Below are 144,179 nucleotides of genomic sequence, written 5' to 3'. Positions count from 1 at the left end.
GGGCCTTAGACAGCATCACTATGAACAAAGCTAGTTGAGGTGATAGAATTCCAGTTAAGCTATTTCAAATCCTGAAAGATGATGCTGTGAAAGTGCTGCACTCAATATGCCAGCAAATGTGGAAAACTCAGCAGTGGCCACAGGACTGGAAAAGGTCCGTTTTCATTCCAATCCCAAAGAAAGGCAATGCCAAAGAATGCTCAAACTACTGCACAACTAAACTCATCTCACACACGAGTAAAGTCATGTTCAAAATTCTCCAAATCAGGCTTCAGCAATACGTGAACCATGAACTTCCAGATGTTCAAGCTGGTTTTAGAAAAGGCAGAGAAACCAGAGATCAAATTGCCAACACCCGCTGGATCATCGAAAAAGCAAGAGAGTTCCAGAAAAACATCTACTTCTGCTTTATTGACAATGCAAAGCCTTTGACTGTGTGGATCACAATAAACTGTGGAAAATTCTTCAAGAGATGGGAATACCAGACCACCTGACCTGCCTCTTGAGAAACCTGTATGCAGGTCAGGAAGCAACAGTTAGAACTGGACATGGAACAACACACTGGTTCCAAATAGGAAAAGGAGGACGTCAAGGCTGTATATTGTCACCCTGCTTATTTAACTTATATGCAGAGTACATCATGAGAAACGCTGGGCTGGAGGAAGCACAAGCTGGAATCAAGATTGCTGGGAGAAATATCAATAACCCCAGATATGCAGATGACACCACCTTTATGGCAGAAAGTGAAGAGGAACTCAAAAGCCTCTTGATGAAAGTGAAAGAGGAAAGTGAAAAAGTTGGCTTAAAGCTCAACATTCAGAAAACTAAGCTCATGGCATCTGGTCCCATCACTTCATGGCAAATAGATGGGGAAACAGTGGAAACAGTGTCAGACTTTATTTTTGGGGGCTCCAAAATCACTGCATATGGTGACTGCAGCCAGGAAATTAAAAGACGCTTACTCCTTGGAAGAAGAGTTATGATCAACCTAGATAACATATTAAAAAGCAGAGACATTACTTTGTCAACAAAGGTCCGTCTAGTCAAGGCTATGGTTTTTCCAGTGGTCATGTATGGGTGTGAGAGTTGGACTGTGAAGAAAGCTGAGCACCGAAGAATTGATACTTTTGAACTGTGGTGTTGGAGAAGACTCTTGAGAGTCCCTTGGACTGCAAGGAGATCCAAGCAGTCCATTCTAAAACAGATCAGCCCTGGGTGTTCCTTGGAAGGAATGATGCGAAAGCTGAAACTTCAGTACTTTGGCCACCTCATGCGAAGTGTTGACTCATTGGAAAAGACTCTGATGCTGGGAGGGATTGGGGGCAGGAGGAGAAGGGGACGGCAGAGGATGAGATGGCTGGATGGCATCACTAACTCGATGGACCTGAGTTTGAGTGAACTCCGGGAGTTGGTGATGGACAGGGAGGCCTGGCGTGCTGTGATTCATGGGGTAGCGAAGAGTCGGACACGACTGAGCGACTAAACTGAACTGAACTGAAAACACTGTCAGGCCCGCTCACAGAACAAAGGACTGAGCAGAGCTAACCGGCTCCAGACCAGCCTGTCCCCCTCTGGTGACAGGCAGGCGAGGGCAGCCAGAGCCAGAAGGGGGCAATCGCTGCCCCAGAGAGGCATTATCTATCAAACTGCAAGCAGGCTTCGTTGCTAACCAAGACTTCTTGGGATTCTGGACGGTCAACATCCGCCTGAGAAGGTGCGCCGGTTGTACACCCAGAAAACTGAGCAGCAGGGACGGGGGAGGCGATAAGTCGCAGCATCTGCTCTCACCAAACACCTAGTCACCTGAGCTGCTTGGATCTGGGAAGGGCACAAAACGCAGGCCCAACCGAGTCTGTGCCTCTGAGGACTACCCAAGTGCCTGAACCTGAGCGGCTTAGACCTGGGAAGTGCATACAACCCAGGGCCGGCCTCGGACGGTTCCCGGCAGAGCAACCAAGAGCCTGAGCAGTGTGGACAGGGAGGGCACATGCCCCGTGAGCGGGGGCAGGCCCAGTGTGGCTGAGGCACTGCGAGCACATGCCAGTGTTATTTGTTTGCAGCGACCCTCCCTCCCCACAGCGTGACTGAAGAAGTGAGCCTAAAAAAGTGTGCACCACCACCCCTGTGTCAGGGCAGAAATTAGACAACTGAAGTGACCAGCAAACAGAAGAAGCTAAAACAGAGGGAAACTCCTTGGAAGTTACAAGCGCAATAGATTAAAACCCTGTAGTTAGTACCAACTACATAGGAAGGGGCCTATAGACCTTGAGAAATATAAGCCGGTTCAAGGAACTATCCAAAAATGAACTGACCCCCACAGTGCCCACAACAACACCAGAGAAATTCCTAGATATATTTTTACTATTTTTACTATCATTCTTTAATTTTTTTAAGTCCTCTATTACTCCTTTAATTTTCATTTTTATAACCTACTATTACTTTTTGCAAAAAAAAAGGAGAGACCCTATTTTTTTAAAGCAAACTTCATATATATATATATATTTTATAATTTTTGTGACTTTGTTTTGTTTTTGTTTTTTTTCCCGTTACTATTGTATTTTTGAAAATCCAGCTTCTACTCTAGACTTTTAATCTTTGCTTTTTGGTATTTGTTATTAATTTTGTACCTTTAAGAACCCAATCTTCAGTACCCATTTTTACTTGGGAGCAAGATTACTGGCTTGACTGCTCTCTCCCCCTTTGGACTCTCCTTTTTCTCCACCAGGTCACCTCTATCTCCTCCCTCCCCTTCTCTTCTCTACCCAACTCTGTGAATCTCTTTGTGTGTTCCAGATGGTGGAGAACACTTAGGGAACTGACTACTGGCTAGATCTGTCTCTCTCCTTTTGATTCCCCCCTTTATCCTCCTGGCCACCTCTGTCTCCTTCCTTCCTCTTCTCTTCTCTGTATAACTCAGTGAACATCTCTGAGTGGTCCAGACTGTGAAGCACACATAACGAAGTGATTACTGGCTAGCTTGCTCTCTCCCCTTTTGATTCCACCTCATCTCATCCTGGTCACCTCTATCTCCCTCCTCCCTCTTCTCTTCTCCATGTAACTCTGTGAACCTCTCTGGGTGTCCCTCACTGTGGAGAAACTTTTCATCTTTAACCTAGATGTTTTATCAATGTTGCTGTATAGATGGAGAAGTCTTGAGGCTACTGTAAAAATAAGACTGAAAACCAGAAGCAGGGGGCTCAAGTCCAAATCCTGAGAACACCATAGAACTCCTGACTCCAGGGAACATTAATCGACAGGAGCTCATCAAACACCTCCATACCTATACTGAAACCAAGCACCACCCAAGGGCCAACAAGCTCCAGGGCAAGACATACCACGCAAATTCTCCAGCAACACAGGAACACAGCCCTGAGCTTCATTTGTTTAAATATAAATTTATTTATTTTAATTGGAGGTTAATTACTTTACAATATTGTATTGGTTTTGCCATACATCAACATGATATACAGGCTGCCCAAAGTCACTCCAAACCCATTGACATCTCCTAACTCATTACTGGACACTTCATTGCACTCCAGAGAGAAGAAATCCAGCTCCACCCACTAGAACACCAACACAAGCTTCTCTAACCAGGAAACCTTGACAAGCCACCCGTACAACTCCACCCAAAGCGAGGAAACCCCACAATAAAGAGAACTCCACAAACTGCCAGAATACAGAAAGGACACCCAAAACACAGCAATATAAACAAGATGAATAGACAGAGGAATATCCAGCAGGTAAAGGAACAGGATAAATGCCCACCAAATCAAACAAAAGAGGAAGAGATAGGGAATCTACCTGATAAAGAATTCCGAATAATGATAGTGAAAATGATCCAAAATCTTGAAATCAAAATGGAATCACAGATATATAGCCTGGAGACAAGGGTTGAGAAGATGAGAGAAAGGTTTAACAAGGACCTAGAAGAAATAAAAGAGTCAATATATAATGAATAATGCAATAAATGAGATAAAAAACACTCTGGAGGGAAGAAATAGTAGAATTTCTTCAGAAGAAAGGGTTAGTGAGGTAGAAGAAAGAATGGTAGAAGTAAATTAATCAGAGAGGAAAAAAGAAAAATGAATTAAAAGAAATGAGGACAATCTCAGAGACCTGTGGGACAATGTTAAACACCCCAACATTCGAATCATAGGAGTCCCAGAAGAAGAAGACAAAAAGAAAGACCATGAGAAAATACTTGAGGGATAATAGTTGAAAACTTCCCTAAAATGGGGAAGGAAATAATCACCCAAGTCCAAGAAACCCAGAGAGTCCCAAACAGGGTAAACCCAAGGTGAAACACCCCAAGACACATATTAATCAAATGGACAAAGATCAAACACAAAGAACAAATATTTAAAGCAGCAAGAAAAAAAAACAACAAATAACACACAAGGGAATTCCCATAAGGATAACAGCTGATCTTTCAATAGAAACTCTTCAGGCCAGGAGGGAATGGCAGGACATACTTAAAGTGATGAAAGAAAATAACCTACAGCCCAGATTACTGTACCCAGCAAGGATCTCATTCAAATATGAAGGAGAAATCAAAAGCTTTACAGACAAGCAAAAGCTGAGAGAATTCAGCACCACCAAACCAGCTCTCCAACAAATACTAAAGGATATTCTCTAGACAGGAAACACAGAAAGGGGGTATAAACTTGAACCCAAAACAATAAAGTAAATGGCAGCAGGATCATGCTTATCAATAATTATATTAAATGTAAATGGGTTGAATGAGCCAACCAAAAGACAAAGACTGGCTGAATGGATACAAAAACAAGACCCTATATATGTTGTCTACAAGAGACCCACCTCAAAACAAGGAACACATACAGAGTGAAAGTGAGGGGCTGGAAAAAGATATTCCATGCAAATAGGGACCAAAAGAAAGCAGGAGTAGCAATACTCATATCAGATAAAATAGACTTTAAAACAAAGGCTGTGAAAAGAGACAAAGAAGGATACTACATAATGATCAAAGGATCAATCCAAGAAGGAGATATAAAAATTATGAATATATATGCACCCAACATAGGAGCACTGCAATATGTAAATACACCACAAATGCTGACGAGTATGAAACGGGAAATTAACAATCACACAATAATAGTGGGAGACTTTAATGCCCCACTCACACCTATGGATAGATCAACTAAACAGAAAATTAACAAGGAAACACAAACTTTATCTGATACAATAGACCAGTTAGACTTAATTACTATCTATAGGACATTTCACCCCAAAACAATGAATTTCACCTTTTTCTCAAGCACACACGGAACCTTCTCCAGGATAGATCACATCCTGGGCCATAAATCTAGCCCTCATAAATTGAAAAAAAAATTGAAATCACTCCAAGGATCTTTTCTGACCACAATGCAGTAAGATTAGATCTCAATTACAGGAGAAAAACTATTAAAAATTCCAACATATGGAGGCTGAACAACACGCTGCTGAGTAACCAACAAATCACAGAAGAAATCAAAAAAGAAATCAAAGTATGCATTGAAACAAATGAAAATGAAAACACAACAACCCAAAACCTGTGGGACACTGTAAAAGCAGTACTAAGGGGAAGGTTCATAGCAATACAGGCATACCTCAAGAAACAAGAAAAAAGTCAAATAAATAACCCAACTCTACACCTAAAGCAACTAGAAAAGGAAGAAATGAAGAACCCCAGGGTTAGTAGAAGGAAAGAAGTCTTTAAAATTAGGGCAGAAATAAATGAAAAAGCAACAAAAGAGACCATAGCAAAAATCAACAAAGCCAAAAGCTGGTTCTTTGAAAGGATAAACAAAATTCACAAACCATTAGCCAGACTCATCAAGAAACAAAGGGAGAAAAATCAAATCAATAAAATTAGAAATGAAAATGGAGAGATCACAACAGACAACACAGAAATACAAGGGATCACAAGAGACAACTATTAGCAATTATATGCCAATAAAATGGACAACGTGGAAGAAATGGACAAATTCTTAGAAAAGTACACCTTTCCAAAACTGGACCAGGAAGAAATAGAAAATCTTAACAGACCCATCACAAGCACGGAAATTGAAACTGTAATCAGAAATCTTCCAGCAAACAAAAGCCCAGGTCCAGACAGCTTCATAGCTGAATTCTACCAAAAACTTAGAGAAGAGCTAACACCTATCCTCGGAGAAGGCAATGGCAACCCACTCCAGTACTCTTGCCTGGAAAATCCCATGGATGGAGGAGCCTGGTAGGCTGCAGTTCATGGGGTCGCTATGAGTCAGATACGACTGAGCAACTTCACTTTCACTTTTAACTTTCACGCATTCAAGAAGGAAATGGCAACCCACTCCAGTGTTCTTGCCTGGAGAATCCCAGGGACAGGGGAGCCTGGTAGGCTGCCGTCTATGGGGTCGCACAGAGCTGGACACTATTGAAGAGACTTAGCAGCAGTAGCAGCAGCAGCAACACCTATCCTACTCAAACTCTTCCAGAAAATTGCAGAGGAAGGTGAACTTCCAACAAATTCTATGAGGCCACCATCACCCTAATACCAAAAATGCCACCAAAGATGGCACCAAAAAAGAAAACTACAGGCCAATATCACTGATGAACATAGATGCAAAAATCCTTAACAAAATTCTAGCAATCAGAATCCAACAACACATTAAAAAGATCATACATCATGACCAAGTGGGCTTTATCCCAAGGATGCAAGGATTCTTCAATATCCACAAATCAATCAATGTAATACACCACATTAACAAATTGAAAAACAAAAGCCATATGATTATCTCAATATATGCAGAGAAAGCCTTTGACAAAATTCAACATCCATTTATGATAAAAACTCTCCAGAAAGAAGGAATAGAAGGAACATACCTCTACATAATAAAAGCTATCTATGACAAACCCACAGCAAACATTACCCTCAATGGTGAAAAATTGAAAGCATTTCCCCTAAAATCAGGAACAAGACAAGGGTGCCCACTGTCACCACTACTATTCAACATAGCTTTGGAAGTTTTGGCCACAGCAATCAGAGCAGAAAAATAAATAAAAGGAATCCAAATTGGAAAAGAAGAAGTAAAACTCTCACTGTTTGCAGATGACATGATCTTCTACATAGAAAACCCTAAAGAATCCACCAGAAAATTACTAGAGCTAATCAATGAATATAGTAAAGTGGCAGGATATAAAATCAACACACAGAAATCCCTTGCATTCCTATACACTAATAATGGAAAATAGAGAAATTAAAGAAACAATTTCATTCACCATTGCAACGAAAAGAATAAAAGACTTAGGAATATATCTACCTAAAGAAACTGAAGACCTATATATAGAAAACTATAAAATGCTGGTGAAAGAAATCAAAAAGGACACTAATAGATAGAGAAATATACCGTGTACATGGCTTGAAAGAATCAATATAGTGAAAATTAGTATGCTACCCAAAGCAATCTATAGATTCAATGCAATCCCTATCAAGCTACCAACGGTATTCTTCACAGAGCTAGAACAAATAATTTCACAATTTGTATGGAAATACAAAAAACCTCGAATAGCCAAAGCGATCTTGAGAAAGAAGAATGGAACTGGAGGAATCAACCTACCTGACTTCAGGCTCTATTACAAAGCCACAGTTATCAAGACAGTATGGTACTGGCACAAAGACAGAAATATAGATCAATGGAACAAAATAGAAAGCCCAGAGATAAATCCATGCACATATGGACACCTTATCTTTGACAAAGGAGGCAAGAATATACAATGGAGAAAAGACAATCTCTTTAACAAGTGGTGCTGGGAAAACTGGTCAACCACTTGTAAAAGAATGAAACTAGAGCACTTTCTAACACCATACACAAAAATAAACTCAAAATGGATTCAAGATCTAAACATAAGACCAGAAACTAGAGGAGAACAGAACATAGGCAAAACACTCTCCGACATAAATCACAGCAGGATCCTTTATAACCCACCTCCCAGAATATTGGAAATAAAAGCAAAAATGAACAAATGGGACCTAATTAAAATTAAAAGCTTCTGCACAACAAAGGAAACTATAAGCAAGGTGAAAATACAGCCTTCAGAATGGGAGAAAATAACAGCAAATGAAGCAACTGACAAAGAATTAATCTCAAAAATATACAAGCAACTCCTGCAGCTCAATTCCAGAAAAATAAACGACCCAGTCAAAAAAGGGGCCAAAGACCTAAACAAACATTTCTCCAAAGAAGACATACAGATGGCTAACAAACACATGAAAAGATGCTCAACATCACTCATTATCAGGGAAATGCAAATCAAAACTACAATGAGGTACCATTTCATGCCGGTCAGAATGGTTGTGATCCAAAAGTCTACAAGCAATAAATGCTGGAGAGGGTGCAGAGAAAAGGGAACCCTCTTAAACTGTTGGTGGGAATGCAAACTAGTACAGCCACTATGGAGAACAGTGTGGAGATTCCTTAAAAAACTGGAAATAGAACTGCCATATGACCCAGCAATCCCACTGCTGGGCATACACACTGAGGAAACCAGAATTGAAAGAGACAGGTGTACCCCAATGTTCATCGCAGCACTGTTTATAATAGCCAGGACATGGAAGCAACCTAGATGTCCATCAGCAGATGAATGGATAAGAAAGCTGTGGTACATATACACAATGGAGTATTACTCAGCTATTAAAAAGAATACATTTGAATCAGTTCTAATGAGGTGGATGAAACTGGAGCCTATTATACAGAGTGAAGTCAGCCAGAAAGAAAAACACCAATACAGTATAATAATGCATATATATGGAATTTAGAAAGATGGTAACAATAACCCTGTATGAGAGACAGCAAAAGAGACACAGATGTATAGAACAGTCTTTTGGACTCTGTGGGAGAGGGCGAGGGTGGGATGATTTGGGGAAATGGCATTGAAACATGTGTAATATCATATGTTAAATGAATTGCCAGTCCAGGTTCCATGCATGATACTGGATGCTCAGGGCTGGTGCACTGGGATGACCCAGAGGGATGGTATGGGGAGGGAGGTGGGAGGGGCTTCAAGATGGGGAACACATGTACACCCATGGTGGATTTATGTTGATGTATGGCAAAACCACTACAATATTGTAAAGTAATTTGCCTCCAATTAAAATAAATAAATTTATATTAAAAAAATAAAGCTGAAACTCCAATACTTTGGCTGCCTCATGCAAAGAGTTGACTCATTGGAAAAGACTTTGATGCTGAGAGGGACTAGGGGCAGGAGGAGAAGGGACGACAGAAGATGAGATGGCTGGATGGCATCACCGACTTGACTGACAGTAGTTTGAGTGAACTCCGGGGGTTGATGATAGACAGGGAGGCCTGGTGTACTGCGATTCATGGGGTCGAAAAGAGTCGGACACGACTGAGCGACTGAACTGAAGTGAACTGAAATAAGTTTGGGAGCCCACTGGAGGAAGGTTTCTGGGCCCTTGCTATCTATTATACATTCATTCATTTAATCCTCAATTTGTGCCAGAATCTCTCCAATTTACTTGATCCAGGAAACCAGTTAATGGTTGGGCAGAGGAAGAGAGTTCTCCAGGTTGAGTGGACTGGGAGAAAGGACTCATGGGTCAACTGCTCTTTAAACACCCTTCCAAGCAGTCCTCCTAATTTTAGGTGCATTACACCCTCAGTTCCAGGAGGACCAGGTGCCATTGCCTCCTAGGATTCTGGAAAACTCTGCGGTAGACGTTTCCATTTAATATATTGTCTTTCACTTTTCTTTATATCTTTACCACTCGTTCGATTGCTTTCCAGCATCCTAAGTTTGATTGCTCTTGTCTCCTCTTTGCTCATCCTTCCTTTGGTGTTTACACCTATAACAAATCCTTTTAACGTTATTTTTATTAGTTTTACGAGGTAATAAGAGTAAATGTACACCCAGCCCACCATCTTCATTAGAAATGCCCCATATTTCCTACTTTGGGATTTTGGATCAATATATTGATCTACTGTATGTTCTATGCACGCTTATTTTCTTAACGCGAATTCTAGTAGAAATTATGCTCCATGTCACGTCCCAGTTCGCATTTATGAATAACACCTCATAATTGACTATCGCTTTACATTACATGGGGCATTTTTTAAATTTGTCTAACTAATTCTGTGAGGTGCTCGAGGATCCAAGACTCAGAAGAACTAGGGGACAACGTGCCCAAGATCAACACAGCCAGTCAGTGGCGGCCTCATTCTCAAACACATCTTCCGGCTCCTGACTCTGCCACGTGGTCTCTCTCTTTGTCATTCTACCTTTCCATTTCACAAGAAAAACACATGGGATGGAGCAGTGTTTCTTTTCATAAATTTGACACAATTCAGAAAGCTGCTGAAAAAACATATCCCGAAGACTGCCCACTCCAGTCCTGAGCAGGGAAGACATTTTGCTTCCCTGTTAGAATGGCCCATTTGTTGTAGTTTACCTAGAATGTCTTGTCAGTACTGCCTACCCCATGCAGTGGCCTAGTGGTGATTCAGCTTAAGCTGAGAGTCTACCCACTCAGTCTCTGTGGTCCTTTCTGGGTCTCAAGTCTTCCAAAATCTCATAGACTCTTCCTCTGATCCCCACGAAGTTCTCACATCTTTGCTCCCATAAGGAGATCTGCACATATGTTTCCCATGACTGTGAACTATGAGAAGTTGTCAGGGCCTTTCAATCACTCTAACAGCCTATAAAAGCTTGCTGTATTTTCAGTTTTACTAAATATTTCTATAATTCAAAAATTATGGAAATGGATAATGTTTCTGTTCTTTGGGAATATATTTAACAGCTGTGTGCATACCAGATGCAAATGAATATATCGAAATAAATTGTGCGTTTTATAGACTACACTTCATATTAACTGCCTTCCCCTTCAGACACCTTGGACCCTGCCCCTGCCAGAATATGGAAGATGCTAGAGCACTTTACAGGGGGCATTTTTTTCCTTGGCTCTACCAAGAGAAAAGGTGAGGTTCTATCCAAGCATTCTGAATATAAGCACAAGTCCTTTGGCCTAAGCCAGCACTTCTCAAGTTGAAAAGCAACTTGGTAAAGGTGACTCTGTGTTAGGGAGTGGTGGGCATTGGTTAAGCTGTTAACCCTCTCTAACTCCAGTTTCCACAGTTGAAAAGCAGAGATATTTCACCCAACAGAGTTTACTCAGGGTAATTAGGTTCCTAACAAAGAGATCAGTAACTATAGGGGGATGATTGTCACATACTGCCAAACCTCCAAATCAAAAGCTGAAAAGTTCAGTCTTAGCTTTTCCTAACTGCTGGCAACTCCTTTGCAGGCAGAGGATTTGAAAATGGCCCAGTTGGTCATCACAGCCTAAGGCTTTGAATCTGAAGCAAGTATTACAAAAAACAAGAGCAATTGCAGAAGATTCCTTGGTGGCCCAGGGGCCTCCAGGGTCCAATCCCAGTTCCAGAGTGGGATACAGTGCTTGACAGCTCTGTGCATCCTTTCCTGCTTCTTCTTCCACTTCTGAGTCAGTTTCTCTGACCTCCCTACTATTTTGTGACCTACCCATTAGCCCTCTAATAAATGTATTTTGCCTTAAGATAGTTTAAAATAGGTAAATTCTCATGTTTATAACTAAGAAAGCTATTATTAAATACACTTCTGTTCCTTTCTAGAGTTTAAGGATCCCACCTTGTGCATCACACAGGAAAGTTCTAAGCACATAATGGAGATAACAGCAGAGATTTTCCAGAAAGCTGCTTGGTAGAAACTAACCATAAGTCATATTAATTTGTTTACTTCCTCAGAGCCTCCTCTCTTATTTCTCTTATTTCCAGTTATCCAGCTTTGAAAGACAAAAATCAGACTGGGAATGGAGTTCTGAGCAATCAGGAGGGTTATCAGTCAGGGTTGCTTGGGGAAAACTGTAACTCAGGGCTTTTTTGTAGGGATTCTCTCATTGATAAGGATTGGGGGACACTCAGGAGACTGTCACAGGGAAAACCATTGTTCTTGTAGCCAGATGGCCCAGACAAATCTCCACAGACTTCCATGTACCAATCCTGGGACATCAGCAATGGCTCTGGTTTCCCAGACATGCAAGCAAGAACTCACTAAGTGAATTCACTGGGCCAGTGTTGAGACCTAGGCCATGAATCAAGAGTACATCATGCAAAATACCAGGCTGGATAAATCACAAGCTGAAATCAAGACTGCTGGGAGAAATATCAACAATCTCAGATATGCAGATAATTCCACTGTAATGGCAGAAAGTGAAGAAGAACTCAAGACCCTCTTGATAAGGGTGAAAGAGGAGAGAAAAAGCTGGCTTAAAACTGAACATTCAAAAAACTAAGATCATGGCATCCAGTCCTATCATTTTGTGGCAAATAGATGGGGGGAAAAGTGGAAACACTGGCAGGTTTTCTGGGGCTCCAAAATCACTGTAGTGACTGCAGCCACAAAATTAAAAGATGCTTGCTCCTTGGAAGGAAAGCTGTGACAAACCTAGACAGTGTATTAAAAAGCAAAGACATCACTTTGCCAACAAAGGTCCATATTGCCAAAGTTATGGTTTTTCCAGTGGTCATGTATGGATGTGAGAGTTGGACCATAAAGAAGGCTGAGCACTGAAGAATTGATGCTTTTAAATTGTGGTGCTAGAGAAAATTCTTGAGAGTCCCTAAGACTGCGAGAAGATCAAACCAGTCAATCCTAAAGGAAATCAACCCTGGATATTCATTGGAAAACTGATGCTGAACCTGGAGTTCCAATACTTTGGACTTTTCCAATGAGCTGACTCATTGGAAAAAAAAAAAACACCCTGATGCTGAGAAAGATTGAAGACTGAAGGAGAAGAGGGTGGCAGAGGATGAGATGGTTAGATGGCATCACTGACTCAATGGACATGAATTTGAGCAAACTCTGGGACACAGTGAAGGACAGGGAAGTCTGGCATGCTGCAGTCTATGGGGTTGCAAAGAGTCAGACACGACTGAACAACAACAGCAACTCACAGGAAGAAAAGTCATACAGTTTGTCTGCCTGGATCTAAACTCCAGCTCTGCATCCTGCTAGCAGAGGGACTTTGAGCTTATTACTAAAGATATCAGTGTCCTCCTTTCCACATTTGTGAAATGGGAATAATAATAGCATCTATTTCACAAAGCCCTTGTGGGAATTCAGTAAGTCATGTATGAAACGAGATGCCAGTCAAGGTTCAATGCACGATGCTGGATGCTTGGGGCTGGTGCACTGGGATGACCCAGAGGGATGGTGTGGGGAGGGAGGAGGGAGGAGGGTTCAGGATGGGGAACACATGTATACTAATTAAATAATTTTCTATTAAAGAAAAAAAAAAGAAAAAATTAAAAAAAAAAAAAGAACATCTCAAGTGCTTCCTACAGGGCCTAGAACAGCATTGGCACTCGATGAATTGTGGTCATTATTGTTGAAAATTTTCAGCTGCCAAATAAATGGACAACATGTAACTAATTGCCTTATAAGATGGCCATCAAGTGCTTACTTTACAAGAATTACTAGCAGTTGTACAATGGTCAGCAACTTACAAAGAACTTCTTTGCATAGGGAGTAATGGTTAAGAGCTCAATCGTGACATCAGAAGAGCTTGGGTTCAAGTCCTAATCTGTCGCTTCACAGCCCAGTGATTTTGGGCAACTTCTCTGAGCATCCATTTACACATCTCTGATACAAAGTTAATAATACCTACTTCTTGGAGCTAATTTGAGGATTAAATTAGATATACACATAAACAGCTTAGTTCAGTGCCTGACACATGGAAAACACCCAAGAATTATTATCATCTTCTCAACAAATCTATGAGGCAGTATATTTTTATTTCTAATTCTCTAGATGAGAAACCTGAGGGTAAAAAGAATAAGTCACCCCTCCAGGATCATGTGACCCAGAAAAGGCAGGAGAACAACTTCGAATCCTACATTTTTCATCTAACCACCTTCAGCCCTCCCTGGTCAGCATGACATTGTGATTTCTACTTTTGGTGGGTAAACTGTCAGGCTGTGTCCAATTTTCTCAATTAGGTAAAGAAGTTTCCATGATGCTCAGATTATACTAGCATCATTTCTGTCTCTGCCTGTATCCTTTTGAGTCAACCGATCCCAACTTGCTGGGCAGATGATTGGGAGTGTGAGAAGAAGCTAATCCATGTTCCTATCATAGAAAGGACAGCCTTTATCCAAAACTGCATTTTGTCAGATCCTCTCTAGGCATTTTCTTTCTTGTCAATGAGCTCTCTGGTGTTTGAGACCTCTTATGGAGTATACTCTTGTCACCCTTCTTTATGTTAAACAGGATCATTTCAGGCCAGGAAACACATCAGTTCCCAAAGTGAAGAGCCAGTTTCAGAGCCATAAATTAAAAACATGGGGAAAATGTTCTATCCTGTCAGAAAGAACTCCATCTTCCTCAAACTTGCTTTCCCATACTTCATCCCTGCACTTTCTCTCAGTGGACTTGACAGAAAAATTATTTGGATGTGTCATGTGCTGTCATCTTGGGCCAACAAACTGATGGTTTAACGCAAAATGACTGAGCAGCCCAGGAATGTCATGCTGGAACTACCTCACACTGGAGTTAAGGGAACAAGTCATCCCACCTGGGAATTTTAAGCAACAGTTTGGCATCACCCTAATTTGATCATTGATTTCTTAGTGAAGATAACATTTCTGGGAAGAACAGGGATTGGGAGGGGTGGGCAGCAGGAAATACCTTCTCATGGCCCTAAACACAAGGTTCTTTTCACCAAAGGAGGGGGAATCTTCTCCAATGGAAACAAATTTCTGTCTGTCTGTCTCTCTTTTCCCCTCTCTACTTGCTCTCTCTCTCAACCCACAAAAATGCTCAAAAGAGCTAGAAACATCCAACAACTCCAAAACAACGCAGGGAGTCAATTTATTATTGTACTTTTAGGATTACTTGTTTGCCAAGTGAGTGAAGTGAAGTGAAAATCTCTTAGTCATGTCCAACTCTTTGTGACCCCATGGACTATACAGTCCATGGAATTCTCCAGGCCAGAATACTGGAGTGGGTGGCTGTTCCCTTCTCCAGGGTATCTTCCCAACCCAGGGATCAAACCCAGGTCTCCCGCATTGTGGGCAAATTCTTTACCAGCTGAGCCACAAAATTGTTCATTATTGAGTAATTTAGTAATTACAGCACAGCTGGTTGGAGGAGAGCCTCTTGCCTGGGCGACCAGGTCTAGTTCACGATGCTGTGTGACTTTGAGGAAGTTGTTTGACCTCTCTGGGTCTCAGTTTCTCCATCAGGGAAAACAGGTGGTGGGTGGTGAGGAAGAATTGGATAATTTAGTATTTAATGATGTGCATGTTTTATGGACCTCAATTTGGGAAATTTTGGCTGCCCCCTGAGAAAGAACCAAAGAGGAACTCTTCTAAAAGTCTTCCTTCAGAAGAAGGATGAGTATTAGTTTATATGGAGAAACTCTATTAGAACTAGGGGTATGAGTACATGGCAACTACAGAAGTTAAGAAATTGATACAATTCCAAGTAAACTTAGAGCTGAAATCTCATGGAGATCCACTGTTGATCCCTTCCTTCTTCCAGGATGAAACCTGAAGTCCAGACAGGCAAAGAGTCAGAAACACCTGAGCTCTTCCCACACACAGGAGGCCACCACCTGGTTAGAATGACTCAGCTTGTGAACTATGGCGCCATTCACTATTTGGCAATCAGACTCTCAGTAACGGAATGATAAAAGGATTCCCATCATTGCTTTTGCGATGTTAGAGAGGACCCTCTCACATATGCATTTTTGTGAGTACAGAGGGAGAAAAAAAAAGATCAGCTGAACAGACATTTCTTTGGGGGACATGGCCCTGACACTGAGCTGGGGCTCCTGGGGTGAAACAAGCCTAGGGAAGTTACTGGTTGTCCTCATGTGATGCGTTCTGCCTTGACCAAGGAACATGTCATTTATGTAGGACAGTTATTCCTTGAAATCAGAAAAAAAGTTTGTGTCTCCTGGAGTCTTATTTAGTAATTATTTTCCCATTACAAGTAAAATTAATATGCTCAGACACAAATATGCTGCTCTGTTCAGCTGCTAACCTAACCTGATTCTGTCTTCAGCTCTGAGTGTGTCAACTTAAAGTTTGTGACAACCATCTATTTCAACACTAACTGGCCTTGATCACATTTTTACAAAACAGTTAAATTATTTGTTTATTTAACTGACGGCTGCATTGCTCACTGGGAACACATATATAAAAAAGTTAAAAATCAACAGATAACTTCATGAACAAAACAGGAATACAAACACAAATTACCATTTTATTAGGTTTGACATATATAACAGCTCTCAATATTGCCTGGAGCCATTAGCTAAATAAATCAACTCTTGCACACTGACAGGCAAAAAAGAAAGGAAAGTTCTATTTCATTTGGCCTAAAAAGAAAACCAAATTCACAGTTTAGCATGTGAGAAAGGTACAAACTTCAGTGAGGCAAGGCTCCAATAGCTACCCATTCTTTTTCTATGGAATTGGGCATGAGCCAAATCAGCAACTAAACCATAGACAACATTTTAATCATATAAACCTTTATGCAAGTGAAGTTGCTCAGTTATATGCGACTCTCTGTGATCCCATGGACTGTAGCCTACCAGGCTCCTCCGTCCATGGAATTTTCCAGGCAAGAATACTGGAGTGAGTTGCCATTTCCTTCTCGAGGGGATCTTCCCAATCCAGAGATTGAACCCACGTCTCCCGCATTGCAGGCAGAAACTACCGCCTGAGCCACCAGGGAAGCCCCCCAAAAACCTTTACACAACACAATTTCAAAAAAGTAATTTGGAGGAGAAAGATTTAATTCCTTCTTCATTGTTTCAGCAGAAAGATGCTAGAGAGTTTTAAACTCTACCCCCTTGGAGCACTATTTTAATAAATGACTGAATTTACCTAAGTACCTAGTTTTTAAAAATGTGGTTACATGTATTTTGAAAACCAAGCCAAGAAATACAAGACCCATAAAATCCTGAAGCATATTAAGTGACGGTTCCTTTTTCCTTAATCCACAACCACAAATATCAATTAAATGTAATTATATTAAATAGGTTCCCCTCCGAGCAAATAAAGATTTGCCAGGACACAAATTGCAACCCAGGTGAACAATAGATAATTTTCTTGACTACACAGACAAATACAGATGGTATATTTCAGAATATAATGTAACAAATGTGTATTTACCATAACATATATATTTCTTTCTTTCTTAGCTACTAAATGGCAGTAGGCCAAAAAATACAAATTAAAATATATGAGTTTTTCTTTCTCTTTTCTTGGATGAGAGAATAAATATGGCACTTTATATTAATAACAGCTAATTAAAAGGCTATTAATCAGGGGCAATATTAAATAAGTGGAGTCGATGAAGTAAATGCCAGAAATAACCTTGTAGGTTTGAGGGGGGGAAAAAAAACTTATTTAAACAACTATTTTTCTTATTAAAAACAAATGTTTTACTGAGCTCACTGTGAGAGGAAGAAATGAATCCATGAATAGGAAAATAAAATAGGTAGGATTAAAAAGTATGTTCCTAACTATTTAGGGAGCTAACTAGTCCCATGGAAGAGAAAGGAGAAGGAGCAAAGGGCAAAGACCAAATACAGCTTTCTCAATTATGAAAAGAGGCTGCTCGTTCAATGTTTTGGAGAAAGAAATGGCAGCCCACTCCAATGTTCTTGCCTGGAGAATCCCAGGGACGGGGGAGCCTGGTGGGCTGCCATCTCTGGGGTCACACAGAGTCGGACACGATTGAAGTGACGCAGCAGCAGCAGCATTCAATGTTTGAATGTAGAGCTCTCAAGGAATATTTTTCAGGAAAGCTTTTTGTTTTCCTACAGGAAAATGAGCAAGCGTCATACTTGTCTTCCTTTTCACTATATGATATGTAACGTATGAATTTCTTCTGTCAGATGTTCTTAGGGCTGGAAATTTAATTCATTTTTGGTGTAGGATGGAAAACCTCAAAAAATAATCAATTTAAGATTGAGCATGCTGATATGTCAAGTATTTTTAGTCTCTGCCCTTGTTTAAAGTAATAAAAATAATTATCTAAAAACAGAATCTTGGAAGCACAGGCATTTTCTTTTTCTTATTGTTCACTCTCTTCAAATAGAAACCCCTTTCCCCCACTATATTGACTTTCATAGCAAAAATATTCCACTTTCCAATCTAGGAAGTGTTATGGGCAGCAGAACCTGGGGCTTTTCAATCTATTTGATCCTCAGCTTTCTCAGCTGAAAAGTTTCAGAAGTGGCCACTAAGAACCTTAATCAATATTAGTGATTCTGTGATTTCCTATAACAACGTCAAATAATATGACCTCGTGTGTGTATGTATGCTCAGTCACTAGGTCATGTCCAACTCTTTGCAATCCTATGGATTGCAGCCCTCCAGGCTCTTCTGTCCATAGAGTTTTTCAGGTAGGAATATTGGAATCGGTTTGTCATTTCCTCCTTCAGAGGATCCTCCCAACCCAAGGATCGAGCATGCATTTCCTGCGTCTCTTGGATTGACAGACAGATTCTTTACCACCTGGAAAGCACCATTATGACCTCAAGGTAGGACTTATCCTGATGAGACAGATACTGCTGTATAAGAAGCTGTCTGCTCCTTCCCTCCTCAAGGTCCAAGGTCAGTTCTATATGACCCTGGGCTTGAGGGAAACTCCTCCCTCGAGATGCCCCTTGAGATGCCCCTCAAGCTGCCTAGAAAGATTCCTCAGGAGCTGGGGTAGCCTGTCTCTGCTGAGTTAATGCTCAAGGAGTGCGAGGACCAGGAGAGATGTACTTGGTCCTGGTCCCTCCACCTGATGGTCAGGGACCACCCTTCCCACCCAGAGAGTTCCCATCGAGCCAGGCTCTCCTCCAGGGAGGTGAGGCGGGTCAGCTCCTCCAGATCCCTTTTCCCTTCCTCATGCTATTGCCCGCACCACATTCCTCCTTGCTCCCATCATCAATACCCCTAACTTCTCATTTTCCCTAGAGTTTCTTCTTTCCTTTGTTAGGTGTTACTTTAGGTGTTACTGAACCCAAAGCTTCATGTTCTGCCTTGTGAACCTCAAGAGCCTCTTCAGCCGTGGTTGGTGAGCTTTTCCTGTCTCCTGCACTCTCTGAAGCCCAGGTGGGAATGGGGCAGGGAGCTTCCCTCCTCAGATGGAAAAGAGGGAAGGTTATAGAATGGTTCTGCATCCCTTCCTTGTTTGCCACCCTTCCTACCACATCCTACCTCTTCTTTCTTCCCTTCCTTCCTTCTTTCTTTCATTCATTCTTTTTCTCCCTCTCCCTCTATCCCTTTCTTCTTCCTTCTTTTCTTCTTTCCTTTCTTAGAGGACCTCAGAAATATTAATCACACTTTCTAGTTCATGTCACACTATCCACAACTTGTGGAAGGCTGGTCTCTAGTGTTTAATTAGTTATCCCTTTCCCCTGTTCTCTTCTGCTGTTTCCCTACTCAAACCATGAAACCATTCTGATGTTTTATATGGATCCTCCTGTTTGTATGTGCACTTGTAAAATGCATGTCTATACATGTCTTTTAAATGATCTAAGTGGTACTATATTGTAGATCTCATAGTAGAAGCTACTACTCAGCCTCTCATGTCACCTGTTGTTACTACCAGCTGCACAGCAACTCATGACATAATCCACATGTATACCTCCACCTGGCTTTGACCACAATAATCACCTCAATGAGCATCTCTTTGTGGACACCTGTGAGGAAATATCTGGGTCGCATGCAGGAGTGGAATGTCTTAATCTGACTGGGCATGCCAGATTGCTCTTCAGAAGGGCTATCCTGAGCTTCACTCCCATCTGTGGTGCAGAGTTTCCTCTATCTCCCCTGCAGCATGTGGTCCTCAGATGTTATTTAATGAAGGATAATTATCATAAGTTATAAAGTGAAAGGAAACTTCTCTGTGTTCACTGGTTCATTGCTCCCCAAATTCTTCCCAAATTTCAAAAATAAATACACTTGGATTTTTATTAGACGTTTTCTTTTTAGAAAGAATGTGATGGGTTTCTGGTTCAAAATGGTGGGGTAGAAAGATGTGTGCTCATCTCCTCCTTCGAGAACACCAAAACTGCAAATAGCTGTTGAACAACCATCAACAGGAGGATGCCGGACCTCAACAAAAAAAGATACCCTATGTCCAAACACAAAGAAGCTACAGCAAGATGGTAGGAAGGACACAGTCATGATAAAATCAAATCCCATACCCACCAGGTGAGTGACCCACAGACTTGAGAACATAATACCAAAGAAATTCTCCCACCTTTGTGAAGGTTCTAAACACCATATCAGGCTTCCCAGCCTGGGGATCCAACAAAGGGACTGGGGATCCCCAGGGAATCTGACCTTGAAGACCAGCAGGATTTGATTATAGGACTTCCATAGGACCGGGGAAAACAGAGACTCCAGTCTTGGAGGGTAGAAACAAAATCTTGCTTGCACCAAGACCCAGAAGAAAGGAGCAGTGACCCCACAGGAGACCAAACCAAAACAACCTGCTATTGTTGAAGGGCCTGCTGTGGAGGCGTGGGTCAGCAGGGGCTCACCACAGGGGTTCAGGTGCTCACCACTGGTAGCAGCAGTCCTGGAAGGCCCCCCTTGGCATAAAACCCTCTTGGAGGTCACCATTAACCCTACCATAGAACTCATAGACCCCAGGACTGGGTCACCTCAGGTCCAACAACTACCAAGAAGGGAGCACAACCCAACAACAGAGAAATGGATTAAAGTTTTACTGAGGATTGGGGAGGAGCTAAGATGGCAGAGGAGTAGGATGGGGAGAACACTTTCTCCCCCACAAATTCATCAAAAGAACATTTAAACGCCGAGTAAATTCCACAAAACAACTTCTGAATGCCAGCAGAGGACATCAGGCACCCAGAAAAGCAACCCAAGTCTTCGAAAGGAGGTAGGAAAAAATATAAAAGAGGAAAAAAGAGACAAAAGAGGGAGGGACGGAGTTCTGTCCTGGGAAGGGAGTCTTAAAAGAGATAAGTTTCCAAACACCAGGAAACCTTCTTACTGCCGAATCTGTGTTGAGTCTTGGAAGCACAGAGGGCAACATAACAGGGAGGAAAAATAAATAAACAATTAAAACCCGCAGACTGCAAGTCCTATGGTAACTCCCCCAGCGGAGAAGCAGCGCAGACGCCTGCATCCGCCATTAGCAAGTGGGGGCTGGGCAGGGAGGCACGGCGCGGGCTGCATCGCTTAGAGTAAGGATCTGGCCTGAATACCCTGAGCACTATCTGAGAGAAATAATTTGGGCTAGCAAACCAGACTGTGGGATATCTACCACGCGAAAAGCCAGCCCTAACCTAAGACACCGCCAGGCCTGCGCACGGAACAAAGGACTGAACAGAGATAGCCGGCTGCAGACCATCCCCCTCTGGTGACAGGCAGCCAGAGCCGGAAGGGGGCAATCGCAGCCCCAGAGAAACATTATCTGTAAAACTGTAAGCAGGCTTCTTTGCTAACTAAAACTTCTTGGGAGTCTGGATGGTCAACATCTGCCTGAGAAGGTGCGCCGGTTGTACACCTAGATAACTGAGCGGCAGGGAGGCAATAAGTTGCAGCAATCGCGCTCACCAAACACCTCATCACCTGAGCTGCTCGGACCTGGGAAGGGCACAAAACACAGGCCCAACTGAGTCTGGGCCTCTGAGGACTACCCAAGTGGCTGAATCTGAGTGGCTTGGACCTGGGAGGTTCAGGCAGCCCAGGGCCAGCCACGGATGGTTCCCGTCAAAGCAACCTAGAGCCTGAGTAGTGTGGGCAGGGAGGTTACATGCACCGTAAGCGGGGGCAGGCCCAGTGTGGCTGAGGCACTGCGAGCGCACGCCAGTGTTATTTGTTTGCAGCATCCCTCCCTCCCTCCCCACAGCGTGACTGAACAAGTGAGCCTAAAAAAAAAAAAAAATGTCCTCCACCGTCCCCTTTGTGTTAGGGTGGAAAACAGACACTGAAGAGACCAGCAAACAGAAGAAGCTATAACAGAGGGAACCACCTTGGAAGCTACAGGCAATAAGATTAAAACCCTGTGGTTAGTACCGACTACATAGGAAGGGGCCTATAGATCTAGAGAAATATAAGTTGGACCAAGGAACTAGCCAAAAATGAACTGAACCCACAATACTCACAACAAAACCAGAGAAAGTCCTAGATATATTTTTACTATTTTTACGATCATTCTTTCTTTTTTTTTTTTTTAATTTTTTAAAAAATTTTAAGTCCTCTATTATTCCTTTAATTTTCACTTTTATAACTTATTACTTTGCAAAAAAAAAAAAGACCCTATTTTTTAAAGTAAACTTCATATATATTTTTTTTATAATTTTTTGACCTTGTTTTTTTTTTCTTCTTCTTCTTTTCTTTAACATTGTATGTTTGAAATTCCAAACTCTACTCTAGATTTTTGTTTTGTTTTGTTTTGTTTGTTTGTTTGTTTTTAACTGCTGGTCTCCGACAGCGGGAGACCTGGAGGCGGGGCGGGGGCCCTGGGCTCTGCGGGTGGGGCCCTGGGCGGGCGTGCTCACTCCGGTCCTTGGTCGTCCCAGCCGTACGGGGATGACCCCCACGGCGGGGCAGCTGTAGAGAGAGGCCCTGGCACTGCCCCGCCTCTACTCTAGATTTTTAATTTTAGCTTTTTGGTATTTGTTATCAATTTTGTACCTATAGTTTTTTTTTTATAATTACTGTGACTTTTTTTTTCCTGTTTCTTTCTCTTTTCTTTTATATAACATTGTATATCTGAAATTCAAAACTCTACTCTAGATTTTTAATTTATGCTTTTTGGTATTTGTTATCAATTTTGTACCTGTATTTTCTTTATAATTTTTGCAATTTTGTTTGTTTTTGTTTGTTTGTTTGTTTTCTCTCTTTTTTCTTCTTCTTTTTTTTTAGCATTGTATTTTTGAAATTCCAAACTCTACTCTAGATTTTTAACTTTTGCTTTCTGGTATTAGTTATCAATTTTGTACCTATATTTTCTTTATAATTTTCGCAACCTTGTTTGTTTTTGTTTGTTTGTTTTTTCTCTTTCTTTTCCTTCTTCTTTTCTTTAACATCATATTTTTAAAATTCCAAACTCTACTCTAGATTTTTAATTTTTGCTTTTATGAATTTGTTACCAATTTTGTACCTTTAAGAACCCAATCTTCAGTACCCATTTTTCACTAGGAAGCGAGATTACTGGCTTGACTGTTCGCTCTCCCTTTGGACTCTCCTTTTTCTCCACTCTTCTCAAGTGCACACGGAACCTTCTCCAGGATAGATCACAGCCTGGGCCATAAATCTAGCTTTGGTAAGTTCAAAAAAATAGAAATCATTCCAAGCATCTTTTCTGACCACAATGCAGTAAGATTAGATCTCAATTACAGGAGAAAAACTATTAAAAATTCCAACAGATGGAGGCTGAACAACACATTGCTGAATAACCAACAAACCACAGAAGAAATCAAAAAAGAAATAAAAATTTGCATAGAAATGAATGAAAATGAAAACACAACAACCCAAAACCTGTGGGACACTGTAAAAGCGGTCCTAAGGGGAAAGTTCATAGCAATACAGGCATCCCTCAAGAAACAAGAAAAAAATCAAATAAATACATAACTCTACACCTAAAGCAACTAGAAAAGGAAGAAATGAAGAATCCCAGGGTTAGTAGAAGGAAAGAAATCTTAAAAATTAGGGCAGAAATAAATGCAAAAGAAACAAAAGAGACCATAGCAAAAATCAACAAAACCAAAAGCTGGTTCTTTGAAAGGATAAATAAAATTGACAAACCATTAGCCAGACTCATCAAGAAACAAAGGGAGAAAAATCAAATCAATAAAATTAGAAATGAAAATGGAGAGATCACAACAGACAACACAGAAATACAAAGGATCATAAGAGACTACTATCAACAATTATATGCCAATAAAATGGACAACGTGGAAGAAATGGACAAATTCTTAGAAAAGTACAACTTTCCAAAACTGGACCAGAAAGAAATAGAAAATCTTAACAGAACCATCACAAGCATGGAAATTGAAACTGTAATCAGAAATCTTCCAGCAAACAAAAGCCCAGGTCCAGGCGGCTTCACAGCTGAATTCTACCAAAAATTTAGAGAAGAGCTAACACCTATCCTGCTCAAACTCTTCCAGAAAATTGCAGAGGAACGTAAACTTCCAAACACATTCTATGAGGCTACCATCACCCTAATACCAAAACCTGACAAAGATCCCACAAAAAAAGAAAACTACAGGCCAATATCACTGATGAACATAGATGCAAAAATCCTTAACAAAATTCTAGCAATCAGAATCCAACAACACATTAAAAAGATCATACACCATGACCAAGTGGGCTTTATCCCAGGGATGCAAGGATTCTTCAATCCACAAATCAATCAACGTAATACACCACAATAACAAAATGAAAAATAAAAACCATATGATTATCTCAATAGATGCAGAGAAAGCCTTTGACAAAATTCATTATCCATTTATGCTAAAAACTCTCCAGAAAGCAGGAACAAAAGGAACATACCTCAACATAATAAAAGCTATCTATGACAAACCCACAGCAAACATTATCCTCAATGGTGAAAAACTGAAAGCATTTCCTCTAAAGTCAGGAACAAGACAAGGGTGCCCACTTTCACCATTACTATTCAACATAGTTTTGGAAGTGTTGGCCACAGCAATCAGAACAGAAAAAGTAATAAAAGGAATCTAAATTGGAAAAGAAGTAAAACTCTCACTATTTGCATATGACATGATCCTCTACATAGAAAACCCTAAAGACTCCACCAGAAAATTACTAGAACTAATCAATGATTATAGTAAAGTTGCAGGATATAAAATCAACACACAGAAATCCCTTGCATTCCTATACACTAATAATGAGAAAACTGAAAGAGAAATTAAGGAAATAATTCCATTCAACATTGCAACGGAAAGAATAAAATACTTAGGAATATATCTACCTAAAGAAACTAAAGACCTATATATAGAAAACTATAAAACACTGGTGGAAGAAATCAAAGAGGACACTAATAGATGGAGAAATATACCATGTTCATGGATTGGAAGAATCAATATAGTGAAAATGAGTATACTACCCAAAGCAATTTATAGATTCAATGCAATCCCTATCAAGCTACCAACAGTATTCTTCACAGAGCTAGAACAAATAATTTCACAATTTGTATGGAAATACAAAAAACCTCGAATAGCCAAAGCTATCCTGAGAAAGAAGAATGGAACTGGAGGAATCAACCTACCTGACTTCAGGCTCTACTACAAAGCCACAGTTATCAAGACAGTATGGTACTGGCACAAAGACAGAAATATAGATCAATGGAACAAAATAGAAAGCCCAGAGATAAATCCATGCACATATGGACACCTTATCTTTGACAAAGGAGGCAAGAATATACAATGGATTAAAGACAACCTCTTTAACAAGTGGTGCTGGGAAATCTGGTCAACCACTTGTAAAAGAATGAAACTAGAGCACTTTCTAACACCATACACAAAAATAAACTCAAAATGGATTAATGATCTCAACGTAAGACCAGAAACTATAAGACTCCTAGAGGAGAACATAGGCAAAACACTCTCTGACATACATCACAGCAGGATCCTCTATGACCCACCTCCCAGAATATTGGAAATAAAAGCAAAAATAAACAAATGGGACCTAATTAAACTTAAAAGCTTCTGCACAACAAAGGAAACTATTAGCAAGGTGAAAAGGCAGCCTTTAGAATGGGAGAAAATAATAGCAAATGAAGCAACTGACAAACAACTAATCTCAAAAATATACAAGCAACTCCTACAGCTCAACTCCAGAAAAATAAATGACCGAATCAAAAAATGGGCCAAAGAACTAAATAGACATTTCTCCAAAGAAGACATACAGATGGCTAACAAACACATGAAAAGATGCTCAACATCACTCATTATCAGAGAAATGCAAATCAAAACCACTATGAGGTACCATTTCACACCAGTCAGAATGGCTGCGATCCAAAAGTCTACAAGTAATAAATGCTGGAGAGGGTGTGGAGAAAAGGGAACCCTCTTACACTGTTGGTGGGAATGCAAACTAGTACAGCCACTATGGAGAACAGTGTGGAGATTCCTTAAAAAACTGGAAATAGAACTGCCTTATGATCCAGCAATCCCACTGCTGGGCATACACACTGAGGAACCAGAAGGGAAAGAGACACGTGTACCCCAGTGTTCATTGCAGCACTGTTTATAATAGCCAGGACATGGAAGCAACCTAGATATCCATCAGAAGATGAATGGATAAGAAAGCTGTGATACATATACACAATAGAATATTACTCAGCCATTAAAAAGAATACATTTGAATCTGTTCTAGTGAGGTGGATGAAACTGGAGCCTATTATACAGAGTGAAGTAAGCCAGAAAGAAAAACACCAATACAGTATACTAATGCATATTTATGGAATTTAGAAAGATGGTAACAATAACCCTGTGTACGAGACAGCAAAAGAGACACTGATGTATAGATCAGTCTTATGGACTCTGTGGGAGAGGGAGAGGGTGGGGAGATTTGGGAGAATGGCATTGAAACATGTACAATATCATGTATGAAACGAGATGCCAGTCCAGGTTCAATGCACGATATTGGATGCTTGGGGCTAGTGCACTGGGACGACCCAGAGGGATGGTATGGGGAGGGAGGAGGGAGGAGGGTTCAGGATGGGGAACACATGTATACCTGTGCTGGATTCACTTCGACATTTGGCAAAACTAATACAATATTGTAAAGTTTGAAAATAAAATTAAATTTTAAAAAAAATAAAAAAAAAAAAAAAAAGTTTTACTGAGCAAGGCCCCAGTAAAAGAATAAGACTCAGTTTTTCCTACTGCAAGTCCTTCCCATCAGGAAGCTTACACAAGCTTCTCTATCTCTCTCTTTATTTATTTATTTATTTATTTATTTATTTTTTGGATGTTCTTTCTCAAGCCTTTTTCAAGTATACCAGAAAAGCTTTTTTACACACACATATATATATAGCGTGTATAACATATGTATATATCTTAGAAAACTTATGAATTTTTGCTTAACTAAAAAATTTATGACATTTTGACTCCACTTATTTGTCTTAATATGAATAGAATGCTATATCCTAATTTAAAAAATAGACATGCAATAAGCAACAAGGATTTACTGTATAGCACAAGGAACTGTAGTCAATATCTTATATTAACCTATAATAGGAAAGAATCTGAAAAATAATATATATGTATATGGGTAACTAAGTCACCTTGGTGTGCATCTGGAACACTGTCAGTAAACTGTACTTCAGTAAAATGCATATGTTATGAAAAAAGAATGTGACAATATTATTATAGATGAAAAAGGAACAGAAAAAAAAATGAATTATGCTGGTGTGAATAGTCCCCAAATGTTATATACTAGGAAAAAAGATGTAATGTGTAAGGCTTCACAAGAAATACATTAGGATTTACTGATGAAGATCTAGCTGGAAGATGAACTTACCTGGTAAATCTTTCATCCATGAGATTTATTTTACTGAAGTATAAATGCTTTACAATGTTGTGCTCGTTAATGTAGTCTTGCCCTGAAAGCGGTCACTAACACGCAAGCTGGTTGGGTGCACTCCCTGCGTGTTAGAATTGCCTGTTTACTTGTCTGTCTCCCTCCAGGCTTTGTCAGAGTGCAGGGCCTCCTGCCTTGTTCATTGTTGAACCTTACTGCTTAATCCACACTGTGTCTAATTCATTCTGAGTGTCTGATCCATACTGATTATTGAATAAATAAGTGTTCTAATTAGGATCTTTTTGCTCACAACACCAAGAAATTCTTGTACTCCAGCTGGGTGTCCCACAATTCAGTTCAACTCCAAGGTTATCTACCTGAAGGTCTCACGTCCTCCCGGTCTTCCCTCCAGCACACACATCAGATGCCGAGCGTAAGTCCAGGTTGCCCCTGTCCTTCTGACCATCCATCTGCAGATCTGAGGTTCCAGATAATCTCAGGGAGAGAGAAATGAGCAGTGGCTTGAAGCTGAATCTAGTTCCTTGCCCAGGAATTGAACTTGGGTAGCCTGGATGAAAACCAGGAATCCTAGCGAGTTGTCCACTAGGGGCCAGAGGTAAAGTTGCCCTGGTTCTTGCCCCATCTGAAAAATGAATTTCTCAAAGAGGCAAAAGCTTATTTTGTACAAAGTTTATTATTAAAGGCACAGCATTATATGTGGGAGAGCAAACAGAGAAATAATTTATTTAAGATAGAATCAAAGCAGAAATACACACCGGGAGAAATAAGGTGTGAGAGTACCCCTCTAATGAGGAGACACACACCAGAGAATTGTTTCAGGTAACCTGTATAGGTCCATTCTTCCAGGTCTTTGCTTACCTTTGGCCAATTATCTAATTTCTTTTCCACACCTGACCTGCCCCATGTCCCCCCTGGACATGCATGCACATCTTTCTGCCAAAATACAGATTTCAGCACAGAGAACTGCGGGGAGGGGGATGCCATCCATTATGGGATGGTGCCCTCTCCATTTTTGACCCACAAGGACCCATTCTGTGCATGTGTAGTTGGGGAGGTCTCCTTGACCTCAAGAGTGAGAATATGTGGTTTATCTTTTACCCAAGCAGGATGCAGCTCCTCTGGGCTCCTTCCTTTAGCTTTATCTTGGAGTATCTGTCCACAGGAAACAGATTCCAGCTGCTCAGCCTGAGGCCCATCTATTACCTGCCTCATAAGGACCTCTTCCTTGGGTTTGATTAGAGTTCCAAAAGCACTCACATAATCCAGAGACATATCTTATCTACCATATCACCAGTTTATTATGAAAGGATATAACTCAGGAACAGCCTATGGAGAGGTGCACAGCACAACATGTGGGGGAAGGGCGTGGAGCATCCCTGCCATCTGAGTGCACCACCCTCCCCACACTGCCCGTGGTCATGAATCAGAAAGCTCGCAGAACCCACGTTTAGGGGTTTTTATGGAGGCAACATTCTATAACCATGATCGATTAAATTATTGGCCATTGGCAATTGATTCAACTCCAGTCCTCTCCCCCCACCACCAGAGGTCAGAGTCAGATTGAAAGTTCTGACCATCTAGTTACCCTGTTGGGTGCCCTGGCACCCAGCCTCCATCGTTAGGTTACCAGAGCACTTTGGAAAAGGTGCTTCATTACCTGACAAAACACATCTTAACACATTACATAACATAACAAAAGACATCTTAACTGTTCTTAACACTTAGGAAATGGTTTTAGGAACTCTTTCAGAAATGGGAACAAAGACCAAATTTTATATTTTTATATATATATATATATTCTTTTTATAAATTATAATATCACAGCAAATATTTCTTCAATAAATGAATGCATAAATAAGTGCACTGATTTGGGATTGTCAAAACCTAACATAGGCTTCCCTGGTGGTTTGGGGTAAAGAATATGCCTGCAAGGCAGGAGACAAAAGTTTGATCTCTGGGTCAGGAAGGTCCCCTGGAGAAAGAAATGGCAATCCACTCCAGTATTCTTGTCTAGGAAATCCCATGAACACAGATCGTTTGTTGCTGGGGAAACTAGAAAGGCCCATGCTCCTGGAAAAGTTGTGGGCCCCTGGACAGGAGTGAGAAAGAACAGCCAAGAGGTAGTATTCCTTGAGGCACAACTTCTCTCCCACCTCCCCTACCCTACAGGCTTTCTCCTTCTTGACAGTGTAATGAAGGGCTGGTTTGGGGCAGGGGTCCCCTGATGACACACAGATCTATACATGCACATACCAAAGAGAAAATGCATAGAATCATAGTAAGACTATTTGTTTTCACATCCTTGCAGTATAAAAAGTAATCTAAAGTTGACAGTTTCTAGGCATAGTTTTCCCTCAATAAGCCTTCCGTATTTTTCCTGGATGTGAAAGACTGTTTTCACAGCCAGAAAAGAACACTTGAGAAATTCTTCAGGACTGAGTGACACTACAGGCCATCTTCCTTGATTCACAAGGAGTGAAAAAGTCATACTGTGTTTCTACCTAATTAAAATCAGCAAAAGAGCCTTCCAAATCAAAGCCATCCTATGCCAACTATTTGGCCAGAGAACTCAGACATTTAATAGCTCCAGTCTCAGCTGTTTACATTCCAAATATGATAACACTTCTGCTTGTGCTGTAGAGTCTGCTCAGGACTCTAGACTGAATGCCTCTCACCTCTCTGCGCCAACCTTGGTGTTCGTGCTGAGATCTGCAGTGGAACACTGATAGCACAAATTACAGGGCTCTGACTCACTGTTCACTTGGAGATTACTATAAAAAGAGAGCATTTATGCTAAATTTATGTTCCCCGAGAACCTGGTCTATCACTAAGAGCTTTAGGGTCTTACCCTTATAGTAACATATCGAGATTGGTTGACTTACTGATATAAATTTGAAAATCAAACTGGTCCTACCGTTACTTCTGGCTCTCCCTTCTAAGGTTGCTGTACAGATGTCCTGTCCCACCTCTAAGACAACTGAGGTAAAAGCCCCACTTCCCTGGCATGGTCACCGGCAGGATGGTGATTTCTTCGGTTCTTGTCCTCCAGAAGGAAAGAATTCAGTCAAGAAGCATAGAGAAGTTTCAGGCAGCAAGATTTTTATTAAGCAGAGTGAAAGTACACTCCTGGAAAAAGATGAGAGTAAGCTTCCTGGAAACCAGAAGCAGCCCTGCAATGTGGTAGGGTTGGGTTTTTTAGAATGGTTGTCCCTCCCTGTGTCCTGTGTCATCTGAATGACAAGTTGATTGACTGCTTTATAACTTCTTTCCTAGAATTCAGGTGCTTCTCAAGGCCCCAGCAGAGCCCAGCAAAGAGAAAGCTCAGGCCGCATCCCACTGCCACCTCCAGCCCTCCCAGCACTCCACTTAAAAGCAAATCTGAGTCTGTTTCAAGAATCTCAAAATAAATGTTTTCAATCCACCAGAGCCTGTTAACAAATATGAAACTGTTATATATTTTGCCTCACTTAAAGTGTACCTGATACAACCTGTGATGATCAGGATTTATACAAAAGATACATTAAAAGATGAGTATTAATTTATGAATATTAATGTATCTACTCTAAAAGATTCAAGCAATTCCCCTGCAGAGCAAGTTTCCTTAGTGGCCTTAAACATACAATTCAAACTCCAAACCCACCCCTGACCTCCACCATACACACTTCATCTTGTTTCATTTTAAGTGAAGGTTTTTATTTTTCCAGGAACCCATTTATTGTGTGTTTACAACATATGCTTATCTGGGAGCTTATCAGCAGAGCTCTCCCCAACAACTAAAAATATGTAGGACTAATCTGAAGTTGAGTACAAGTGGTTCTATAAACACTGGGGTCCCCCTTACCCCTTCTTCTTGGCTCTCTGTGAGTAACTGAGTTCTCGTCTCCCTCGGGCTCCCAGCGAGAACACAAGCCTGCTGCTGACAAGAAGAAATGCTGCTCATTGACAGACTGGGGCTGGAAGGCGGGACCCGAGTCACAGCTTCAGCCCGCGGAGGAGGATCGGCTCCGGAGGCGCATCAGCAGACAGTCACCTGATGGTAAACAGTTTGACTTTAAAGTAGTTTTATGGCCGCAGTAAGTGATTTCCACTCTGTCTCACAGGTGTATGTGCACATTTTTTTCTTTTTTGTGGAGGAAACTATAATATCCTACTCTTAGCACCACAGAGTCCCTCTCCCAGAGAGCATATTAAATGACTTTTCAGTTTCCAAGGCTTCATTAATAGCTATGTAAAAACAGTTACATATTTTACACAGGCTGTCGCTAAGCATGTGGACTCCCCTAAAGACACTTCCAGCCAAAAACCCATTCAATTTTTATGAAAGGAGTTAAAAAGAACTTCCTTTTTCCTCTTCCTCCCCACCCTACACCTCATCTGTGCATGCATGGGTGCATGCTAAGTTGCTTCAGTCTTGTCTGACTCTTTGCTACCCATGGACTGTAGCCCACCAGGTTCCTCTGTCCAAATTCTTCAGGTGAGAATACTGGAGTGGGTTGCCATGCCTTCATCCAGGTGATCTTCCCGACCCAGGGAGGGAACCCATGTCTCTAATGTCTCCTACACTGGCAAGTGAATTCTTTACCACTAGTACCATCTGGGAAAACCCACATCTGATCTAAGGCCATCAAATCATAGCCAGCATGCTGGGAGTATGATCATCAGTGTTAGTCACTTAGTCATTTCTGAGTCTTTGTGACTCCATGGACTGTAGCCCACCAGGCTCCTCTGTCCATGGAATTTCCCAGGCAAAAATGCTGGAGTGGGTTGCCATTTCCTTCTCCAGAGGATCTTCCTGACCCAGGGATCGAACCTGGGTGGCCTACATTGTAGGCAGATTATTTATTGTCTGAGCAACCAGGGAAGCCCTGTTAGGAGTATAGTGACCCCTAAAATAACATTGTGTCATCCCTACCAAATTCCCAGATCAGTAGTCCAGGATCTGGTTCATTTGGAAGTTTCAAAACCTGCATGAGAAGCTACACTTCTACCTCTGAGGACCATCTGTTGCCTTGGCCAGATGAATCCTGTGAAAAGAGAGAGTTTCCTTTGCTTCTTGACAAAGTAACAGAGAGTCCAGCACAGTTCCACGGGCCCAGGATCCGCACTCTGTGTGTCTCAGTCGGCTCAGTCTGCTGTCACAGAATACCACAAACAACCAGATATTTATTTCTCACAGTCCTGGAGGGTGAGATGTCTGAGGTCAGGGCACCAGCAGATCTCGTGGATGGGGAGGGCCTGTTTCCTAGCTTGTAGATGGCACCTTCTCACTGTGTCTTCATTTAGTGAGAGCTCTGGTCCCCTCATTCTCTTATAAACACACCAATCCTTATCAGGGCTCCACCCCCAAGATGTAATTATATCACAAAGGCCCCGCTCCCTAATGCATCATCCCAGTGGGGGTTAGGGTTTCCACATATGAATTTGCGGGGGCACACAAATGTGCAGTCCAGAACAGTGTATTACTCCCACTAACTATCTTTAATGAACTGTGTTACTTCCCAGAAAATTTACCTCTTCACTCTCACAGGGCAGGATGCAAATCAAGCCTTGTTGTAGTATTTTATTTCTAGCTTTGCACAATGCTTGTACAACAGGTATTCAATAAATACTTCTTGAATGAATGAATAAATCTTAAACAATGCAGGCATGGTGACAGAGACTTTCTCAGCTGATGGCGCTTAAAGCACTCGGCCCCTAGCGAGGCTCCATCCACCCTGTCATCAGGCAGATGCTGTGGCCCTGCCCTTCTCCTCCCTTCCCCAGATACTAATTTCTCTACACAGCTGCTCTCACTCTTGGGAGGAAGAAAAGCAGAAGGAGAGAAGGGCAGATTCAAGAGGTTTCTCTTCTCCAAACACCCACAACAATTTTTCTTAATGACAGCTTTAAATATGTAGATGCTATCATTGCTTCCTTAAAAGATGGTGGACTGAATTGCTTTGCAGCCTGTGCTTGTTAGGGAGAATTTATTGAAAAGGAAAAGAACCATCTGTCCAAATTTCTCTGAATGTTTTTCAAATACACATGAATCTAAGAAGTTAGATTAACTTTTAGATTAACCCTAGATTCTTCCCAAATACTAAGAAAGCAAATACATTTTTATTAATTGAATGCTTCATGTTGCTAGCATATTCCTTTTAAAATAGGTTACATTTTAGATATACTGAACGTTAGTTCACTGACTTTCCATGTTGCTAAGCAAACTTTGCAAACTTCTGGCCAAAATTAGGGTGGGTCTACCCTTTTGCTCGTTCAGAAATGAAGACCATGGAGCCCCCAGGCTTTCTCAGCTAACCTTGCCTTTGAGACTCGCTTCTCTCACCTGTAAATTGCCAGGTTGGGCTAAATTCCCATCAGGAAATGGGGGTAGAGGTGTGGGAGAGGCATGGAAGAGCTAACAACAGCAGTTCCAGTTTCATCTGCGTTCATACTGGTTCAGTCTAAAATTTTCTTTGATCAAAACAGAGTTCTGATATAAAAAAAAGTAAAAATGTCTGAAAACTCTTGGACTAAATGAATGATGGCTGAGGTCCTTTGGGGTTCCAAATTCCCATGGTAGAGTTTAGTCTTATAATTTTACCACTTGGGGGCTTCTCTGCTGGCTCAAATGGTAAAGAATCTGCCTGCAATGCAGGAGACACAGGTTTAATCCCTGGGTTGGAAAGATCCCCTGGAGAAGGGAATGGCTACCCACTCCCATATTTTTGCCTGGAGAATTCCATGGACAGAGGAGCCTGGTGGGCTACAGTCCATAGGACTGACAAACAGTCAGACATGACTGAGCAACTAACACTTTGCCACATAAGTAAAACTCACAGTTTTGTAGTCGTTGATCATTGGTTTGGTTTTAAAAGCAAAGAGTAGCTCTGTTTGGTAAGAAATGTGATACCCTCATTTATAGCAGGTCCTCTGGAAAGATAGGAATCCCCATCAAGAAGGCCTGCTTGGCATAAGGAGGGCACAGGAGAGGCAAACAGCAAGGGACTGCCCTTCTGCTACTGAAAGAGGAGGAAGAGAAGAAGGATAAGAAGACATAGGAAGAGCATCTCAATAGTAGAAGTTGTGGAGAAAGAAGGGCTCCAGAGAAGGGAATCGCATATGGAAGGAAAAGATGGTTCTCGGCTGATTCCCTGCCTTGAACAGAAGGGAGGGGTGTACAGAGCCCCTCACTGGTAGGATCCTGCAAAGACAAACAGGGCCAAGGAGGAGGAAAGAATACAGTGAGCGGAAAGTGATAGAAGAATAAATAAGTCATCTACATACAAACTTTCAGGTTGCCGTCCTTCAAAGATACGAATGTGGGTTCCATCAGTGTCAGGTGTGAGTGAAGTTGCAGCCTGCCATCTATCACCTACTGCTGACAACTTTTCAGCTGTGCCATCTCTCACCTCCCCGCCCTCCTCCAGTCAGTAACTCTTCTTGTCTGTTCACTCAGTGCCAATCCCTGCTTGCCAGCTGTTGTATTGCGCTACTGTACTTTTCAAGGTGAAAAGTTAAAGTGTTACTCACTCAGTCATGTCTGACTCTTTCCAGCCCCATGGACTGCATCCCACAAGCTCCTCTGTCCATGGGATTCTCCAGGCAAGAATGCTAGAATGTGTTGCCATTCCCTTCTCCAGGGGATCTTCCTGACTCAGAGATCAAACCCAGGTCTCCCACAATGCAGGCAGATTCTTTACTCTCTGAGCCACCGAGAAGCCCTTTTCAAGGTATTAGATTGTAAGATTACACATGTTTATTTTCTGTTTGTTTTTATGTGATATTTGTGTGAAAAGTACCATAAACTTATTACAATAAAATACTATATAGCTGATTGTGTTAGTTGGGTACTTTGGCTAACTTTGTTGGACTTATGAAACAAATTGGATTTATGAACACATTCTTGGAATATACCTGGTTCATATGTAGGGGGCTTACTGTAGAGGATGTGTTGATAGTTTAGCATGCTTTGAGAAGGCTTTCAAGGCATGACTGATGGCTGAAGTGAAATAAAAGGTTAAAATCAGAAGATACAGATGAACCAAATAAGAATTTCACAATAAGTTGGGGGAACAAACAGCAGAAAGAAAAAGAAAGAGATTTGGCCAAGAAAGAGCTTGTTTCAAACTGCATAGGAAAAAAGATGACTCTTTGGTCAAAGTTAACAGCCCTAAAGATTAGCTTCTGAGTCAAACTATCAATGAAAGTTCTTATAACTGCCTCATAAATGGCCTTATTAATTTCATGACACTGTAAGGGCTCAGAACAGATTCTTAAAACATCTTAGAAATAAAATCTGACGCTAACTATGTCCAGCTTTTATTCAGGAAGCTTCTATACTTACCATTTGCAAGATTTTTACTTCTCTTAACTTATTCTCCCTGTTGGATTTTTATCCACACTTTTAAAAGTCTGGGCGGAAATCGAGAAATATAAGATTTCTATAGAGAAGAGGGAGAAAAAGTGACTAGAAGGAGGTAACATGTATTACAGTCTAGAGAGCCTCATTTTCCAAATCTAAAATGTTAAGTGATTGAAATATTGTGACAACTTGCTTCTGCGCAAAGAAAAACTGACTCTATTTTTAATACGTTGTCCCTAAGAAGAGTTGACTCATTGGAAAAGACTCTGATGCTGGGAGAGGTTGGGGTCAGGAGGAAAAGGGGATGACAGAGGATGAGATGGCTAGATGGCATCACCGACTCGATGGATATGAGTTTGAGTGAACTCTGGGAGATGGTGATGGACAGGGAGGCCTGGCATGCTGCGATTCATGCGGTCGCAAAGAGTCGGACACGACTGAGTGACTGAAATGAACTGAACTGAACTAAAGAATACCTCTGCCCACCAAAACAGGCAAGATGAGATTGTGCGAAATTAACAAGCTGAGAGTCCATCCTTCCTCGAGGTTTGAATCCTTCCACAGACTGTCTGCTCTCTGTCATAAAATGTACCACAGTCTCTTTAAAATAGTGACGACTAATACCCTTTATTAATGATCGTGATAATTCTTTTCAGTTCAGTTGCTCAGTCGTGTCCAACTCTTTGCGACCCCATGAACCGCAGCACACCAGGCCTCCCTGTCCATCACCAACTCCCGAAGTCCACCCAAACCTACGTCCATTGAGTCGGTGTTGCTATCCAACCATCTCATCCTCTGTCGTCCCCTTCTCCTCCTGCCCCCAATCCCTCCCAGCATCAAGGTCTTTTCCAATGAGTCACCTCTTCACATGAGATGGACAAAGTATTGGAGTTTCAGCTTTAGCATCATTTCTTCCAATGAACACTCAGGACTGGTCTCCTTTACGATGGACTGGTTGGATCTCCTTGCAGTCCAAGGGACTCTCAAGAGTCTTCTCCAACACCACAGTTCAAAAGCATCAATTCTTTGTCACTCAGCTTTCTTTAGAGTCCAACTTTCACATGCATACATGACTACTGGAAAAACCATAGCCTTGACTAGAAGGACCTTTGTTGACAAAGTAATGTCTCTGCTTTTTAATATGCTGTCTAGGTTGGTCATAACTTTCCTTCCAAGGAGTAAGTGTCTTTTAATTTCCTGGCTGCAATCACCATCAGCAGTGATTTTGGAGCCCAGAAAAATAAAGTCAGCCACTATTTCCACTGTTTCCCCATCTATTTGCCATGAAGTGATGGGACTGGATACCATGATCTTAGTTTTCTGAATGTTGAGCTTTAAGCCAATTTTTTCACTCTCCTCTTTCACTTTCACCAAGAGGCTCTTTAGTTCTTCTTCACTTTCTGCCATAAGGGTGGTGTCATCTGCATATCTGAGGTTATTGATATTTCTCCTGGAAATCTTGATTCCAGATTCTGCTTCCTCCAGCCCAGCGTTTCTCATGATGCATATAAGTTAAATAAACAGGGTAATATACAGCCTTGATGTACTCCTTTTCCTATTTGGAACCAGTCTATTGTTCCATGTCCAGTTCTAACTATTGCTTCCTGACCTGCATACAGGTTTCTCAAGAGGCAGGTCAGGTGGTATGGTATTCTCATCTCTTGAAGAATTTTCCACAGTTGATTGTGATCCACACAGTCAAAGGCTTTGGCATAGTCAATAAAGCAGAAATAGATGTTTTTCTGGAACACTCTTGCTTTTTTGATGATCTAGCAGATGTTGGCAATTTGATCTCTGGTTCCTCTGTCTTTTCGAAAACCAGCTTGAACATCAGGAAGTTCAACGTTCATGTATTGCTGAAGCCTGGCTTGGAGAATTTTGAGCATTACTTTACTAGCATGTGAGATGAGTGCAATTGTGAGGTAGTTTGAGCATTCTTTGGCATTGTCTTTCTTTGGATGGGATTGGAATGAAAACTGACCTTTTCCAGTCCTGTGGCCACTGCTGAGTTTTCCACATTTGCTGGCATATTGAGTGCAGCACTTTCACAGCATCATCTTTCAGGATTTGAAATAGCTCAACTGGAAATCCATCACCTCCACTAGCTTTGTTCATAGTGATGCTTCCTAAGGCCCACTTGACTTCACATTCCAGGATGTCTGGCTCTAGGTGAGTGATCACACCATCGTGATTATCTGGGTCATGAAGATCTTTTTTGTACAGTTCTTCTGTGTATTCTTGCCACCTCTTCTTAATATCTTCTGCTTCTGTTACGTCCCTACCATTTCTGTCCTTTACTGAGCCCATCTTTGCATGAAATATTCCCTTGGTATCTCTAATTTTCTTGAAGAGATCTCTAGTCTTCCCCATTCTATTGCTTTCCTCTATTTCTTTGCATTGATAGTGAGGAAGGCTTTCTTATATCTCCTTGCTATTCTTTGGAACTCTGCATTCAAATGGATATATCTTTCCTTTTCTCCTTTGCTTTTCACTTCCCTTCTTTTCACAGCTATTTGTAAGGCCTCCTCAGACAGCCATTTTGATTTTTTGCATTTATTTTTCTTGGTTTTCAGGTCTTGATTCCTGTCTCCTGCACAATGTCACGAACCTCCATCCATAGTTCATCAAGCACTCTGTCTGTCAGATCTAGTCCCTTAAATCTATTTCTCACTTCCACTGTATAGTCATAAGGGATTTGATTTACGTCACACCTGAATGCTCTAGTGGTTTTCTCCACTTTCTTCAGTTTCAGTCTGAATTTGGTAATAAGGAGTTCATGATCTGAGACACAGTCAGCTCCCAGTCTTTTTTTGCTGACTGTATAGAGCTTTTCCATCTTTGGCTGCAAAGAATATAATCAATCTGATTTTGGTGTCTATCATCTGGTGATGTCCATGTGTAGAGTCTTCTCTTGTGTTGTTGGAAGAGGGTGTTTACTATGACCAGTCGTTCTCTTGGCAAAACTCTATTAGCCTTTGCCCTGCTTCATTCTGTACTCCAAGGCCAAATTTCCCTGTTACTCCAGATGTTTCTTGACTTCCTACTTTTGCATTCCAGTCCCCTATAATGAAAAGGACATCTTTTTTGGGTGTTAGTTCTAGAAGGTCTTGTAGGTCTTCATAGAACCATCCAACTTCAGCTTCTTCAGTGTTTCTGGGATTATTGTGTGTATTTGCTGATTTGCCTTAGCCAAAAGAGCAAAAGCTCTATGCTTAAAAGTTACACTGTTTCCTAGAGCCAAGTGCCCACAGCTTAGTGACAACATCAGATGTTTAACACAAATAATAAACTGAATAAGCTTGTTTTGTGTCATGCCCATAATGGAGAGTTTCTAGGACAGTTTCCTCCTTATATGGGAGGACACAGGATCTACCACTGATCTTTTCTGGAATGTGACTGATTGAAAATTTGCAAATCTTACTCTGAAGAAATCCCTCTCTGTGTGGGTGAGGTTTTTCCCCTCTTGCAAGCTATAGAAAGAACAAAATAAAAACTAAACCAAGAACTAAATCAATAAAGCGAACTGGCAGGGAGCATCGCTGGCAGGGTAGAGCACTTCAGTGTCCCATATTGACTGAACCCTGGAAGCCTGTGGGTCTCTGTCCTCCTCTCACCAAAGCACGAGTGTGCAGAACCAGGACCCCAAGGCCCCATGGGAACACTGCTCCCACCACCCCTCGCCCCACCTCTTTGCCCAGGAGGCCAGTTCTCAGAGCGCCCCCTCTAGCCTCAACATAGCAGTGTATGCCCTCTCACTTCAGAAGGAAGCTGCTCAAACCCCACCTACCCCACAGTGCATCCCCACCAGCCACTGCAGCCTCAATTCTTCCTCTTCCAAAATGTTTCCAGGCCAGAAGACTGACTTGAGAACTTGATGTTAAATCTCACACTTTTCTTTCCCTTATAAGGTTTAACCCCTTATAGGGTTAAACCTACCTTTTCTTTCCCTCCAGATCAAGTACAATTTTTTTTGCTATCCCATTCAGATGACAAACTAGAAGAGGGCCAGGCATGTCGTATCTTTTGTTTCCCTGGTGGCCTCAGCCTGAGCCTCACTTGGCGAGGTGAATTGATTTAGTCTGATCAGTAAAGGGTAAGAGGGCACAAAAGCATTTATTTTGTAGATAAAGATCCTTAAAAGCTGAGGGATAAAACTATCATATGATCCAACAGTTCCACTACTGGGCATATACCCTGAGGAAACCATAATTGAAAAAGACACGTGTACCGCAATGTTCATTGCAGCACTGTCTACAATAGCCAGGACATGGAAGCAACCTAGATGTCCATCAGCAGGCGAGTGAATAAAGAAGTGTTGGTACATATATACAATGGGATCCTATTCAGCCATAAAAAGAAATGCATTTGAGTCAGTGCTAATGAGGTGAATGAACCTAGAGCCTATTACACAGAGTGAAATAAGTCAGAAAGGAGAAAACAAATGTATATTAAAGCATATGGAATCTAGAAAGATGGGATTGATGAACCTACTTCCAGGTCAGCAGTAGAGACACAGACCTAGCGAACAGACTTGTGGACCCAGTGGGGGAAGGAGAGGGTGGGATGAATTGAAAGAGTAGCGTTGAAACGTGAACATTACTGTATGTAAAATATATAGCCAGTGGAAATTGGCTGTATGATGCAGGGAGCTCAAACAGTGCTCTGTGACAGGCTCAGGAGTGGGATGGGGTGGGAGGCAGGAAGGAGGTTCAGAAGGAAGGGGACATATGTATACCTGTGGCTGATTCATGTTGATGTATGGCAGAAACCAATAAAATATTGTAAAGCAATTATCCTCTAATTAAAAATAAATTTCAAAAAAAAAGATCAGAACCCTTCCTCTTTCTTAAGCATATAAGGTGAAAAACCCCCACCAAAGTCCCTCTCTGCACATATTTGGGGTCAAAGAGCAAAGAGAAGCCTTTGCTCTCTCCTTGTTACTTTCAAATTTTTTTAATTGCCTGTGATTTTGGAGAAAAATAAAAGAATGGATGAGGATTGACTATCAAAGACAATCGATGGGCTCTAGAAAGCTAACTTTTCTCTTTCCTTATTAATTATATATTTATTAAAATATATCATTATTGAATGGTTATATATGTATATATATATAATATTTCGCACTGCAGTATGGTCTAGGCATGCACTGGTGGATAAAAATGTGCATGGCCATGATCCTCACAGAGCTTGTTGCCTACCAACTGGGACAGATTTTGAACAAGTAAAGAGACAAGACAAAATACTAATGGGTGGGTTATATGATCTTTGAATTATATCTCCATAAGACTGTCACCAAAAAAGTAAAGACTATGGAGAAGGGTCTTTGTCAGTAGAGTGTCAGGACCATGTCTCCACTCTGTGTTGCTGGGGAGGGTCTCATGTACCATCCCATCCTCTGCGGGCCCTCAGTGATAGCTGGCCCATGCTGGGTGCTGCTCACAACATCTGTGCAATGATGATGTTTGCAGAGCCAGAATCAAACCTTTCCTCTCAAAGACTATGGAGACTGGGACAAAACGTTCAGTGGCCACCTCCTATCACCAGAGTTCTGGCCACATTCCAGACTTGGCAAATCAGATCGGCTATTCCTGAGGTCACTCCTCTCCCCCTCTCCTGGAGGGTAACTTCCATCTCTAACTGCTTCCACAGCTTCATTTTCCACTTTGGTGAGTCACCAGGCAGAGGATGGAGAATGTGTCATTTTGGTCCTCATCTGTGCAGATAATCTGATACCATACACAATCCTTTAGCATATTTCTTCTGTATTTGTATCTTGGCAAAGGCAAGCTACATTGTTTGCAGTTCTATTCCAGCTTTTTCTGGAAAAATCACAGAAAAGATGAGAATACCTCAAGCCACAAGCACTTGGCTCCCTGGGGTAGGGTTTTGCACATCCCCTGCCCTCCTCTTTGGTTTCCAGCTCACTCTCTACTCCCTTTCTGTCTCTCTCTGTCTCTCTTTCAGCTGATACTCTTGACAACAACCTCTATAGACTCTTCTGGGGCTCCCAGGTGTACTCTGGAGCTGCCTGAGAACACACTAATCCCTTTCCTCTTTCACACCGTGAAAATTAAACATTCCAGAAGAACTCTTCTTCCAGGTGAAACAGACTGGCTTCATCTCTGACAGGTTTTCTACTTGTCCTGACATGAGAGGCAACGAAAAATTAGGTGTTCTCCAATAGGCTCTCTAAGAATACAATGAAAGGAAGCCCCTCATCTAAAACAGCCCAGAATTCCAGTGTTTTGGACATGTCCTACCATCTACAAATCATTAGAGCTAGCTCCTCTAATAACAGCAGGGACTTGTTGGACTTCCAAAAGATAAATTACTGTTTGCTCCAGCACCACATTTAGGGACGCTTTCCCTACAGGGCCAAGCCACGGTTACAGGCATGAGAGTGTTCATTTGGTGAACCAGAGTTGCATATTGGAAGTTATTTACCAACCTTCATCACTAACAATATTAAAATATAAGCCTTGGCTTGTGAGTCAAACTGTTTTCTTGATATGTGGGTTTAAATGTTTTCAATATATTAAGACTCTGCAGTGAAATATTGACACTATATTTGTCAGCTTTATGTCAATCACGTGTCTGAAATATTTCCTCTGGATAAAGAGTGTGACCCAGATTTATTTGTGTGGAGCACTGCATGTTTATTCTTAAAAGCATCTTTATTCCTCCATTAGCTACTGTAGAGAATTCCCCCAAGAAGATAGTAATAGATTGTGAATAGAGAGAACTAAATAAGGAGTTGGGACCATCCCCTAAGTGGAATGCCAAGCAGCAAACTGAATAACATATTTGATTCAATTATCACACAAAAAAAGGTTGCATCAACAATTCAAAGATGCAGTCATGGGTTCAGTCATGAATTTGAAAATGATCAATCCCTAATACTATTAGGCTGAGCCAAAGGATGTATCATTTTAGTATAGATTTAAGATGACCCAACAATCATTATAATAATGTAAACACAGCAGAGACTCCTATCAGGGCTGAGCACCCAGGTGGATTTTCTTTTTCCTATCAACTCCAGGATTTGACAGATAATTATTTAGATGGTTAGATTAGTTGTGTAAATGTATCTTCTTGAATGTTCTCTGCAGACTTCACCCCAGGAATGTGGTGCTGCCATGCGTGGTTGCCTGGTAGAAGCTGCATAATTTGTCACCTATAAGTTGGCCTCCTGTTTCAGAAAACCATTTATGTATCTAATTGAGCCAGTGCAGACTTCTGGCCTCAGGTCAATAGAATCTCTATCCTCACCTCAACTGCAGTTTAAAGCAAGCAAAGAAAGGACTGAACAACAGATGCCCAAGTGTGAATAGAGCAAGTAGCAGACACAGCCATTGCTCTCAGGGACTTAGATCCCATTTCCTCTTAATGTAACTTGGGTCATATTTTTCCTCTATTAAAATATTGGATTGTGTCATAGGTTGAATTGTATTCCCCAAAAGTATGTTGAAGTCTTAACCCTTGGTATCTGTGAGTAGAACCCCATTTGAAATAGGATCTTTGCAGATGCAATATCATTAAGACAAGGACATATGGGATAAAGGTGAGCCCTAATTCAATTATTGGTTTTATAATAAGGAGAGAGAAATTCAGACACACGGACTCACAGGAGAGGAGCCCATGTAAAAATGGAAGTAGACATTGGAGTAATGCATCTATGATCCAAGGAATGCCAGCAACCATTAGAAGCTAAAAGAGGCAAGAATGGAACCTAGAGCTTTCTAAGAGAGTATGACTGTGATCACATCTTGGTTTTGGACTTCTAGCCTCCAGAACTATGAGAGAATACATTTCTGGTGTTATAAGCCACCCAGGTTGTAGAAGGAAATCAATACATGTTGATTTCCCTTTTTTCTTCCATTTCAGTTACTTAATCTCTGAGTTTTCTATTTTTAATGTCTGTAGTGCCTGTACAGGCTTTCCTGGTAGCTCAGCTGGTAAAGAATCCCCCTGCAATGCAGGAAACCCTGGTTCGACCCCTGGGTCAGGAAGGTCCCCTGGAGGAGGGCATGGCAACCCACTCCAGTATTCTTGCCTGGAGGATCCCATGGACAGAGGAGCCTGCTGGGCTGCAGTCCATGCTGTTGCAAAGAGTCAGACATGACGGAGCGACTAAGCACACACACACAGAGTGCTTGTGCAGGGCTTCCCTGGTGGCTCAGATAGTAAAGAATCTGCCTGCAATGCAGGAGACCTGGGTTCAATCCCTGGGTCAGGAAGATCCCCAGAAGAAGGGCATGGAACCCACTCCAGTATTCTTGCATGGAGAATTCCATGGACAGAGGAGCCTGGCGGCTGCAGTCCATGAAGTCACAGAGTCAGACATGACTGAGCAACTAACACTTTCACTTTCTTTCATTCATAGTGCTTGTGTATTGATTTGAAGATTACATTTTTATTTTAGAATATATTTCTGGGAATGTTATCAAGTTTTGTTGAAGACTTTGCAGTGGAATGTTTGCATATAAGACAGAAAGAAAGAAAATGCTTGTTTGTGTGTTTAAATACATTAAACTATTGCCAAAATAAAATAAATGTTCACCCATGGTATGATGGTTAAATTGGAACTAATACTGCTGCAGAAAACCTGTGGAGAATAAGCTTACCCACCACTTAATGGACACAATTCACTGTGCAGGGGCTCACCAATGGGCTTCTCCATGAATTGTTTCTAGTGGGCTGCCATGTCCATTTATATCAATAAGTGCGGAGGAACAGACAAAGTGGAGAAGGCAATGGCAACCCACTCCAGTACTCTTGCCTGGAAAATCTCATGGATGGAGGAGCCTGGTAGGCTGCAGTCCATGCGGTCGCTAAGAGTCGGGCACGACTAGGCGACTTTACTTTCACTTTTCACTTTCATGCATTGGAGAAGGAAATGACAACCCACTCCAGTGTTCTTGCCTGGAGAATCCCAGGGACAGAAGAGCCTGGTGGGCTGCCGTCTATGGGGTCACACAGAGTTGGACATGACTGAAGTGACTTAGCAGCAGCAACAACAAAGAGGATTTGAATCCTCATCAAATTGAGTGGCAGCAAGGATTAGACAGGATGATATAGTTCCTGCTGAGCGCCTAAGGCCCACTGAAGAGAAAACACTACCATAATTATTAACTGCAAAGATACCTAACATTCTCTTATTGTAAGTCACTCTGCATCTTTTGTGAAAGGTGAGTTTGTGATCTCAGTGTAACAACCACAGATAGGAGAAGAGATTCCTTGCCTTGGCTATGATTCCCAAAGTTAAGAGAGTAGCCAGCAGGGTCGGATAGAAAGCAAGTGTAGTGTCGTAGTGGATTTCCCATGCTGTTTGTTGACATCAAATTTAATCACATTTGTTTTTATAAGTATTTTAGCTTTTCATTTTAAAATAATTTAAAATTTAGCTTATAAAAACAGTACAAGGTACACCCCATATACCCTTTACCCTGAATCATCAATTGTTTATTTTATTCCATTTATCTTTCTCTTTCTCCAGATAGACCAGTAGATGATAGATAGATAGAAGACAAATATATTCAGAGGTAAGAAATAGATAATTGATAAAGATAAACATGTGAATATATGTGTGCACGTGTGTGTATTTTTTCTATGTGCACACACATATGTATATGTATGTATACATACACATGCGTATTATTTTTTGAAACATTTGGGAGTAACATGAAGACATTATATGTCTTTACCCCTGAATGCGTCAGAGTATATTTCTTACAAACAAAGACAGTCTCTTACAAAACCACAGTGCAGTTAATTTTGGTGCAATTCTCTTATCTACACAGGCCATTTTCAGCATTTGTCAAAGGTCCCCAAATGAACTTCACAAGATTCACGCCAGGCACACACTCTGCATTTGGGGGTCACATTTCTCAGTCTTCTTCAGAGGAGAACACTTACTCAGGCTTTGTTTTTGTTGGCCTATTCACTTTGAAGATCACAGACCATTTATTTTCCTCACAATCAGATTCAGATCATGCATTTTTGGTAGAAACATCAAAGGGCCAGGCTGCGCCCTCCTCAGGGCTCAGAAGAGGAGGCTCTGCTCTCAGTGAATTTCGTTGGTGCTGGTGTTGACCTCTACCACTTGGATAAGGTGGTGTTCACAGGATTTCTCCACTGTGAAGTAACTTTTTTTTCTATGTAATTAACAAGTAATTTGTGAGGAGGCTTTCTAAGATTCCCAGGGAACTCAGCTGGTAAAGAATCCACCTGCAATGCAGGAGACCCTGGTTTGATTCCCAGGTTGGGAAGTTCCCCTGGAGAAGGGATAGGCTACCCACTCCAGTATTCTTGGGCTTCCCTGATGGCTCCTGCCAAAGCAGGAGATGTAAGAGATGCAGATTCTATCCCTGGGTTGGGAAGATCCCCTGGAGGAAGAAATGGCAAACCACTCCAGTATTCTTGGCTAAGAAATTCCAGGGCCAGAGGAGCCTGGCCAGCTACAGTCCATGGGGTCACAAACAGTCAGACTCGATTGAGCAACTAAGCACAGCACCACAGACTCTTAGATTATGAAGGCATCCTGTTCCTTATCAAACTTTCACCCACTATCTTTAGCATCAGTGGTTGATTTTCTAAGTTCATCATTCCTTCTATATTTATTACATGGCATTCTATTTTATTCTTTTTTATTATTTTTGATTCCATGATTGTTAGTTAGCATGTATTCCTCCTATTTATTTTTCTACTTGTGTCAGTATGAACTCGTAGATTTTTATTCAATGTGTTATAATCCATTACTATCATATTCATTATTATGCTTAAATTAACCCAGATCGATCAGTAGGAGCCCTTTCAAGCTGGCTCCTCTGTGGTTTTGATATGTCTCCATTAATCTTTGAGCACTACCTTACTTTCTAGCAAAATAAGAGGCCTATGAGCACTTTTAGCAAAACAATAACCTGTTTGCATTAGTTCTCGCCACACAAAAATAAATAAATAAATATCACAGAGTCAGCCTCCCCTTTGCACACCCTTGTCCTGAGGTTCATGGAAGGAAACTGGTTCTGAAACCCTGTGTCCTATAAGGCCATGGAGAAGCATTTGGCAGAAGTCTTTCTGTGCGTGTAGGCACTGAGGCCTCTGAGTAGAGGGAAAATGTGCTTATTTCCATTTATTTCTTATTCAAGTGTCTTTGAATGTCATTTGGCATAGTCTTATGACACTTTATCTGCTCTTAGTTTGGAAGAGCGATGCTGAAGAGAGAAAGTACTCAGATTCAAAAAGAATCAAGGATCTTATACACAGGTCCCATGCCTCAGCCACCAGTAGGCACAAACTGTATTCATATTAGGCATCTCTGAACCAGGAGACAAGAGCAAGAGGCAGCAACACAGAACATGGGGGGACGGGCAGGAGAGAGTTCAGAGTGGACTGCAGTGTGACCACAGACATTTCTCAGTGGGCCCACACGTGTAACAGGATGGGGAAGACAAGAATCCTGAAGGAAATGTGATGGGAAGGTTATATTTCATGTTTAAACCTAAATTCCCATTCCCTTATCACAAAGGGTTAAGATGGTTAAATTATTCTCCACTTATAAAAAAGAATGTTAAAAGATTTAACTGCTAATCCCTCTTTAGATCTTAAAGGAAGATTAATGGGGTGAGTAGAGGACTAATTCTATTGCACATTTTGTCTTCAGATCACATTTTTCTAGCAGGTTACATGATTACCGAGTATTAATCATAATACTTGTTTGGAGGGAGCACAACTGGGAGCTGAGTTCTGCAGGGTGAAGGTCTCCATATGCTTAGTGAATAGAAAAGGGAGTAAGTAGTCCTGGACTCGGCTAGAAAATCAAATTCGGTGAAACTGGAAACAAATTGCTGCAGGGACTTTTCATAGATGGCCTTCCATCTGTGTTTGCCAGATGCGGACCTTACTCCCAAAGTGGGAAAACGCAATATCCCACATGGACACACATGATGACAGCCTAGAAAGAGAAATAAATTATACCCATAATAGCCTTGATTTAATCTTTTGGGCATGGTTAGACCGAGCACGTGAAATGAGGCCAAAACATGTCCTCACATACCTCATAACAAAGTAAGCCCTTTTATTTCTGCAATAAACATTAATTTTATGGTTTGGTTAGGCACCATCACCCTCACCTCTCCACTTAGAGAAGAATTTCCCCCCAACTGAAATCCAGAGAAGGGCGGAGGGCGTGGGGGGAAGCAACAGGCCCAGGCACCAAGGGGCCCAAAGGCACCACACGTCACCTTATGTTATTTGGAAATGTGGCTTTAATGTGACTTTAAAAGCAATTTAGAAATAAACGTGTTAGCATGTGGAAAGTCAGCTTCAACAGAATGGATAAGGGGTCTCTTGGCACACAAAAAGTGTCTGATAAAGTGTGTTCCAGACCAAAGCTCCAAATGAAGTATTTGAGAATGTCCTCCAAAAGAAAGAGGGGAGAAAAGCCAAATATTTGGCAAAAACACTGCTGAATCGTGAAACTGTACACCAGGCTGCCAAGTCTCAAAGAATACTCTTAGGTACAATTTGCTCAACCAACTAAATAAGAGGCAGCCATAAATTACAGATGAATATAAATGGTGGTGGGCTTCAGGGTCACCTCCAAGCCTATTAAAACTTTAAACACTCTGGTGCCTGAAAGGTTGAAAATAGTGCCTGGTGCTGTGGTGACCTGCCTAAAGAAGACTGTGCATGCCCATGTGTGTGTTGTGTGTTGTGTGTGTTGTGTGTTTTGTGTGTGTGGTGTTGTGTGTGTGTGTATGTGTGTGAATGGGAGACAGACAGATAGACAGAGTTCTACTGCTGGTCTACCCTGCTGGTCTGGCTTAGTACTTCAGAAAATAAAACAAAATGCCTGGGGAAATAACCACATGATGCCAATGGAAAATGAAGACGGCTCCAAGAACAAAGATGCCAGTGGAGCTGTGGAACTTTCACTGATTTTTCAGCAACAAGATGCTTACATCAGGGCCATTAAGACAATGCCTGAGGGAAAGCAAGCACGAATGTCAGGTTAGGACAGCAGCCCCCACACTTTCACCCCAAGGAGATGAAGCTGCAGGCGGGGCATAGAGAGAGATGCTGCTTGAGCGGCTCTGGGTCTCCTCAGACTCAGGGGCACATCTCTCTGCCTGGGATGCATCTGTTTGCCTCAGAATAGCAAGGGGGATCTGAACTTTTATTTGTGCTGTGCTCTGCGGTATACAGAAGGTGAGCATATACATTGAAACTTTTAAAGATCCAACTCTTCTAAAATGTGGCATATCTTTTATTCTGAACTCAAAGTGTAATTTTTTATGAACACAAAGTGTAATTCATAAAATACTGCCTAACATGTTATACGACAGACCATACTCAGCTGTCTTAAGATGAACCTCAGTAGAAAGGAAGATGGTCAAGGAGTAGACAATGCAGATCATTGACTGCCTTTACAACGAGCTCCATCCACATTTCAGAAACTTCCCCAAACGCCTTCCTTTCACAGGTCTAGCCTAGGACTCCTCAAAGTACATTCACTAGAGTCTGTCTTCTCAAAGCTGATAACTGAAAAAACAAATAAAAGATACACAAGACTTATTGATGAACAAACAGTTCAGAATGCAGCACAGATGACATATATTTAATCTCATGGCAAAAAAAACACAGACCCGGGGGTTGGACAGACTCTCAACTGCACCACTTACTGTACTGATAACCTTCAGCAAGTTACCTAAATTCTGTGTCCCAGTTATCACATCTGCAGAACAGGAAAATCATAAAAATACTTACTGGAATTAGTCAGGGTTTAGTAGAACTAATAAGATGTATACATATCCTATTTCTATTTAGAAAGAGGTATTGAGGAGTTGGCTCATACAATTAGGGAGACTGGCAAGTCCACAGTCTGAAAGGTGGCCAGCAGGCTGGGGACTCAATGGAGAGGAGACATTGCAGGAGACAGCTGAAGATCATCTGAAGGCAGAGTTTCCTCTTGCTTGAGGGAGGTCAGACTTTTGTACTAGTCAGGCCTTCAACTGATTAGATGAGGCCCATCCACACTACAGAAGGCAGTCTGTTTTACTCAAAGTTTACCAATTTAAATGTTAATCTCATCCAAAAATACCCCCACAAAAACCTTCGAAATGATGTCTGACCACATACCTGGACACCCTGACTGGCTAAATCAACACATAAAATTAACTACACACCACTTCATAGGGTTTTGTGTGCTCAGTCACTCAGTCATGTCTGACTCTTTGCAACCCATGGACTGCAGCCCACCAGGCTCCTCTGTCCATGGGGATTCTCCAGGCCAGAATACTGGAGTGTGTTGCCATGCTCTCCTCCAGGGGATCAGGGATCAAACCCAGGTCCCCCACATTGCAGGCAGATTCTTTACCATCTAAGCCACCAGGGAAGCCCCCAAAGGATTTTGGCCAGAATTAAATCAGTTGGTTTATGTAAAATGCTTTGGACTGTGACAGGCACCTAAAAAGTGTTAGGCATGTTAGCTATTGCTATTATTGTTACTATTATTATTACCATTCTTATTAGGTAAAGATTAATGAGTGGCAAAACGAGCCACTGTGAGGATGGCTTTCCTGGAGAGAGACCCAAGCATTTGGGAAAGGCCTCGGAAAGAAACTGGAGGTTTCTGGAAGTGTGGGAATAGGGAAAGAGTGGGTGGAAGGCCATGAGATGAGGTGTGGCTGGAAAAAACTCTGACTGGGAGCACAGGGGGATGCGTGGGAAGACGAGCACAGTGGTGGCCTTTGGAATAGGAGGTAAAACCTTCAGGCTTCCTTGTAGAGTCACTGAAGTTTCCCCAGAATAGAATAAACTAAGGGTGGGGTGCTTAAAATAACTTTGGCAGGAAATTTAAAGAAAGGGCTGAGCAGGAGGTAAGAGCTTGCAACGCTTCAAGTAATGAATGAGGAACAGCCATTTTGTCCACTGCCCCTAAGAACTACAGAAAGGGGGAGGACTGAAAACATGATAGGTTTTCTTGTGAGGATATTGAAACCTGCCTGCAGGTAGATCCCGGTATGGGGGAAACTTGGCCAAGGGGAAGAGTGGCAGAAAATTCAGCAACTTCTTTTGGCAAGTGTCATTTTCATTCAGTCTTTTCCCTGTGCTGCTTATCTCTTACTTTACATAAGCTTACCCTTCTCAACTTATACCATTAATAAAATAAGACACTAATTTATTCTATTTGGTCAAAAGGCTCAAAACATACCACTGAATGGTTCAGTTCAGTTCAGTTCAATCGCTCAGTCATGTCCGACTCTTTGCGACCCCATGAATCGCAGCATGCCAGGCCTCCCTGTCCATCACCAACTCCCAGAGTTCACTCAGACTCACGTCCATCCAGTCAGTGATGCCATCCAGCCATCTCATCCTCTGTCTTCCCCTTCTCCTCCTGCCCCCAATCCCTCCCAGCATCAGAGTCTTTTCCAATGAGTCAACTCTTCGCATGAGGTGGCCAAAGTACTGGAGTTTCAGCTTTAGCATCATTCCTTCCAAAGAAATCCCAGGGCTGATCTCCTTCAGAATGGACTGGTTGGATCTCCTTGCAGTCCAAGGAACTCTCAAGAGTCTTCTCCAACACCACAGATCAAAAGCATCAATTCTTCGGCACTTAGTTTTTTTCACAGTCCAACTCTCACATCCATACATGACCACTGGAAAAACCATAGCCTTGACTAGACGGACCTTTGTTGGCAAAGTAATGTCTCTGCTTTTGAATATGCTATCTAGGTTGGTCATAACTTTCCTTCCAAGGAGTAAGTGTCTTTTAATTTCATGGCTGCAGTCACCATCTGCAGTGACTTTGGAGCCCAAAAAAATAAAGTCTGACACTGTTTCCACTGTCTCCCCATCTATTTGCCAAGTGATGGGACCAGATGCCATGATCTTAGTTTTCTGAATGTTGAGCTTTAAGCCAACTTTTTCACTCTCCTCTTTCACTTTCATCAAGAGGCTTTTTAGTTTCTCTTCACTTTCTGCCATAAGGGTGGTGTCATCTGCATATCTGAGGTTATTGATATTTCTCCAGACATAAATCATAGCAGGATCCAATGCTCTATGACCCACCTCCCAGAGTAATGGAAATAAAAGCAAAAATAAACAAACGGGACGTGATTAAACTTAAAAGCTTTTGCACAATGAAGGAAACTATAAGCAAGGTGAAAAGACAGCCTTCAGAATGGGAGAAAATAATAGCAAATGAAGCAACTGACAAAGAATTAATCTCAAAAATATACAAGCAGCTCATGCAACTCAATTCCAGAAAAATAAACGACCCAATCAAAAAATGGGCCAAAGAACTTAAACAGACATTTCTCCAAAGAAGACATACAGATGGCTAACAAACACATGAAAAGATGCTCAACATCACTCATTATCATCAGAGAAATGAAAATCAAAACCACAAAGAGGTACCACCTCACGCCAATCAGAATGGCTGCAATCCAAAAGTCTACAAGCAATAAATGCTGGAGAGGATGTGGAGAAAAGGGAACCCTCTTACACTGTTGGTGGGAATGCAAACTAGTACAGCCACTATGGAGAACAGTGTGGAGATTCCTTAAAAAACTGGAAATAGAACTGCCATATGACCCAGCAATCCCACTGCTGGGCATACACACTGAGGAAACCAGAATTGAAAGAGACAGGTGTACCCCAATATTCATCGCAGCACTGTTTACAATAGCCAGGACATGGAAGCAACCTAGATGTCCATCAGCAGACGAATGGATAAGAAAGCTGTGGTACATATACACAATGGAATATTACTCACCTATTAAAAAGAATGCATTTGAATCAGTTCTAATGAGGTGGATGAAACTGGAGCCTATTATACAGAGCAAAGTAAGTCAGAAAGAAAAACACCAATACAGTATATTAACGCATATATATGGAATTTAGAAAGAAGGTAACGGTGACCCTATACGCAAGACAGCAAAAGAGACACAGATGTAAAGAACAGATTTTTGGACTTGGTGGGAGAAGGCGAGGGTGGAATGATTTGAGAGAATAGCATTGAAATATGTAGATTACCATATGTGAAATAGATCGCCAGTCCAGGTTTGATGCATGAGACAGGGTGCTCAGGGCCAATGCACTGGGATGACCCTAAGGGATGGGGATGGAGGTGGGATTGGGGTTCAGGATGGGGGACACATGTACACCCATGGCTGATTCATGGCAATGTATGGCAAAACCACTACAATATTGTAAAGTAATTAGCCTCCAATTAAAATAAATAAATTTATTTTTTAAAAGACGAAAAAAAAAGAAATATACACTCTCATGTCACATCCTTCTGAAGCTACTGGCACCTTTGTGTGTTGTTTTTCACAGCAGATTATCTCAACTTATACTGAGACCACTCTGTCTTCAACCTATTTCAATAAATATGATGACCCAATAAATATGATTATCAAAAGTATGTAGAAAAGCAATGTAACTACAATGTCTAAAATAATTCTGAAGAATTTTGCTAGAGTATTCACTATACCTGATGTGAAGACTTACTATAAAACTATAGGAATCAAGACAGTGTGATACTGACCAAAAAGTCAACAGAATCTGGCAATAGACTCATACATATACGATCAATCAATTTTCAACAAAGATGCAAAGACAATTCAATGTAGAAGACAATCTTTTCAACAAATAGTTTTTGAGTAATTGGACTCCATAAGACCAAAAATAAACATTTCCTATAACTATCATCAAATACAAAAATTAAACCAATATGCATCACAGAACTAAATGTGACACCAAAAGTTATTAAACTTGTAGAAGAAAACATAGAAGAAAATATTTGTGGCCTTTAGTTAGTGCAGTGAGTTGAATAGTGTGTCTCCAAAACTTATGTTCACCCAGAATCCCAGAACGTGACTTTATTTGGAAACACAGTCTTTGCAGATGTGATTAGTTATGTTAAGATGAGGTCATACTAGATTAAGGTGGGCCCTGAATCTGAAGAATGGTGCTCTTACAAGAAGAGAAGCGGACACATAGAAACAAGTGGAAGGGAAATCACCATGTGAAGATGAAGGTAAAGATGAAGTGACGCACCCATAACCCAAGCAACATCAGGTCTTGCCAGCAGAAGCTAGGAGAGAGGCATGGAACAGACTCTCCCTTAGAGCATCCAAAAGGAACCAACTTTGCTGAGATCTTGATTTGGGACTTCTGGCCTCAGGAAGTGTAGAGAATAAATTTCTATTGCTTTAAGCCACACGCACACAAAAAAAAAATTATCATGTGCCCAAGGCTAGAAGGCTAGAAGGCAAAGCCATAGGAAAAAAGGTAGTCACAACTTCTCTTTCCATCTTCCTGGCGGGGGCGGGGGGGGAGGAGAGAGAGCAAGGTCACGTTTACTTTTATTCAGTATTTACTTATCATGCATCTCTTACTGAAAGATGTTGTGTAGGACCTAACCACAGGTACCTCCAATGGGCTAGCTACTTTGAATCCATTAACTTGAGAGGAAACAAGACCATTTTCTTAAAGACACTTGATATAAAGAGAATAGACTGCCTCCCCAAAATGGTTAAGTCAAAATGGTTAAGTCATAGGTGGTTGCCCTAACAGGTAGCAGAGAGGCATGTTCAATGGGCTTTTGTAGATAAGGAGAAGGGGTGAGCACTGAAAGCCTTCAGAGCTGAGGAAAGATGTAAGTCTTCAGCTGGTTTCCAAGGATGGTAGGATTTGAATTGGCACCTCAGCCTTGATGGAGGAAAGGCAGTAACGGAGGAAAGGACAACAACAGTGAGCATGGTGGGACTTTCCTATCCCACTAGGAGAGAAGTCTGCAATAGGAAACAAGAGGAAAGGTCACAGGGTCACACTGCATCAATGTGCTCTCTGGGGAAACCCATACTTGCTTTCTTCCCTTGCCAAGATCTGAATCCAGCTGAATCACTGTGCTGACTGAGAAGAGCTAGCCCAGTGTCCAGCATAGGCTAGGTGCTCAGTAAGTGTTTGTTCAATGAATGGCCCATCTACTTTACTGACATCTATTTCTTCAGTTGCAGAGATCAATTCCACAGACATTCTGACTATGGACAAAGGAGAGGGTGAGGCCCCTGGAAGCATCTCACTTGCCTTGACTACCACACATCAGACATCTGGGTTGAGCATATGAGATGAGCAGATGCCAACTGTACTCAAGTTCTTGTAGCAGGTGCTGGTAAAGGAGTATGACTGTTTCAGACATTTTTCTTCTCTTGAGGATTTTGGAAAACCAGGAATTTGGGGAAACAATAAGCAGAAAATAAATGAAAAGGGAGAAACATTAAAATATATTTTTAAAAACACAGTCTCTTCTCACTGGGGCAAACATCTCTTGTGAGAGTAAGAAGGAGGTCTGGTTTGATAGTGATAAAAATCACCATTAGCTTATTATTTTTATAATGCTTTCTCCAAAAGCAGAATCAAGAAAAGTGTGACTATAAAATTATAAGGAAAATCATATCTGGAAAGGGAAGACTCAGAACTTAATAAAGCAACTCAGCTTCAGAGAAATGCCCTAGTGTTACTTCTGTGTTACTTCTGTAGAAGCTTCTCTTCGAAGACCTGGAAAGCACAGCAAGATGGAGCCTCTGTCCTGGGTTTCTAGAGATGGACAGACGCGGCACACCCTCTGCCAACACACAGAGGACATAGCATGTGTGTGAAAAAGGAACTTGGGTTGGGTAAAGCCAATGAGATTTCTGGGTCTTTAATGCCTCTTGAGAAACCTGTATGCAGGTCAGGAAGCAACAGTTAGAACTGGACATGGAACAACACACTGGTTCCAAATAGGAAAAGGAAGACGTCAAGGCTGTATATTGTCACCCTGCTTATTTAACTTACATGCAGAGTACATAATGAGAAACGCTGGGCTGGAAGAAGCACAAGCCGGAATCAAGATTGCCAGGAGAAATATCAATAACCTCAGATATGCAGATGACACCACCCTTATGGCAGAAAGTGAAGAAGAACTAAAAAGCCTCTTGATGAAAGTGAAAGAGGAGAGTCAAAAAGTTGGCTTAAAGTTCAACATTCAGAAAACGAAGATCATGGCATCCAGTCCCGTCACTTCATGGGAAATAGATGGGGAAACAGTGGAAACAGTGTCAGACTTTATTTTTGGGGGCTCCAAAATCACTGCAGATGGTGACTGCAGCCATGAAATTAAAAGATGCTTACTCCTGGAAGGAAAGTTATGACCAACCTAGATAGCATATTCAAAAGCAGAGATATTACTTTGCCAACAAAGGTCCATCTAGTCAAGGCTATTGTTTTTCCTGTGGTCATGTATGGATGTGAGAGTTGGACTGTGAAGAAAACTGAATGCTGAAGAATTGATGCTTCTGAACTGTGGTGTTGGAGAAGACTCTTGAGAGTCCCTTGGACTGCAAGGATATCCAACCAGTCCATCCTAAAAGAGACCAGTCCTGGGTGTTCATTGGAAGGACTGATGCTGAGGCTGAAACTCCAATACTTTGGCCACCTCATGCAAAGAGTTGACTCATTGGAAAAGACTCTGATGCTGGGAGGGATTGGGGGCAGGAGGAGAAGGGGATGACAGAGGATGAGATGTCTGGATGATATCATCGACTCTATGGACATGAGTTTGTGTGAACTCTGGGAGTTAGCGATGGACAGGGAGGCCTGGTGTGCTGCGATTCACGGGGTTGCAAAGAGTCAGACATGACTGAGCGACTGAACTGAACTGAAGTGAATGCAGCAAAACCTACTTTGTCCTAAGACAAAAGTTTAGAATAAAAACTAGAAGATGGAGAGGAGAATTTTGTTGTTATTTAGTCATTCATATTCATATTCATTAAGTCGATGATGTATCCAACCATCTCATCCTCTGTTACCTCGTTCTCCTTCCATACTCAATCTTTAACAGCATCAGGGTCTTTTCCAATGAGTCAATTCTTCACCTCAGGTGGCCAGACCACTGGAGCTTCAGCTTCAACATCAGTCCTTTCAGTAAATATTCAGGACTGATTTCCTTTAGGATTGACTGGTTTGTTCTCCTTGTTGTCCAGGTGATTCTCAAGAGTCTTTGTCAGAGCCACAGTTTAAAAGCATCAATTGTTTGGCGCTCAGACTTCTTTATGGTCCAACTCTCTCACTGTACATGACTATTGGAAAAAGTATAGCTTTGACAAGACTACCTTTGTCAGCAAAGTGACATCTTTGCTTTTTAATGCACTGTCTAGTACTCTTGCCTGGAAAATCCCATGGACGGAGGAGCCTGGTGGGCTGCAGTCCATGGGGTCGCGAAGAGTCGGACACGACTGAGCGACTTCACTTTCACTTTTCACTTTCATGCACTGGAGAAGGAAATGGCAACCCACTCCCGTGTTCTTGCCTGGAGAATCCCAGGGACTGGGAAGCTTGGCAGGCTGCTCTCTATGGGGTCGGACAAAGTCGGACATGACTGAAGCGACTGAGCAGCAGCAGCAGCAGCAGCAGCAGTAGGTTTGTCATAGTTTTTCTGCCAAGGAGCAAGCATCTTTTAATTTCACGGCTGCAGTCACCATCCACAGCAATTTTGGAACCAAGGAAAATAAAATCTGTCACTGTTTCCATTTTTTTCCCCATTTATTTGCCATGAAGTGATGGGGCCAGATGTCATGTTCTTAGTTTTTTGAATGTTGAGCTTTAAGCCAGCTCTTTCACTCTCTCTTTCACCTTCATCAAGAAGCTCTTTAGTTCCGCTTCATTTTCTGCCATAGGGTGGTGTCATCTGCATATCTGAGGTTATTGATATTTCTTCTGGCAATCTTAATCCAAGCTTGAGCTTCATCCAGCCAAGCATTTTGCATGATGTGCTCTTCATATAAGTTAAATTAGCAGTGTGACAATACACAGCCTTGACGTACTCCTTTCCCAATTTTGAACCAGTTCTTTGTTCCATGACCAGTTCTAACTGTTGCTTCTTGACCTGCATACAGGTTTTGCAGGAAGCAGGTAAGGTGGTCTGGTATTCCCATCTCTTGAAGAATTTTCCACAGTTTGTTGTGATCCACACAAAGGCTTTAGCATAGTCAGTGAAGGAGAAGTAGATGTTTTCCTGGGACTGTCTTGCTTTTTTCTATGATCCAATGGATGTTGGCAATTTGAGCTCTGGTTCCTCTGCCTTTTCTAAACCCAGCTTGTACATCTGGAAGTTCTAGAATAACAATCTTCAAAATATATACTAAGCATTAAACTCTAACCTCCACAGTACATTATTTGTGAAGGAAACAATGATTGTTTGTCACTATCTGATCCATTTCCTTTCCTCCTAACACATATACCCATAATAGCCTTAAAATAAGTAAGGTAGCAGATGAGTAGCCCTATGAAGAGTCATTATCTATAGTAAATAAATTGATGATGCACAAGATAAAAATGCTGCCTGCGTGGCTTCCACTAACTGACCCTGGAGACAGACAATAACAATAGCAAATACATTGAACACTTAATGTGTGTCAAGTACTTTTCCAAGAAGTTTACATACATTATTCTGTCTAAAGCTCAGGACTACTCCATAATCCTGATTTTATGGATGAGGAAGCTGAAGTTCATAAAGATTACATCACTTGCCCAAGGTCATACAGCTGATAAACAGTAGAGTTGAGATGAATCCAGAGTGAGGCTTCAGAGCTCACCTTCTTAAGCCATATGCTATGACTGTCTCTTCACTCTTCCCAAGCCCTCTGAGGTTAGAGGGTTCTCCCAAGGTCACAGAGTTGGCAGAGGGTCAACTACTGTCTAGATTTTTTTTCTTCCTTCTTCACTGCCCTGTCTCTCCCCAGTCTCTTCCCCTTGACTGCATCTCCTCCCCCTGTCTGTCCCCCAGGACTTCCTGTTAGAACCCTGGTTGTGTTCTAGTCCCAGGGGGCTGCATTTCTAAGGTATTTTAGGACACTGGCCTTCTCTACTAAAACATGGCAGTGTCACAGATACGCTGCTAACTGAACTAAACTCCATCATCCTACCCTCTGCCTTTGAGGTTCATTACTTGCTTTTGCTATTTGTGTGTTTTTATAAATTTTTTAAAGTTTCCAAGTGATTCTGCTGGGCAGTCAGAATAGAAAACTCTGCCCAAAGGGAAGTTAAAGATGATGAATAAAAGTTGGCCTGTCTGCACTTCCTGTGAAGAGACTGTTCCCACACCACCGACTGTGAAGGCTCTGGCCTGCCTACACTCTGGGCCAGGTGGTACTCCGCAGAGCCTCCCTTTCCACTCTGCGGCCGCGGAGGCGTCGCAACGGGAGGAGTCGGTCTGCGGCCGGCACCGGAGGCACCTCCAAGGGCTTCCTGGCGTCCCGCTGCAGTCAGTGCGCCAAGGTAACACCGGGAACGCTGTTCTCAAGGAGAATTTTAAGGCTTAGGTAGAGCCTCAGAGGACCCCCCACTTCTGCTTTTCCTTCTAAACAAGCCTTCGAGACTCCACGGAAAGTGCTGGAAGCAGAGGAGAGGCCCGGCTCTGCAGAAGAAGCCGGGCTCTGCGGAAGCCAGCTCTGAGCCCAAGCGGGAGGAGCTGCAGCCAGGTTCGAAACGTTTATTTCCATGGCTAATCATGGCAGAAACAGAGGATGTGACCTGAAGGATTTGACAGATCCCGTCTCTCAACTGTTTAGCCGTTTTTATTGCCTTTCAGATTCAGGGGAACTTCGATGGGGGTTAAGGGAAGGTGCAAAAATCAAAATCTGGGTTTACAACAGAATCCCAGAGCCTCAGAAGGCAGTTTGTGGAGAGCTGCTGGCACGACACTTAACTGTGCACCCGCCATCCCTGCTCCTCAAGCCGCGGCCTCGCCCGGTGAGATGGGAGACGAGAGGTGCATCAGCCAAGATGGACGCCATTCAGCGCGCCCCGCCTCTACCCCCACTCCTAACCTGCCTCCCCATCGCCAGGGGGCCTGACAAACCCAGCTTCTTGCTCCAGGAATCAAAGCAGAATTCCTAACGGTGATCTGAGAAGGCTGGGTGGAGGCGAGTAAGAAAAACTAGGTAAAAAATCAAGTTTTGTTCCCTTGCCTTCATATTTGCCTTCAGCTTGGGGATTTCCAGCATACCTGTTACAGCTTTTTTTTTTCCTCCCCCAAGTTAAGTAGAGCTGAGCCAAGTTTTCTTTCCTCTTTCCCTGGAGAAAACAAGGGGGGAAAGGCCTGTGTCCTGTATTTTAAAACATCTGGTGAGGCCATCAGGAGGAAAAAAAAAAAAAAAAAAACCTAAAGGCTATATATAATTTAACTTACCTTTTGGGATAGTTTTTATTACATTTACTTTCTTGGATATACACAAAAAAAGTTTGGCATTTCCCCCATTAGTTAATGGGTTCGGAATTTTATTAATCAATGTCTAAATGTTCATAAAATAACACCACCTTTTAAAAGCAGGGCAAGGACCATTTCCAAATGCTTCCAGTCAGAAGGAATAATATTAAAATGCAGGTTAGATATGTGCTAAAACCAGTCTTTGGGGAGTGGGGCATAAGCTCTCAATTATCCCAGCCACCTCCAGAGCCAGAGATCAAGGCCAGAAATGCCCCCCAGGCCAAGGAATGTACCTGGGGACTGGGCGGACAGGGCCCTCAGGCAGCCAAGCTGAACTCACTTCCCTCCACTCAAGCCCCACTGGAAACCCACCTCTAGTCCAGCCCCAGCAGTGGGGCATTAATCACTTGTCTCCAGGAAGTGGGCAGCCCTCTACATGCTGAAAAAAGGTGAAAGTGTATGTTACATCTTCCTTTTTTTCAGAGTCACACGTTTGCTATGACTATTAATGAGAACAGGGACCATGTTTCTGCTCACATTTAATAATTATCAAACACCCAGCACAGAGCCGGATATAAAATAGGTACTTAATACACAGTTAATGAATATCCAGCAACTTCACTCCTAGGTAACACATCAGAGAGGAGTGCATTTGTTCATCAAATATCATGGGTGCAAAGGCTCTTGGCAGATCTGTTCTTAACAGCCAAGATCTGAAAACAACCCATGTCTGTCAGTAGTAGAATGGATAAATAGAATGTGGGATATGTGTGCAATGGAATACCCCAAAATTTTAAAAAAGAATAAGAAAACAAAGTTATTATTCTATTCAACAACACAATATTGAGCAAAAGAAGCTCCCTAAAATGTGCAATTACCTTTTTTAGTTCAAGAACAAAGCAGAATAAATGTGTGATGATGGAAGTCAGAAAAGTAGTGACTTCTGATGGGGGCAGGTAGCTGTAGGTGGGTGGCCTTACAGGAAGCTGTAGGCAGGTGCCAGGGGTATTGACTGGGAAGAGTTGAGAACTCCTTGAGGAGCTGGAAGTCCTGTCTTTAGTTTGAGGCGCAACAGATGCTAAATTGTCCCACACCGAGAATGATAACTAGTGAAGGAAAGCTGTGATTTAGCGCTCTGCCTAAGAATGTGACCTAATTAGATGTCCTGTTACAAAAGAAAAGCTCCAGGAAAGCAGTGACTTGTCCCTGGTCATCCTGAATCCTAGCACCCAGAACAGGGCCCATCAGAGTAAAAACGTTCGTGAATGAAGTCAAATGCTGGCCACGCTCCTCCCCTGATCCTGCCACCCTGTCATGCTCACTCACTGCTCTCCCCACCCATGAGAACCCGCTGGGCCTGGAGGCCAGTGCTGCCCCCAGTCCCAGTGTCTAGTGGGCACACCTTAGATTTCCACCTCAGCCGGCTCTGTCTCCTGGGCTGGCTCTTTCTCTTCCACATTCTCCCGCGTACCCATGCTCAACACCTCTGCCCCCTGGTGGACCACAGCTCCTCTATAGCCAAGAGACCATCTCATGGGTAAGATGGTCTTCCAGCTCCTACCACTATCATCCTAGTTCAAGCCTTCATGACCTCAAGAAATATCCCCCAGGAAGCTCCCATCCATAATTACCACCCCCCTGACCCCCTAGATAGTCTTATGCACAGTTTGAATCCTGGCACTCCTGTCCACAAACTTTCACAAGGTCTTCTTCATTGTCTATCAGATGAGATACCTTGCTCCTTGGCCTGGCACTCAAGATCCTCTGAACCTAGGCCTCAAAATGCCTTTTTTAAATCTTTATCTCCTATTATCCTTTCACATGCACCTTTCCTTTAAGTCAAACTGAATGACTTGAAATCTCTAAACAAATGTGGCAATTTCCCACCCCCAGCACCTTTGCTTATAGCTTTCCCTCCCCAGGAATGCCTTCCTCGCTTGTCTCTTCACTTGGCACCCCAGCATCGTCATCAGCTCCACTTGAGATCTTCACCATCTTTCACAAATGCTTAACCTTCCTATTGCCTCTCAGCATGCACTCTGAATTCCCCAGCTGTTTGTCCTTAGTTCCTACTCTCAATCGATTTTTTTTTTCTATTTGTGTTATTCTTATGGCTTACTATTTGGTATCTTATGGTAGCGTTTTAAGCTCACAGGTCTTCCTTCTGTTTTAACTCACACAGTATCTTGTCCTCAGACAAGATTAAATGCATGTTGATAGAATAAATACATAAAGGGAAGGAATCAGCCCTCAATTAGCTTCTATGTTTAATAATATTCAATAAATTAATTTACACTTAGGAGTAAATAAATGCTCAAAGAATTATACACACAAAGATATTTTAACTGTAACTGGGGACAACCCATCAAATGAAAGAATGGCTATAATGACTGAACTTCACGCGTGTAATACTGGAGCTTCCTGACACCACCTCAAATCAGATCAAGAATTCGTCTGCTTTGGATAAAATCAGCCTTAAAGACTGGCTAGGCCTGGATGTTGCAAGGTTCCCAAGAGGCATTTACCTTCCTTGTAACCTGATACAACCTTACAGTACCACTCAGCTCAAAATAAAACAAGACTAACTGTTACCCCCTCTCTGCCGTGTGTAGAGACTGTTACTCTCTCTGCCGTGTGTAGAGACTGTTACCCCCTCTCCGCCGTTTGTAGAGACTGTTACCCGCCTCTCTGCCGTGTGTAGAGACTGTTACCCCCTCTCTGCTGTGTGTAGAGACTGTTACTCTCTCTCCACCGTGTGTGGAGACTGTTACCCCCTCTCTGCCGTCTACTACAACGTGCAGTTTTAAGAAAATGGCTGCCTTCCCCAGGCTCAGTTTCCTTCTGTCGGATCTTGCTCGAAGGCGCCAGTGTGTAGCCCTTAGCATTGCAGCTTCTGCTTGGCCCTTGGCTGTAGCCTGTGTGCTTGTGGTCCCGGCTGGCTCCTCGTGACTTCAGCAGGAAAGGGGAACCTGCCCCTTTCCATCCCCAGTCACTGCAGGGGAATGTTCTAACCTTTCTCCAGTCCTTGTGGGAAGTTATACTAGGAGGCAATTTGAGGCACACTCCCTAAATCTTATGAATTCCTCCACTTCTGAATTCACTAAGACCAGAGGAGCTTTTCCCAGGGCCGAAAGAAACATTCCAGTCCACTGACATAAAAATGCCCATGGGAGAGTCCAAGGGAAATCAGGGGAAATGTACAGGAAGGAGACTGATGAGATTACATAGCAGAGGTTTCACAAGAACACAAGGTCACAAGGTCAGACACTCAAAGTGAGAAAAGGAGAGAGTGCTTCTGCCAGTTCCTATAGATAATCACAGAGGCTTAGCACCAAGAGCAAACACACACACACACTAAAGATACCAAAAACAAATGCAAAGCTTTCCCTTACAAAAAATTAAAGTCCCTGGCAGAAAACTGGGAAGGGAATTGTGAGGAGCCGCGGTGTCCTGGCCAGTGTTCACTAGACACTCCATACATTGAAAGCTACCGCTCACTCACCAGGCCAGGCCCCAGGCCGGCCTTCCGCGCTCTCGGCTCTCCTGGGGGAGGACTCAGTCCTGCTGCCAGCTGGCAGCATGTCCGAGCAGATTGGCAGGGCCCCACCTTGCTCTAAGTGAATGCATGTGGTCCTCTCAACCTCGCAGTGCATGCCCGCTAGCCTGCTCTGCTGCCCCTTTCTGGAAAGTTAAGGTGGCCTTCCACCTACACACGACAGAGCCCAACTCATGCGACTGGTCATCTGCTGAGGAGTGGAAAGAGGCCTCTGCTCCCCAGTCCCTGGATATACACAGACTTTCTGTTCAAGGAGTCAAATGCAAATTTCTTGTGTGTTGGATTCTCTGTGCACATTTCTGTGGCTGTGTGCTACGTCCAAAGTTGAGAGAAGTGGATAGAAATGAAAAACCTGAAAAAAGTTAGCCACTGAGCGTGAACCTCAATGTGTCCCAGGGAACACAGCCCAGGAAAAAAATTATTAATCAAATCTCAGTGGAAAGCTGTCTGACCACAGTCATCTTGAATCTAAAGGAGCACCTGGGGAATAACAGAGACACACCCTGTGGGTTTGCTCTCCAGAATCTTGTCACTGCCTGGCCGTGGGCAAGGACGCCATCTGCACCGTCTCCTCGGGAGCCCTGACCACGATGGGTGAGACCTGATGGACGAAGGCTTCAAAAGGAAGCCCGAAAAAAAAATAAAAGGAAGCCTGCCAAGTTTAGGGGGTTGACACTTGTCTTCCTCCCCCAGAGGAAGGCTCCTTCCTACATCCTCCTCTTTGTCACATTCCTTCTCTCACCCCATTTTGGGTCAGCTCTTCAAAATAATGGATTTCCTATTCGATAATTGTTCTTAATTCTTTCAGAAATGGAAGGAGGATCAGTTGCCACTTGATAAACAAGCATGTGTGTGTGCCTTGGGCCAGTTGGGTGTTTCAGTAAGTAGCAACTGTTGGAGGACAGGGAGAAGTTTTGGGAATCCTTCTGTAGAGAGTGGAAAACAGTAGCAAACAGAAGGCCTCTGGAGGCACTAAGTGCCCAGCTGCGGTTCAAGGTGACTTGTATGGAGTGGTGCCCATCTATCTACAGGGCCGCGTGGCTTTCTCCAGCTGTCAGCAGTCCAGTTATAAGCATGGAAAGAACAGGTGTGAGCAAGTCCTGGCTGGAGAGCCTGAACACAGTGAGGCAAAGGAGCTAGGGTCCTGGCAAGAGAAGGGGGGACTTCATGGGTAATATCCTGTCTGCAGAGGAGGGAAGGGAAGGCTGAGGGCAGCTGAAGGGCAGAGAGAAAATCCAGGTATAAAGAGACTGAGGGACATTCTGGAAGCCCCAACCCCAAGTGCATCTTCCCTGAACAGAGTCCAGGGCAGTCTGTTGAGCTCGTGGGTCAGCTCTCCGTGAGTCTAGAGCAGACACAGGGGACATCGGTTACACACCCCATTCAGTGCCTCCTCTACCACCCACAGATTCCTTGCCTTACCTCATCCTCACAGGGGCTGAAGGGAGAGGTGGAGAGAAGACCAGGAGAGAGGGAACAAAAGCGCCATGGAAGGCAGGGCCAGAAAAGATGGTGCCACGCAGCTTTTTTATTCTTTTTTTTTGGTTCACTTCCTTGATGGGTGACCACTGTGGAGGGAGAGTCAGAGACACAGGAAATCTGCCACCCTCACCTTGCTGCCAATCAACCAGGGCTCAGACCACAAAAAAGAGACTACTGGAGGCCAGAGAGGGGGCAGACAGGCCAGCCTCGGCTGCCCGCCACTTCTCTGCGCCATCCCTCCTGCTGGGAAGAAGTGAAGAGGCGGTCTGTGCCCCTGCCCCCTCCTGCACCTCCTGCACTGAGGTGGTGAGCACGGAGCTCCAGGAGGCGCTGAGACATCAACACGCCCCACGCAGAGGTGTGGTGACGTGATGATTCAGTGACACAGGGTCAAATCAGGTTGCAGCCCTGTCGATCCTCCGCCTGATGTTCCTTCTGGAGATACAAGGAAGCCAACAAGCACTCTTCGTTTTTTGTTCTTTGCTTTTTTTGCTTTCCTATGTTAATTTTTGAAAACTGACACCCAGCACATCTGTAGAAATTCTCTTAGTAAAACAAAAGTACAATTTGAATGCAACATGCCATTCCCTGAAGACGCGGTCCTTAGCTCAGTCCTTCCCGTATTTCTGCTTGGTCCGTGGATCCTTAACACCTTTTCTGACCTGGATCAGCCAACGTGATGAAAGGTGTAGGGAACTGTGCAGTTCTCAGGGAAAATTTGAGAACTTTTGAAAAGCAGTTTGATAATACTGTTTAAAGTGTTCACCTTATGTAACCATCAATTCCACCTCTAGGAATTCATTCCAGGGAAATATGTAAAGATTTATGAATAAAAATAGTAATAGAAGTTTTCTTTATAAAAGCAAAAAAGTTTGAAAGTGGAAATTTAGCTGAATGACTTACAACATAAGGGGATATTTCAAAACCATTAGAAATTATATAATATGTATAGATATTTATCACAAAAAATAAAAGGGGGTTATAAGCTGTGTGATCCTATTTTGGTGAAATGGAGGGCAGATCCTTAAAGTTTCTCTGTGGTGACCTTTCTTTTTTTATGCTTATTGCATTTTATGAGTGTTCCTTATGAACTGTATTGTTTTTTAGTAGAAGGAAAAATCATGCTACTTACACATACATGCACACACAGGCTCTGCTGGCTTGTCTGTCTCTCCCCGGCTGTGGGAGGCAGGCTCCAGGGCTCTCTGTGTGACTGGAGCCAGTCCTGTTCCTCCTACTGCTGACCCACGGCTCTCTCTCAGAAGCTAGTTGAAGGCCTGGAAGAGATGCATGGAGGGGAGCATGGGAAGGAACTCAGCTCTCCAAGTTCTCCTGTTACCAGTACAGGCATGTCAATCAAACCAAATCTCCTGTTCCAGAATATTTTTGTTTGCAGAATCCAAAATACTGAATCTACAGGAAAAAGAGAAAGCCCTGAAGGGCTCTGCTGGCGCTAAGTGGGTTCTCTTAATCCATGGCTTTACATTCTTGGTCAAAGTAGTTTAAATGTTTACTTTCTGTCGAGGAGAATGAGCATGTGCTGTCCATACGGTGGCTGGTTGCTGATGGTCTCAGCAGCGCCAGCACCACGACCCTGGCACCTTGGTTCATCCTCAAGCTTAAGTGTCCTCTTGTAAAATCAGAGGCAGTATGTGTTCATTGTTTCTCAGGATGTTCTGCATTTTGAGGAGCTTGTGGCTCAAAGATGCAGGAAGGAGGGGTGCTGTGTGGGAGCAGCCGAGGAAGATGCCACACCCACAGCACTCTGGACCCCCCACTCCCAGTGTAACCAGACCAACCACTCTTTCATATAGGAAGGGTCAAAGTAGAGTAAATCTGGAAAATAGAGTCTTACAATGACCAGTTTGAAAACCACCAAAAGATAGCTATCATGTACTTAGTGATACTTACTACTTCCTGTATTTAGTATCAGCTCCAAATCCAGGTGACTTCTTAGTATTTTTCAGTTGAGTAAGGCACTGATCACCCAGGCTCTTTTCCCACTTTCCAGTGTGATTTTTTTTTCCCCCACAGACAAAGGCTGCCGTCTTTAGGTACAGCTCCAGAAATGAAATTCAAATATGCACCAGGCAAGGATGTGTTATGAACTCGTCCTCCCACAGAGAGAGAGGGACACCTATCAGCCTGGCATGTCTACAAGGCACCTGGCACCAATTAGTCCTGCCCTGGCTAAGTGGCCCTGCGCAAGACTGCTCGAAAGGAAAGTGGAGCTATTTGGGGTTCTTTGCTTGGGTTTTTCTCTTTCTTTCCATATGAGCTTCTCGGGTGGCTCAGATCTGCAATGTAGGAGATTGGTTTCAATGCCTGGGTCAGAAAGATCCCCTGGAGAAAGGAATGGCTACCCAATCCAGTATTCTTGCCTGGAGAATTCCATAGACAAAGAAGCCTGGTGGGCTACAGCCCATGGGGTCCCAGAGAGTCAGCCATGACTGAATGACTAACACTTTTGCTTTTTTTCTTTCCATTTGGGGAAATGGGTCAGTGCCCCATTGTCCATGGTACCTATTTTGCAGCACTGATGGGTCTGTTTGTGCATACATGTGATGCCCTTTGGTGGTGGATGCACGCACGCTCAGTTGTTCAGTTGTGTCTGACTCTTTGTGACACTTTGGACTGTAGTCCTCTGCACTCCTCTGTCTGTGGGATTTTTCCAGACAAGAATACTGGAGTGCATTGCCAGTTCCCCCTTCAGGGAATCTTCCCGACCCAGGGATCAAGCCTGCATCTCCTGCATCACTTACATTGCAGGCAGAGTCTTTACTGCTGAGCCATCAGGGAAGCCTTTGGTGGTGGATATCTGGACCTTAAAAGTACATTGAATGAGGATGAAATGGTGCCAAACTTCATTTCTCAAAATGAAAGCACCAAAGCAGGACTTTCAAAGCTATCTTATCCTTTGATTAAACAAGCTTAAAAATTGTAAACAAGATCAAAAAATCTCTTTTCTTTTTTTCCCTGAAAATGAAAAGTGGTGGGGACAGGAAGAGAAGAGGAGGAGATGGGTCAGAAAGAAGAGTAAAAGATAAATTTAAATTTGTTTATTTTAGAGCAAGATTTTTAATCTCAAGTACTAGAGATTTCAGTTCTGGATGGGCTGGGGAATTCTTAGCTTGTTAAGTACAGCTTGTTAAGTTGAAAAACAAAACCATCTATGGGAAGGGCTGCAGGGGACCTGGATTTGATTGCATTTTGCTCTCATATCTTGAGCAGTGTTGGAAGAGACCACGATGAGGATAAAAGTCATGTTGACAGAATCCAGAGCAACTTGGCCAAAAGAGCCCTCACCTTTCTGCTCTCCACACCTCAGACACGCACACCAGATCATTTACGACTCATGCTGAGACTTCTCCACACCCATCCTGCCCAGGCAGGGGTAAAGATCTGGGCAGCCTCTCTGAGAGCCATGTATGGGCTGGGCTGGCCTCCCCCAAACATGGCTCACAGAAATCTGACCCCCTACATTAGAATGTGAGAAGATGAGGGAGATTTCACTTTGATTTAAATTAAGCTGGGTATTTCCCATATTTTATTGTTCATAAAAAGCTGCATTTGTCTTATTATGAAACATCTTCATATCTATACAGAAGGGCTTTGAAGATTGATACATTTTCCCAAGTATAGCAGGGTTTATAGCAGTGCAGAGAAGAAAGAAGGCATCTTCAGGGTAGCTTTGAGTTGTGCTCTAGCAGATGCACTAGGAGGAGCTCATCTCTGGATGCACAGTACCCACCCCTGCTGTGTGCTGGCAGTGATCATAAAGCCAACATGTGGTGCATCACACCCTCTCCAGAAACATCTCTGAGCCCTTTTCCTGAAATAACTCATGAAATATTCTACACTCCTCGCGGGTGGTAGGCCATGTCACAATCCTCATTTTATGCAGGAGGGTGGGTGATACAACTAGGAGGTGGGGAACGAGATAGAACCTGGCACTCTGGCACCAGAATCTAGGACTGAAACCACTGCATCCCATCAACTTATTTCAATAACGAATGAGATCGGCTCTGCCTTTGAAGGAAAGTACTACCAGGTGGAAGGAGGAAGCAGTCCTGCTCGTGTACAGCATGGGAGGACAGCGCTCGTGGCTCAGTGGAGAGGGATGTAAGGTCACGGTTCTGAGTGGAAGCATCCGCACTGCAGGAAGGCATGAAAACAGAGCAAAGAGCAGAGCAGCTGTTTGGTTCTGGGAACTGAACAGAAAGTCAAATGTCTTACCTAAGTGCTGTATTTAATTCCTGCATTGTTTCATTGCGGTGTTTACATCTCTAGACACACTTGCATCAAAACTTGGCAAAACTGGGCTTTTTTCTGAGTAAGCTTTCCAGAATGGTTGCTGCCCACCAGCTGCCCAAAATGGGAGGCCCTCCCAAACCCTGGTTTTTCCTTAGCCAACGCCATTTCTGTTTGTTAGGACCTTAATGACATCATTATTCTGCTCTGGAAGGCAGCATACAGTGTGTATTATACATTCTATTGAAGAAATGTATAAACAATGAAGGGGGAGCCATTATCCAAATGCATCATCATTAGCAGGATGATTTTATTTTATCTCAGTGCTACTTATTTTTCCAACATTACTTTGCGGACAAAGGTCCATATAATCAAAGCTATGGTTTTTTCAGGAGGCATGTATGGATGTGAGAGTTGGACCATAAAGAAAACTGAGCACCACCGAATAGATGCTTTTGAACTGTGGTGTTGGATAAGACTCTTGAGAGTCCCTGGACTCAAGGAAATCAAACCAGTCAATTCTAAAGGAAATCAATCCTGAATATTCATTGGCGGGACTCATGCTGAAGCTGAAGGTCCAATACTTTGGCCACCTGATGCGAAGAACTGACTCATTGGAAATGACGCTGATGCCGGGAAAGATTGAAGACAGGAGGAGAAGGGGACAACAGAGAATGAGATGTTTGGATGGCATCACTGACTCAATGGACACGAGTTTGAGCAAACTCCGGGAGATAGTGAAGGACAGGGAAGCCTGGTGTGCTGCAGTCCATGGGGTCGCAAAGAGTTGGACATGACTGAGTGACTAAACAACAACTTATTGTCACTTTGCCAGAATGAGACACTGGGCAAGGCTGATTTAGATTGTAGAACTTCTTTTTTTTTTTTTTTATTTTTTTAAACTTTACATAATTGTATTAGTTTTGCCAAATATCAAAATGAATCCGCCACAGGTATACATGTGTTCCCCATCCTGAACCCTCCTCCCTCCTCCCTCCCCATACCATCCCTCTGGGTCGTCCCAGTGCACTAGCCCCAAGCATCCAGTATCGTGTATCGAACCTGGACTGGCAACTCGTTTCTTCTGAGCTGAATGGGACACTAGTGTGAGTGAGTTAGTGAGGAAGACTGGGTTGGGAAGTCTGAAGAGGGGCTGGGGCAGGGGGACCTAAGAGCAGGGGCAGCCTGCTCTATGCACTTGAGAGCCACAGGGTTGGGCCCTGCAAAGAGGCAACTAGAGCAAAAAAAAAAAAGAGTGGGTTTGGCCACCCTGGAAATACTCTGCTTTCTTCTGTTGGGGATACGTGTTGAAAAGTAAGTCATGTTGACAGAGTGGATTATTTTCATCTCTTGGTATCCATGGAGGATTGGTTCCAGGAACTTCTCAGATACCAAAATCCACAGATGCTCAGGTCTCATATATAAAATGGGCTAGTGCTTGCATATAACCTGGGTGCATCCTCCCTTATACTTTAAATCATCTCTAGATTACTTATAATGCCTATTTATTATTAGTGTTGTTACTTATAATACTATGTAAATTCTATGTAAATAGATGCCCAAATTCAAGTTTTACCTTTTGGAACTTTCTAGAAATTTTTCTCCAAATAGTTTCAATCCCAGATTGGTTGAATCCATGGATGGATAATCCATGGATATGGAGGGCTGTCTGGTTATATACAGAAGATTTTCTTCACATGAGGAGGTCAAGAAAAAAGTATGAATTCCAAGATGACACCAAGATTCATTTCCAAGAAAGAAAGGGTGAACAGTGATGTAATAATTAAGGTGGTATTTCTTAGCTGTCCTTAACTGGCAGGATTCACCAGGACCTATATTACATGTTTGAGCAAGTCTGGAATCCGTGTGCTGCAACAATATGCACAATTTTGGCCTTGGTCCCAAGCCCTAGAGAAAAAGAAAGGCAGAGACCGCTCAGCCGTCTGAGCTGTCCTAGTGAAACTACTGCCATCTCCGGCAGGGGACACTGGAGGTCACTTGTTCAAGGACAGACATCTGGTCCAGACTCACTTCTGGAGTCCATGGGAACTGGGCCGTTTCTGGTCAGAGATGGAGGTGAAGGCCGCAGCAAACCACACTCTCACACACACTCACAGGTAACAGCCAGCAGGGACTTGTGCCCAAGCCCTAGTCCCCTCCTCGAGGAAAATACAACAGAGAATTGCTGACCCCTATTTCCGGCAACTTGATTCAAGCAAAATCAAGTCAACAAATAACTTCAAGAAGAAAAACGGGGAAGGGTGCAGCACGTGGTAAAAAGTGCTACCTTGGTATGAAGTGGGGGAAGGGCAGCACCCCTGATGCCTGGTGCCTGTGCGCTGAGTCGTGTCCGGCTCCATGTGACGCTGGGCACTATAGCCCTCCAGGCCCCTCTGTCCAAGGGATTCCCCAGGCAAGAATCCTGCAGTGGGTTGCCATGCCCTCCTCCAGGGGATCTTCCAGACCCAGGGATCAAACCCGCATCTCTTATGTCTCCTGCATTGGCAAGTAGGTTCTTTCCCACTAGTACTACCTGAGAAGCCCCTGTTGCCTCCTAACTAAAGCCAAACAAAGCCATGTTTAGGTCACCAGCTCACTTAATAACTGTATGGTAAAGTTATTCAACCTCTCTGAACCTCACTTTCTTCATATGTAAAACAGAAATAAATCATAGGAGCTGTCTCAGTGTGTTCTTGGAAGAATTAAGATAAGGCCCAGGACATAGCACTTATTAAGCATTTCCATGGATGCTCCTCCTGAGGGTTACCTCCACCGGTGGAGACCAGGCCCCTCTCAGATGGGTGCACAGGACCCCAAACTTGCCAAGAGATCTGGTGATTTCAGTAAATCAGATCCCACCCACAGCAAGATTCCAAGGCAGAGGCAAAGCCTTGCCATCCAGACTGGCAAAGCCATGCCATGTATTAGCAACCACAGATTCTCCTTGGTCACAGATCCACTTTTTCTTGGTGACAAAGCAAGATCAAACCTTCAGAGACTGGGGTGTCATTCATTTTAAAATGTGAGAGAAAATCTAGAACAAGGTCAAAGTTTTCTCTCTCTGTTTGCACAGTAAAGTACTACTTATATACTGTAAATTTCATTTCTTTTAGGCGCACAGTTCTGAATTTTGACTAATGTACACAGTCATGTAACCACCAGTACAATCAAGATATCAAATATTTCATTACCCTTGAGCCTTCAGTCCTAACAATCACTGATAATTTCTAATCCTATCATTTGTCCTTTCTCAGAAATCATAGAAATGGAATTATACAGTATGTAGCTATTTGTGTCTTTCTCCTTACACTTAACCATACTTTTGAGATTCAAAAAACATTGCATTTTTAAAAAATTTTTATTGGAGTGTAGTTGCTCTGTAATGTTGTTAGTTTCTACTGTACTGCAAAGTGAATCAGCTATATGTACACATATATCCCCTCTTTTTTGAATTTCCTTCCCATTTAGGTCACCACAGAGCACTGAGTAGGGCTCCCTGTGCTGTACAGCAGGTTCTCCTTAGTCAACTGTTTTATACATCAGTCAGTGCGGTTCAGTCGCTCAGTCGTGTCCAACTGTTTGCAACCCCATGAATCGCAGCACACCAGGCCTCCCTGTCATCACCAACTCCCACCTTCAATCTTTCCCAATATTAGGATCTTTTCAAGTGAGTCAGTTCATCGCATCAGGTGGCCAAAGTATTGGAGTTTCAGCTTCAGCATCAGTCCTTCCAGTAGATATTCAGGACTGATTTCCTTTAGAATGGACTGGTTGGATCTCCTTGCAGTCCAAAGGACTCTCAAGAGTCTTCTCCAAGACTACACCACACAAAAGCATCAATTCTTTGGCGCTCAGCTTTCTTTATAGTCCAACTCTCACATCCATACATGACTACTGGAAAAAAACACAGCTTTGACTAGATGTACCTTTGTTGGTGAAGTAATGTCTCTGATTTTTAATACGCTATCTAGGTTGGTCATAACTTTTCTTCCAAGGAGCATCTTTTAATTTCATGACTGCAATCACCATCTGCAGTGATTTTGAAGCCAAAAATAACAATAATAATAATAAATAAAGTCTGTCACTGTTTCCATTGTTTCCCTATTTGCCATGAAGTGTTGGGACTGGATGCCATGATCTTAGTTTTCTGAATGTTGAGCTTTAAGCCAACTTTTTCACTCTCCTCTTTCACTTTCATCAAAAGGCTTTTTAGTTCTTCTTTTCCTGCCATAAGGGTGGTGTCATCTGCATATCTGAGATTATTGATATTTCTCTGGGCAATCTTGATTCCAGCTTGTGTTTCATCCAGCCCAGCATTTCTCATGATGCATATAATAAGCAGGGTGACAATATACAGCCTTGACATACTCCTTTCCCAATTTGGAATCAGTCTGTTGTTCCATGTCCAGTTCTAACTGCTGCTTCTTGATCTGCATACAGATTTCTCAGGATGCAAGTCAGGTGGTCTGGTATTCCCAATCTCTTTAAGAATTTTCCACAGTTTGTTATGATCCACACAGTCAAAGGTTTTGGTGTAGTCCATAAAACAGAAGTAGATGTGTTTCTGGAACTCTCTTGCTTTTTTCGATGATCCAACGGATGCTGGCAATTTGATCTCTGGTTCCTCTACCTTTTCTAAATCCAGCTTGAACATCTGGAAGTTCACAGTGCATGTACTGTTGAAGCCTGGCTTGGAGAATTTTGAGCATTACTTTGCTAGCTTGTGAGATGGGACCTTTTGAAGGAGTTTTCCATTATTTTCATTTACCTCCACCATAGTTTGGCCTCAGGTCAACTAACAGGGAGGGAGCACAGCCACACCCATTGACAAAAAATTGGATTAAAGATTTACTGAGCATGGCCCTGCCCATCAGAACAAGACCCAGTTTCCCCCTCAGTCAGTCTCTCCCATCAAGAAGCTTCCATAAGCCTCTTATCCTTCTCCATCAGAGGGCAGACAGACTGAAAACCACAGTCACAGAAAACTAACCGATCTGATCAGATGGTCCACAGCCTTGTTTAACTCAATGAAACTATGAGGTATGCCATGTAGGGCCACCCAAGACGGACAGGTCATGGTGGAAAGTTCTGACAAAATGTGGCCCACTGGAGAAGGGAATGGCAAACCACTTCAGTATTCTTGCCTTGAGAGCTCCATGAACAGTACTGAAAAGGCAAATAGGTTCATCTGTCCCGTTTTTCTAGATTCCACATACTCTACATTCTACACGGGTTGCTTCCAGATTTGGCAATACTGAATAAACTGATAAAAACATTTCACATACAAGTTTATGTGAAGACGTATGCTTTCATTTTTCTTGAGAAAATACCTAGGATTTTTATTTCTGGGTAAAATTGAATTCCTAACTTTGTAAGAAATTTAACAACCTTTATTCAAAGTAACGATAACATTTTGCATTCATATATATTCATACTCTGCTGCCTTGTCAGCACTTAATATTATTTTTTGTTTCCTGTTTTGGGTGTTGTTTTTTTTTTTAGCCATTCCAATAGGTGTGTAATAATACACCAATATTTTTTTCTTTTTTAATTGAGATATGATTGATGTTATTTTATAAGTTGCAGGTGTACAACATAGTGAGTCACAATTTTTAATGATTATGCTCCATTTATAGTTATTATAAACTATTGGCTATATTCCCTGTGTTGTACAATTTGTCCATGTAACTTAGATTTATTTTGTATGTACTAGTTTACACCTTTTAACCCCCTAGCTACCTCCTTCTCGCCCCTCTCCCCTTCTTTCTCCTCACTGCTGACCAGTAGTTTATTCTATTTGTGAGTCTGTTTCCTTTTTGTTATATCCCTAGTTCGTGTTTTTTTTAAATTACACATGAAAGTCACACTTATCTTTCTCAGTTTAACTTATTTTACTTAACATAACACCCTCCAAGTCCATCCATGTTGTTGGAAATGGCATATTTTTATTCTTTTTCATGGCTGAATAGTATTCTATTGTATATGTATATACTTCTTTTTTATTCATTCATCTTTTGATAGATACTTAAGTTGCTTCCATATCTCAGCAATTGTAAATAATGTTGCTATGAAAATTGGGGTGTATAAATTTTTTCAAATTAGTGTTTTTTTTTCAGATATATTCCCAGGAATGGAATTACTGAATCATATGATAATTTCATTTTTAATCTTTTGAGAAACCACCATACTGCTTTCAACAGAGACTGCACCAATTTATATTCCCACCAATACCGTATGAAGGTTCCCTTTTCTCTACATCCTTGCTAACATTTGTTATTGATGGTCTTTTTAGTGATAGCCATTCTGAAAGGTGGGATGTCACATCTCTTTTTGCTTTTAATTTGCTTTTCTCTGATTATTGGGCCTATATTATATGTTTTCATGTGTCTGTTTTCCTTCTGTATGTCTTCTGTGGAAAAATGTCTACTCGGGTGTTCTGCCCATTTTTAATCTGGCTGTTTGTTTTGCTTTGTGTTTTGATTTTGAGTTGTATGAGCTGTTTATATATTTCAGATATTAACTTCTTATGAGTCATATCATGAGCAAATATTTCCTCCCATTCAATAGGTTGTCTTTTAATTTTGTCAATGGTTTCCTTTGCAGTGCAAAAAGTTTTAAGTCTATTAGATCCCATTTGTTCATTTTTGCTTTTATTTCCTTTGCTTTAGGAGACAGATCCAAAAAATATTGCTATGATTTATGTCCAACAATGTCCTGCCTAGGTTTTATTCTAGGAATTTCATGGTTTCTTGTCCTACATTTAGGTCTTTAATTCATTTGGAATTAATGTTTGCATATGGTATGAGAAAACATTCTAATTTCATTTTTTACATGTAGCTGTCCAGTTTTCCCAGCACCACTCATTAAATAGACTTTTTCTCCATTATATATTCTTATCTCCTTTGTCATACATTAATTAGCCATAAGTATGTGGATTTACTTCTAGGCCCTCATTTCTGTTCCATTAATTTCTCTGTCTGTTTTTGTGTTAGTACCATACTGTTTTAGTTACTGTAGCTTTGCAATAAAATCTGAAGTCAAAGACTATGATTCCTCCAGCTCTGTTGTTCTTTCTCAAGATTGTTTTGGCTATTTGTGTTTCCATACAAAAAAATTTTTAGTTGTTTGTTCTGCTTCTGTGAAAAATGTCTTTAGTATTTTGATAGGGATGATGTTTTTTAGTTTGTGTTTTACTCATGACTGTAATATGTAACAGTAATATGTAGCATCTTTTCATATGCATATTTGCCTTTCAGATCACTTCTTAATTAAAATGTCTGTTTAAATCTTTTGCCCATTTTAAAAAAATAAATAAATAAATCTTTGGCCCATTTTTAAAAATTAGATTGTTTTCTTTCTGAGATTTGAGAATTTTTTTTCATAGATTCTTGTTATCAGTCTTCTTTCAGGTACATGGTTTACAAGTCTTTTCTTTCCATTTTCATACTGGTGACTTTTAATGATCAGAAATTTTAAATTTTTATAAAGTCCAATGTATCAAAATTGCCTTTTATGGTTTCTGTTTTCGTATTCTATCTAAAAACACCTTTGCCTAATTCAAAGTCACAAAGATTTTCTTCTACACATTTGTTTAGAAGTTTTATAGTTTTGTGTTTTATATTAGTTCTATGAATCATTTGAAGTTAATATTTATAAAATCTAAGATATAGATCAATGTTAGGTTTTGTGTGTTTTTGTTTGTTTGTTTGTTTGTTTTTGCATGTTCACCCAGTTTTCCTAGTATCATTTGCTAGAGACTATCTTTTCGTCATTGAATTGTCTTTGTCTTTTTATTAAAAATCAATTGATCATATTTGCAATGTATTTCTAGACTCTGTTGTGTTCTGTTAAACTGTATGTCCAAATTTTTGCCAACACCACAGTTTTGATTACTGTATCTTTATAGTAATTCAAGCATTCTGAATCCTCCAATTCATCTTGGCTTCAGATCCTTTTTGTTTTCAATGTACACTTTAGAACAAACTTCTTGATTTCTACAAAAAAACAGAAAAAACCTAGCTAAGATTTTGATTTGATTAGGATGATGTTGTAGCTACAAACTTCTTTGTGTAAAGAACTGACAGCTTAACACTACTGAATCATCCAATCTATTAATCCATGTATATGTCTCCATTTATTTAGATCTTCTTTACATATTTTGCTAGATTAATTCCTAAAAGTATTATTTTATGATTTAAGTTGCTATTGTTATTGTTGTTTGGGTACTATTATAAATTGAAATAAAGAATTGCTGTTTGTTATTCCAACACTTAATTATTTATTACTAATGTGTAAAGGTGCAATTGATTTTAGTGTAATGGATTGTATCCTGCAACTTAATGAAATTCATTTATTGGATTTAATAACATTTTTCTAGATTGAGATTTTTATATGTAAACAACCATGTCATCTGAGAATAGGCAGTTCATTGCTTCCTTTACAATACAAGTTCCTTGTATTTCCTTTTCTTACATTATTGAACTGACTAGAACCTACAGCGCATTGATTAATTGGTATAATAAGAGCAGACATGCTTGCCTTGACAATCTTAGGGAGAAATATTCATATGATGTTCACATAATATATTATGTATATCTTTAGATTTTTCACAGGTACTCTTTACCAGGTTAAGGAAGTTCTATTTCCTGCTTGCTGAGAATTTTTATTCTGAATAAATGTTGAATTCTGTTACATAATTTTCCTGTATCTAATCAAAATGATCACATGGTTTTTCCTTTCTAGGCTGTTGAATTACATTACTTTTCAAACATCAAACCAACCTTCATTCCTGAGAGAAACCCCATTTGGTCATGATGTATTGTCATTTCTATATATTATATTCAATTTATTATTTTTAAAGGATTTCCATTTTTATGTTTGTGGGTGATATTGGTCTGTACTTTTCTCGTAATGTCATTCTCCGGTTTTTGTCATTAGAGTGATGCTAGTTTCACAATAAACCAGGAGAGTCAGTGTGATCAGACATCTGGGAAAGAGCTGTTTGCTCTTTCTCCATCTGGCTTTTAGTTGTGGTTCTAGAGTTGAAAGAACTGTCATGTCTCTTCAGTAGAAATCTGCATTTGAAGGGAAATGGATGTTGATTTTCAGCATAACCATTAGAAATTAAGAAAACAAAATCTCACAGTTATGGGGATCTTTTCTTCTGAGTGACAAAAAGACTATGCCATTTATACAATGGCAGAAACAGATCTGTCGGTGACTGACCAGTGTTTTTTGTTTAGGTTCCTTGGTCATCATATCTAAGGAGCATGGGAGAAACAATACTGATTCAATAGTTACCACTCTCAGAAACTGAAATTAAAGTGCCGGGATGACCACTAAATTTTCACTTTGGGTATTTAGATGAGAGCATGCTTTCTCCATGCTAAGGAAGTACACTTTGATGATTCACATTTCTATGGAGAAAAATATAGACAAGTGCTTCCAACAAGATTTTCTCTTATGATGAAAAAGGTCCATATTTGTGATATTGTTAGGGTAGGCATTAGTCCTTTGTGGCTACCAAGCTTTTGAAAATGAAACTGGAGTGACTAAGAAAGTAAATTTTAATTTTATTTCAATTTTTAAAGTTTAGATTTAAAACCACATGTGGCTAGTGACTACCAAATTGGACAGTACAACAACAGAATGCTAATTTTGCCTCTTGAAAAGTTTTAAGAACAGAAGTTTTCACTAAGGAAAGACCAAAAGAAAAAAACTTGGAAACAACGTTGTAAGTTTAGAGATACAAGTTTTTCTGTACAACCTGTAGGTAAAATTTCCATCAGACCGCAAACTAACGGAATCTCAATGCTTCTTCAGTTCAGTTCAGTCACTCAGTCAGTCCAACTCTTTGCAACCCCTTGGACTGCAGCACGCCAGGCCTCCCTGTCCATCACCAACTCAATGCTTCTTAAGTGAATTCTATTCTGATTCACTTTGGTATTAATACCATCATACTGGCAAAAGTACCAAGCTGACAATGGATGGCAATATTATTGTTTTTTTGGAAACAGATGTTCTTCTGGTGCTCTGTACTTTTATATTTATATTCTCTATGGGAAGCATCAAATTGACTATTCAAAGTGGCTTCTTTAAAGTTCGATTCCCACACACTGAATACATGTTTTGGCTCTTGTAGCGTGAATGCCTGAACTTTATATCACCAATAGAAGATTCAAAAAGGAATCAAACTTCATTTTTGTTGTTTCTTGCTGTTTAATTTCATTTTCTATCTTTTCTTCTCTTTCTCTTTCTTTCTTTCATATTTATTTCTTAATAACTAAGCTGGATGAGGGGAACAATTAAAAATAGATGGCATGCTTGGGGGTGGCATTGAGCTTGACTCCACTTCTATGCATTTCTCTCAAAGGACCCTTTATGTTAAATCACTTACTTGCTATCAGAGATACTCAGTGAACACAACTTAGAGATTCATCAAAATGACAAAACTGAGCAGCTCCAGGGCAGGAAAAGGTCACCAGACTCTGTACAGCGCTTGATCTGTTTGAGTCCTTAACAAATGCTCTCAGGACGGTGATGCCTTTGTTCTCATCTATTCTGGTGGAAATGATTTAGTGAATGGTCTGCACCTTTCTCTCCCGTCAATGTCACCCTTGACCCCTCACCCCCACCCTTTCACATTAGATCTTTTTGCTTCACTGGCCTTTCCGGATGAGGAAGAGTCTCACCAAATCAAGAATGCACCTTTTGAGAAGAGGTCAGTTAGTCCTGGGGAGTAATGAGGACTAAGCTGCTCTCTCCACTTTGACCGTTGATTTAAACACTATTCACAGGCTCCAGGGTGCGAATGAGGCAGCACTCTGGGAACTGATGAGGGACTTCACCCTCCATTCCCATAACCCATGCCCAGTCACCCCAGAGAATCAGCCACCAGCCAGAGCTCCCTCCCACCCAGCCACATGGTAACCAAAACAAGCCCCTTCTGTGTACACTTTCTGTGGCGTGTAATTGCCAGCTGGTGAAAGAGAAGAATAGAAAGGAAATGGATGGAGAGAGCTCTGACAGAATGATCACAACAAGGATTCTGAGGTGCTAACCCTACATGCCAAGAGCCAAATCTATGGCATGGCCCAGACCTGCAGGCTGGAAAGTGCAGGAACCACTCCATCACAATGTGGCCTCTTCGCCGATGCCATGCACACCACAAGGGCAGTTTGTGCATCCTAAAGCCACTGACCCTCAGAGTCAGGAGGCCATGAAAGTTCTTTACCCTGTCTCAGCTTGAAGATTCCCCTTCAGATCCTTCACAAGTGGCCACCAAGGAGACACCACTATTTCCCTAGAATAGATCCAAATTGAACCAAATAATTCATAGTTTATCAAACTTTCCTTGATTTTATTGTTTCTTCCCCAAGATAAATTCCTATGGTCCTTTCAATTGTGCCTCATAAGGTGTAACAGGTTATTCCCTGTCCTGGTCACTCTCATAGTCTCAAGGTCAGTAAGGACATTAAAGCTCAGCCATATCTATACTGATATCTTTCAGTTCAGTTTAGTTCAGTCGCTCAGTCGTGTCCTACTCTTTATGATCCCATGAATCACAGCACACCAGGCGTCCCTGTCCATCACCAACTCCCAGAGTTTACCCAAACTCATCTCCATCGAGTCAGTGATGCCATCCAGCCATCTCATCCTCTGTTGTCCCCTTCTCCTCCTGCCCCCAATCCCTCCCAGCGTCAGAGTCTTTTCCAATGAGTCAACTCTTTGCATGAGGTGGCCAAAGTATTGGAGTTTCAGCCTCAGCATCAGTCCTTCCAATGAACACCCAGGACTGATCTCCTTTAGGATGGATTGGTTGGATCTCCTTGCAGTCCAAGGGACTCTCAAGAGTCTTCTCCAACACCACAGTTCAAAAGCATAAATTCTTCGGCGCTCAGCTTTCTTCACAGTCCAACTCTCACATCCATACATGACCACTGGAAAAACCATAGCCTTGACCAGACGGACCTTTGTTGACAAAGTAATGTCTCTGCTTTTGAATATGCTATCTAGGTTGGTCATAACTTTCCTTCCAAGGAGCAAGCGTCTTTTAATTTCATGGCTGCAGTCACCATCTGCAGTGATTTTGGAGCCCCAAAAAATAAAGTCTGACACTGTTTCCACTGTTTCCCCATCTATTTGCCATGAAGTGATGGGACCAGATGCCATGATCTTAGTTTTCTGAATGTTGAGGTTTTTTTTTTTTTTACTGACCTCTAAATGTTTTATTGGAGTTTAGCAGAGTAGGATCTGAGGTATGTGAAGATTGTGGAGGTAGGAGGTCAGGGGAAGGGACAGTATCTTTAATCTATCGCTGAAGCAGAATTGAGTTAGGGTAGGAGTAGTAGAGGCAGGAACTAGGTTTCTCACTGTGGAAGAACTTCAGTCTTAGAAATGTGTTAAGTTGCTTCAGTCATGTCTGATTCTTTGTGAGCCTCTGGACTATAGCCCACTAGGCTCTTCTGTCCATGGGATTCTCCAACGTACTAGAGTGTGTTGCCTGCTCTCCTCCAGGGTATCTTCTCAACCCAGGGACCAAACCTGCATCTCTTATGCCTTCTGCATTGGCAGGTGGGCTCTTTACTACTAGCACCACCTGGGAATAATCGTTTAATTTTTGAGCACCTTTTCAGAACTATACCAGGCATTTCCCATATATTAATCCTTACAATAAAAATAAACCTTGCTGTTCTCATATGCAATGAAAGTGTGAGGCTCATAGAGAGGTAAGTGGTTTGTCCAAGGTCGTATAGTTAATAAGTGGCAAATAACGTGTTAATCCAAAATTTCTAACTTAGAATCATATCTCCTGATCAATACTACATCCTCAAAACATACAAACTATCAAGGTTCAGATATTCTCTGTTTTGACCTTTCAGATCTGTCCAATCATTCCTCTTTGGTCTGATGCTTCTTGGCTTAGCTTATTACCTGTATGACCTTCGATTTCTTCATGATCATTCCAGACTTTCTGCTCTGAACTTGTATATCTTCCTGATACCACAAACTAGCCTGAGTCCCTGGAGATCCCCTTGTTGTTATGTGTGAACATACACTTGAGCCCCCTCAAGAGAAAGGGAGATTCCAGCCCCTTGAATCACTGAGTCCATGTGTTTCTTCCCAGAAAGTTCTGTGAAATGATACTCTTGGTGGTAAAGAGAAAATTTAGCTCTTTAGCTCTAGGCTTCCAAACACCACTAGGTGAGTTTTAAATTCTCCAAATTTTTCTGCTAAATGTTCATGTAAGTGTGTATGTGATTTTTCTCAAAGAGTTCAAAAGTCCCATGGATGTTTCCTGAGTTGTCAGAAAGTGAAAGAAAAACTAGAACAAGCATCCAGTTGCTTAAAGGCTCATTAAATTGGCTTTTAGCTCATACCCAAATGATGTAGTCAAATCTCCAGAGACCTTTTTAAGCTATCCTGCTTGTAATGCAATTCAGTTGATTGAGAGCCATTAGAAAGTTCACAGTAGAAATCCACTGAAGTTGAACACGGCCATGGTATTCTGACTGAAGAACCTGTTTCTCATGAACTGAAGACAACTTTGTACTTTACCAACTGTTTCATAGACTAGGGCCTCAGGTCGTTCAGTCTTTGCAAGTTACAGCATTCAGGTAAACACAGCCCAACAAATACAAGTAATTAAAAGCAATTCCCATCTTTTTGTGAATATCTTAAAAGATGTCAAAGAGAACCAATTTATTACAAGTGTTTCTTAAAAGTCTCTATTATTTTTCTTCTCAATATTAGTCAAATTCCCAACTTCTTCAAAGCTTCTCCCTACATACTTTACTTTCGACTTCCAGTCCCCAAATCTTCCTCTAAAATTAAGTTGGCACAGACCTATTCTTTCTTCTTGATATCCCCTACCCAGAGATTTTCTTGGAACCCACAGGAGCCCACTCTTTCTTCATTCATGTGCAATCTCCCAGTGCAAGGTAGTTAATGCCCTATGGATAAACCTTGACTATGGAGAATAGGAGCAGATTGATAAATGTTTCCTTGTTTCTTCCCCTTTGCATTTCATAAGCATTTCACATTGTCCTAGAGAGGGAATTTGTGAGATACTTAATATCTTGTAGTAAATTCCTCTTTTTTTCTTTTCTTTTTTTTTTTTTATGTGAAGTAGTCAGAGTGAATTATGTTGTTTGCAATCAAGAATTACATCCAATAAAGATTCCAACAGTAGTTGTTTGAGTTCCAGTGTCCCTGGGTCCTTGACAACACTGGTTATTATCAATTAAAAGAAGCAAACAAAATGAAACAAAAATGTTTCCTTAGGGTCCAGACTTATAGGACAAAAAAAGCAAATAAATTTTTACAGAGTGCCCACAGTTGAGCAAGCTCTTAACTGTGTAGCTACAAACTGGGTTTGGGATTCATTTAAACCAGTGATCATAGGAATTTAGCGGGAAGGCCATTTCCATCCTTTTATTACTCTGATCATTTCATATTGTGACCCCAGGTTTCATGTGATGCTTGGTGGAAAACATGTGTTTTGCAAAGCATGACTGTTTCTGGTTGGTAAACAAGAAGATGGATTTTTCTGACCTGCTGGAGGATATCATGGATTCCTTCTCTACTGAGGAACCAATTCCCAAGGCATTTATCCAAATTGCCTTGCCTCATGACAGCTTCTCAAACTCATCTATTAATGTACCCCTAACAGTAGAGCAAATATATTCCCTTTGGGATACAGAGGCAGGGTAAGGAGTGTCACAGTTTGAATTTTAAGATGTTTTTGAAATTTTGTTCGTATCAAAAAATTAATTTAAATTTTACATTCTGTTCTCTAAAATGCCAAATCTACATTTACATTAAAATAATAAGCAAAGTTGTTTAACTAAGGAGAATTTCCATTAAATAAATTAGATGGAAAAATGCATCTATCTCTGCTTCATCCCAAAATGAATTGACCTGATTCAGATGTCAAATATGCTAGTCACACCTCAGTTTGAAACTTACTTCCCTCTATGTCAGCATAGTTAGTCAGTGACCATCAGATGCATTAAATACAGAGACCAAAATTAATAAACGAAAAAGATGAAACAAAGACCAGACTGGGGCAGAAGGAAACTTAAACTTTAATGTAAAATCTTCAGAGATAAAAGAAAACATTGCCTACTTGAATAGCAGTAACAATAATAGGATGTTATTTAAAAAAAAGAGAAACTTTCAGAGAACAGGAAAGCGCTCTCATGAATACATGCAAGATAAATTTTAAAAAGAAGGTAAATTTGAGGAAGTCTTCATAGAAGTAGAACAAAAAATGATAACAAATGGGGAAACAGAAGAAAAAAGAATTTTTAGAATAAGAAGATCAATTCAGAAAGTCTGATCTCTGACTAATAGAAGTTCCAGAAAGAACACCAAGTAAACAGAAGTTAAAAAAATCAGATAGTATTGGAAACTTTCCCAGAACTAAAGGCCATGAATTTCAGAACTGAAAGGGTCCACTGAGTGCTCAGGACAATAAATAAAAAACAGACCATACCAAGGCAAACCACTGTGAAATGTCTGAATATTGGAAATAAAGAAAAATAGCTTAATAAATCCCAGAGAGAAAAAATAGGTCATATACCAAAGGCCAAGAATCAGCAAAGCATTAGATTTTCTAAAAACACCTTGAAATTTAGAAGATTCTGGAGTAATATTATCAGTATTTCAAAATCTAAAAATATCTTCAATCTAGGATTTTATAGGCCACTGAACTATAATTTATGTAATTGTACAATAAAAGTTTTCTGATACTCAAGGCCTCAAAAAATTTACTTCCTATGTACCTTATGTAGAAAGTAACTGGAAGATGTGTTCCATAAAAACAAGAAAGTAAACAGAGATAAAAAAGAATGCAAGATGCCCAGGAAATGAGGAGTATAATCTCAGGAAGAGACACGAAAAGAATTCTTTGAATAACAATAATGGAAATACCTAAGTCAGTGTATATAGGAGGCTTTGAAAGTCCTCAACTTTGGGTTGGAGGAGGAAATTAATTAATCCAGAAACAATGTCTCCAAGAGATTAAAAAAAAAAAGTGCCAATTCCTAAAGACATGTTCTTCTGAAGAAATACGCAAACTAATTAGTGTAAGAACGTAACACCAACCAGATTTTTTTAAGACAATTTGAACTCCAGGAAAAACAAAAAGCTGTACAAAAAGAACATGTAATCATAGCTATGAGCAGTATTTATACTATCCTAAAAATGCATTTACACTGGGTACTAATTTAACAAGTAATTATGGCTTAACTGCACTGAGAGTATGAATCTTAGAGTACGTGTGTGTAAGAGAGCTCAACTTCCATTTTTTCATAAGAAAAGTCAATCATTATAGTGTGAAGTAGCAGTATTGTTCTATTATTTAGAAAGATGGAGCAAAATGCCAAGAAATGAAAGCAGATGCCTCTGGGGAGCATGAAGGAATGACCAGGCAGGGGACTGCTACTTTATTTAAGTCTTGTATTACTATTTTTTTTTTAATTATGGTAGTAAAAGTAATATATGTATATTACTTTTGGCAAATATATTTAAAGAAAGAAACAGCAAATCAAAATTCTAATGGAAACCCCCAGATTTAATGTGTCAAGAATTAATATAAAGTTAAAACATAAAATGGGAGGAGGAGTGGGCATCAGATTCCAACAAAATATCTCCTTGACCTCTCTGGGCCAGATCAAGCCTCTGAGTAATAGAAAGGCTTTGAAAGGAAGGGAATAAAGAGTTCCTTTCTTCCTTCCCTTGGTGGACAATTTTCAGAGATCATTGCAACTGGTCCTCACCACAACTTTTAGGAATAAAGGTAGTGATTTTCTAGGTGAGAGACAAGTCCCTAAAGGATGAAGCATTTAACTACAGATATTGTTTATATGTTTTAGCATAAGCCCCAGGCAGTCTGTGGATGGATTTTCCAACTTGTGATACACTTGAAGCCATTTTACAGATAGGAAAACTGAGGCTTGGCAGATCAAGGGGCTTTAGCAAGTCCTACAAATAGTAAGTGGCAGAGCTACAATATGGTGCTAGCCTCCAATACAACAGCCTACTCTGCACCACTGGAGCACACGGAGATTGTGTTTTAATCCTGCTGGGAGCCCCAGGACCAAGCACCCTATGCCTGGCACACAGGACTTGCTCAAAGAAGCAGGCAAAGCCCTAAAGAGTTCTCATCTGGTTTATCAGCCCAAGAGAATTTTCAGCAGAACAAGCCACCAAATCCCTCCTCCCTCTACCTGCCATGCACTTGACCTGTGAAGAATCATGCAGATACAGCTTCTTCAGGTGGGCCCTCCAACAAAACAAGAGAGAGCCAATCAAAGTGGCCCAAAGAGTCAGCTTACAGACTGAGGGGCCAGGCTTTCACACTGAAATGTCAAACACTTTAAATTATAGGACAATAACCATTTGGTCTCAAAAAATAGCAAATTTAAACCTCTCATGAAAAAAAAAAAAATGAAATTGTGGAAACAATTTTGGAACCCACAGAACTTTTGAAAATGTCATTAACAAACTGTGAAACCAGGGAGATAAAAATCAGATGACCCAAGGGGGAATGGCAATGCCCCCAGCTCAGCCCCTCACACTGAGTCACGCAGAGTGGGGTTTCCACGCTGCAGGTCCAGGAGGCAGGGGGTCCAGAGCTAATGCATGTCTCCTGCTTCGCACCCCACCCAGGGCAGCAGCCTTTGGAAGGCACGGAATGAGAGAATTCGCCAGCAGTGAAGCTGGACGTCCTGGAGTTTGACAGCCCAGGACGTGGAAACGAGCACCGCAGAAACCTATTAGTAGGCGTCTCTCGTTTTAACATCAGAACGGTAACTGTTGCATAGTGGGGCCAGAACATCATATGCAAAAGCACGTAGGCAGGACCCAACTGCCTATCCTTGTCTTCAAGAATGTGGTCCAACCATCTTTGCCCCTGAGACCCCTGAAAACCTGTAATATCTCCTAGGAGAGCGCTCGTCCCTCCTTACCTAAATGCACATTGATGTAAGCATCCTATGAGAGGGCAGAAATGTAGGTTTTACGACTTGATTTGTTGGACGGTGTTTTGCCTGATGGCTGGGAGAAGCATTGTTATCGTGCTACTTGGCTTAAAGGTCTGTCCCTGCTCTGCAATTCAACAAGCCCAAAGTGTATTTATGCTTCAACTCAAAACAGTCTCCATCACATTCCTCATACTTAACTCTACCAAAGCATTTCAAATGCTGTGAGTCCAGATTACTTTTTTTTCAAGTTCAGTAACTACAACCCTGGCTCCTCTATCTCTAGAATCCTTCTATATCAAACACAAGGCTTATGATAAAGATTGCCCCAGTGCTGATGGTGGAATCAAAATCAGCACAATTACTCTGAAAGATGGTCTGGTGCTATGTACTATAATGAAAGTGAAAGTCACTCAGTCATGTCCAAGTTCCAGTGTTCCCACATGCCGCAACTAGAAGTTCGTTCACGCGCTGCAACTAACGGTCCTGCACTTGGCAATGAAGATCAAAGATCCCACAAGCCACAACTAAGACTCAGCACGGCCAAATAAATAAATAAATAAAATTTTAAAAAGAAAGTCAAGTTCACCAATCCATTTTAAAGTGAAAGTGAAAGTTGCTCAGTCGTGTCCTACTCTTTGCGACCCCATGGACTATAGAGTCCATGGAATTCTCCAGGTCAGAATACTGGAGTGGGTAGCCTTTCCCTTTTCCAGGGGATTGTCCCAACCCAGGGATCAAACCCAGGTCTCCCACATTGCAGGCAGATTCTTCACCAACTGAGCCACAAGGGAAGCCCAAGACTACTGGAGTGGGTAGCCTATCCTTTCTCCAGCAGATCTTCCCAACCCAGAAATTGAACTGGGATCTCCTGCATTGCAGACAGATTATTTACCAACTGAGCTATCAGGAAAGCCATGTACTGTAATACATAGTACAAATGAGCACACCTTACATCATAGTCATTTCCAACAGCTTATCCTGTGGTTATCGTTAAGGCTGTTCCTAAAGAATTGATGCTTTTGAACTGTGGTGTGGGAGAAGACTCTTGAGAGTCCCTTGGACTGCAAGGAGATCCAACCAGTCCATTCTGAAGGAGATCAGCCCTGGGATTTCTTTGGAAGGAATGATGCTAAAGCTGAAACTCCAGTACTTTGGCCACCTCATGCGAAGAGTTGACTCATTGGAAAAGACCCTGATGCTGGGAGGGATTGGGGGCAAGAGGAGAAGGGGACGACAGAGGATGAGATGGCTGGATGGCATCACTGACTCGATGGACGTGAGTCTGGGTGAACTCCGGGAGTTGGTGATGGACAGGGAGGCCTGGTGTGCTGTGATTCATGGGGTCGCAAAGAGTCGGACACGACTGAGCGACTGATCTGATCTAATCTGAAAGATGTTCATGTCAGAGGTCTTTATAATAGGAAAATTTTGAAATCAGGCTGAAGGTCCACTAATACTATGTTGTTTCAATTAATTATTGTACATCCATACCCCACACAAAGATCTACTGTGCTACCAATAAGAATGGAGTAGTCAAGGTCTATTTACTGGCAGAGAAAATGCACAGGATGCAGTACGGGATATTAAAGCGGGCCACAACACAATACACAGTGTAATAAAGTTTATAACATACATATGGATAAAGAGACTGTTCATTCACTCATCTATTCATCAAATATGTAGGAAGCACTTCTGCATTCTTACCATTCCTGACACCGTTCCAGGCACTGAGTAGATAGCCATGAACAAAACTTGCCAAGTTCCCACTCTTATACAGTTTACAATGTAAAAGGCACAGAGAAAGAAACAAATATTAAATATAATGTCAGAGATGGATAATTGCTGTGAACAAAAATTAAAATTAGGGTAAATAATTAGAGTGTGGTGGAGGGGACCATTTTAAATAGCCTCATTATGGTAGGGTTCTCTGAGGAGATGACATTTGGACAGAAATCTACAGGAAGAGGGACAGACTGCAAGACTCTCTCCAGGTGACACCAAGTTCAGATGCTGGCGGAAAAGAATGGTGGGAACGTTCAAGGCTCAGCAAGAAGGAGCCGTGACTGGGAACGAGTGGGAGGTAAGGTCGGTGGGCTAGCAAGGCCAGGGTCTTTTGGAAATCAATGGAGGGTTTGGGCTGGGGCAGGACTCTGGCTACTGTGTAACAGTCTACAGGGGCACAGAAGTGGAGGCAGAAAGACCAGTTCAAAGGCCATTGCAGGAGAGGCTCATGGCTTGAATGAGTGTGGTACTAATGGAGTTGGTGAGAAGTAGTTAAATTCTGGATCCATATTAAAGATAGAATTTCCAGGGTTGATCCAGAATTCACAGCATGAGGTAAACAGAAAAGTAAAATTTTGGGTCTGAATAACTTTTTAAAAAAATGATAATGTCACTTATGGAGCTAGGAAGTACTAGGGAGGAATAGTTGGGAGGGGAAATCAGATGACTACATATCAAGGTATATGGTCATGATGCTAGCTAACACTTATGTAAGTGCTTGCTTGCTCTGGGCCAGGCACTGTTGTAACTGATTTATTTTTATATTTACTTACTTGATCATCACAAGAACACTTTGAGGTGGATTACTGTTATTGCACTTGGGAATATGGCTTACTTTTATATTTATCTGAACATGCTCACTTTCTTTGCAATGAAAGTTCAATTTCCATTACATAAGAAACAAATGTGTGTGTGTGTGTGTGTGTGTGTGTGTGTGTAATGATCCCAGTGAGAAAATAATTATGTATTTATAAATTTTAGTCCTTGGCAAGTCTCTGCGGATTGCTCAGTCTATAGTCTTTTAGTTCAACAGATTTTCAACTCCTTTTCCTGCCGGGTCAGTTAAGTTCATATGCAAGCCCCAGTCTCATGGCCATTCCCAGAGTGGCCATTCCCACATGGTTCCCTGCATCCTAGTCATCATGTAACCCTTTTGTTCCTTGACTTTTGAAAACACCAGCATCAGTGACAGAGAAATAAGCATTAAAGGGATAATCTTGAATCTGTTTTATTTTCTCATATGAAATTTTGCAAATGGATTACTTTAAACCATTATACTTAATACATCCTCACAGATTATGTTTGATACATCTCACCAGTGGGTCCCCACACCAGGCTTTGGTTTGAATGTTTATACAAATCAGGTAACTGGAGGGCATTGATTTCTTTTAAATTTCAACATTTCATAAATGAGGGCTCTCATTTACATTTTGTCTTTTCTCTCCAGTCACTAGCATTTAACCATAGATTTGGCTGTTCTGTGCAACAAGTTTTATCTATGTGAATGTGCTCACTAGACCGTAGAGAGCAGGGCTGATTGCAGCTCCTCACAATGGATGAACAGGGGGACATTTGGGGCAGGGGCCTCTGCCAGTTACCATAGTGACAGACTCCTGACTGGAGAATCCTGCCACTCCACCTGCCATGGAGAAACTGATTTCCATGGAATTTTGACTGTCCTCCATTGCCATCTGATACTTTCAGGGTATATAAGCGAAAGAAGAACAAATCAGGTCCAATTTAAAAGGAAAAGTCAGATTGAGATCTCAGCTCATTCTGCTCCTCCAAAATGCTTAATAAGCCCCCTGATGCTGGATTTACACCAAAGGCAGTCACATTCAATTATTGTCATCCAAAACAAATATCTCTTTTTATATTCTTTTGAGAATGTAGAGAGGAATCTCATCATAACATGAGTCTTATTAAATGGAATTGGATATGCCTTGAATCAAACTGAGTCTCCTGAATAATCATGAACACTGGAACCAGAAAGGAATTAAAGGTTACATAGTCCAAGCATGTCACTTACAGATGAAGAAAAACATGGCCAGAGAATCTGAGTGACCTTCCCAGAAGCACACAGAATAACGGTCCACCCCGAGCTCGTTCAGCCCACCGGTGCCCGCCAGGGCCCCTCCCGGTGGTCTATTGAACCCCCCCGTAGGCCCAGGATAGGATTCAGGACCCGTCCCCACAGTTTCACCATGTGCCCCCTGTCTCCTGGGCCACGTGGGAAAGGGGAAAGCTCGTGCAGGCAGCAGGAGGGATGCTACAGTACCTCAAGCCTGGGAGCCATGGAAGCCTGTAGCCCTGCCCCGAAGTCCAACCTAGAGACTGTGAAAGGACATTTTGGAGGACTAAAGAAAGAAAGAAAGGAGGGGAGAAGTCAGAGGATGCTCGTGGATTTATAGAAATTTAAGGAGACATTAAGGAAACAGAGGTGAGAAGCATTTAAGAATCAAGGTCAAACTTTTAAAAGCCACCTTCAATAACATCTATCATCTAAAAGCCTCTACCCTCCTTATGAATGTTTGCTCAAGCTCTGAACAAGATAAAATTCAGATCACAATTGTTTTCTTGACTTACACCTTTCTTCCCTTGCACCTCAGCTATATTTCCTTTAGCGTATCAACATGTAACAAATTCTCAGCCTATATCACAGTCAAGAGACAAAAAGCTTATGATAGGAATAATTTTAAAAATTAAAGGTTGTCATCCTATCAACTATGCAGTAATCAAAATGTTCTTAGCTTTGAGAGAACATTACATGTGAAAATGCAATCTGCATTCAATGCCAACTGTATAAACAGCCTACTCCTGACTTTAAGTATTTGTCACAAGCTCGTAACCAACTACTGACTTTTATATATGCTGGAGGGTACTATAAACAGGCTGAGTTTACCTAACAAAAATCTCTACGCTCTGTTTTGATGACAAGAGTGACAATTCCCGGCCAGCCACTCTGTGGAAAGACTTCCTCACAGTGGTGACAAGCCAAAGTGCCACGTCAGTTATGTAGCTAGGTCTGGAGTGTCAGCCAAGAGCAGCTGGTCTGTCCTGGGACTGCACTGTCGACCCATCAGTTCCTACTAGCTCTAATTCCTGGTTAGCTGTCTCTTGGATTTACTGATTCAGTGGAACCTACAAATAATGTAAGTCACATGCAAATAGATTCACAAGGGAACACTGCCCCTCTGTTTTAGTTAAGAGTGATTGGTGATCTTTCCAGAGACTGGCCTGGCTCCTCCTGATACTGCTGCTGGCTTTGCCACCTAAGTCAGGCTCTTCCCCTCTGAGCCTCCACTCTCTCCTCTGTAGAATCAAGCAGGAAGTGAAGAGCAATGACAGGCATCTCAGGCTCTAACATTCCACCGTTTGGCTTTGGAAGAAAGTGTCTATTTATACAGAAGGGTCAGAATGAGAAAGATGTTTCTTATAATTGAAAGCAACGAGCCTTGAGAATTTATGAGACTCGTTACAGGCCAGGGCAATCCTTTCCTCAGGACAAGTCAGATGCCAGTCTGGGCCAGAGGAAAGAGGGTGTTCATCTGCATGTTTGAATGAAGGTCTGCAATCCTTTGTAGAACCATTAGCATCTCAATGTGCATTCCTGAGCTGTCTTTCCCTTGGTGAGTACCAGAAACTTCACGATATTTAACCAAGGGCCAGTGTTCCCACATGCCGCAACTAGAAGTTCGTTCACACGCTGCAACTAACAGTCCTGCACTTGGCAATGAAGATCAAAGGTCCCACAAGCCACAACTAAGACCCAGCACAGCCAAATACATAAATAACATTTAAAAAAGTCAAGTTCGCCAATCCATTTTAAAGTGAAAGTGAAAGTCGCTCAGTACAGTCTATGGAATTCTCCAGGCCAGACTACTGGAGTGGGTAGCCTTTCCCTCTTCCAGGGGATCTTCCCAATCCAAGGATCAAACCCAGGTCTCCCACATTGCAGGCAAATTCTTTACCAGCTGAGCCACAAGGGAAGCCAAATTCATTTTAAACCTACTTCAATTTTCCAATAGAATAGTATTCAGCATTAAAAAAAGGATATCCTACCATTTGTGACAACATGGATGGTCCTTAAGGGCATTGGTGGTGCTGGTAGTTTAGTTGCTAGGTTGTGTCTGACTCCTGCAACTCCAAGGACTATAGCCCACCAAGCTCCTCGTCCATGGGATCTCCCAGGCAACAATACTGGAGTGAGTTGCCATTTCCTTCTCCACTTAAGGACATTACACTGAGTGATATAAGAGAAAGACGAAAAACTGTATGTTCTTACTTATATGTGGAATCTAAAAAAGGCTGAATTCATAGAAACAGAATAGTGGTTTCCGGGGACTGGAGACAGGTTGATCAAAGAGTACCAGCTTCCAGTTAGAAGATGAATAAGTTCTCAGGATGTAATGCACAGCACTTGGACTATAGTTAATAATACTATAGTTTAGATCTGAAGGGTTTCCCTGGCGGCTCAGTGGTGAAGAACCCGCCTATCAATGCAGGAGATGTAAGAGATGTGTGTTTGTTCCCTGGGTGGGGAAGATCCCCTGGAGGAGAGCATGGCAACCCACTCCAGTATTCCTGCCTGGAGAATCCCACGGACAGAGGATCCTGGTGGGCTACAGTCCATCGGGTCGCAAAGAGTTGGACATGGCTGAAGTGACTGAGCATGCACACTTGAGATCTGAAAGTGTTAAGACAATAAATCTTAAATATTCTCACCATGCCCATACACACACACACACACAAGATCCCTAACTACTATATGAGGTGACGGATGTGTTAACTGACTTCATTGTGGCAATCATTCCATAATATATACATATATATGCCAGGTCATCATATTGTACACCTTAACATACACAATATTCTATGTCAATTACATGTCAATAAATCTTGAGAGGGGGAACCTAGCTCACTTTCGAAAGTTAACTCACACTCAGATTTCAGGAACATGCCTGTAACATTGATCAACCCACTCCCTCCCTTAAGGGCATTCTCCTTGTGAGATCACTGCATCTTCCCCATGCTGCGGGGAGAGCCTTTTTTTGTAAAATATCCTAACCGATGAATTAAATTCAGGCCTAGCTCACCCCTGACTACAGAGCACACAAGCAGATCTCTCGGCCTTGGAGCTGATTCCTTCTAAGACCGGTCTCCACTCTCCAAGGCCTCCAGCCCTGCTGCAGTCTTACAAGTGTTCAAGCCAGAGCTTGGTCAACCACTATTATGGAGCTGACAGATTCTTGGCTTTTCCAAGTTCTCTCCATCTCCCTTTTTTTTTTTTTTTAAGTGAATAAATAGGTCTAGTTAGGTTTATTATAGGAACAAAAGTTCTTCTGGAAAGCTCATTCTTTTGAATGGTTGAAATGAAAAATAATATCCCCTCCCCGCCCTTCAGAGTCCACACTGGTTGAAGTAGATGAAAACTCTAGCATTTCTAAGCCCAAGGCTTTGTGTGGGATGGAGAATATAAAATGCCTCTTCTAGCCATTGTGACAGGAACGGAATGCACAGGTTTCTCAAGAGAAGACTCCAAGGCCCGCGCTGATCTAATTTATGTATCTTCCTGCCAGGAATAAAACCTCAAGACTGTGGCACTTCGTCTGTGATTATTTGATATTTTATATATTCGGTGCATATTTGGAAATGGCTTTAAATTGGGGTTTTAACTACCTATAAAGAGAAAAAGCAGTCTATTCCTCTTTTAACTTCTGGACATCTTTGTGGAAAAGCCTTCCTTCTATGGAGAAGATGAACCATTACAGGCGCACACGTTGAAACATGATGGTTACGAAGCCCAAGGACAGCTTCTCCCTCATCAGGGAGACACACGTGGTACTGTATTTGGCTTCAGCTTTTGATGTCAGCAACAATCACTCGGAAGACCTTCCCCAGCAAACCGGACCCCTTGTTTTTGCTCTTTCTCTCTTGGGTGGAGAGGAGCAGTGGAAGCTGGGCCTTGATGGGAGTGGACATACTGCATAGATGTGCCAGCTCTGAGAGAGGCAAGGGCTGCGGCAGTGACCCAGGCACTGGCCAAAGAAAGGGGGCCCTTACTGTAAGAGACTGAGCGTCACACTGCCAGGGTTTCAAATTCTTTCTGTTGACCTTCTTATTTTCTCAATTGTAAATCCACTTAGAAGAAACACAATTAGAAGGACTATTTAAAAAAAAAAAAAAAGGTAAGAAAAGAGAATGTTTAAAAGATTTTTAGGTATTTCCTCAGTTCTAAAGATGAGTTTTATTTACCTTGATATCCCACTGTGGTATTAGCTTCCTAGAGCTGCTGTAACAAATCACCACAAACTGGGTGCCTTCACACAACAGATATTAGTCTCTCCCAGTTCTAGAGGCCAGAAGTCAGAAATTAAAGAGTCAGCAGGGTTGCTCCTGGCAGCTCTGAGGGCAACGGCTCCATGCCTCCCTCCCAGCTTCGCATGGCAGCCCGCAATTCCTGGCATCACTCGGGTTGTGAAGGCATCATGCCAGCCTCTGCCTCCTTCCTCTCATGCCCCCACCCCCACACGACTTCTCCTTTTCCGACTCTTATAAGGACACCATCAGGGCCCACTCCAATCTGGGACGACCTCACCTTGAGACCCTTACCTTGATTATATTGGCAAAGACCCTTATTCCCAAAGTCACGGTCACAGGTTCCGGGTGCACATGTGTTCAGGTGACCACTCTTCACCCAGGAAGCAGTGCCAGAGTCAATCTCCTGGAAATCCCCAAGGTTCATAATCGTGGTTTCATCTCTAACTTTTCTTGTATTTTTCTTATCTCTGCTTCCCTCTCTGCTTCCCTCCTCCTGTATAGCACACACATAACACAAACATGTAACTCAATTCAATTATTCCTACTCCACTATAGTGCTGGAAAGGCTGCAGCAAGGTATAGAAACCTATAAAAATTAAAGGCACTCTACTGGGAGTTTCTTGGTGGCTTAGTGGTTAGGTCTCTGCAGGGCCCAAGTGCAATCCCTGGTCGGGGAACACAGATTCCCACAAGCCACGTGGCTCAGCCAAACCATCATTGTAGACTGTAACTCTTTTTCATCTAATTTAAATATATACAAAGATGGGCACAATAAAGGACAGAAACGGTATGGACCTAACAGAAGCAGTGAATACTAAGAAGAGGTGGCAAGAATACACAGAACTGTACAAAAAAGATCTTTATGACCCAGATAACCACGATGGTGTGATCACTCACCTAGAGCCAGACATCCTGGAGTGTGAAGTCAAGTGGGCCTTAGGAAGTATCACTATGAACAAAGCTAGTGGAGGTGATGGAATTTTAGTTGAGCTATTTCAAATCTTAAAAGATGATACTGTTAAAGTGTTGCACTCAATATACCAAATTTGGAAATCTCAAGAGGAGCCACAGGATTGGAAAAGGTCAGTTTTCATTCCAATCCCAAAGAAAGGCAATGCCAATGAATGTTCAAACTACCGCACAACTGCACTCATCTCACACGCTAGTAAAGTAATGCTCAAAATTCCCCAAGCCAGGCTTCAGCAATATGTGAACCGTGAACTTCCAGATGTTCAAGCTGGTTTTAGAAAAGGCAGAAGAACCAGAGATCAGATTGCCAACAACTGCTGAATCATAGAAAAAGCAAGAGAGTTCCAGAAGTATATCTTCATCTGCTTCACTGAGTATACTAAAGCCTTTGACTATGTGGATCACAGTCAAAATTCTTAAACAGATGGGGATACCAGACCACATGACCTGCCTCCTAAGAAATCTGAATGCAGGTCGAGAAGCAACAGAACTGGACATGGAACAACAGACTGGTACAAACTGAGAAACTAGTATGTCAAGACTGTATGTTGTCACCCATCCTGCTTATTTAATTTATATGCAGAATATATCATGCAAAATGCCCTGCTGGATGAAGGACAAACTGGAATCAAGATTGTTGGGAGAACTATCAATAACCTCAGATATGCAGGTGACACCACTGTTATGGCAGAAAGTGAAGAGGAACTAATGAGCCTGTTGATGAAGGTGAAAGAGAGAGTGGAAACCCTGGCTTAAAACTCAACATTCAAAAAACTAAGATCATGGCATTTGGTCCAATCACTTCATGGCAAATATATGGGGAAACAATGGAAACAGTGACAGACTTTATTTTGGGGGGGCTCCAAAATCACTGCAGATGGTGACTGCAACCACGAAATTAAAAGACACTTGCTCCTTGGAAGAAAAGCTATGACAAAACTAGACAATGTATTAAAAAGCTGAGATGTTACTTTGCCAGCAAAGGCCCGTCTAGTCAAAGCTATGGTTTTTCCAGTAGTCATATATGTATGTGAGATTTGGACCATAAAGAAGGCTGAGCACCAGAGAACTAGTGCTTTCAAACTGTGGTGCTGGATAAGACTCCTGAGAGTCCCTTGGACTGCAAGGAGATTAAACCAGTCAATCCTAAAGGAAATCAAACCTGAATATTCATTGGAAGGACTGATGCTGAAGCTGAAGTTCCAACAGTTTGGCCACCTGAGGCAAACAGTTGACCCATTGGAAAAGACCCTGGTGATAGGAAAGATTGAAGCCAAGAGGAAAAGGGGATGACAGAGGATGGGTTGATTAGATAATATCACTGACTTAATGGACTTGACTTTTAGCAAACTCCAGGGAATAGTGAAGGACGGGGAAGCCTGGCATGCTGCAGTCCTTAGGATCACACAGAGCTGGACACGACATAGTGACCGAACAACAATTGTGTGCCAGGCATTGTCAGAGGTTCTGAAAACAGAACAATAAACCAAAAATACCTGCGCCAGAGGATTACCTAACAGTATATCAGCAACTATATAGTATTAACAAGTATTAACATGCCACACCCAAACTTGATTCACCAGGTGACTCTATGGGACTACCTGCCCCTGGGGAGCATCATTTGACTCCAGTTCAGTTCAGTTCAGTCGCTCAGTCGTGTCTGACTCTTTGTGACCCCATGAACCACAGCACGCCATGCCTCCCTGTCCATCACCAACTTCCGGAGTCCACCCAAACCTACGTCCATTGAGTCAGTGATGCCATCCAACCATCTCATCCTCTGTTGTCCCCTTCTTCTCCTGCCCTCAATCTTTCCCAGCATCAGGGTCTTTTCAAATGAGTCAGCTCTTCACATCAAGTGACCAAAGTATTGGACTTTCAGCCTCAGCATCAGTCCTTCCAATGAACACCCAGGACTGATCTCCTTTAGGATAGACTGGTTGGATCTCCTTGCAGTCCAAGGGACTCTCAAGAGTCTTCTCCAGCACCACAGTTCAAAAGCATCAATTCTTTGGCACTCAGCTTTCTTTATAGTCCAACTCTCACGTCCATACATGACCACTGGAAAAACCATAACCTTGACTACACAGACCTTTGTTGACAAAATAATGTCTCTGCTTTTTAATACGCTATCTAGGTTGGTCATAACTTTCCTTCCAAGGAGTAAGTGTCTTTTAATTTCATGGCTGCAATCACCATCTGCAGTGATTTTGAAGCTCAGAAAAATAGTCAGCCACTGTTTCCACTGTTTCCCCATCTATTTGCCATGAAGTGGTGGGACCGGATGCCATGATCTTAGTTTTCTGAATGTTGTGCTTTAAGCCACCTTTTTCACTCTCCTCTTTCACTTTCACCAAGGGGCTCTTTAGTTTTTCTTCACTTTCTGCCATAAGGGTGGTGTCATCTGCATATCTGAGGTTATTGATATTTCTCCCAGCAGTCTTGATTCCAGCTTCTGCTTCCTCCAGCCCAGTGTTTTCATGACATAGTCTGCATATAAGTTAAATAAGCAGGGTGACAATATATAGCTTTGACGTACTCCTTTTCCTATTTGGAACCAGTCTGTTGTTCCATGTCCAGTTCTAACTGTTGCTTCCTGACTTGCATATAGGTTTCTCAAGAGGCAGGTCAGGTGGTCTGATATTCCCATCTCTTTCAGAATTTTCCACAGTTTATTGTGATCCACACAGTCAGTATACAACCTCATTTCTCTGTTTCAGCAGCTGCAATCATCTCCTAAATAGAGTGAACTGGGACATCATCTGGCACAGTCACAGCATTTACACATGAAACTCACTTTTTTCTTTTCTTCTTAGTCCTCCACCATTACACAGTATATGACTCCGCCACACCGTTCCATTTTCTTGCATCCCAAATCAACATGTCACTATATGACACCATTTAAGAAACCAAAAGCTTGCTCTATAAAAGCTCCTTTCAAGTGAAAACTTCACTACAGACAAGCGATTTTTTCCTTTGGAACTGATTAAAATAAATTAATGTTCAGTCTGGGTTTTTCATGGCTTCAGAATTTCCAACATTTCAAAGTTCACTAGTTTGGAAAAATACTTGCTCTATCCTAGTATTTCATGAATGCAATCTCTGGTTTTTTTTTTTTCCAGTATTTAGATTAAGAAATGGAATACATAAAATATATCTGTCAAATTTCAATGTAATACTTTAAATTTAACACTTTGGCTTACCTTCCAAAACATGCACAATCCAGAACCAACACAAATCCATTTTACTAGCAAAGGAAAAAGAGAAAAAGAGAGAGAGGGGAGTGTGAGACAGAGAGACCATTTATGGTCAGTCACATCTCTTTGCTGCCCCAGCCACCTGGTCCTCTGAATTCCCAGGCCATTCATTTGGAGCAAATACCCTAGAGCTAATCAATCTTTATTACTACGAAGCAATTTTTTTACAATTATTTTAAAATCATTTAGAACAGTTTTGTTCTTTGGACACATCCAGTGTTTAAACTCCTGGATAAACAACCCTCTACTCAACAGTAGTGGCTGAGGAAAGGTTATTGTGATTTTGACATTAGAAGCAGCTGACCTAAGCACAGCCAACATAAATTAGCAGCATATTTAAAAGTTCAGTGCTATCATTTTGGTAATTACACAATGTCAACACGTAACGACAAATACAAGGAAAGCACAGCACCTACAATCGCATGGCAGGGTTCGGTCACCGCATGGTCATCCGGATGATAAAAAAGGAAAGGCAGCGTTTTCAAATTCTTAGAAAGGACTTCCTGGCTCTGACACCATGTCTATAGACCCTGCCTGAGAGACAGAGATCTCTCAGGTCTCAGGTCTCACCAGGTCTCAGACTTGATTTGCCCGCCCCCAGGTTTCCCCTCCCCAGGGTCCTGTCCCCTCCATGCCCACCACCACTTCTTGTCTATTGGTCTTGGCCATACCTTCTTTCTCTGCCTTCGTCCCTGTCCACTCCAACTCTCCTCCTGCACAGCAGGCTGACTAATTGTCCTCAGTTCACGCACGTTTTTCAGTGCTTACTGTGTGCCAGATGCTATGCAAAGTCCTAGGAATACCAAAGCAAAAGGTCTGACTTCTGCATGCAAAGAACACTCACACTCGGGATTCTTCTAACAATCATGAGCTCCTTCCCTCCTTTGAAGATGTCTTCAATTTATTTACTGTCCTCTTTTCTTCCCAGACTCATCTCTCCTTGTCCTACTCCCAGTGACACCGTCAGTAACTCACTCAGCAATAACACAGAACCCTCGGAGTTCATGGTAAGTCATATTTTTATGTATACTTTTGTGCATATTTTTCTGAGTTCCTGCTGCCTCTTTTCTTTAGAGAGCTCCTCAGAGATGAAGACTTTGGGTCCTTCCTAATATTGATACTATTTCCCAGGAGACAAAAATTTTCTCCTGTGTTCTTAGAGTGACCTCTTTGATAACCCAATTCAATCTGGAAATTAAGCCAAGACTATATCAAAGGGCAAAAGTGTTTGCTCCCGGAATTTATAGCATTTGAGGCAAACCCAGCGGGGACTGGGCTTTAGAAGCCAGCCAGTGTAGAGAGAAAAGCCAGGCCTTCTGCTCTCCCCAAGCCCCACACTGTTAGACCAAGGACACCCTGCAGAGCCCTGGCCTTCCAGAGTCTTGTTCGGTGGTTTGCATACTTCCTTTCACATTTAGTCAACCTTCCCTTGGGGACCCAACCTGAGTCACATCCTCCCTTAGCTCTGCTTGGCTCTTGTGCTGTTTATATTTTTATAACCTAATAGGAAAAACAGGCCAAGTTTTAAATACTGTCTGCCCAGGGCAATTCAAAGGCTTTGTAACACCCGCAATGTCCAGAAGAAGACAATGACAAGAGCCTTGGAATTACCTAATAAAGCGACACATAAAATAACCCAGGAACCCCAAGCAAGGGGGGTTTGCAATGACAGAAGGTAAATGAGATCTGGAAGCACTCAGTGTAGTTCATTACATTCTAGAAACCATTCTCCAAGATTCTCATCCTGGAATCAAAGCAAGCACACAAACACACAGCATAGTAACAGCAGCAAACACTCTTCTAAGACTCTCTAGTTTAGCTCCCTTAATCCTCATAACAGGCCCATGAGGTGGATAGCATTATTACCCACATATTGATAGACTCAGAGATGCATCACCAAGCTCTCTCTGCAAGAAAGAGGTGAGACAGGCTGGGACCTGGGCCCCTTTGCTGCAGTGCTTGCCCCTAGACAAACATCTCCTTGAGCAACAAAATACTAAGAAACTATAAAAAAAATATATATATATATATGCACAATTGGGGAACACCATGGACAAGGGGGCTTCCCAGGTGGTGCTAGTGGTAAATGACCTGCCTGACAAGGCAGGAGATGTAAAGACGCAGGTTCAGTCCCTAGGTGAGGAAGATTCCCTGCAGGAGAGCATGCCAACCCACTCCAGTATCCTTGTCTGGAGAATCCTGTGGACAGAGGAGCCTGGCGGGCTACCATCCATGGGATCACAGAGTCAGACATGAATGTAGCAACTTAGCACACATGCACAGAGAAAACTGACCATTAAAAAATTTTTTTTCATTCATTAGTGTTCAGTTTGCTCTTCTGAATAACAAAGGTAGTTGAGACAGTAATCTGTTGCCACGGGTGCCCACCTGTGACCAACCAGTGAGAGAAGGGACGCTACTTCTGAAGTGACAGCCTTGAGGGGAAAGAAACAGGGAAAGCGGAGCCCTACAGAGCAGGATGGGGTGGAGGGCGTCAGAGAAGCGTTTCCCACAGAGGCCCTGGGGGTGACCCTGAGGACACCACTGCCCACTCACCATGCAGTGTCTGGGGGAGGTCCTGAGATCCACCCTACGTCCATTTTCCCCTCCTCTCAGTGGAACAGACAGCACCCAGTGCTGGTCCAACAGGAGTTGTTCATCTCGCGGTCTATCATCTCCACATTCACCCTTAAAGGAAACACCCCAACAGGGAGGACACAGCACTGGGACTAGGGGGAGCCTCGGGTGCATGCTGCAGGGCTGGGCGGGCGGGGAGGAGCTGGGCTCCATGTCACTCCCTCCATCTCCAGCGAGGGTGCCTGGCAGACACCCATGAACAAGTCTACTTCTTCTGGGGCTCTGGCAAGTACCCCAGGGAATCATATGATGTGAACAGGCCAAGGTGAATGTTTTAGTCCGTGTTCCAATGAACTCCTCAGTTAACTCAGAGAAAACAGGCAACTAATCTGACCTAAAATCCAAGGAACCATTGGGAATTCCCATTTCCCGAGATCTCTCAGCAAAGCTAGAATCGTCCCTCTTTCCCACTCTCTCCCGACTCAGACTTCTGCCCCAACATTGTGACAAGCCCCAGGTGTGATGTAATTCTTCACTCCCCTGGCAGTTTTTGAAAGCATGTATTTGGAGTTCAATGAATGAGTGAAATATATAAATAAATGGTTATTAAGTTTTCTTTCTCATACCATTTCTGGGCTAGCTCTGGGGAGAAAACACATAGACTGTTCCAGAAAGATCCAGTGGCCCTTTTTGCAGTGGATTAAATTGAGAGTTGGTCTTCATAAAGAAAATGACTCCTTGAATTCCTATGGATCCTCCAAGATTCCCAGTAAAGGTAGGAAATGCCCTGACTGGAGTCATGAAAACTAAATAGTCACAGACATAAATGCTGAGGAATACCTCTTTTGTGGTATGGTGTTGCCTTAAATAAGTGTTTCTTTAATGCACCAGATCAGACCGCATGCTTTGCTGACATGGTCTCATTTCTCCCTTCTGTTGTCCTGCAAATGTAACCCTTAGGTGTCTACCCAGCCATGGGTTCTGCCCAGCTCCCTCCCTGCCTGGAATTCCCTTCCCTGCACTTACTAGGTTAACCCTTCAAGGTCCAGCTCACCTATCCCCTCCTCCATGAAGCTTTTCTTAATTCTCTTGACCTTGAGTAAACTTTCCTCTGAAGCCCCACCAGTCTTGCTTACCTAATTTATACCTTTTTTTTAATTTCTTATTGTAGACAGTTGCTTTACAGCATCGTGTCAGTTTCTGCCCTACAACAACACGAATCAGTCACAGGTGTGTATATATATATCCCCTCTCTCTTAAGCCTCCCTCCCATCTCCCACCTCATCCCACCCCTCTAGGTTGTCAGAGAACAGGAAGGAGAGGATGGAACAAATTGCGAGAGTAGCATGGAAACACACACCTTATCTTTTTAGTCTCCTCCTTATCTGATGAAGGGAAAGACTACCCACTCCAGTATTCTGGCCCGGAGAATTCCGTGGACTCTATAATCCATGGGATCACAAAGAGTCAGACACCACTGAGCAACTTTCACTTCATCTGCATGTCCTGACTCCCAGCTAAAATGTAGACCTCATGCGCTCAGGAATCAGTATCTTCTATAAATATTTAAAATTAATATTTGTAGGAAGGTAGTAAATACGAAAATACAGAGAATAACAGTCATATCACTCAGATTCAACAATGGTCCCCATTCCTGCTTCCAGACTCACCCCTCCCATCCCCTTCCCGAGAGCCAGAAAGCTGCACTCTTATGAGGCGGACACGTCCCTTACGAACACGCATATATTGCAAAAGTGTTATACAGTAGTATATATATATGAATTTCAAATGTGAACATCATATTCTGTTGTCCTGACTCTTGATGTTTCCATACAACATTATGGTTTTTCCACTATTAATTAATTGCTTCCTTAGTACACTATTGTACCTCCCAATGTTCTTGACAGCAATGAAGATGGTGAAAGACACACTGAGCAAGAGAGTAGCTAGGAATTCAGTAAGTTTTCCATGACCTTGAGAGCTGAGAGCTAGGTATATACTTTATACATCCCGTGTTCTCAGCTTACAAGATATGCAATTTAAGACGAATTACTTCCCTTCTATGTCTCAGTTTTCTTGTCTTTAGAAGGTAGTTCAGTATCCACTAGCTACTTCATATAGTGAGAGTTAAATTAGTTGATGTATTTCAAATTCTGAGAACTATGCCTATACATAGGAAGCACTCAAAACATTATATCTAACAGTAATAATAACAAATATTATTTTCATGACACACTAAAGATACTAGCTGGAGAATTTGAATGACATAGATCTTGAACCTGAGGAAAACAGAGAAGAGAAGAGATCACTAGGAAGTTTTTCCTATTATAAATAGTAATTAATTCTATCATTAATATTGCCCACAAAGCCCAACTCTTAAAAGCCTAGACATTTGGCTTTTTTCACCCAGTTAGTTTCATGCATGGGGCCAATCAGTTGTCAATCATTTTAGACTCTTAACCTAACACCACAGAACCAAATATTTTCAAAGAAATCTGCAAAGCATTTGTTGGCTGCATTTTTCCTGCAGCCTGTGCTTTACAGAATCCTTGGCTGGTAAGAAAAAAATTTCCTCTAAAGCCACTGTGGCAAAGTTATTTTAGAGCTTCAGTAGTTTTTCTTTCTTTAAGCCAGGTTTAAAAAAAAAAAAAAAAAAACTGTTACCCTTACACTCTATCTATTTATTTATTTTGGCCTTGGTGGACTAGACCACAGCTAAAACTTTATGGACCTAATAAAATTCCCAACATTCTCAGACACGGGTCGTGACGTTTGTGTGCTGGGCAGGAAACAAAGGTGCAATTGTGAGGAGAACGGATTCGCTTGGAGATAAGTGAGCTGAGGTCAGGCCATAGGGGAAGCTGCAGCCGCACCATGTCACTGGCCGTGTGTGTGTCTAGCGTGCCCCTGGCTTTCCCTACGCCCTCGCCCTGCCTTCCGCTCTCCACCAGTAACACAGTGCCTGGGGCCGTTCCCCGACTACCCGGCCTTCCACTGTGTCCCTGCCCGCAGTGACCCCAGTCGAGAACTTTCCATCCTCCCTCACGTCTTCACAACCAGTCTGTCCTGGGTTTTCTTCCCTCGCAGCTTCACTTTCTTGTAGGTGACAGTTGGTTAACCTGATAAACTGTTACCTCAACTTGGTAGGGAAGGCTTTTCAGCAGAAGCTTTCTGGGGCCAGTATCTCAGTCAAAAGCAGTGGTTCTGTTGTTGAGGAAGCGGGCAGAATTTGTGGCCCTTCTGAAATTACACTACACCAGTGGCTGCCTGATTTACTCATTACTGGGGACTACTCACTACTATGCACTATCTCCAGGAAATCCATATGCTGAAGCTCTGCCCCACAGTGTGGTGGTATTTGGAGGTGAGGCTTTTGGGAGGTAATTAGGGTTAGATGGGGCTTCCCCAGTGGCTCAGATGGTAAAGAATCCACCTGCAGTGTAGGAGACCAGGGTTCGATCCCTGGGTCGGGAAGATCCCCTGGAGAAGGGAATGGCAATCCACTCCAGTATTCCTGCCTGGAGAGGTCCGTGGACAGAGGACCCTGGTGGGACACAGTCCATGGGGTCACAAAGAGTCAGACAGGACTGAGTGACCAACACTTTCACTAGGGTTAGATGAGGTCATGTGGGTGGGCCCATCATGATGGTATCTCTGCTCTTAGAAGAAGAGGAAGAGACATGAGATCTCCTTACACTCAGAGAGACCCAGAGAGTGGGAGAGAGAAGGCCATGTGAGAACATAGCCAGGAAAAGGGCACTCACCAGAACCCAAACATGCTGGCACCCTGATCTCAGACTTCCAAGCTTCAAAACTGAGAGAAATAAATGCCTGTTGCTTAAGCCACCCAGTCTATGACATCTTGTTACATCAGCCAGAACTCAGACACCCAGGCACGGCACTAGCCCCACAGCTCGCGAGAGTGTGCAGTACTAGATTTCCCTGTAGCTGTGACAGCTGACTTAGACAGCGTCGCTTCACCTTGCACTTTCTGTGCCTTATAATTTTTCAATAAATTGATCTTCACAAAACCTCTACCTTGCTAGGTAAACAATCCTATCCACAAATTGGTTTTCTCTTCCCTATACCAAACCAGAGTTCTCTTACCAAAAGGACTGGCTGAAATTGATTACTTGGAAAACTACATTTCATCAGCTAAAAACACAAAGCTTCCTTTAGGTATTAATGTGAAAGAGAAATAAGAAGTGGCTCTTACTCCTTTGTATGGGAGTAATGATTTTAGTTCTTTAAGTAAGAATTACTGTTCCTGAAAGAAAGTAAGATAGTGAGAGCATATGGCCTTTTTCTTCTTTGAAGACGTAAAAACTCAGTGAGAATATATTACAAGATTAATTATGCCTAGAGCAAATCAACACTGCTTGTCAGTCTTCATAAAAGATTAAAGTTGGGGGTTTATTTATTTCCTCCCCAAAGATTTCATCTATGCACTTTCTATCATGCATGATGCTTTTAAAACTGCTTTTAGCATTAACATCTTGCCATACTTCCTGTCCCTATATTTTCTCCCTTGCTTCTTATGTCTACACAAGTTTTCTATTTAGATTATATTTCCAACAGACATTATCTCTTTTAGAATGTTTCTCTTCATTAAAAAGGACATGTAATACATTTCATTATTTTGAAAGAAAACAGTCTAAAGAAAGATGTTCAGAAATTCTTAATTACTGCTTTTCACTCTATGTGTGTGTGTGGTGGGGGGGTGTGTGCATGCACGTGAAAGTATGCACACAGTTTTTGGAAATAGGTGAGCTATAGGGAGAAAGCTTGTGTTTCACAAACAATGAGGGAAAATAAAACTATCTTCCACTTGTTCTTAAAAAGGTAATATAGAAGAGCATTGCTGCTAAGTCACTTCAGTCGTGTCCGACTCTGTCCAACCCCATAGACAGCAGCCGACCAGGCTCTGCTGTCCCTGGGATTCTCCAGGCAAGAACAGTGGAGTGGGTTGCCATTTCCTTCTCCAATGCATGAAAGTGAAAAGTGAAAGTGAAGTCGCTCAGTCATGCCTGACTCTGCTGCTGCTGCTGCTGCTGCTGCTAAGTCCTTCAGTCGTGTCCGACTCTGTGCGACCCCATAGACGGCAGCCCACCAGGCTCCCCCGTCCCTGGGATTCTCCTGGCAAGAACACTGGAGTGGGTTGCCATTTCCTTCTCCAAACTCTTAGCATTAAAACACAATAAAAACTTCCACTGCAGATGCATATTTTCAATATACAAAACTGTATGTGTGTTAAGCAGGTTGTTTATATTTTCTGAAGGTTTCCCTTGCTGTTCAGTGTAAAGATTAACTCACAACACTAATGAACAACTCTCTGGGGATTTTAAGTGTGTAAAAAATCTGCATTTAGCTGTACTAAGTTTTACTTCAGTTCTTCTTAACAGACTGATAGCTCTTGAACAAAACGATGGCTGCATCAATTTTTTTTTCTTTTATAAGTAGAAACCCTTCACTCAAATTACCAGTGCACTCTAACCCATCTTTTCTCTCTTCTCCAAAAAGGGAAACCTATTGATTATTAACATTCTTTTTAGCTATAAAAAGAATGGAGTAATTTGAATTTTTAAACATCCCTAAACATGTAATGATCTCAGTTTCTGTTAGCAGAATCCTAGCCATTAGTAAGCAAGGGTGAGGTCAGCGGAGAGAGGCAGGAAAACACACTTTACTTGGCTCCTGAGATCACCTGGGCTGCTTGTTTATTTCCCAGCAAGGCTGACCTTGTTAACTGTAACACAAACAGTGGTAAGCATTAAACAATAACAGAATCTCCACAGCGCTTGGAGGCTATAAAGCCTCTGAGTCTTGTGAAACTGGCATGCGGTCTTTCTTGGCTTCTTACTTCTCTTGAGCAGGGAAGCCATTTTTCATGCATTCTGCTGCTGCTGCTAAGTCGCTTCAGTCGTGTCCGACTCGGTGAGACCCCATAGATGGCAGCCCACTAGGCTCCTCTGTCCCTGGGATTCTCCAGGCAAGAACACTGGAGTGGGTTGCCATTTCCTTCTCCAATGCATAAAAGTGAAAAGTGAAAATGAAGTCGCTCAGTCGTGTCCGACTCTTAGCGACCCCATGGACTTCAGCCCACCAGGCTCCTCCGTCCATGGGATTTTCCAGGCAAGAGTACTGGAGTAGGGTGCCATTGCCTTCTCCGTTTTCATGCATTATGGAGTATTATATCATGATTTTTTTGCTTTTGTCTAGATGATACCTAAGATCAGCAATGTGAAATTCTTGGGTTTTACTTAAGACCTTCAGACTTTAGCACAGTGACAAGTTAGCACTCAACAAATATTGAATGCATGCATGAATGAATGAATGTCCATATTTGAGAGTAAACTGAGATATCCATTCCAGCAGACAGTTGGAGGAGGACTAACAAACTAGTACAAAGATCCAAAAGAACATTTCCAAGACTGATCAAATTAGAATTGATAGCCCATTATCCAGTTAGAACTTTTGGGGATGGTGAGTCAGCCTCAATCAAAGAGCATTCCTTGGAAATGGCATAAAGAGATTGCATTTCCTAAGCAAAATGTTGATACAGCTTCTGAGCAAGAAGTGTCTAATGTATTAGCAGAGTATGCCAGAGAAACTGGTAATCAGGAAATACTATGCTGAGGTTTTCTGTTCTGCACAGGAAGATTCTAGTTAATCACCAACTCAGCTCATCCAGCACTTCAGCTGGAATTTCAGCACCTAAGAAGATTCCTTTTTAGGGATTTACAACTCCCACATAAACTCTTTAGACTACATCCTTGGTCTAAGGTCAACCTTCCTCTAAAGAAATGAGCCTTTCTTCCCCATCCCAAATTCTTCCTACCTGGATTGACAAACAAGGACTTTCACTCCACGGTGAGGTAAGTCTTAAAATAGATCTACCAACTCCCCCTAATCAAGAACTGCAAATTCATCATGTTCAATTCTTTCCTGAAATTCCAGAGATTGAGCAAGAAAGAAAGGACCTAAGGACTGGGAGTTAAGAAATGAAACGTTAAAAGGAGGTTGAAACAGATAAAAGCAAGAGAACTGGAACACAGAGAAGAGGGCTGCTTGCCCCTGAGTCAGCCAAGGATTTACACTGCTAAGAGACCTTGACATCTGAACACTTCCTTCCTTCCCTGAAGTTTTAGCAACACACCCAGGGGACTGGACAAGAACCACCAAGAAGCAGGAACTACCATGAAGCAAGAGCTTCATCCTCTGTGTCTGCATCAAATCCCCAGCCCTAGTACTACCCACCCCCACACTTCTCCCTACTTCAGGCCAATGACAAGAAGCAGGAAGAACTAAATTTGTCAGAGACACTCTCCGTAAGATCTCAAAGGCCCGCCATTCCTCTCCTTTTGGCTCCACTTCCGGTCACGTTCCCCTTGAGCAGTCAGTACTCCAAGGAAGGGGAATAAGAGCCACTCTTCATAGCTGAGCACCATCTCCAGAGCTCTAAGACCCCACTTGAAGGTTTTAAAGTCAGTGAAATTCATTATTCTATGGGATTCCCTGCCCCTTACATGCTTTCCTTTGCCCACAAGTAAAACAACCAACAAAAGATCAATGATTATTCTCAAAACAAAGAGGAAAATGTATTTTTCAAAGGAGTTTGATGGTTGGCTTGATTTGAGAAAAACTGTTCCTGAATTTCAATTATCTTGAAATTCTTAAATTTAAATTGAGCATTAATGGATTGGAGGTAGAGAATAGATTTATTTTGTTTATATTCTATAACAAAGCCACTCTACTAAATTCAAAATTAATATTTTTACCCAAAAAAGGTTCAAACATTTTTAACAATATTTTCCCCTTCAGGTCAATCTTCTTGTATATTCAAGTGCATCTTGCTAATCTTGTGTGGGTAAATGTATGTTAATATTATCACAGTTATTTAAGCATTGCCTTCAAATATTTTAAAGCATTGATTTCCTTCCTTTAACCAAATACATATTAACAGAGTCATAATAATAAAGCATGATTTATAAAAAAAATTTTAACAGAAAAGCTACAAGGATTACTTTTAAAACATAAAATAGAGAAATGCCAATTGCATATTTTCTAATTATGCAATTACACATATATAAAATCCTGAGATAACAAAATCATTGACTTCCACTGAAATGTTGTCATCTTTCAAAATTATTTTCACCTTTCTGTTCTGAGTAGCAAGACAGGAACCTCCTAATTTACTTCCCTTTGGTTTTTCTGTGAGCTCTGTAAAAATGCATTATCTCCAGATTTCTCCCTGTCTCTCACTCCTCATTGTAGTTTTCACCAAATAAACAAAGTACTGTCTGAAATCTTCCCCCATGGAAAAGTACATAATTTACATAGATAGGGGAGGTGGTGGAAAGAACTCACAAACAGATGCTGTTCCACTAGGTGTCTCCACAAGATGGAAATCAGAATTTTCCCCTTCATTTCTGTGATGATGGAAAAAGTCTTCATTTACACCCTCACACAACACTGAACTATGGCTCACACACTATATTTTATGAAACTGCTTAACATGCTGTTAGTTGCATGTTTTTTGTTTTTGTCAACTACAATAAATATTCTCTCTGGGACATCAGGACATTCATTCAGTAGGTACATTGGGAAGACCCACCTGCTCCACATATGGCTATGTATCTTTTTCCTTGTTACTACACATATATATCTATTCATTTCACTGGTGCACATTCTATTTCCCATTTGCAGTGAAAATCATTTCTCAAGTATTTCTTGAATTCCTAACCTAGTTCAGACACAGAGATGAAGGGGGAAAATGAAGAAAAAGGAATAGAGTCTCAGAGATCTGTTAGAGAATGCCAAGTGGTAGAATATGATTGTAATCAGAGTCCCAGAAAGAGGAGAGAAAAAAGATAGGCAAGAACTATTTGAAGAAGTGATAACCAAACATTTTCCAAATATGATGAAGTACATAAATTTACAGATTCAGCCTACTCTACGAACATCAAGGATAGCCAAACATTAGAGTCAGACTCAGAAGTCAGGAGCCAGAGTCAGAATCAGAAGCCAAGTATAATGAGCAATTTAGAAAGCAGAAAAAGAAAATGATATATTTTATACAGGAGAACAACAATTCAGTTGTTGACTGACTTCTCATTAGAAACTATGAAAGTCAAAAGAGAGTAAAATAACATTTTTAAAGTGATGATAGGAAAAAAAAATCAATCCAGAATTCCATAGCCAGCAAAAATATCCTTCAATAACAAATAAAAATGATGATATTTTCAATTTAAGAAAAAACTAAGAGATTTATCACTAGAAAACTCATACTGCAAGGAATCCTAAAGAAAGTTCTTCAAGATAAGTGGGAAAATACCAAACAAATCAAATGCTTTAAATGGCATAAAGAGCAATGGAAATCATGGGAAAACATTTGTATCAAAATATTAGAACATACATTCATTTTGGGCCATGATAAACAAACCTGTATCAGATCAACTTTCCCTTATCAAAAATACATAACTAAAACAACTACAGAAAACAAAAACCTTAAGAAAGGAAACACAGAAGATAAAGCAGACTTCTGGTGCCACATTTGTCCTCAAGGCACTTGCTTATTCTGAAGTGATGGCCAAAAAAATGAGAACTTCAGCCACACTTTTAGAACTCTCACAAGGCTAGAGGGACAAAATTGGAGTTCAAGGTTGTACTAGGTTGAACAGTGTCCCTTAAAAATGTATGTCCACCTGGAACCTCAGAATGTAAACTTATTTGGAAACAGGGTCTTCACGGATATAATTAGTTAAGATAAGGTCCTACTGGAGCAGGGTGGTCCCTGAATCCAAGATTACTGGTGTCCTTATAAGAAAAGGGAAGACACATGGAGACAGAGAGATACGTGGGAGCAGGCCACACGGCGACAGAGGCGGAGGTTGGAGTGATGCAGCAGCAAGTTAAAGACTGCTGAGAACCACTGAAGCCTGCAGAAGCTAGAAGAGACATAGGATTCCTCCCTGGAGACTTCAGAGGTCCCATGACCCTGCTGACACCTCAACTTTCCATTTCTGGCCTCCAGAACTGTGAAAGAATAAATTTGATGTGCTCTAATCCACCTATCGGAGGGCAATGGCACCCCACTCCAGTACTCTTGCCTGGAAAATCCCATGGGCGGAGGAGCCTGGTAGGCTGCTGTACATGAGGTCGCTAAGAGTTGGACACGACTGAGCGACTTCACTTTCACTTTTCACTTTCATGCATTGGAGAAGGAAATGGCAACCCACTCCAGTGTTCTTGCCTGGAGGATCCCAGGGACGGGGGAGCCTGGTGGGCTGCCATCTATGGGGTCGCACAGAGTTGGACACAACTGAAGCGATTTAGCAGCAATAACCCACCTATGGCAGAAAGTGAAGAGGAACAAAAAAGCCTCTTGATGAAAGTGAAAGTGGAGAGTGAAAAAGCTGGCTTAAAGCGCGACATTCAGAAGACTAAGATCATGGTATCTGGTCCCATCACTTCATGGCAAATAGATGGGGAAACAGTGGAAACAGTGTCAGACTTTATTTGTGGGGGCTCCAAAATCACTGCAGATGGTGACTGCAGCCATGAAATTAAAAGATGCTTACTCCTTGGAAGGAAAGTTATGACCAACTTAGATAGCATATTCAAAAGCAGAGACATTACTTTGCCAACAAAGGTCCATCTAGTCAAGGCTATGGTTTTTCCACTGGTCATGTATGGATGTGAGAGTTGGACTGTGAAGAAAGCTGAGCACTGAAGAATTGATGCTTTTGAACTGTGGTCTTGGAGAACTCTTAAGAGTCCCTTGGACTGCAAGGAGATCCAACCAGTCCATTCTAAAGGAGATCAGTCCTTGGTGTTCTTTGGAAGGACTGATGCTGAGGCTGAAACTCCAATACTTTGGCCACCTGGTGCAAAGAGTTGACTCATTGAAAAAGACCCTGATGCTGGAAGGGATTGGGGGCAGGAGGAGAAGGGGACGACAGAGGATGAGATGGCTGGATGGCCTCACCAACTCGATGGACATGAGTTTGAGTGAACTCTGGGAGTTGGTGATGGACAGGGAGGTCTGGTGTGCTGCAGTTCATGGCGTCACAAAGAGTCGGACATGACTAAGCAACTGAACTGAACTGAATTGAACTGAATCCACCTATGTGGTAATTTTTAATGACAACCCTAAAATTCAAAACCCATTTACAATTTTTTAAAAAGCCTCTCCAGAAAGCGGGCATAGACAGAACATACCTCAGCATAACAAAGGTGATAAATGACAAACTGACAGCAAATATCATTCTCAATGGTGGAAACTGAAAGCATTTCCTCTAAGATCAGGAACAAGACAAGGATGTCCACTCCCACCACTATAATTCAACACTGTTTTGGAAATCCTAGCCATGACAATCAGAGAAAATAAATAAATAAAAGGAATCCAAATTGGAAAAGAAGTAAAACTGTCACTGTTTGCAGATGGCATGACACTATACATAGAAAATCCTAAAGATACTACCAGAAAACTACTAGAGCCCGTCAATGAATTTGGTAAATTTACAGGTTACAAAATTAATACACAGTAATCCCTCGCATTCCTATATACCAAAAACAAAAAATCAGAAAGAGAAATTAAGGAAACAATCCTGTTTATCAACACAACAAAAAGATTAAAATACTTAGGAATATACCTACCTAAGAAGGCAAAATATCTGTCCTCAGAAAACCATAAGATACTAATAGATTCCCTTGGTGGTCCAGTGGTAAGGAATCCACCTTTCAATGCAGGGGACATAGGTTTAATTGCTGTTCAGGGAACTGAGATCCCACATGCTGTGGCATAACTAAGCCTGTGCACTGCAACCAGAGAAAGCATGCACACTGCAGTGAAGAGTCTGCATGTCCCAATGGAAAAAAGAAGCCAAATTTCTTTGATGAAAGAAATCAAAGATGACACAAACTGATGTGGAGACATCCCATGTTCTTGAATTTGGAAGAATCAATGTTGTGAAAATGACTAAAGCTGCAGATTCAATGCAATCCTTACTAAATTACCAATGACATTTTCCACAGAATTAAAACAAAATAATTTACAATTTGTATGGAAACCAAAACACAAAGCAATATTGAGAAATGGAGCTGAAGGAATCAGGCTCCTTGGCTTCAGACTATACTACAAAGCTACAGTAAGCAAGACAGCACAGTACTGGCACATAAACAGAAATATAGGTCAACGGAATAGGGTAGAAAGCCCAGAGATAAACACATGCACCCATGGTCAGCTAATCTATGACAAAGGAGGCAAGAATATTCAATGGAGAAAAGACACCCTCTCTTCAATGAGGGGTGCAAGGAAAACTGGACAGCTATATGTAAAAGAATGAAATTAGAACACTCCCTAACACCATGCACAAAAATAAACTCAAAATGGATTAAAGAGCTAAATGTAAGGCCAGACACTGTAAAACTCTTAGAGGAAAACATTAGGCAGAACACTCTTTGACACAGAAAGATCTTTTTTGACCCACTTCCTAGAGCTATAATAATATAAACAAAAATAAGCAAATGGGACCTAATGAAACTTAAAAGCTTTTACACAGCAAAGAAAACCATAAATCAGACAAAAAGAAAACTTTCAAAATGAGAGACAATATTTGCAAATGAACCAACTGACAAGGCATTATTCTCCAAAATAACAAACAGCTCATGTAACTCAATATCCAAAAAAACAAACAACCTAATCAAAAATGGATGGAAGACCTAAATAGACACTTCTCCAAAGAAGACATACACATGGCCAACAAATACATGAAAATATGCTCAACATCACTGAATATCAGAAAAATGAAAGTCAAAACTATGATGACATATCACCTAACACCAGACAGAATGGCCATCATTAAAAATTCTACAAACAGTAAATGCTGGATATGAGGATATGAAGAAAAGGGAACTCTCCTACATTGTGGGTGGAAATGTAAATTGGTACAGCCACTTGGAGAACAGAATAGAAGGTCCTTAAAAAGCTGAAAATAGAACTACAATATGACCTAACAATTGAGTTCTTGGGCATATACCCAGAGAAAACCATAATTCAAAAATATAAATGCACTCCAGTGTTCCCTGAAGCACTAGTTACACTAGCTAGGACACAGAAGCAACCTAAACGTCTATTAACAGAAAAATTAATAAATGGTACATATATACAATGGAATATTACTCAGCCATAAAAAAGGAACAAAATTGTGACTTTCAGAGATGTGGATGAACCTAGAGACTGCCATACATAGTAAAGTAAGTCAGAACGAGAAAAACAAGTATCATATATTAATGTACATATATGGAATCTAGAAAAGTGGTGTAGATGAACTTACTTGCAAAGCAGAAGTAGAGACACAGATATAGAGAACAAATGTATGGATACCAAGGGCTGAAGAGGAGATGACTGAGAGATTGGAACTGACATACATACACTACTAATACCATGTATTAAATAAATAACTAATGAGAACTGATTTATAGCTCAGGAAACTCTACTCAGTGCCCTGTGGTGTTCTAAAGGGGTTTCTGTTTTATCACTAAGTAGTGTCTGGTTCTTTTGTGACCCCACGACTGTAGCCCTCCAGGCTCCTCTGTCCGTGGCATTTCCCAGGCAAAAATACTGAAGCTGGTTGGCGTTTCCTTCTCCAGGGGATCTTCCTGACCTAGAAGAAAGGTTAAACCCACATCTACTGCATTGGCGGGTGGATTCTTTACCACTGAGTCAACAGAAAAGCCCTCTAAATGGAATGGAAATCTAAGGAAGAGGGGATATATGTAATCATATAACTGATTCACATTTTTTACAGCAGAAACTAACACAGCACTGTGAAGCAACTATACTTCCATAAAAAAGAAAGAAAAGAAAGCAATGCCCAGCTCAGAGGAGCAGATGGGGGTGGGACAAAGATACAGGGGGAAACCATACACATGGTCACTTCCTGTCTGTCACAGTAAGAAGACAAGCCTTACCATCTACAGTTGGTAACATCTATGGTGATGCAGTTATTTTATAAAGGTAAGGAGTAAAACAATGACAGATAAAATACAACAAAAAGTTTGGAGGAAAGTGTAAGTAAGCTAATTCCTCTGCTTTCATAGTGAGGAGTTAATAGGTGCTATCTAATAATACAGGAAGCTTGGGGCTGGTGCACTGGGATGACCCAGAGGGATGGTATGGGGAGAGAGGTGGGAGGGGGGTTCAGGATGGGGAACACGTGTACACCCATGGCAGATGCATGTTGATGTATGGCAAAACCAATACAATATTGTAAAGTAAAAAATAATAATAAAATAAATAAAATAAAGTTAATAATCCTGCAGTAGTTTGAGCATTCTTTGGCATTGCCTTTCTTTGGGATTGGAATGAAAACTGACCTTTTCCAGTCCTCAGCCACTGCTGAGTTTTCCAAATTTGCTGGCATATTTAGTGCAGCACTTTCACAGCATCATCTTTCAGAATTTGAAATAGCTCAACTGGAATTCCATCACTTCCACTAGCTTTGTTCATAGTGATGCTTCCTAAGGCCCACTTGACTTCACATTCCAGGATGTCTGGCTCTAGGTGAGTGGTGGTCAACACTGAAATCAGATTGATTATATTCTTTGCAGCCAAAGATGGAGAAGCTCTATACAGTCAGGAAAAACAAGACCAGGAGCTGACTGTGGCTCAGATCATGAACTCCTTAATGCCAAATTTAGACTGAAATTGAAGAAAGTAGGGAGAACCACTAGACCATTCAGGTATGATCTAAATCAAATCTCTTATGATTATACAGTGGAAGTGAGAAATAGATTTAAGGGACTAGATCTGATAGAGTGCCTGATGAATTATGGATGGAGGTTCATGACATTTTATAGGAGACAGGGATCAAGACCATCCCCATGGAAAAGAAATGCAAAAAAGCAAAATGGCTGTCTGGGGAGGCCTTACAAATAACTGTGACAAGAAAAGAAGCAAAAAGCAAAGGAAAAAGGAAAGATATACCCATTTGAATGCAGAGTTCCAAAGAATAGCAAGGAGAGATAAGAAAGCCTTCCTCAGCAATCAATGCAAAGAAAGAGGAAAACAACAGAATGGGAAAGACTAGAGATCTCTTCAAGAAAATTAGAGATACCAAGGAAACATTTCATGCAAAGATGGGCACAGTAAAGAACAGAAATGGTATGGCCCTAACAGAAGCAGAAGATATTAAGAAGAGGTGGCAAGAATACAGAGGAAAAACTGTACAAAAAAGATCTTCACAACCCAGATAATCATGATGGTGTGATCACTGACTTAGAGCCAGACATCCTGGAATGTGAAGTCAACATCCACTGGATCATCAAAAGAGCAAGAGAGTTCCAGAAAAACATCTATTTCTGCTTTATTGACTATGCCAAAGCCTTTGACTGTGTGGATCACAATAAACTGTGGAAAATGCTGAAAGAGATGGGAATACCGGACCACCTGACCTGCCTCTTGAGAAACCTATATGCAGGTCAGGAAGCAACAGTTAGAACTGGACATAGAACAACAGACTGGTTCCAAACAGGAAAAGGAGTACATCAAGCCTGTATATTGTCACCCTGTTCATTTAACTTCTATGCAGAGTACATCATGAGAAACGCAGGGCTGGAAGAAGCACAAGCTGGAATCAAGATTTCCAGGAGAAATATCAATAACCTCAGATATGCAGATGATACCACCCTCATGACAGAATGTGAAGAGAAACTAAAAAGCCTCTTGATGAAAGTGAAAGAGGAGAGTGAAAAAATTGGCTTAAAGTTCAACATTCAGAAAACTAAGATCATGGCATCTGGTCCCATCACTTCATGGGAAATAGATGGGGAAACAGTGGAAACAGTGTCAGACTTTATTTTGGGGGGCTCCAAAATCACTGCAGATGGTGATTGCAGCCATGAAATGAAAGACACTTACTCCTTGGAAGGAAAGTTATGACCAACCTAGATAGCGTATTAAAAAGCAGAGCTATTACTTTGCCAACAAAGGTCCGTCTAGTCAAGGGTATGGTTTTTCCAGTGGTCATGTATGGATGTGAGAGTTGGACTGTGAAGAAGGCTGAGCGCCGGATGCTTCTGAACTGTGGTGCTGGAGAAGACTCTTGAGAGTCCCTTGGACTGCAAGGAGATCCAACCAGTCCATCCTAAAGGAGATCAGTCCTGGGTGTTCATTGGAAGGACTGATGCTGAGGCTGAAACTCCAATACTTTGGCCACCTCATCCGAAGAGTTGACTCATTAGAAAAGACCCTGATGCTGGGAGGGGTTGGGGGCAGGAGGAGAAGGGGACAACAGATGATGAGATGGCTGGATGGCATCACTGACTCGATGCACATGAGTTTGGGTGAACTCTGGGAGTTGGTGATGGACAGGGAGGCCTGGCGTGCTGCAATTCATGGGGTCGCAAAGAGTTGGACATGACTGAGCGACTGAACTGAACTGACTGAAAGTTAACAAATCAATTAATAGAGTTATAAATATATTTTTTAGACCATCAGGAATAACCCAAGAGTTCAAATACAAATGATTCAAAGTAATTGAGCCTGAGGAACTACTGAGCATGTGGGAGTGAAGGTAAACAGTCACATTCACTTTTCATATATCTATGTTTTTAAGTGATCAGCCAAGTTTATTTTTGTGTATGGTGTGAGAGTGCATTCTAATTTCGATTTAAATGAAGCTGTCCAGCTTTCCCAACACCACTTGTGGAAGAGACTATCTTTACTCCATTGTATATGCTTGCCTCCTTTGTCGAAGTTAACTGACCATAGACGTGTGGGTTTATTTCTGCACTCTCTGTTCTGTTTCATTGGTCCATATGTCCATTTTTGGGCTAATACCACACTGTTTTGATTACTGCCACTTTGTAGTATTGTCTAAAGTCTGGGACGGTTCCAGCTTTGTTCTTTATCCTCAGGATTGCTTTGGCAATTCTGGTTTGATAAAATTTTAGGATTATTTGTTCTAGTTCTGTGGAAAATGTTATGGATAATTTTATGAGAACTGCACTACGTCTTTAGATTGCTTTGGGGTAGTATGGTCATTTTAACTATATTAATTTTCCAATCCAAGAGTATGAGCTATCGTTCCATTTCTTTGAGTCATCTTCAATTTCCTGTATCAGTGCTTTACAGTTCTCAGCATACAGCAGGTCCCCTACACATGAATGAATCCCATTCTGAAAGCAAGTTCTTAAGTCCAACTCGTTTGTAAGTCCAATTTTTTGTAGGGCTAACAAAGTTAGCCTCGGTACCCAACTAATACAATTGGCTATATAGTACTGTACAATAGGCTTACAATACTTTTCACACAATAATACACAGAAAACAAACAAAAAATAAATAAAATATTTTTAGTCATATGATATATGTCCTTGAAAATTACAGTCATACATCACAACGGCTGGCATATAGGGCTAGCACTGAATGAACAAGCAAGAAGAGTTACTGACTGGAGGAGAGAAAGGAGGCGGAAGGTGGTAGACCTGAAGAATCATCCACAACAGGAGACAGACAGCAAGCTGCAATTTCACGAATGCCTAATGTCGATGGCACAGGTTCTGGGTTCAGTTCTATCTACCCTGTTGAAAAAATGATCCAACAATGTCTGGATAGTAGCTTGTTTTTTCTCTTCACAGATGAGACGGTAGCACTGGATTGCATTCTGAACCGTTGTTTCAGTACTTGTGTACCATTCTACATTCGGGTCCTAGGCCTCAAAATCTAACAAGTGCTTCCTCAAATAAAGAAAATTCCCTGCCATTTCCTACATCATGAACCTCCTTGGTTCTTCAGGTACTTCCTCCTTTTGTCTCTCTTTGTCCTTTCTCTGGTACTCCACTTCCTGGAGCTTGTTAGCAACTACCAGCTACATCCCTGCTGCTTTTACATTTGCCTCTAGACATCCTGGGCTTGAAATAAAGACACTACTATTGTGCTCTACACAGTAGTATACAGTAAAGTACACAAAAGCACAAGGGCTTGTAGAGAATGCAGGCAGGTGACCACGTATGTCAAACACACGAACGAACTCATGTGATTGGATATGTGAACGCATGTTCACATCTTTGAAAGTTTGCAACATGAAGGTCGTATGTGTGGGGCTTACTGTATAAGTCTTTCACTTCCTTGGTTAAGTGTATCCTTAAGTAATTTTTTGATGAAATTTTTTTAAAGTTTCTTTTTTTTGCCTTCCTTTTCTATCTCATTTTTAGTATAAAGAAATGCAGATTTCTGTATGTTTATCTTGTATGCTGCTACTTTGCTGAATTTCTTTATCAGTTCTAGTAGTTTTTGTGTGGGGGTCTTTAGAATTTTCTGTATATAGTATCATATCATCTGCATATAAAAAGTTACTGCTTCCCTGCCAATTTGGATATTTATTTATTTTTTGTATGATTGCTATGACTAAGCTTTCCAATACTACATTGAGTAGAAGTGGTGAAAGTGGTCATCCCTGTCTTGTCCCAGATTTTAGCAAGAAGGCTTTCAACATTTCATCTCTGAGTAATATGTTATCTGTCAATTTGTCATAAATAGCTTTTAATATGTTGAGATACATTTCCTCTACACCCCCTTTGATAAGTTTTTTTTAATCCCACTCTTGAGCATATATCTGGAGAAAACTCTAATTTGAAAATATGCAGGCACCCCAATATTCATTTACTGTAGCCAAGACATGGAAGCCACCTCAATGTCTATCAACAGATGAATAGATAAGGAAGACGTGGTGTATGTGTATATATATATATATAAATACATATATACACACATATATATACATGCATATAAACACACACGCACACAATGGAACATTGCTCAACCATAAAAAGGATGATATAATGCCATTTGCATCATATCATTTGCATTATATAGGATATAGGAGGTCCATCAATGGGTGGACCTAGAGATTATTACACTAAATGAAACAAGTCAGAAAAATAAAGACAATTACTTTATGATATCACTTATATGTGGAATCTAAAATGTTATGCAAATGAGCTTATTTATAAAACAGACACAGACTCTCAGACTTCAAAAACAAGAGGAAGGGGGAGGGGGGTGGGAGGGGTAAATTGAGAGTTTGGGATTAGCAGACACAAACTATTATACATAAAATAAGCAAGGTTGTATATAGCACAGGGAACTATACTCAATATCTTATAACAAACCATAGTGGAAAAGAATATGAAAAAGAATTCAGTGTGTATAACTGAAGCACTTTCTTGTATACCTGAAATTAACACAACATTGTAAATCAAGTATACTTCAAAAAAAAGTTCAGTCAATCAAGCGAATAACCTTAATAATAAACGAATATCTACTTGAGAACAGATTAGGTCACCAGGAAACTGTAAGAAGGGGGCCCATTAGAGGTCAGGAGGAGTTGGAAGCATCAGCAATGGAGACCCAGACTGACCCACGACCCACAACCAAAGGGAAAGAGCCAGGAGGTAGTGGCACGCAGCAGCCGAGTGTGTTCCACACCGAGGGTGAGGGTGTTCCAAAGGGAGGGGGTGCCCTCAGCTGCAGTATTGAGCAGGCTGAAAGCAGGGCTAAGGATGAAACTGAACGATGACTTTAGCAACTTGGGGATCATTGGTCATCTGGCAAAAGCCATCTCAGTAGACTGAAATACTAGGACTTTAGGAAGTAGAAATAAAGTTAGTAAATAGAGCAGGAGAAAAGGTTATTTTGGCAACAGAATAAAAAAAATCAATGGATATTAGGAGCAAAGAAAGAGGGGATTCAATAAATGACTCCTGGCCACATGACCAAAAAATGAAACGTGCCTTTAGCAAAATCAGAAAAGCAGAAGTGGGTGTGGAAAAATAGATAAATAAATTTTTAAGTGGGTGTGGAGGATGGAAGAAGGTCAGCTTGTATTCTCCCTACTTAACCTCTTTGTCCACTTTCTGTCTACACATCTACTCCGCAAAGAGTTCTTAAGCTCATGGAACACATGGGCACAAGTTCATGGGCAGGCTAAGAGAGGAGGAAGCTACAGGAAGTTGGTCTGATTTCTGTTGTATTTGACTTGACAGTATTTGTTCAGAGGTGCTGGATTCCCAGTCTTTGTGCTGGCAGGATCATTCATGCTCACAGCCTGTGGTTTTGCCTTTAGTTCTGAGACTCAAGAAATTTTCAGGAGGAAGATTTAGAAATCTGCTTTGAATTACAGCACTGCTAGGCAATATTTTTCTTAACCAGTGGGGTTTTTCTCTTTATTGTGCTTTGGAACATGTTGGAAGAGCAGGACACTGGAATGTTGGAAGGGCAGGAGGTCTCTCAAGTTCCCATCTCCAAGTTTAATAACATGAATATATTCTGGTTAAGTCATTTTCAATAACTTGTATCCATTTCAGTGTTATTTTTATTTTCCATAAAGCCATTTTCCAATTTTTAAACTCCTCATAATAGCATGATCCACAGAACAATGAATTTGGACTTTGTTATTGTTAGTGAACCTTCATCATCTCCAGGTTCCAACATCCCTAAATTAGAACCACAGATTGATTACAAAGTGTATTCCATGGAACACAGAAACCTTGAGAAAGCTACTGTGACCTCTTTCTTTAGTGATTATAGAAGATATTTGCTCAGGAGTCCTGGGTGAGTTCTAGACCTTCTGTAAAATGAATGGAAACGTCAAAAAAATGAATGAATGTAGGAAAAATCATAAGTCATGTAGAAGTGGCCATGACATAAGAGAGGCCAGGGACCCAGTGAAAGGTGCATGTGACACGGGTCTCACTGTCTAGTTTGAGGGCCTGATGTGAGCTCCATGAGAGCAGAGCCCTCCCCTGTCTTTTTTACCTCTGTGTCTCCAAAACCTAAAACAGTGCCTCGAAAGAGTTGGGGCTCAGTAAACTAAAAAACAAACAGGAAATGTTACCGTCACTCAACATTTTAGAGGGAAACGTTAAAGAACAACAACAAATCCGCTTCAGCTCACAAAATACTATTTTCCCATATATCCAGAACGCTCGGGGCAAGTCTTGGGCAAAAATCAGAACCTTCAAAAATTGCTTTTAAAACCTGTAAGAGGAAGTTCTGAGAACAGATAGCAACAATTTATGTCTCTAGCACTTTTCCTGCTCTGGGTTTTATAGTCACTAGTTTATATCCAGTCCAAACCACCCTTCACTGAGAAAGGCCCTTTGACTATTACATCCCAGACTTCTCCAATCAGAAGTGTTATAAGACCTCAGAACAATCACCCAGGGCATTTGAGATCTGTTGTTGGCGATCTCTATGAAGAGTCGTTCTGGGAGATGCTGAATTTCAACTTCCATGCAATTCTGTTTTCACAGTTCACTTTATAATGAAACTAACCAAGGTGACCTCACTCCTCCAAAAAGGAAAGGATAAAGTTAAAACCCTCTACAGTGAGAATGTGTATTACTCTCAAGACTGGACTCTGACAGTTGTTCAAATCAGGGAAATCTGAAAGTGTATGTATCTCTCCACTGGATTCAAAGTCAAATACACATTCATCAAATGGCTATGAAGATATTCTGCCATAGTATGCTTAAAATCTAGCACTGTTTCCATTGTCCTAGAAAACCAGGAGCTGTTTGCCCTCGAGTGATAAAGACTTTGGGATGTGGGGAGAGCTGGTTATGACCTGCAAGTCAAACACACACAAAGTTCCATTTCCACCCTTCCCCAACTCATCTCTAACATTTCCCAGGAAGCCCTCTGGTTAGTTCAACTGACAGCAGCTTATCGCTGTTGCAATTAGATTGTATCATCTCTTTGTTTCTTCCTGTGTAAAATGAAGCATGGGATCCTGCAGAGACAAACAGAACCAGATGGGCCATCAAACCCTACACTTACCAACTTCAAGAAGTACAGATCAGCCCTCATTTCAGCAGTCTAACCTCACAAATCCAACCACAGGCTCTAACGCTGGATTTTTTCACATTCCTTTTTATTGCTGACTTGGGCAGTTTTCTCCACTGTTTAAGTATTTATACATTTTTAAAGATTTGTTGAAATTTCTTTGCATTAAGGTTTATTTGCATTTCACCCTGTAAATCTAAGATATTTTACTCTTGAACTTGCTGATTTTTAAAGGATACAAAAAGAAAATATCATTTAAGTATTTACTATTTCCAGGAATTTAATAAATATTATTGTATTTATACCTTTCAAAAGTCTACATGAATGTTGTCTTAATTTCAAAAACAAAAAGGAGTCTACATGGTGAATGTTATTATTTCTATCATATGGATGAAGAGAATGAAAGTAATAGAAGTTAAGCAACTTGCTCAAAATATTACACAGCTTATAAGTGGTGATACGGGAATAGGAATGGAGATCTATCTGACCCCACAGATGTAGTCTTTCCACTCCACCACCGCTCTTCAGAGATCTGGGTGTGTAGAGGATCAAGGAAACGTAATGAGTCTGCAAAGTGATCCATGTACTAATATCATCATTAAAAAGGATTCCATATAATATTTATAACAGGAATAACCAGGGTACTTCCTTATATTTCCCCCCAAATGTGGACAAATATAACTGTCTCAGTGCCTTAAGGACTGATAATATCTTTTAAAATTAAACTATCTATGTAGAGAATACCATTGTATAAATTCACTGGAATTGGGGTCAAATGACCTGAGTAAAGGTGCAGCTTCTACATTTAATATCTGTGTGAATTTAAGCAAGTTACTTACTATTGAGTTTCCTTATTTGTGAAATGTGTGTGGCAGAAGGTAGAGGCACCCTTCCCAACCTCCCTGTAGTGAGACTGGGGCCAATGAAGCATGAGAACTTGAGACCTGGGTCACTCTAGATCAAAGCAGGTATAAGCCAGTGTACCACCTCCATCTCCCTCTTTCTCAGCAGAAGCAGCTCTAGAGGCCATATGTTCTACATGTCCTATTTGGTGCAGCTGCAAGATTGCGAGGGGTACCCAGTTGCCATAAGAGTTTTCCTGAGTAAGAAAGAAATCTTTATTGGGTTAAATCACTGAGATTTCAGGGTTTACCCGCTATGGCAACTAACGTTAATTAACCTCACTAACACAGGGAGATAACAACTTCTACCATGCTACATTAGATTATTATGATAATCAAATAAGAATGTTGAGATGAGAATTTATTAACCCTATCGTACACAGATGGAAGGCCTACTATTGTTATTACTCATACATTTAAAGAAATTTGACTTTTCTTCAAGATTTTTGTAAGATCATGATTATATAAAAGTTGTAGTTCCAACAATTATTTGTAAGAAAAAAAAAAGACTGCTTATAATATGGTTTCAAGGAAAACGGATGTTTTATCTTGTGTACACTATTTTCTTGTTCAACAATCTTCCACAGATAGTACAAATAAAAACTTTAACTCAATTTAATTGAATAATACCAGTATCCAATTACCCTTTTCTTAATTAATAAAAATTCACTGTAGTTTACATCCTTGGAGATTTCTCTTCTTCCTGCTCACATAGTAGAAAAGACAACAGTTGGCACACACGTTGGCTTTCATGAGACTAACACCACAGGGCAAATGATGCCCATCCACATTAACATGGTAGCCTGTCTTGCTTTCAACTCCATTAATAACTGGCCTCATTCAAATAAGCCCAGCTCATTTACTAGGTATTAGAAAAACAGAAATCCTAGATAGGGCAAATAGACATTGTCAGTCACAGCTTCTACTCTCCCTCCCCAGATGCCCATACAATTGCATTCAGAATCAAGAATGGGAACCAAAGAAAGAGGACACAGCGTGACAATGACCTAAATTCATACACACAAACAAGGATGCTATTTACTGCTATAAAATTGGCTGGGGGGGAGGTGTGTGTGTGTAGACAGAAGACAAAAACAGAGTGAAAATGAAATGCACAAAAATGTGTTATCAATAGTACCCAAAAGATGAATGGGTAAAAAAAAGTGTGGGATCAACACAATGAAATACTATGCAGCCATACAAAAGAAGGAAATTCTGCCATCTGTGACAGCATGAAGGGACCTTGAGGGTATTGTGTTGAGCAAAATAAGTCAGATAGAGAAATACAAATATTGTATGCTCTTACTTCAAAGTGGAATCTGGAAGAAAAAAAATGAACTCAAGCATGTAAAGAACAGATTGCTGTTTGTCAGAAGTGGGTGTGTGGAAGTGGTGGGCAGGCGGGTGCATGAAATGGGTGAAGGTAGTAAAAGGTCCAATCTTCCGACTGTAAAACAACTAAGTCCAGGGGGTGTAATAGAAGGTGTACGTTATATCAAAACATTCTCTTAAAGGCTGCCTCACTTCATTCTGAAGACACAGGAAGGATTCCAGTCTTAGGTAATGGACCCACTTATGGGGACATGAAATTCACTTCTTCCCATATTTCACTTTTCAGTTCACAAAAATGGGCAAGTGAGGAAGGGAACACACTTATGAGACTATGATGTTATTGACACAGGGAAGCCCATTTATACATACACACACATATAAACCTTACACACCGCACAAATACACACACACACATACATACGTACACATACACGGAACGCAAACTATATCTTTGTTTTCAGTGATTAAGCAGTAATATTATCGTGCCGTGTTATGTCACAATGAAAACAGCAGAACTTTCAAGAACTGAGGAGCAAGGGTGGGGATGCAGGAGAGCAAGAGGAAGAAGAGAAGGGAAAGACCAGGGGCAGGCGAGAGCGGGCAGAGGAACCACCCTGAGCACAGGCTAGACTTTTGCCAGAGGGTCAATGTCAACGAACAGGTAGATGTAAGAGGTTATCTGGGAAACCATGTTTTCTCGAGAAAGAATATTTGAATTGGGAATGAAAACATTCTGTGCTTCCTGGCGCATTTTACAGTTACAAAGAAGGCTTTTAGAAGTCTGCCAGCAATCTAGCTGAAGAAGGTCCAAAGCATCAAGGTTCCGTTTGGCTTTTTTTCCTGAATTATTGTGTGCACATAATGTTGTTTTAGAAAAATAAAGCAAACCACTAAACTTAACAGGATTCTTTAATGCTGGCAGAAGAAACATGTCACTGTCACAATAAAGAAAACTCTGTTGAGAAATACTTTACAAAGTAAGAGCTAAGGCAGTTAACAATTGATTCTCAAAGTGGTTTGCTTTTGTTCTAAATCACAAGCAGACCCTCACAACCCCACCCTTTCCCGCTTTCAAGTGTGCAATCCTGGCCTGAGAAGCTGTCCTGCAGGGTCATGCTCAACAGTGACACAGAGAGCCGGGCGCAGAGGTTAAAAGGTCTGGTTCTCCAGGCGACAGGTCAGCAGCCAAGAGAGATGACAGGCACCACTGAGAGATCCTCATTCAGACAGCACCAACAAGGCTGACGTCTGAACTGAAAACCTCTGCCGCTGGCCCAGTGCTGACCACTCACCACCACAAGCAGTTAGCGGTACCCCCAGCAGCTCCTAAATAATCCCTCTGGGCAAGTTGTAACAGCAAATTCAGACATGGGAAGAGATACAGCAGCTTAACCTGGATTTTAAACATCACTGCCATCTTAGAACTGGGTAAGTGTTCTATTCGCTAACAGAGTGGGAGACTTCCTTAACTGAGCCCTCCTTGGCTGCCTAATCCTTGAAGAATCTATCTAGCTTTTCTTCTGCCTCCCACAGATCCTCATGCTGTAGCCAAACCTTGAATCTGAAAGGAAGACCATGATCAGTGCTCTGAGACCTCCTACTTATTGGCAGGTCTGATCCCTTGGTATGCACACAAAACCACTAATGCTGGCCTCCTGCTCAAGTCCTGTCCCACCCTTTGTATGGCCAAGTCTAGATGGTGGAGAGTAACATGTGATATTATTGGTTGACTGGTCTCTATTACTATCTGCTGTCTTATTTGAGCCATAAAGCAGTGATGGCAAGTAGGTTTCCTCTTGTGGGATAATTCTAACCTAAACCTCTGTGTTAAGGAGGATTCTGAGGACATATCTGCATTCAAGGAAAACCATGGAAAATAGAGGAAAACATATCACTTCACTTAAAAGCTAAGTTCGCAATTTTGTGAAGAAGCATCAAGTCAAAAGGGAGAAGCAGTAAACCAGGGGGAGGTAAAAATAAAGGAAAAACCAGCATCATGCGGCTGGTAGCCTGAAACTGGGTGCAATTTTTTCTAGAAGGCAATTTGAGGATACACATGAGGAGCCTTAACCATGTTCACATTCCCTGGTCCAGTACTTCTAGGAACTTATTCTAAAAAACCACTATGGATGCTCTCAAAGATTTGTCTACAGGTGTATTCATAGGAGCACTGCTTATGACAGCTAAAAATTAGAATCTACATAAATGCTAAAAAAGTGAGTATTGTATAAATTATAGAAATGACAATAAAATACTACGCACTATTTTATCAATGATTCTTTTTAAAAAATCACTCTGTAGAGGACTATTTAAAAATAATGGGAAAATGTTCATAGTATGAAAACTTGTTCTATGAAAAAGTATCCAAAATATTATACGTAGTATGGTCCAAATTTATTTTAAAATACAAAATAGAAAGACATATATATATGTTCTAAATGTTAACTCTGAATATCCCAAATCCTCGACAATAATTATATGCCACTTTTGTGACAATAATAATAAAATCTTCTTTGTTTTTAAAGACAATAATATACAATCTGAAGAAGCCCTGCCTGTGGCCATCCAACTTCACTGCCCCCTAAAATGTAACTTGAGTAAAATGTAATTTGGATCAGAAAGTGAAAAATGTGATGCACAATAAACAGGAAAGAGATGAATGATTTAACATGAGGAGAAGAGCACTGAAGCCGCCCAGAGGCATATCTGGGTCCAGCGGGCTGTGTCAGTACATACGAGTTGTTAAGTGGACCACAACCAGCTTCATCCTGCAGCAGAATTAGTCTTTTATTCCTGGTGCTTCACTGTCTGAAATAACCACCATCACACACTCAGAATTATGTGTTTTTTCCAAGACCACCAAGTGGCTTAATAAAAAATAAAATTCGCCTTCATTGCAAAGGACTCTACACATATTGCTCAGAAGTGGTCACATGACCTGCCAAATGTAGAAGACTGTGTTCTGCTTTTTTTTTTTATCAAGTGAAAGGACATCTTACAGTGTACCAGACATACAGCATCTCCCTGTATGAGCCTGTTACCAGTCCAAACTTGGGTTGGCTTGCCCACACACAGTAAAGCCAGGGTGTGGTGAAGGAAAGCACAGCATTTACTGCAGGATGCCAAACAAGCAGAATGGGAAGCTCGTGCTCAAAAGACCCAAATTCCTTGATGGTTTTCAGGGAAGGGTTTTTAAAGTCACTGTGAGGGAGGATTCTATAGGGTGTGTGATCAGCTCATACACAATTCTTGAATTGGTTGGCATCAACATAAAGTTTCAAGCATCATCAACCTTCTGGTTTTGACTAGTCTAGGGTCATGTTCTCGCCCTCAGCAGTTTTCATCTGGTGGGGGTCTGCTTCCTATAAAAACAACTTGGAATGTGTGTCGGGCCTTTATCTGTATCTTTCAGGGAACTGGGAGTTTGGTGATTCTGCTACATCACAGATTTATAGTCTAAATTGTTACCAGTTCTCCAGCCCAAGAGCTATTCTTTGTTTCTACACTTCATATCTCCCAATTATTAACTCTTGAGTCAGCCTTTTACCTCAAAATACAAAGGGACTTGTGCACGATTTCAAACCCAGGATGCGGAAATCAGTGTTCCATTCTGAGCACCACTGAGCACCTCTGCCCTCTGTAGTTCAGTCCCAGCTTTCCTGTTCCAAAAGTAGGGTGAATAGTCCTCAGAATTCTACTTGTTTTGACCCAGAAGAATGAATATTGTTGAGATTGTGTCTGGAAAAATGCTATTCACAAGTTGTAAAGAGTGTGCACCTTTTTGTGAATCAGAAAGTTCTCTTTTCCTCCTGTTGCACTTTGTACAATAAGCTTAAAAGGGGAAACTCTTGCTCTAGTTTACTATTATCTCATTTTCCAGCAAAATCTAACCCCTAACTGTCTGAGGTGAGGATATTTGTACACCCTGATTCAAAGTTGTCTGGAGTCTACTTAGGAAGGAAATGCAAGCTAGCTTTATTTCCGCTTTTCCATATGGGAAAAAAGCAGCCACCTTGATGATCTGAGTTCAGATTCCCACTAGACTGTCTCCAAATTAAAGACATTTTCAAGCATTTTATCCTGTGGTTACAGCAAGGAGTCATTAAAAAATAAAATATCCAGATATTCAAAAGGAATAAAGGTCAATTAAAGAAGAAGGAGGCTTCTGTTTTTCACAATCCCAATTAGTAGGAGAAAACTGGAATTTCTAGACTTCATAAAATACAAGGAAAATATCTGGAATGCAGAACTTGAAGGATCAAGTGAATGAAGTTAGCTTTGCTGGCCAGCAATTTATTCTCAGCAAAATAATAATGTATTGAGTGACTGGTCCATAATAGAATTTTAGAGATGACCTTTCATCTGAAAGGAATTTTCTAGAGAAGAAGAGAGAACTATAGACCTGAAACTTGATATCACACATCTTTCCAGGAGAGAACCCTCAAAGACCTTCTGTGACCCTAAACCCACTGCTAAGTGTCTCTAAGATGAGGTGCCCATGACCTTATTGTATACTCATGTCCAGGGTCTTTATAGGAAGGAAGTTCTGGCCACAAGTTTGTTGGATACATCGAATGATGTTGTTTATGCTTGAAATCAGACTGCTTGGAATCAATAATTTAAATATTTCAATAGAGAACTGTCCAGAGTATTTGGGAACAAGGTGTTACTTAGAATCAAAGCTAAAATAAACCTTCTACTTTATTTCTTGGTACCAACTTAAACTACTCAGACATTTAAAAGTTTGTTTCCCTAATGCTGCATACTGTAAGGTTTTCATGTTTGTGCCTGCTTGCATTTATTGTCATTTTATGCTTTAAAAATGGCCCCTTTGGAATCATACCACATTGGTCACCTCAGAATCATACTTATGCTTTGCTATAAAACAGCACTGATCATTTAAAAATATCTGACATTTGCTTTTTCCAAAAATATTTCCTCAACCTAAAAATATGAAATTCAAGTGTCATGAAAATGTTAGTTGCTCAATTGTGCCTGACTCTTTGCTACCCCCATGGACTGTAGCCCACGAGGCTTCCCTGTCCATGGGATTCTCCACAGAAGAACACTGGAGTGGGTTGCCATTTCCTACTCCAGGGGATCTTCCCAACTCAGGGATCAAACCTGGGTCTCCTGCATTGCAGGCAGATTCTTAAGTGTCTGAGCTACCAGTGAAGCCCTTCAAGTGTCATAGACAGAAATAATAGAACGTATGCTAACCAGACAAAAAACCATGTTTGTGTGTTTTTGTGTAAGTGGTTGGTGGATGTGGAAGACAGAAACACATTTCACACAAGTATCTAAGCAGAGTGCTTGTACTGAGGCAGCCTGACTGGAAAGCCTAGACAACAGTCTGTGATACTGTGCTGCATGTCCAGTGGAATTCTATTCCTATCATGGAAAAATAGCTAAGTCTGTGGTGCTTGGTCTTCATGCAAAATAATAAGCAGGGCCACTACTCAGAGGAACTTCAAAGAGAACTTTAAGAGATATTTAATTCTCCTTTTGAGAGACAAATATTATGAAAGCAATATTTTAGCTTGCCTATGCTGCTGCTTGCTCTGATTAAGAAGCTGCCATCCCCTCAGAAGAGATCCAACCCTCTCTAAAAGGGAATAAATCAGAAGGCTTGGGTCTTTTCTCTTTGGAAGCCTGACCCTTGACCCTGTCCCTTCTCCCAGTCAGAGGCTTTTTAAAATTTCTTTTCACTTTTGTCCTGGATCACTGCTTCCATTCCTTCTGCCTCCAGAGTGGCTGAGCTTGTTGCCAAATCCAATAGCTCCAAGAAAAAGCCTGAAGCTTCTCTAGACCAAGAGAAGCTTCTTTCTGCAACACAACATGTCTCCAGAATCTTTTCTCACTGAAGTATTTATAGCCTGTAGTTTTGTTTTGAAACAACGCAGAAAATCTAAGAATACCAAAAAACAGCTCATGAGAGGAGGCAAATAAACAGTCCAACCATGGAAAAAAACCTAAATTTTGTCTACACTGGATCAAATCTCCCATACCACACACACACACACACACGCATCATAATGGATTTATCTGCTTCCATCAAAATGCAACCAAAAGCTTCTTAATCTGATAAAATTTGGGAGATCTGTAAGTTTGAAAGGGAAAAATTAATCCTTATTTTCACTAATTTCTAATAAAAATTCATTATTTCCTTTCATTATTAGTAGAGTTCCTTGACTTGGTCATGAAAATAAGCTCAGTTATTTTCATTTCTGAAAATTTACTTTTTTGCCCATCAGTTCAGTTCAGTCACTCAGCCGTGTCCAACTCTTTGCTACCCCATGAATCGCAGCATGCCAGGCCTCCCTGTTCATCACCTACTCCAGGAGTTCACTCAGACTCACATCCATCGAGTCGGTGATACCATCCAGCCATCTCATCCTCTGTCATCCCCTTCTCCTCCTGCCCCCAATCCCTCCCAGCATCAGAGTCTTTTCCAGTGAGTCAACTCTTCACATGAGGTGGCCAAAGTACTGGACTTTCAGCTTTAGCATCATTCCTTCCAAAGAAATCCCAGGGCTGATCTCCTTCAGAATGGACTGGTCGGATCTCCTTGCAGTCCAAGGGACTCTCAAGAGTCTTCTCCAACACCACAGTTCAAAAGCATCAATTCTTCGGTGCTCAGCTTTCTTCACAGTCCAACTCTCACATCCATACATGACCACTAGAAAAACCATACCCTTGACTAGACAGACCTTTGTTGGCAAAGTAAAGTCTCTGCTTTTCAATATGCTATCTAGGTTGGTCATAACTTTCCTTCCAAGGAGTAAGCACCTTTTAATTTCGTGGCTGCAGTCACCACCTGCAGTGATTTTGGAGCCCCAAAAAATAAAGTCTGACACTGTTTCCACTGTTTCCCCATCTATTTGCCATGAACTGATGGGACCAGATGCCATGATCTTTGTTTTCTGAATGTTGAGTTTTAAGCCAACTTTTTCACTCTCTTCTTTCACCTTCATCAAGAGGCTTTTTAGTTCCTCTTCACTTTCTGCCATAAGGGTGGTGTCATCTGCATCATACTTCAAAATTATGGTGATTGTTAGACCCATTGCTGCATGTTAGTATCTGATATCTTAAGAAGCAAAAATGTTATCATAGCCTAGTATTGCTTTTCTTAATACTTTGTTTATTCTGTTTTAATATATTTGTTTTTAATTTATGTTTTTTTTAAAGCAGTAAAAGCAGATTTTATTCAGGAACTATTGGAATAGGGGAAACCAGATCTCAATATAGAACTGGGCTCAATTCCAAATATAGCATTTTAAAATGTCATTCTGATAAAGAATCTATAGGCTTCACCAGACCGCCAAAAGGGTCTGTGATTCTTTTTGCTAAAAAGCAAGGATCCCTGGCAGTAAAGGTTTTAGATAAAGTTTACTCGTGGTTAAAATGGATGCTCATATGGTTGAGCATGAACCATTGCTTTCACTTAATCTCTTTTCCTTTAAGTGGTATTCTGTATTGTCCAATGAATGTTGCATTTTCTACTCAAGTTCCGTCTTTTTCTGGTGAACTACAGACAAAAGTAGGCTGGTGTTTCCTGAGTTTGGAGTGAGAAATAGCTTTCTTAAAGCAAATGCTTCAAGATTCACCTGAGGAACCCTGCCCTAGCCTGCACAGTCACTTTAAACAAGGCCTCTTTGTCCACTTGTCTCCCGGTTCTCTTTAGCAGACAGAACTCGGACGGCATGTGCTCACCTGGCCTGAGGTCACTTCAGAGCCTTTTTTCTTCACTAGGTCCACACTCTCCAAGGGGACTACCTTGCTCTCTGTGTCCCAGGACAGGCTCCACAGTGAACACCGACCCACGACACATCCTGGGACGTGCTGGGTCACAGCCACCATCAGCATCTGTATTTTACAGGCTTATAAACGTGGGCGGTGGAGAAGGCTATGGCACCCCACTCCAGTACTTTTGCCTAGAAAATCCCATGGACGGAGGAGCCCGGTAGGCTGCAGTCCATGGGGTCGCTAGAGTCAGACACGACTGAGCGACTTCACTTTCACTTTTCACTTTCATGCACTGGAGAAGGAAATGGCAACCCACTCCAGTGGTCTTGCCTGGAGAATCCCAGGGATGGGGGAGCCTGGTGGGCTGCCGTCTATGGGGTCGCACAGAGTCGGACACGACTGAAGCGACTTAGCAGCAGCAGCAAACGTGGACGGTACGGATTTCCTTTCACAACACTTGGATACAGGAAATCTTCGATTCATTTATTTCTCTAAATCATTACATCTGATGTGAGTGCTCACTCAGTGAAATCCATGGCAAACTCTGGTCTGTATTGAGAATCCCTCCCTACCCTCAGAGGAGTCCTGCTCCAATGTGGGGTCCTCCTGCTGCCAGAAAAAAAGAGTGACGTGTCATTTCTGACACTGCCATCATTTTTTTTTAATAATTTTGTTTATTTATTTTTGGCTGTGTGGGGTCCTTGTTGCTGCCTGGGCTTTTCTCTAGTTGCGGCGAGTGGGGCTCCTCTCTAGCTGCTGCACTCCGGCCCCTCACTGCAGTGGCTTCTCCTGCTGCCGAGCATGCGCCTCCAGGGTACACAGGCTGCAGTGGTTGTGGCACATGGGCTCAGTAGTCGCAGCTGTGGTTCCTGGGCTCCAGAGCACAAGCTCTACAGTTGTAGCACATGGGCTTAGTTGCTCTGAGACATGTGGAGTCTTCCCAGATCAGGGATCAAACCTGTGTCTCCTGCATTGGCAGGCAGAAACTTTACCTCTGAGCCACCACGGAAGCCCTGCCATCATTCTTGTTGTCCTTTCTCCTAGTCAATGCCTCTTGGATCTCAGGAAATGCAGAGCTGCCCTCTCAGCGGGCACTGGTCCTTGGAGAGCCTCACCACTGCTTTCAAGGTTGCAGAGCACACCATGGCCTCTATTGGCCTCCTGATCACAGACCCCCTCAGCCCAATCCTGTTCTCTCTCTTCTCCCCTGTGATGGCTTCCACCTCTGCAAATACTCTCCTCCATCCTCCCCCTCAATGAAAGCCCAATATCATTCCTTTCAATGAGCCAGACTTCCAGAAGCCAAAGATGAGACAGGCAGTTCTCTGGTGACGTCTCCTTTTTATCTGTAACTCCAAAGCCCCTGAAAACCAAAAGAACATACATGCCTGGCTACATTATGAGGACAAAATAAAAACATTATATTAACAGAAATGAAACACAAATTACTATTTTAATCAAATACCCTGCATATAAAAGTAAGCACAACTGTTAGAGAAGCATCTCTAAGGAAAATAGATTATGACCAACCTAGATAGCATATTGAAAAGCAGAGACATTACTTTGCCAACAAAGGTTCGTCTAGTCAAGGCTATGGTTTTTCCTGTGGTCATGTATGTGGATGTGAGAGTTGGACTGTGAAGAAGGCTGAGCACCAAAGAATTGATGCTTTTGAACTGTGGTGTTGGAGAAGACTCTTGAGAGTCCCTTGGACTGCAAGGAGATCCAACCAGTCCATTCTGAAGGAGACCAGCCCTGGGATTTCTTTGGAAGGAATGATGCTAAAGCTGAAACTCCAGTACTTTGGCCACCTCATGCGAAGAGTTGACTCATTGGAAAAGACTGTGATGCTGGGAGGGATTGGGGGCAGGAGGAGAAGGGGACGACAGAGGATGAGATGGCTGGATGGCATCACTGACTCGATGGACGTGAGTCTAAGTGAACTCCGGGAGCTGGTGATGGACAGGGAGGCCTGACGTGCTGCAATTCATGGGGTCGCAAAGAGTCGGACACGACTGAGTGACTGATCTGATCTGATCTGATTAATGTACAGTTCTAGAAATAAAGCTGGAAACTGTAAATGACTTTTTTGAAGTGAGTGAATTTGTCCTCAGTTGTGCACACACACACACACACACTACATGTTAGCCTTTAACCAATCTCAGTTTAAGACAAAGTAAGACCCAGTTAGCAGCCAGTTTATCATCAATTTCAGTGAAGCACTTGGAGATTCTGTGTAATCAGTGACTCATCAGGAGGTCACATCAAGTAACGCAACTAACGCTTTAAAGATAACAGTGGTGACAACCCTCATCACACCCACGAGCAGTCCCACAGACTCTGCTGTCTGGTCAGGCCATGCTGAATTTCTAGACTGCATCCCCCACTCAGAGAAGAAAAATATTCCAACTCTTATGGTCATTACTCACTCTTAAAAGGGAAAATGAATACCCACCACAGTAATGAATGTAATTCAATGGGAGAGTGGCTTGAGAAAGCTAGCCACACTGCAAAGCTTTACTTCTTAAATTAATGACAGATCTGAAGATTATTTTCAGATTTGGTCAGCATTTTTGAGAAGTAATGATTAGCCAGGGTGGGAAAAGTCCAGATTTGTATTAAGCAGTTGCATCTTATGAGCAGAATGAGCTAAATCCAAGACTGTGACTTATTATTCAGGCTCTCACCATACGCTTTGCTAACAATAAGAGCTAACATTCATTAAGTGCTTACTATGCAAGTCAACTGAAAAAGCACTTTGTGTGTATTATTGCATCTATGCCACAAAACTACATATTAAAGAGGTACTATTATTCTCTCTAAAAATGAGTGAGGATACTTAGGAACAGAAATGTTGAGTAATCTGCCAATGCTCACAAAGTTGGTGCACGTGGATAAAAAACTTGTTTCTAAACAATATAAGCTAGAGAGCTCAACCCTTTAACACTGTTCAGTACTGTTGCTATCGCTGTTCAGTCACTAAGTCGTGTCCAACTCTTTACAACCCCAAGAACAGCAGCATGCCAGGCTTCTGTGGCTTTCCCTATCTCCTGGAGTTTGCTCAAACTCATGTCCATTGAGTTAGTGATGCAATCAAACCACCTTATCTTCTGTTGCCCTCTTCGCCTTTGTCCTCTATCTTTCCCAGAAACAGGGTCTTTTCTAATTAATCAGCTCCACATATCAGATGGCCAAAGTATTGGAGCTTCAGCTTCAGCATCAGTCCTTGCAATGAATATTCAGGGTTGATTTCTGTTAAGATTGACTGGTTTGATCTTCTTGCTGTCGAAGGGACTTTCAAGAGTTTTCTCCAGCATCACAGCTTGAAAGCATCAATTCTTTGGCATTCAATCTTCTTTATTGAATGCCAAATTCTCATATCTGTACTTGACTACTAGAAAAACAGTAGCTTTGACAATATGGACTTGGTCAGCAAAATGATGTCTCTGCTTTTTAATACAATGTCTCGGTTTATCATAGCTTTTTTTCCAAGGAGCAAGCATCTTTTAATTTCACGACTGCAGTCATCATCCACAGTGATTTTGGAGCCCAAGAAAATGAAATCTGTCACTGTTTCTCCTTTTTCCCCATCCATTTGCCATGAAATGATGTGACCAGATGTCATGATCTTAGTTTTTTGAATGTTGAGCTTTAAGCCAGTTTTTTCACTCCCCTCTTCCACCCTCATCAAGAGGCTCTTTAGTTTCTCTTCTCTTTCTGCCATTAGAGTGGTATCATCTCTGTATCAGAGGCTGCGGATATTTCTCCCGGAAATTTTGATCCATTTTGTGCTTCATCCAGCCCGGCATTAACATAACGCAGTCTGCATATTATAAGTTAAGTAAACAGAGTGACAGTATACAGCCTTGACATATTCCTTTTCCAATTTTGAACTAGTCTGTATTTCCATGTCCAGTTCTAACTTGTTTCTTGACCTGCATACAGGTTTCTCAGGAGACAGGTAAGGTGGCTTGGTATTCCCATGTCTTTAAGAATTTTCCACATTTTTTGTGATCCAGAAGTCAAAGGATTTAGCGTAATCAGTGAAGCAGATAGATGTTTTTGGAATTTCCTTGCTTTTTCTACGATCCAACAGATGTTGACAATTTGATCTCTGGCTCCTCTGCCTTTTCTAAATCCAGCTTCTACATCTGGAAGTTCTCAGTTCATGTACTGTTGAAAGTGAAAGTAAGTCATTCAGTCGTGTCTGACTCTTTGCAACCCCATGGACTATAGAGTCCATGGAAGTCTCTAGCCAGAATACTGGAATGGGTAACCTTTCCCTTCTTCAAGGGACCTTCCCAACCCAGGGATCGAACCCAGGTCTCCTAAATTGCAGGCAGATTCTTTATCAGCTGGGCCACAAGGAAACCCAAGAATACTGGAATGGGTGGTCTACCCCTTCTGCAGCAGATCTTCCTGACCCAGGAAGCAAAACGGGGTCTCCTACATTGCAGGTGGATTCTTTACCAACTGAACTGTCAGGAAGCCCTGTACTGTTGAAGTCTAGCTTAAAGGATTTTGAGCTTTACCTTGCTAGCATGTAAAATAAGCACAACTGTACAGCAATTGGGACACTCTTCAGCATGGCCTTTCTTTGGGATGAGAATGAAAACTGACCTTTTCCAGTCCTGTGACCACTACTGAGTTTGCTGGCATATTGGGTGCAGCACTTAAACAGCATCATCTTTCAGGACTTGAAATAGCTAAGTTGGAATTCCATCACCTCCACTAGCTTTGTTTGTAGTAATGCTTCCTAAGGCCCACTTGACTTCACACTCCAGGACGTCTGGCTCTAGGTGAGTTGACCATGCCATCGTAGTTATCTGGGTCAGTAAGACCTTTATTGTATAGTTCTTCTGTGTATTCTTGCCATCTCCTCTTAATAGCTTCTGCTTCTGTTAGGTCCTTGCTGTTTCTGTCCTTTATTGTGCTCATCTTTGCATGAAATATTCCCTTGGTATTTCCAGTTTTCTTTAAGAGGTCTCTAGTCTTTCCCTTTCTATTGTTTTCCTCTATTTCTTTGCATTGTTCACTTAAGAAGGCCTTCTTATCTCTCAGTTGGGTATATCTTTCCCTTTCTCTTTGCCTTTTTCTTTTCTTTTCTTAGCTATTTGTGAGGCTTTCTCAGACAAGCACTTTGCTTTCTTGCATTTCTTTTGGGGGGGGATGGTTTTGGTAACCACTTCCTGTACAATGTCATGAAACCCTGTCCATAATTCTTCAGGCACTCTGTCTGCCAGATCGAAACCCTTGAATCTATTCATCACATCTGTGTATAATCATATGGGATTTGGTTTAGGTCCTACCTGAATGGTCTATTGATTTTCCCTACTTTCTTAAATTTAAGCCTGAATTTTGCAATAAGGTGCTCATGATCAGAGCCACAGTCAGCTCCAAGTCTTATTTTTGCTGACTCTATAGAGCTTCTCCATCTTTGGCTGCCAAGAATATAATCAATCTGATTTCAATATTGACCATCTGGTGATGTCCATATGTAGAGTCGTCTTTTGTGTTGTTGGAAGAGGGTGTCTGCTTTGACCCGTGTGTTCTCTTGGCAAAACTCTGTTAGCCTTTTCCCTGCTTCATTTTGTACTCCAAGGCCAAATTTACCTGTTACTCCAGGGATCTCTTGATTCCCTACTTTTGCATTCCAATCCCCTGTGATGAAAAGGACTTTTTGGTTGTTTTTGGTGTTAGTTCTAGAAGGTCTTGTAGGTCTTCATAGAACCACTCAGCTTCAGCTTTGGCATTAGTGTTTGGGGCATAGACTTGGATTACAGTGATATTGAATGGTTTGCTTGGAAATGAACTGAGATCATTCTGTCATTTTTGAGATTGTGCCCAAGTAATGTATTTTGGACTCTCTTGTTGACTATGAAGGCTACTCCATTTCTTCTTTGGTCATCTGAATTAAATTTGCCTGTTCCCGTCCATTTGAGTTCACTGATTTCTAAGATCTCAATGTTCACTCTTGCCATCTCCTGCTTGACAACATCCAATTTTTCCTGATTCATGGACCTGACATTCCAGGTTCTTATGCAATATTGTTCTTTACAGCATCAGATTTTACTTTCCTCACCAGACACATCCACAGATAAGCACTGTTTCTGCTTTGGCCCAGCCTCTTCATTCTTTCTGGAGCTATTTCTCCACTCTTCCCCAGAAGTCTATTGGACACCTTCCAACCTAGGGAGCTCATCTTCTTGTGTCATATCTTTTTGCCTTTTCATACTGTTCATGAGATTCTCAAGGGGAGAATACTGGAGTGGTCTGCCATTCCCTTCTTCAGTGGACCATGTTTTGTCAGAACTCTCTACAATGACCCTTCTGTCTTGGTGGCCCTGCATGGCATGGCTCATTGCTTCACTGAGTTACACAAGACTGTGATCCATGAGATCATTTTGGTTAGCTTTTTGTGATTGTGGTTTTTGTTCTGGAGACTGTGGGATTATAGCTCTTACTTCTTCTGTCTGCCCTCTGATGGATGAGGATAAAAAGCTTGTGCAAGCTTCCTGATGGGGGGAGATTGGCTGTGGGGAAAACTAGGTCTCTCTCTAGTGGGCAAGGCCATGCTTAGTAAATCTTTAATCCAATTTTCTGCTGATGGGTGGGGCTGTGCCCCCTCCCTGTTAGTTGTTTGGCCTGAGGAGACCCAGTCCTAGAGTCTAGAGGCTCTATGGTAGGGCTACTGGTGATCTTCAAAAAAGACTTATGCCAGCACATGTCTCCCAGGACTGCTGCTGCCAGTTCCCCTGTCCCTGGGGCGGCCCCTTCCCATTCATGCCTCTGCAGGAGACCCTCAAACACTTACAGGCAGATCTGTGTCAGTCTCTTGTGGGGTCACCGCTCCATCCCTGGGTCCTGCTGCACACAAGATTTTTTCATGCCCTCCAAAGTCTCTATTTCCCCCAGTCCTCTGGAAGTTCTGTAATCAAATCCCACTGTCCTTCAAAGTCAGACTCGCTGGGGATTCCCTTTGCTGAATCCCCAGGTTGGGAAATCTGATATGGGGCCTAGAACCTTCGCAACAGTGCAAGAACTTCTTTGATATTATTGTTCTCCAGTTTGTGGGTGGCCTACCCGGCAGGTATGGGATTTGATTTTAAAATGATGCACCCCCACTACCGTCTTGTTGCAGCTTCTCCTTTATCCTTGGATGTGGGGCATCATTTTTTGGTGGATTCCAACATCCTCCTGTTGGTGGCTGTTCAAGAGCTAGTTGCAATTTTGGTGTTCTTGAGGAGAAGATGAGTGCATGTCCTTCTGCTCTGCTAACTTGTACTATCCTGGATTCTGTGGGCCCTGTGTACTGTAGCCTGCCAGGCCCCTTGGTCCATGGGCTTCTCCAAGGAAGAATACTGGAGTGGGTTGCCATGCCCTTCTCCAGCGGATCTTCTCAATCCAGGGATCAAACCAGGGTCTCCTGCATTGCAGGCAGGTTCTTTACCATCTGAGCCACCAGGGAAGCCCCTACTCAGTACTGTGTCAAGGACCGAAATTGCATACATCCACATATACAGAATTGAAGCTTCTCCTACATTTGTGCAATATGACAAATTATTTTCACAGGTACTGTCATAACTCATCCTCACACAACAGTAATAGTGATAGGCAGCTTTTACAGAGCCTGACTTTGTACAGAGCCTCTGACCTAACTCCTTACATCTATTTATTCACTGACTTCATAAAACAGCTCTATGAGATACATATTACTATTCCCTGCATCTCACATATGAGGAAACCAAGGCACAGAGACACTTAGCTTCTCATCCAAGGTCACATAGCTAGAAAGCAGTAAAGCCAGAATTGAACCCATGAAGTTGTAATAACTTGATGAAGTTGGCATTATTATGCCTATTTTACAGTTCAGGAAACAAATTCAATAAAATTGGATGTGATTTGTTTCAAAAAGGTGGTGCTAATCTGTTGTTAGCTATTAAAAGTTATAAAACATGGAATAAACTTGTATGTTATTTTGTAAATATATATATGTGTATATTCTTTATCCTTCAGGTCGGACCAAATAGTAGTAAAATATATACGTGATCACACCCAAAGTTTTAAACAGATATGGTCTTGAAACCTTGGCCTTTTTCCCACCTCTGTGTCACTGCTCACACTGCTGCTGCTACTAAGTCACTTCAGTCGTGTCTAACTCTGTGCGACCCCATAGACGGCAGCCCACCAGGCTCCCCCGTCCCTGGGATTCTCCAGGCAAGAATACTGGAGTGGGTTGCCATTTCCCTCTCCAATGCATGAAAGTGAAAAGTGAAAGTGAAGTCGCTCAGTCGTGTCTGACCGTCAGCGACCCCATGGACTGCAGCCCACCAGGCTCCTCCGTCCATGGGATTTTCCAGGCAAGAGTACTGGAGTGGGGTGCCACTGCCTTCTCCGAGAAAACTTCTAGTAGCCTAATAAAAAGTTCTTTGAGAAGAGAGACTTAAACATTTTTCAAAACCCCTCCCAGTCCCTCTTCACACCATACGACCTGGCAGGCACATGGATGGTTGGGCCACAGGAGAGAACAAGGAGACCTAGTTATAGATTACAGGTTAATTTGTAGGTAGCACCAAGTATAAAATTCAATTAATCAATCATTGACTCAACAAGCAGTAAACTAGTAAAATTCCTGGCCTCGTAACATTTACAAATATTCCAATGAAGGAAAACATACAAAAAAAAAAAAAAAAAAGTAAATATATCTCATGACTAATGATAAAACTAAGGGTAGAGGTATAGTTAGCAGGATACAGGAGGCAGATTGGTAGGGGTTACTTTTTTGTACAGTATAAGGAGTCCAAAAGGACCTTTCTGGCAAGAAGAAGATTGAACAGAGATCTGAAAGAAGAACATGTGGATGAAATGTGTTCATATCTGCAAAGCATTTTCATGTCTACAAGTCTATTGGAATAGATTAGATCCATTGTGCATGCAATATAAGGGCTCTCTCTCATGGGAAGAGCATTCCAATCAGAGAGATTAGCAGGTGCAAAGAGCCCAAGGTAAGAGAGTTCCCAGTATCTTTAAGCTGTAAGGAACATAGTATGGCTGGAGCTGAGTGAGTGAGGATGAAGTAAGGAAAATGGTTTGCTCAGGAAAGTAATGGATTCAGGGATGGAGGGAGAAGATTCTAGAGGCTAAAGGCTGACTTTTACTTTGAGTAATATAAGAAGCCATTGGAGAAATCTTAAGGCAAGCAGTTATATGATTTCACATAGTTTTAAGGGATTAACATTTTCTCTGTATTAATGTTAAAATGAAAGTGATAGGCCATGGCATAGGCAAGAGTGGGAAGCATGAAGGTTAGGCAGCAACTGCAATAATTCTGGTGACAGAAGAAGAAAGATTGGACCAGAGTGGTGGTAGTCAGATTCTGGATGTACTTGGAGAGATGAACTGAGCTGTTGATAACTATGGATGGTATTTAAGAGTCATGAGACTATTATTGATTCACATAAGGGATAAGTATGAAGAGAAAATAACAGCAGTTCAAGGACTAAGCCCTGGGACACTCCAGTGCTTGGAAAAAAAATAGGGTAGAAAAGAAATGGAGAAGAGTGGAGAGCCAATGGAGAGAAACGGAGAAGAGTAGAGAGCCAATAAGGAAAGCTCCAAGTTTTTCTGCAAAAAAACTGAGGAAGTAGCTGGAAGGACATGAGGAATCAAGAAAGGGTTGGGTTATTTAAGGTGAGAGCAATTACAGCATGTTTGTAAGCAGGTGTTCTTTTTCTAGGGCTGCCATAACAAAGTACCACAGGCTGAGAGGCTCAAATGGCAGAAATGTATTTTCTCACAGCTCTGGGGGCCAGGGCTGTACAGTGTCGGCAGCGCGGGTCTCCTCAAAGGCATCTCTACTCGGTGTGAAGGTGGTCGTTTTCTCCTTGTGTCATCACACTGTCTTTCCTCTGTGCATGTCTGTGTCTTCACCTCTTCTTCTTAAAAGGACACCAGTCACATTGGATTAGGGTACAACATAA

Source organism: Bos mutus, chromosome 17 (genome assembly GCF_027580195.1).
Source record: "Bos mutus isolate GX-2022 chromosome 17, NWIPB_WYAK_1.1, whole genome shotgun sequence".
NCBI lineage: Eukaryota > Metazoa > Chordata > Mammalia > Artiodactyla > Bovidae > Bos > Bos mutus.
Note: the sequence above shows the minus strand (reverse complement) of the source record.